The sequence below is a fragment of the Arvicanthis niloticus genome, chromosome 22 (genome assembly GCF_011762505.2).
Source record: "Arvicanthis niloticus isolate mArvNil1 chromosome 22, mArvNil1.pat.X, whole genome shotgun sequence".
In the NCBI taxonomy this organism is placed as follows: Eukaryota; Metazoa; Chordata; class Mammalia; order Rodentia; family Muridae; genus Arvicanthis; species Arvicanthis niloticus.
The window spans coordinates 10,376,600-10,520,778 of NC_133429.1; the positions used below are offsets into that span (position 1 = coordinate 10,376,600).

The window sequence follows — 144,179 nt, forward strand, 5'->3', positions numbered from 1 at the left end:
AACCTGAGGCACACTGAGTAGGACCAAAGAGAGTCCCTGAAGCACACTAGGCAGTCACAAGAGTTGCACATACAAGCTAAGACACACTTTTGCTGTAGATGAAGTTACAGCCGTTTGTAAGAACCTCAGGCTTACAGATGGAGAGACAGGCCGATGCAGGCCGTAAGCACGGTCTCCGCTGTTCTCAGTGACAATGTGAAGTGAATCCTGGATGTAGACCTTGTCACAGCCAGTGCTGTTAACTAGGATGGAATCTGTCCCTCACAGCTAGCTGGTGAGAGCTCAGACTCCCGAGTGAGGTGACCCTTTCTCTTCCCATGTCCCCTTAACTTCCTTGTCCTTGTATCTTGCTTCCTTTTGGATCACCTTGCAATTTAGGAACAACAGGATAAAAGTCTTTGTGACAGAGACTAAAGCCACACCGAGCAGGACAGACCCCTTAGCATCATCACCCGTGGTGTGAAGGCTTAATCCTAGAGCAGATTTTCTCCAGGAACCAGATTTGTTCCCCTCCGTGATCGTTAACAAAGTTATCTGATGTTCCTGCAGGACCTGAGGCGAGACAGGGATAGGCAGGAACACACCCCAACCCCCAAGTCCAGACTCCTCCTCAAAATTAGATCTAAAGTTCATGTCGGTTCCCTGAGGATCTGTAGTCCCTCTCCCCAAGGCTGGTAAATAGCACTTGTTCTCTCTCTCTCTCTCTCTCTCTCTCTCTCTCTCTCTCTCTCTTTCTCTCTCTCTCTCTCCCTGCCTTTCTTTCATTACCACTTCTTTCTTTAATTCATTTGTCAGGACAGTTGGGGAAGCAGGAGCCTGGGCTTTTGTGCTGCAAGCATGGGCCACACTGGGAGGTCAAATGATGTAATTGAGTAAGAATAGCAATGCTATCCCAACACGCACCAAATGCTTAGCTCTTCTTGCTGCGCTCGCCTGGGCAGGAACCCCACAACCCTATGGAGGAGGCTAGCCTTACCTTCATCTTACAGGTGGACGGAAGGGATAGTGCCCCCTGTTGGCGGACCGATAAATAGTCCAGGAGGGATTTGAGCACAAGCCAGATTCTGGCAGAGATTCCATATGTATCTTGCCCAAGGCACATGGCAAAAGCTGACTGGAGAAGTTGAGACAGTCAGCTGGGATCCCAGTTTAGCTTTCTGTCCACGGCTGAGCTTGTCACAGCTAAACTTCTGGCTTCTCTTTCCCACGGCAGGTACTTTTATATCGAGGAATTAAATAGTGATGTCTCTTGGAAATGGTTTGCCTTTTAGCTTTTTTTTTTTTTTTTGGTAAAGATTTATTTATTATTTTTATGTTTATGTTAATGTTTTGCCTGCATGAATGTCTGTGTATGGGTGTTTGATGCCTACACAGGCCAGAAGAGGGAAATCCTCCGAAACTGGAGTTATGTGCTGCCGTGTTCAGCTGGGCACTGAACACAGCCAATGCTCTAACTGGTGGCATCTCTCTAGCCCCACCTTCTAGCTGTTTTTAAGGATGATATTTTTACTGTTGAGCTATTTTGATATTCTCTTCCTTCTTGTTGCAGAGTTGGAGGAGGGGGCAGAGCAGCTAACCCCTAGCTAGATAGGGGGCCTTGGAGGACACTTTGAGACAAACGTGCTTGGGTCTGAAATAGATGCAGAGGAGCAATTCAACTTCCAAAGTTCAAGTAGCGCATGACAGTTTACCAATATGCGGTATGTCACAGGCTGCTGCCGCCACCCGACCAGAGAGGCTCAGTATGGGGACTCCTGTCTGAGCAGTGCTTTTCTGCACTGCAGACCTCTAAAGGGGCCTCCAGCCAGCACCACCTCTCCAGTTTCCTCTCTTTAGCTGCAGGAATCAAGTGCAAGCTTGGAGCTCCAAAGGTCCTAGCACATCTCCAAAGTGCATCTCACCGAAGGAAAACAATGCCCCACAGACCTTCCTGGCTGAACAGAAGCGCTCTGAACCACAGGTGGCAAATGCATGTCCGGAGTGCCACCTAGTGGTGGTACCCAGGGTTCTGATTTCTTTTGGTTTTTTTTTTTTGGGGGGGGTTGTTTTTTGTTTTTTGTTTTTTGTTTTTTGTTTTTGTTTTTGTTTTGTTTTGTTTTGTTTTGTTTTTCCGAGACAGGGTTTCTCTGTATATCCCTAGCTGTCCTGAAACTTACTATGTAGACCAGGCTGGCTTCAAACTTATAGAGATCCACCTGCCTCTGCTTCCTGAGTGCTGGGATTAAAGGCGTGTGCCACCACCGCTCAGATAGGTTTTTTACTTAAACCTGGTCTTGAGAAAGAGGCTCCTACTGACTCCCTCTGATGGTTCTCTAGGAGGGGGGTGTTAAGTGGAAAATCACAAGCCCTACCTGACCCCAGGACACTTCAGCGATCTCCAAGACTCAGCAGTTCTATGAACCGCCCCATCCCCGAGTTTCTGCCTGGATGCTCAGAATGGTATTCTGTTTGAGATCCAGACTGACTGGTCTGCGGGGCATCCCCCGGAGAGGGTGGCCAGGCTCCAGGGAAATCAGCATTTACTTTGATGTGAGAGGAATAAAGGAGAGTGAAGTTAAAATTCTCTCTGAGAACATATGATTGATAACTTAGAATACACCAAATTCTTGAGGAATACAATTCATCCCGTACGGACTATGAATTTAAATATAGCCACAACTGTTAAGGAAATTGAGTTTATAACGTAAAAATTCACAGGAATGAAGTCTCCAATTGCAGATGGTTTCACTGGAGAATTTATCAAATGCTGAAAGAGGAGTCGGCACAATCTCTACACACTCTCTTTCAGACTATAGAAGAGGGGGAGACACGTCTAGTTCACTTTATAAAACTAGTGTGTCTGTGACGGTAAAGCAAGGGACAGTTCAAAGATCCCCAGCTATAGCACCCTGAGCCCAGTCTCAACAGACTCTGAAAGCTAAGTAAGGTGGAGCCTGGCCAGTACTTGGGTGGAGAGGACTATAGGTCAGGATTGAATATGGACACAAATATCTTTAATAAAGTGTTCAGAAATATGAAGAAAAATTATACTTCATTGCCAATGGGGTTTGTTTCATGGATGCCGGGTGTGGTGGTTTTAATAAGAATGGTCCTCATGGGCTCATATAGGGGTGATCTTGTTGCAGTAGGTGTGGCTTTGTTGGAGGAAGTGTATCACTGGTGGTGGGCTTTGAGGTTTCAAAAACTCTGCCAGGTGCAATGACTTTCTCTCTGTGAGGATCAGAATATAACTCTCAGCCATTGCTCCAGTGCCTTGCTCTGGCCATTCCCCTGCCGAGATGATCATGGACTAACCTCCAGAACTGAAAGCAAGCTCCCAATGAAATGCTTTCAATTCTAAGGGTCGCCTTGGTGTCTCTTCACAGCAACAGAACAGTGACTGAGACTCCAGGAGAGTAGAAAACTTTAGACTCAGCCAGAGCAACTCGCCATATTCACGCGCTGAAAATGAGAAACTACATGATCATATGAATGTAACCGTGTTCTTGGACAAAATGCAATGCCCATTCAGGATTTTTTTTTTTTTTTTTTAAGAATTCACAGAGCTGGTTGTGGTGGCTTATGTCTTTAATTCCAGCACTAGGAGGCAGAGACAAGCAGATCTCTGTGAGTTTGAAGCCCATTTGGTTTATATAGTGAGTTCCAAGCCAGCCAAGACTACATGTTGAGAGCCTGTCTCAGAAAAATAAATAAATAAATAAATAAATAAATAAATAAAATAACTCCCAGAAAAACAAGAGTAGGGGAGCATTTTCTCAATTTAATAAAGAAATATATAGAAAAATGCCTCAACTGACATATTTAATGGAGAGAGGCTGAGAGCTTTCCCCATAGATAAGGAGGGAATGGGCTCTCTCTCCCACTTCTACACAGTGTAGAATTTGGATGGAATAAAGCAGCAAAAATAAGTACAAGGTGCAGAGAGCAGAAGGGGAGGTGTGCCAACAGATGCCATATTTGCAGATAGTAGGCTGGAAATGCCCTCTTCAAAACCGCCACAGTAAAAGAAACCCTCAAACTAACAATCAAGTTTGGGAAGAGCCCAGTATATAAAGATACACAATAACCAATTGTAATTGTGTATTCAAGCAACGAGCCCACATTGAATGCCAAATTGTTAAATACAATGTTGCTTATAATTGCATAGCAAATTTAAGTACTTAGGTGTCAACCTATCAACATACAGTTTATGGGTTTTCTTATCCCTGACTGGTCTCAGACCTCTCTGTTCTCTTATGTAGCTCAAAAAGACCTTGAACTTGTGATCCTTCAGCCCCCACCTCCTGAGTCCTAGACCAAGCCAACTTACATGGTGCAGGGGATCAAACCCAGAGGTCTGTGCATCCCAGGCAAGCAACCAAGTTCCATCCCTAGCCCATATACGGATCTTCTATGTTGCCAATTATAAAATATTTATGAAAGGAATTCAAGAAGCAATAAATACGTAAAGAGACACCCCATATGCACGATTGGCAGGTTCATCATAGTAAAAACGTTGATTCTGTGTTAAGCTGCCAACAAGAAGCGTTTAATGCTGAATAAGATTATTCTAAACTTTATATAGAAAGGAAGGGAAACCAGAATAACTCAACTTTGAAAAGAAGATCAAAGCCAGAGAAATCTGTCTCCCCATCTCAAGAGTCATTGCAAAGTCCAAGTGATTGAATTGTGTGGAGCTGGAAGTGTGAGAGACTTGGAGATCAATGAGATGAAATCTTGAACCCAGAAAGGAACCCAAGAATACACTCCACTTGATCTTAGCCAAAAGGTCAAGATGCAAGCCAAGAATACACCTAACAGGGTGTTTGTTTGCTTGAGTCAGGATCTCATTATTTAACCCTGACTGGCTTGGAACAAACTGTGTAGACTGGGCTGGCCTCCGACTCACAGAGATCTACCTGCCTGTCCACACCCCCACCTCATCCCCAGCCCCACACTGGGATTAAAGGCCTATTCTACCATGCTCACAGTTAAGTTCTGAGAGGCACAAAAGCAATTCAGTGGAGGAGAGACGACCTTTCCAATAGATTGCTCTGGATACCTGGACATCTTTGGTCTCCTTCTCTTCTCTTCCTCTCTTGCTCACCCTGTCTCTCTCTCTTCTCTCAGACCCCAGTCTATTCCGTTGGTCATGTTCAACTGGATTCTTCCAGATGCCTCTGACTAGGCTCTCCTTCATATCTGCAATAAAATCCTTCTCCTCAGCTATACGTAAGAATAATCATGTCCTCACTTTTATTCCATTAGGAAGATTAAAAAATGCAAGCGTGTGTGTGTGTGTGTGTGTGTGTGACACTGAACCTAGGGCCCCACACATACTAAGCAAGCACTTTCCCACTGTAATGCATCCCCATCCTTTTAGCTTCCCCCCTGAGTTAACAAACAGGTTGTTTTTGCCAAGGCACAAGGGCCTTCTTGGAATTCGGGACTTTCTGTGCTAAAGCCAGGAAGGTCCCTGGCAAGTCGGGCACAGTTCCCTCCACCACGGAGGCTTCTCATCTCTGCGTCATTACTGCTTCCTCTCTGGTTTCCCTGTTAGGTGATAATCTGGAGGGCACAACCATGTTTTGCATTGCAGCCTGAGATCAGCCTTGATGTGTTAGATGCGCAATAAATATCTGGAGATAGAAGGAACGAAGGGAGACAGGGGAGAAAGACAGCCAAGTTGAGTGGCAGTCACCCGGTCTTCAGGATTTCCAACTGCCTTCCTCATCTTGACTTTCAGAAAGACCCTACTCAGAGCTCCTCGCCCTGGCTGCCTGCAGTTGGGCACATGGCCTGTGACGACTTCTCAGTCAGTGCTGCTTTTGTGTGTAGGGTTTCTCCCAGTGCACTGTGGGCTGGTCCTGTGCCTGACTGTACTGCACACGGAACATAATTGTAGGTGTGTGAGCCTAGGTGTGAACAGAATGGGCTCTGGTCACAGTCGCCTAAAGTCAAATCCCAGCTCTGCTGTGTGACCTTGGACAAGCTATCTTGACATTTTCTATCTCAGTTTCTTCACCTACAATAGACTTAGGCATAATACAGGGTCAGGGTCAGTAATGTGGCTCAGCAGATAAAGGCACCTGCCACTAAACCTGATGACCTGAGTTCAATCCCGGGGCTCACACGGTGGAAGGAGAGAATCAGCTCCTGCAATTTCCTTTGATATCCATACGTGCACTGTGGTATGCTTGCAAGCATTCACAACACATGCAAATGCACGCGAGCACACACACACACACACACAAAGTCAATCAATAAAATTAATTAAAAATAATACAGGATCAGGGCTGAGGAGATGGCACAGTGGGTAAAGTACTTGCTGCACAAATGTCCAACTGAATCTGGATCCTTGGCACCTGAATAAAATCCACAATCTGAGCTGAACATCTGCAGCTCTAACTGGGCCAGGGTGGAGGCAGGGGCATCCTGGAGTGTGCTAGTCAGTCAGCCAGTCTCCCTGATAGGCTGAGTGAGCTTCAGATTCAGCAAAAGTCCGACTCAGAAGAACACATATGATACAGACAGACAGACAGACAGACAGCCAGCCAACATCTGTCCTTCACACACATGTAGATTCATACAAACACACTCACACACACACTTACACACATATATACACACACATACGCATACTCACATACACACATACATGTGTATACAACACACACTCAACACACACACATACACACATATATACACACATACGCACACTCATATACTCACATACACATATACATGTGTATACAACACACACTCAACACACACATACACACATATATACACACATATGCACACTCATATACTCACATACACATATACATGTGTATACAACACACACTCAACACACACATACACACATATATACACACATACGCACACTCATATGCACATATGCACGTGTACACAACACACACTCAACACACACATATACACACATACACACGTGCGCATGCAACACACACTCAATACACACACACAAGCTCTGTCACAAGAGGCTGTTGGGAGACTTTAACAGGACTTGCTGCTTGGAAGCTGTGTAAAGCCACCTGGATACAGAGTGCTTGGTGATATTCGCTAGAGTCATAGTAAAGACGGACAGAAATCTAAAGCCACGGCAGACAGGCTGAAAGAAGCCTCAGTGACCTGAAGCACAGTGACCTGAAGCTGCAGGTGGCCGCACATCTTGGAAGGTAAGCAGACAGTGGTTTCTGACAAATCTAAAGGTCAAGGGTGGGTATTTGGGGGCAAAGAAGCTGGAGCAAGAAGGCTGCAGATCACCACTGTCTGTCCCTTATGAATGTCCCCTTTATGTGTCCCCATTCATTTCCATAGAGACAGTACAGGCCAGTGGCCCCTGAGGTCCGCTAGGCTCCTGACTACAACCACACTTCTGCATACCTTGTTACTTGAGGCGGGTCAGTGGCTCTTGTGGGGACAGTAAGTGTCCTTTTGGTCCCCGTTGTCCATCAGTGCCCAGACCATCCTCATCTCCAGACCTGTGTTGATTAGCCCCCCATCCCTGCCAGCTATGTTCTCCTGTTGGCTGGGTCACAATCCAGGAAGCAGAATATCCACGCACAAAATGGCTCTCCCTTCAAGCCCTGTACTGTCCTTCCGAGCCACTGACTTGAGAGACAGGAGGGGGACTACAGCATGCTGGACTCGGATCTAGTGTCTAACTCATCCTTATCACCAACCGTTGGCTTTTTTTAATAATTTATTTTTATTTTATGTGTGTTGGTGTTTTGCCTGCATGTATGTCTGTGTGAGTGTATTAAATTACTTGGAGCTGAATTACAGACAGTTGTGAGCCGCCATGTGGGTGCTGGGGATTGAACCGAGGTCCATTTGGAAGAGCAGCCAGTGCTCCGGACCCCTGAGCCATCTCTCCAGCCCCCATCACCATCCATTTTTAGAGAGCTAACAAGACAGCCCCTTTGTCTGCAGACTCAGTGGGATTCACAGATTCATTTTCTCTGCTTCAGGTGCTCAATAGCCTGGAACACACACAGACACACAAGCACGTGCATCTCACACACACCCAGCACCCACCCACAGAAGACACACATACATACTCATAACACACTCATTATATAACACAAACACCTAGTACCCACACACACAACACACACACACATACAACATACACACAATGCATACACACATACAGAGAGAGAGAGAGAGAGAGAGAGAGAGAGAGAGAGAGAGAGAGAGAGACAGACCCAGGTTTCTGTTTCCTGAATGCTTACAGTTCGGATTTACAGGGGAATGGACCCTAGAAAGTCTCAGCTCCCTGCAAGGGACAATGATTTAGGGGAACAGAGAAGGTGGGCATATAAAGATATAAGGACAAAGTCACCTACTCTGGAGGAAAACTGGATGTGTGTCTGAGTCGTGACTTGACCTTTGACAGGCTAGGTGACCCCAGCCAGTGGCTTGTCTTTTGTGGGCCTTAGTGCTGAGACTGTCCCTGCCAGGTGCTAAAGACTAGAATACCACAGCTTTGCCTGCCATGCCAGGATGGACCAAGGAAACAGAGAACCAATGCCCAGAATCTTCTGAAGCACCAAAGCCAGCACCAGACCCAGGAGTTTAGACGGGAGGTTAGTCAACAAGAACTACAGTGGTGATTTTCTCAGTGGCTTGAAATGGCTTGTTTGCCACGGTGGCCTGGGCACCCTGTTCCTTCGGAACCTAGGTGGGCAGTGTTGTTGTTTTAAGAAGAAGTCCGACCACAGCTCAGAACAGACCACTCCAGACCATGCAGTTCCAAGGGGGAGAAAGTTTATTCAGGGGAAAGGGCAAAGGTGGGGAGAGAAGAGAAGTAGAGGCCAGCCATGACCACGTGGAGAGACAGAAAGGTGGGGGAGGGGACAGAGAGGCAAGAGGGTAAGAGAGAGGAAGAGAGCAAGAGAAGAAGAGCGGGAGTAAGAGAGTAAGAGGGCAAGAGCAAGAGAGAGAGGGAGGAGGGGGCAAGCAGCCCCTTTTATAGTGGATCAGGCTACCTGGCGGTTGCCAGGTAACTGTGGGGAGGAGCATACCTGACTGTTGCCAGGTAACTGTGGGGAGGAGCATACCTGGTTGTTGCCAGGTAACTGGGGTTGCCAGGTAACTGGGGAGGTGGAGTTTAGACGGAACACTAACAGGCAGGGCAAGTACCAATTAGCCCTGCTTGGACCTCCCATGAGATTTATTTTTGTGTGGCAAATGAAGGAACAAACCCACCGGCAACCAACAAAACCTCAGATAGGATACGCACAGCTCCCACAGAAAGCAGATCTTTCATGCAGGTCAGAGACCTCCTGGAAAGGGCAGTGTGGAGCAGGCAAAGGTTGTGTGTGTCAGCCAGAGCAGGGTGCTGGGGAGGAGGCAGCAGCTCAGGTCTGCAGAGACAGAACAGTGTGTTAGAGAGGCAACGCATAGACCTGTGCCCCACAGTCACCACAGACCCAGGGAAGCATACAACCCCCTGGTTGTTAGTTGAGGCTTCAGAGAGAGGAAGTGGAAAGGCAGAGAGAAGGAAACAGAACTTTCTGGAGCTGCCTGGGGTCCGTTGTTTATAGCTTCACCCACAGACTCCAGCAAGTGGCTTGCCAGGGGTGTTCTGCACTGAGGGCCCTTTCCGAGGGCGACTGGTGTTTGCCAAAAATAACTGCCAGGTCAGAATTGCTTTCCACTCAGAGCTGGGGAGATGGAAAGTTCCAGAAGCCCCTTTCATGGCTCACCCAACAGACTCTGGAAAACAGTAAACAACTGACCAGCTGTTTAGAAAGTACTAAAGGGTCTCCTTCAAGAGAGCTAACGCTGGAATCTAGCATGGCATGTTATCCATGCATCTGTGTGGATCCAGAAGCAGCAACCACAGAGAGACCATCTCTGGATGTGCTGTCACAGTTGGACACGGTTACCGCTGAAGCTCAGATAGAATTTCATCTCCAAGCTGGGGAAATGGCTCAGTAGTTAAACGTTTGTCATGCAAGCATGAGAATATATATTCTTAGCGTCCACTTAAAAGCTAGGCATGCATAGTAGTACATACCTGTAATAGCAGAACTCCTATGGCAAGATGTGAGACTGAGGCAGGAGAGTATCAGGAAGCTCAAGCTTGGTGTTCACAGACCACAGAAAACCCTGTTGTCAAACAAGGTAGGAGAGAACCACCACCCAAAGTTGTCCTCTGACAGTCACGTGTGCTATGGCACACATACACCATGGCATATGTGATGCTTCGCCCAAGGAGTGGCACTGTTGGGAGGTGTGGCCTGTTGGAGTGGGTGTGGCCTGTTGGAGTGGGTGTGTCACTGTGGATGTGGGCTTTAAGACCCTCATCCTAGCTGCCTGGAAGCCAGTCTTCTGCTAGCAGCCTTCAGATGAAGATGTAGAACTCTCAGCTCCTCCTGCACCATGCCTGCCTGGATGCTGCCATGCTCTTGCCTTGATGATAATGGACTGAACCTCTGAACCTGTAAGCCAGCCCCAATTAAATGCTTTCCTTATAAGAGTTGCCTTGGTCATGGTGTCTGTTCACAGCAGTAAGACAGCATGTGTGGACCAGAATTCACAAACACAACCACTTGCATGTAGTGTGTGCGTGCATGTATTTGTGCACGCATGTACACATAATATCACTATGTAAATATACGTGTTTACGTGTACTTACTTATACATGTATGCATATATGTTAATGGGGGGAAGTAAAAAAGTGGAATTGTGGGACATCTGCATTTTTTATAATTAATTATTTATTTCATGTGTGTGTGCAGGGGGAGGAGAGGTAAGTGTATGAAGGCCATCAGAGAACGGCTGGAAGGAGTTACTTTTCTCCTTCCCTCCTGGGGTCAGCAGGCTCGGTGGCAGGTGCATTTACCAGCTGAGCCTTCTTGCCTCTCCCTTGGTGGGACCTTTGAGAGATGGTTGGGGGTGAGGGGATGAGGGCTCAGTCCTCACTAACAAGTCATCCAATCATGGGTCAGTGGACTAGTGGCTCTGTGTCCCAGCTCATTCAAGCGTCTGTCCTTGAAAAACACCCCGGTAGTCTGGTAGGAGCTAACCTGTTGTTCCTAGGGCAAACACCAGGGGGCAGGCCATCTCAGGCTCAGGAGTCACCTGTGCCACCTACACACCTGTGCACTCCAGAGTGGGACTGAGTGCCTCCAGGTTCCCATGGGTAATGCTTCCTCTCTCCATGGCCCCTCAGGCCCACACGAAAGTCTTCACTGTCCTGCGCATGTGTATTTCTGAACTGTTGTCTTGCAGCGCCCCAAGCACTGCCCCACATGTAAAAGGAGCTCATCTTCAGGTGTATGGGAACCAGATCCAACTGGCTCAAGGCTGAGATCCTACTATGTAGGCATTGAAAGAGCAAGCCATGGTACTTCTTTATGTCAGGTTTGTGCCTTCACGTCGAGAAGCATTTAAAAAATATAATTAAGGTTTTGGCAAATGTTGGGCTTTTTTTTTTTTTTTTTTTTTGTGGTACTTAGTGGTTGGGATGATTCAGCTGTCACTATCTTAGCAACACTAACAATGCTCATGGGTGACTTAAGAATCCCCCATACCCACTTCCTCTCCTTCTCACTGGCAGACCATGCTGAGGCTCCCTCCCGCTGGACACTCTGAAGATTAAAGGAGTAGGCACCTATTGGGTTGTTATGCAATTTGATCAGCATAAAGAATGTGAAGGGATGTTGGAGAGATTGATAGAGGCAATATAAATCAGCAAGAGATACAGGAAAGTCGCAAAGGGGCAGTTGCCATGGAAACAAGGGAAAGGAGCATTACAATCTACATTATGTCACAGCGTGCTTATTCAGTCCAAAGAAAGTGTAAAATTCCTCCATGAGAGCTGGTTGGTGGGGAGCATGGGCGAGTTCAAGCATTTATGAAAGGCCCTCGTGGAGGAGAGGGTAAGAGAGAGAGGCCCTGGTACACTTCGGTCTTTCGGCTTCCAGCTCATGACTGAACAAAAGGTAGCTCTGTCTGCCATATTGCAAAGTACGAGCTCACATTTTGCAGATGAGGGACCTGAGGCGCAATGACACTGAGCAGAGTCTCCATCAGTGGCAGTCCACCAGTAGGCAGAGCTGGGGTTCAAAACTAGGCGGCTCAGGCCAGGAATGAGGTGAAATGCAATGTACCCGAAGCTGGCTGCCTGCCAGTTACTGCCCTAGTTTGCTCTTTTGTTGCTGTGATAAAATGATGTCTAAAACTAACCTGGGGAGGAAAGGGTTTACTTCAACTTAGACTTCCAGGTAACAGGCTCTCACTCAGAGAAGTCAACACAGGGACCTACAGACAGGAACTGAGAGACCACAGAGCAATGGTTCTCAACCTGTGGGTTGAGACCCGTATCAGACATTTGCATTATGATTCATAACAGCGGCAAAATTACATTATGAAGTAGCAACAAAATAACTCTGTGGTGGGCAGTCACCACAACACGAGAAACTATGTTAAAGGGGCACGGCCTTAGGAGGGCTGAGAACTGGTGCCATAGAGGAATGCTGCTTATTGACTTGCTTACTCTAGCTGGTTCAAGAGCTACCAGCACAGGGATGGCCCCACCCACAGCAGGCTGGGCCATCAGACACTAATCATTTGTCCAGGCACTGCCCCACTGACAAACCCACAGGTCAGTCTAATCTGGACAGATCCTCAAGGGTCCTCTCTCCCCGTTTGTGACCAGTTGACAATAAACACTAACCAGTGGTTACCCTGTGTGGTAGTTTGAATGAAAATGACCCCCATAGGCTCATAGGGAGTGTGGCCTTGCTGAAGTGGGTGTGGCCTTGTTTGGAGGAAGTGTGTGTCACTGTGGAGGCAGGTTTTGAAATTTCCTATGCTCAAGCTACAATCAGTCACAGTCTACTTCTGCTGCCTTTGGATCAAGATGCAGAACTCTGCTCCTCCAGCACCATGCCTGCCGGGACATGAGAGGAAACTGTAAGCCAGCCTCAATGAGATGTTTTCCTTTATAAGAATTGTGTCATGGTGTGTCTTCACAGCAATGAAACCTGAACTAAGACACCCAGGGCAGGGATGGGGTGAGGCTGAAGTGTGACTCTCAGCCCAGACAGCAGTGAGGTCCCTGTGTCTCAGTTCCTCAGATGGGGTTCCTGCCCTCCCAGGCTGCTCCCCTCCTTCACAGCACTCCCACTGGGCTACGAAGTGGAAACTTAAGGGTTCTTTGGAAAGTCAGTTGGGTGTTTTACTGCTGCAAACACATGAAGGAATGTTTTTCTGAAATGGACACAGGTATGAAAGGCTCAGGCAGACTCCTGAAGGAAAGTTTCACTGAAGCAGACCCAGGTTAAAGTATGTTCTGCTAAAGCAAGCACGTGCATGACCAGACGATGATGGATGCTTTGCTAACGACACATATGTATTGGTCCGCCATACATGTATGGTTGAGCTGCATTTGTCAGGACTCCATAGAGAGACGCACCAAAAACTTCCGGTGGTGTGCTGCAGTTTCTTGCAGCTTCCGCAGACTCAAGCTCTTTGGCAGAATGACGTCAACTGAGACAAATGTACAAATGTACGTGCTGAGTCAGGACACGTGACGTTTGGAAGGGTATAAATAGGACTTGACAGTGAAGGAAAGCTTGGCTTGCTTATAGAGCTAGCTATACGATGCTTGTGGGTCTTCTGGCATCCTTCCTGATCCCTCCTGCTGGCCCGTGCTGAGGCTGAGGTCTGACTGTCTCTGCTAAGTCCTGCTGCTGAGTCATGTTTGCTATCCTGACTCTACCAAACTGTACTGCTGGTGTATGAGTGGACTGAGCTGCGATGCCTGCTACCTGTGAACTGAACTGCAGATTTCCAGACAGCACATACTGGAGACGCTCCAAAGAACCTTTCTAAACACATCTACTTCACCTGTATCCTTTCTTTCCCACTACTTCTGGTGGGTGATGGGCTAAAAGGGAGGCTAAAGCATTTAAGAACTATCATTAAAAATAAAAATTAAAAAAAAAAAATTGAAGTTACACCTGCCTGTCAAAATGTAACAAGGAAATTGAGGCCGAGTTTTTGATGCTGTAGGCCTGGCTCTGGCCTCCAACTTGGTATTCCAAAAACTGGCTAAAATCCTGAAAAAAGTGACTCCCACCTCCTGTCAGGGTGCTGAGGATCAAGCTATCTATCACTCTGTCAGGGCACTGAGCATAAGCCAGCTGGTATGTGTCCAGCCTTGTGCCTGGCATGTGCTTCAAGGGCTTTTCATGGAGCTGGTACTGATGGCAGGCTGCAGCTGCTCAGGGTAAAAAGTAAATTCATTTTGGGAAGACATTTCTTAAGAACAGAGTGGGGCTTCTGCTTAATGGCGGATGTTAATACAGCACAGGACATGCGAGCAAAGGGTCTGTGACGTCAGCACTGCTATACACGTAACTGAAATCACACGGATTGCATTTCCAGGGGCTGGGTGGACAGGAAGACTGCACACCCGCACAGCCACTCGGAGCAAGAGGCACCAGCTCTCCGTACCCACGTTGCTAGGACATGCAGAATGTGATTTAATGGTGTGGATGGCTTTGCTTCCTAGAAGACCAGGGTGGATGGGCCAGTCAGAACTGCAGAGCCACCAGCCTGCAAGGTTACCCTCAGCTCATGTTGCCCGGGGAAATAGCATGGCACCACAGATTTGCCCGATTGACAGATTTCAGCCTTCAATACAAAGCCAGGGGTGTGACTCAGCTCTCTGCAGTGTCAAAGAAGTCCAGACCACCAGTCAGTCAGAAGGCACACGTGTGTGTCAACACCTTTTATTGGTTCACATTTTTTTCCAGAAAAATTGTAATAAAAATACATGGAATTGGAATTTGCATTACAGTACATTGTGCGATTACAGACTATATAAACAATGACGTATACTCCTTCTCGTGGGGACAGAACAATTCATTCCACTAAGAGGATCACATGATTAGTCGGTTACCCTACACTGTTCTGATCTCAGAGACTAGCAGATGGGAGAAAACAAAAAAACTAAAAAAAAAATAAATAAATAAAACTCAACAGTCAACTCTCTTGGTTCCCTTGGTCCTTTCTCTCTTCCCACTGTCTTCAACACATGGACGGGGGATGTGAGGGAGCCTCGTGGGACAGGGTAGGTGCTGCTGGCTAGACACCAAGCAAACCCATTCCCTGAGGTGGCCCGGAAGGGTGCTGTGAAACACCATACAGCACTGCAGGTGACAACAGGCAGAGGGGAGGGTAAAAAAAGGAGCTATGGGACCAGGGCGGGTGGCCCGATGGCTGTGTGCGATGGGAAACCTGGTTTGTATAGTCCTCAGCCAGTGTGTTCACGGTCACGTAACCTAGAAGCTAAACTACACTGTAAACGCCCAGCAGCAACGCCGGCCGAGCACTGGCTGTCCCACCAGAGTTCCTGTGGGCTCACTGAACAGAAAAAAAAAAAAAAAAATCTGGTTTTTCAATAAAAAATCCTTCACATCCACCTGTGTTCGATAATAATAATAACTTATGTTATGAAAGTCATTACCTCAGAAGACGTATATGCTGTGTGTAAAAAGAGCTACTTGCCTGTAAATGCAGTTCTTATGGAACACAAGCTTAAAACTAAACCCACCTCACAAAACCAAGAAGGTTAAAGCAGATTAAGCATTTTCCACTGAGAACCGTCTCAGCGCACTTAGACCAACAGACGGCAACTGTACCAGGAGAGACATTTGTAGCTGGTCGCTCTCCATGCTACCCAAGAGCCATGAAACACAGTGCAAGCAGATCAGCCGAGCCGCCACCTCCTCCCTAAGCAGCGACAGTGACGCAGGACATCAGACTTATTAAAGGACACAATGCAGGTTAGTAAAGACAGTGTATTTCAGTCACAGGGTAACTCGTCTTTCGCAGGATAAAATGGTTTGGCTCTCATAACCCATCTCACCCCCTTCCACACAGTCAAGACTGATGTGGAAGGTCCAGTCATGACAAAAACTGATTGCTAGCATCCCCTATCTCTAGTATCATTAACCCCATGGAGGAAAAAAGAAAAACAGAACTGACAGTCGATAGCTTGACAGTGAGACTAAGACAATCTACAGGGAAAGGCGGAGCTCAACAGATCGGCGGCTCTTCTGTCACTGCCCACCACCTGGGCTTGAGGCTGGTGACTTCATGGATGCATCCCTGTGATGCTCTGCCGATCGTTAAGTCTGAGTCTGTCATGGTAACCCCAGTGCGACGCTGCAGCCTCATTTGACCTGCCACCTCCTACACGCAAGATCCCAGGGACCTGGTGGCCTTAGGACAGCACCTTGGATTCGTGCCTAGGACCCAAGAGCCTTCCTGAATTTCACCTGGGCGTGGGCGAGGAAGCAATGCAATGGTCTGTAGTCTTGGCAACAGCATCCACACTGGGGCTTAACCTCAGCAGCCAGACTGGAGGATGTCTCCCCCAGAACGCTTTGTCACCGACAACGTTGTGAATATCTGCAGGAAAGGGGAAGAAAGCAGGGCATTTCAAACTCCTGAGCAAACAAGTTCACACGCATGAAATGCGCCACATGCATTAAAATGACTGAGGCGACAGGTAAAATAAACAGAACTCAAGTATTAAAACCAAAGACGTCCTCTAGTTCTCCAGAGGATAAAATGAGGAGCGCATTAAAATGACGGGATTCCTATGTGTGCACATCTGGTGGTTAGAGGCACTCTCTCCCCTGGTTCTCACACACTGGAAGCTAACCCGACGCACACAGACTGCGGCCAATGGAAAGGATGCCTGCTGTGCTGTGGGGGAGTTGGGGGACTGACTGACCATCTCACTCAGTAGCAATTCTTGTTGGTCTCACACACCCTCTCCCCTTGGTTTCCTCAACAGAGTCCCCGTGGCCCTGCTCTGTTCTGCAGCTATCTGGTCATAGCTGAGATGCAGTGAGACCCTGTAGACCACGGTCACCTCATAGGCTGCCACACCCTGACGCATAGACAACCGCCGATCTTGGCAGCAGCTCTAATCTCAGAGTCACACACAGAGGACCCAGCATTCCCCTCCCTTCCCGGGTGACACTTTACTACAAAGCAGAGTGTGGCCAGTGCTGAACTCCTCCCAGCTTTTTAAAGTTCCCAGGGTTTGCTCACCAGGCCATTCCTTAATGACTTTACCACAGATAGGAAACAATGCCAGCATGGGCCTGGGACCTTCACACCATTTCCAGCAGGCTCCACCTGCCCTGCCAGGCCCAGTCTCCTTAACCAAAGGCCACAGTGTATGTGGAAGGGTGCAGAGATACAGACTGCATAGATTTCTGCTGACACTCTGGAATAAACTTTTTTTTGCCAAATGCTATTTTCACTGTTTCAAAAAAAAAAAAAAAAAAAATGGTTTCTGAGACCACTAAACTTATTTATTTGTCCATTTATTTGAGACAGGATCTGACTCTGTAGCCCAGACTGACTTCAAGCCCATGACAACTCTCCCTTCCATCTTAGCCTTCCAAGCACCCATGTTCACAGATGAACAACGTATGTAATACAAGAAGAAAAGAGGAAGGAATCACAGTCATCTGGATGTACACTGACCACAGCAACCAGAATCAAGCAAGCATCCTTTGAACGAAAGGGGATTCTAATCCCGAGAAACACCTTTGCTCTAGCCCAGCCTTGAGGAGACACGGCCTTTCCTGTAACAACAGAGCAGCAGCACTGCCAATATTCAGACCTGAGTACTTAGGGGCCAAATCTTAAAATACTGCTAATTCACAGTCAAAACCCAGGGACTATAACAGGGAGTTCATCTTTGTTAGCAAGGATGTAAGACCCCTCAAGTGGTCGTCCCTTCCCTAACTGCACAGAAAAGCACACTCCCACCCAATCCCGCCAGGTACATTAGCACACCAACAGTCAATGCTAACAAGCCTGAGCCAGCCCAACCGTTTCTGAAGAGGAACACAATTCCTTTGTTTAAAAAAAGATGGGTGTTATGGATGGGGGAGGGGGTTATAAAGAGGTGTGGATAAGAACTAGCCCATGAAGAAGTGGGAGAATTTTTTTTAAAAAAAGGGCCATTACTTATGTTTTGCACTGGTGGCTCCCAATTGAAAGAAAAACTATAAGATAAGCCATTAAAAGATTTAGTTTAGGTTGCTGACAAGTCTACCATAACAGGTAGACATAGAAAGAAAAAGAACAGAGAAAGAAAAAAGAAAAAGATAAAAGAGAGATGAGAAAAAGAAAGGTGACAGGAAAGGAATATACAGAAAAGCTTGGCTATAGTAGTTAAGAGAAAGCAGAGAAGAGAGACTTCAATCGAAGGGAGATAGAAAACTCCTTGAAAAGGACCAGTGTGCATACTCCCACCCAATGCAAGTAAAAGAGCCAGCCGCTGAACCCAAGAGTGCCCTAACAAATGAAAGCCAGGGTCAGGAAATCCCAAGCCTTGAAAAAAACACCCCCAAATGGTGAAAATATTAGCTCTGAGTAAAGACAGTGATTAGAGTAAGTGGGTTTGGACCCATTCAACTCTTGGTGGACACAGACAGGGGCTTAACACTTGGTTCTCCTCCAAGCCAGTGGCCCCATTTCAAAAAAAAAAAAAAAAATCTTGGTTCCAAGGTGCCACTGGCACCAAAATATATTCATGGACTACCCGAAAACTGGTGGACCAAGAGATGGGCTGGATATCCCATTCATTTATGGTCATGCCAGACTGTCCCTACCCTCTGTTGGTCAAGACTTACTCCCCAGGATGGAGGCCCAGATACACTTCCTGCCCAACGGGCTGCAACTAACTGGCCCAAAAAAAACTTCTCCTACTGACCCCTGCTGGGAGCCGAGGCAACCCTCTGTTGGTCAAGACTTACTCCCCAGGATGGAGGAGTTTTCTCCATGCTGGTCAGAGACAAACTGGTGCTGCTGCAGTGGATGACACAGATGTCATCAGGACTGAACTTCTACTCCCTACCCCCGCACCCCAGGCTCGTCAGTGCAGAAAGCAGCCTTAGAGCTTGGAGCTGACACGACAGCAGGTATGCCTTTGCCACCGCCCATGTCCACAGGGCTATATACCAAGAGAAAAAGACTGTTCGCATCAGAAGAAATCTTAGATCTCTTAGATGCCCTAATAAAGCCAACAACTGTGAGTACTATTTGTTGTCCAGGACACCAAAAGGGAAGACACTCAGTGGCCCAAGACAATAACCAGACAGAATCAAGTGGCTTAAAAAGTGGCTATACAGAACCTATCTCGGTTATGGGCCTACAAGAGACACCCACTAAGAAATGGGACTAGATTAAGAGATGGCCTCACTTAAAACACACAGAAAAAAAGAGGACTCAGATTGCCAGAAGAGAGAACTATGTTCCCCAAAAAGCAAACAAAAGACTTACCAGGCTAAATACACAGATAGACTCTTGAGAGATAATAGAACAGTGTAAGGTATGCCAACAAGCAAAGAAAAAAAAAAGCTTTTGAGGCTTAGAGTAAACAAACAAACAAAAATACCTAAGAGAAAACAGCCTAGAGTATATTAGAAGACAAATTTTGCACAAGTTAGGCCAGAAAAATATAGACACCCTCTAATATTTGTAGACATTATCTAGATGGGTTAGGGTTTTCCCTACCAAACAGAAAACAGCTACTGTGATAACCAAGAAGATATTAGAAGAAATCAAATAACAATCTTGCTTTTGTTTCTAAGGTAAGTTAGAGATTATCAGAGATATTGGGGACTAATTAAAAGCTCCATTGTTCGTACTGTCCCCAGAGCTCAGGACAGGCATCGAGACCTTAACTAAATTGCCCTTGGAAACTGGCGCTGGCTGGGTGGTATCCCTTGTCCTGTTCCAAGCCTGGAACGGCCCTCTTGTGTAGAAACTCCCACTCCCTTGACTCCAGCTCTGGACTCACCCCCGGCCCCCAAAATGACTTTTTCAGGCTAATAAAAGGCTGTTCCTGGTGATGCCGACCGTCCCGACCGTCCCGACCTCCGCTGAAGTATAGAGTAACTACCTGACTTCACATAACTCAGACCAGCACCTGCGCCTGATGCCAACTAGAGAGCAGCCAGACACCTGAGTGACCCCCTCAAGCTCAAGAACACCTGCTGTTCTGCAAGGCCAAAGAGCAGCAGGCCTTGACTCCTGGGATGTCCCCACCCTAGAGACACAGGGGTAGAGATTACCCAAATGTCGGAGATAAGAGGCTTTTAAATCTAAACTGTGGCCCAGGCACAGCCTTAGAGAGTGAGGCTTAAGGTGTGTACACCCAAAGTTTAAAAAATATCCTGCGAGAAACCCCATACATGTGCGATCCCGAGATGAGAAAAGCTGGCAACAGGCCCATCAGTGTGTGTGTGTGTGTGTGTGTGTGTGTGTGTGTGTGTGTAAAGAGACAGCTACTTTACCTAAGAGTATAAGTACATACTAGAGACCATCCAGGGGTTTAAAAAAAAAAAAAAAAAAAAACAAAAAAAAAAAAAAAAAAAAACCCAAAAAAACAAATGATAGTTAAAGATTCAAAGACAGCCGGGCGGTGATGGCGCACGCCTTTAATCCCAACACTTGGGAGGCAGAGGCAGGTGGATTTCTGAGTTCGAGGCCAGCCTGGTCTACAGAGTGAGTGCCAGGACAGCCAGGGCTACACAGAGAAACCCTGTCTCAAAAAACCAAAAAAAAAAAAAAAATCAAAGACAAAGATATAGTCTGATACCTAAACCCTAAACAACAGTATCACGCTGTACACCAAGATGGATTCCAGGATTGGAATCACCCACAAGAAAAGGGGGGGGGGGGATATAGAAACTTAAAATTAATAAAAAGCTCTTATTTCGGTTTTAAACTCAAACATCAACTTCCCCCAGGGACACATCCTGGGAGAAGCACATTCCAAAGACTCAAACATTCCAGGAAGAAAGACCCAAGATAAAGTTTATGAGCCCTTAACACAGTAAAACCTGGGTGAACAGAAACTTCTTAAGCTGACCTTCTTTGTTGTAAAAAGATAAGGTGCAAATTTGAGTTACTTAGCAACCGGGTCTGGGAAAGGAAACCGAGCCTGGGAATGGCTGTTGGGAATTTGGCCTTTAATGTTTAAAAAGTAATTGTATAACTGCCCTCATAAATTCTGTAAAAATAGTATATAAGCTGCCCTCAGTTATAATTCGGAGTTCTTCCTGCTGACATACAAGGGAACCCCAGTGCACTGGTTTTATCAATTTATCAATTTATTAATAAACCTCATATTATTACAGTGAGTCCCGAATCCATGAGTACATCCCCTAAAGATGAACTTTCAGCTGGAGAGTCTGCCTGGGTCTGTGGTAATCACTCCAGTGAAGTGACAGTGGACCATGCTGTTTCCCCGAGTTCCTCTATGCAGCAGCAGAAAGATCACTCCATGCTCTGCTTCAAGGCAACAGACCGTCCGGCTGCCATGGCCAAAGGAACACTTCACACTAGCTCAGAACCCGTTCCTAATTTACAATTATTTCTAATCCATCAATGGATTGACGTTTGTGAAATCCAATAAAACGTATGAGGAACAGGAGAATTTAAAAGGTACGTAAATTAGCTGCCAATCTTCTCTTGGCTACAACTGTCAAAAGGCTCAAGTTTCTGACCCTTCTTTATTTCTATCCCATTGTTTCCCCAAAATTCTAATTTCTAATCAAGGAGATTGATTTCACCCTTTCTAATCACAGCAAGGACAAAAAATAAAGCAACAAAGCCAGCCTGAGGTGGTTTTAACAGAACCTACTGTTCTGCCATGCACTGCAAACACCCGTGCAACCCTCAGCCCAGCTGCACCTTGTGTGTGTGTGAAGGACCCTGGGGAGGAGCAGCTACCTTCTCAGCTGCAGCAGACTCTGACTGAGCTGTACAATCTCAAACACTCTACTCTTACGGGCTTTGTGAGCGGCCTTTCTTTTCCTAGCTTAGCTAACTTTGCTGCAAGCCAAGCTGAGAAGCTAAGACACACCAGACTTCACTGAAAAGCAGTTGCTGAGTAAAATCCTGACTCAGACTGGGCAACCGTGGGCCAAGTCCTTGCAATTTGTCATCAACATCCTTGTCTGTCACCAGGAGATGCTGCCCTCAGGTTCCTCAGGAAAGGAAACAAAGAAGCTGACACAAAGAGAACACAGTGCCTGGTGCACACAGTAGGCCCTCACGTAGCCAGTTAGTCAGAGGTCTTGCCAACACTGATTCAAATTTGTCTTCAGTGTCTCCGCTATACCCGTGTCCCCTCAGTTCCCTTCCCATAGTAGGACTGAAGTGGTCTGGGGACATTTCCAGGCTGCTGAGGTAGAGACATGAGGGGGTTGGGGGGGGGGAATGTGACCAGAGGAGGAGATATATTTCTGTTGTTTCTATGTGGCCAAATGCCAAGTGTGTGCAGGCACCCAAGCTCCCCTGGGGCTACAGTTACTGGGGCTGTGAACCCCGACATGTGTGCTGGGGACTGAACTCTAGTTCTCTGCAAAAGGGTTATAAACTCTTAACTGCTGAGCCATCTTGCCAGCCTAATTTCTGTTTTCTCACATTAAGCCTGTTTGTGATATTGTTAATATATTCTAAAAAAATAAAAGGCACTGGCACCTTTCCCATGCAGGCAGTCTGTGACACTGTACTGTTCATGACCCAAGACGATGAACCAAAGCAGGGTATGGTGTACCTGCTTTTACCCCCTGCACTCGGGAGGCAGGAGACAGAGGCAAGGCAAGTGGATCTCTGAATCTGAGGCCAGCCTGCTCTACAAAGCAAATCTAGGACGGACAGTCAAGGCTACACAAAGAAACCCTGTCAATAAATAAATAAATAGTATTAATGTAGACTCTTCAATCTTCCTAATTTTTTGAAAATAAAAATTTTTTATTTTGACATTTTTAAATGCCAAAACCAGCAGCTTCTATGACTCATGCCCCAGTACCTCTCTGCCGAGCCTGTCTGGAGAAATGCCTTAGTGTTTTATGTTTCCAATCAGGTTAGCACATGTCAATCGGGAGAAGGACACCATTCCTAACCACAGCAATGCAACGCACACACAATCGCAGTGCTTTCCCACGGCTGAGGCTTTGTTTAAAATATGGGGTCTGTAGCCTATGCCTGTGCAAATTCACACTGAAGCTGGGAAGAACTCTGACCTTCTGACCTTCTGTCTCCACCTCAGCGCTCGGATTACAGGCATAGGCTACCATTGCCCAGTTTGCCAGCTTATGTAGTGCTGGGATTAAACCCATGGCTTTATGCATGCTGAAGCAAGCACTCTATCACCTTACACTCAAGCTGTCTGTGTGTGTGTGTGTGTGTGTGTGTGTGTGTGTGTGCGCACACATATGTGTGTGTTTGTGTACATGCATGTATATGCACTCATGGTTGTCCAGAGGCCAGAGTCATGAAACTTCAAGTGTTTTCTTCTGTTGATTTCTACCTTACATTTTGAGTCTCTCACTGAACCTGCTTCCAAGATCCCTATCTTCATTCCCTGACCTTTCAGCCTCGGCCCCCCTTAACCCACTCCCACCCCACCCTGCCCATACTGGGGTTACAGAGGCACACCACCACACCAGAGTGCTCGGCCCTCTTTTGTGCAAAAAAAACCCCACTTTACCCACTGAGCCATTTCCTCAGCCCCTTCCTTCCTGTGTCTTTTGAAAGCTGACATTATGTCCAACCAAGAGCTCAGCTGTACAAGCACAACTGGAAACTGAAACCAACCAGATGAGCTGCAGAACAGGAACCAGTAAGAATGCACGCACGCATGCACCTACGTATACACACACACACCCTACATGCCTACACACACAAGCACAATATGTGGCTATGGCACACAGATACAAGCTGCCATTACTGACCCATGCGTGTCCTTCCACATCATTTAGATACATGAAGATAGATGTGATCCCTCTATAGTAACAGTACTCAGGCCTGAATGACGCTGACAGCGAGCACTGAGCCTGGTACCCAGAGGCCCCACCAGGCCATTTCCAGTTTCACTATCCTTTGCTTAGTGTTTCAGAAGCATCACTTTCCAGGATCATTCTTGGATGCCCACAAGTTCAAGAGGCAGACCCCATCAGCAGCCCGGAGGCTTTCCCAAGCTACGTTCTTCTAACGTAGAAGGTAAATACTCACCACAGAATACTTTAGGACATACAGTGATACAAGTAAGAGGCCTTTCCAATGGAGCTGGCAGTGCCGTGACTCACCTCTGCACAGACTGGGTGGATACCGATGGTGCTGTCCAGCTGCTGCTTGGTCAGTCCACACTTGAGCGCGGCTGCAAAGCCCTGCGTCACCTCTCCAGCGTTTGGACCCAGTACATGGAAGCCCACGACACGTTCCTAAGATGCAAAATAAATAGAGGGACCTGGGTAAGCTGGTCTCTCCCTTCTCTCCCCACAGCCCTGGTACGTCCACAGACTGTTCTAAGAAGCCCCTGACAGAAATGCTTTGCGCTGTTAAAGCCCCACTGTGTGCTATGGAGGTAATGACTCCATCAGGCCGGTACAGGAGACATAAGAACATCAAACCAGAGAACACACACACTTGAGGCAAAGTATATGCCTGCAGCTCCTTGGGTGCACAGCCATTCCAGACAATGCTAACAGGGCAGTCTCTCCGGTTCTCTCAGAGTCTGACAAACCAACGATCTGTGTTGACTGAGGCTTTAGGGAAGCCACTCAACTTTCAAGATCATTTAGCTGACACTCTGGGCACAGGAAGAGCAACAGTTAGACACTGTCCAGACCCTTCCACAAGCACAAGCAGGAAATGCCTAGAAACTAAAATACCTGTGTGGGAATTATTGGTTGTGGAGAAAATCTAAATCCCAAGCTCAGATTATCTCTGCCAAGAAGAGAGATCTCGTGCACGTCACTGTTTGACAGTACAGTGGGTGTGTTCTCAGAGCTGACAGACTAGACCAGTCAGTCACCCTGCTTGAAATAAATGAGGCAATGCAGGTCACGGGCTGCAAGCCGATGTACAGAGGCTTCATTAGGAACAGGCAAAGGATAAATAAAAACCATTTAAAAAAAAAAAGTTGTGTGAAACTGGAACTTCTGGGGCTAAAGAGATGGCTCACTGGTTAAGAGCACTGGCTGCTCTTCCAGAGGACCAGGTTCGATTCCCAGCACCCACATGGCAGCTCACACCTTGCTATAGCTTCAGTGTCAGAGAATCAGACACGCTCACACAGACATAAATGCAGACAAAACATCAATGCATATGAAATAAAAAGTAAGAAACTATAAAAAACATTTAGTTGCGTGTAAATATTTACAAACAGTTGAAGACGCCTTTGCTGTGTCAGTCTTGGTATACAATCTACATCAGACAACTGGGGGTCTGGGGTATGAATAAGGTACACTCATGTGCTATGTACCTAAAAGCATTGAAAATATACTAGGTTTGCATATCATAATGTAGGAGAACATAAGAAACCTAAACAGGGTTTTATTTGTGCAGTGCCAGGGATTAAACCCAGGGCTGTCAGCGTACTAAACAAGTCCTCTACCATTGAGCTACACCCCATCCTCTCAAAAAATGACATTAGAAGTAAAAGGTGCCAGGCCCCATTTACCGAGGATGACTCCTTTAATTCAGTCACAAAGCACCGTGTAATGTTTATATATAGGTAGATACACAGCAAGCAAAAACCATGAACAGTTAAGAGACACCAACTTCTGAAGAGGTGGGAAGGAATAAAAAATAAGACAGTAAAAAGCAAACAAACGAGCAGGGAGTGACTGTCACTGGCATGGCTGTGACACGGGCTGGAATCTATTAGCTCTGCTAGGTAAATGTTTGCACTCAGTCAGTTACCTCAGCCACAGAATGGGCAGAACGAGCAGACAGGAATTATCAGTGGCCACAGCTCAGATTACCAGAGATCCTGAACAGCACAGGAGCAGGGAACGGAGCTGCTGTGAACCGTATCTGCACTGCCAATCTCTTACACAGAAAAGGCTGGTGCTCACTGACCTGAGCGGTGGGCAGTAAGCACTTCTGTGTGCGAGTGTGAGTGTGTGTGTGTGTGTATTTATTTACACGTTTCACACATAGAGCACTAAGCTCTGCTTAAAACCAAAGACACTCAGTCACTGTGAAGTCACATAACACTTGGAAACATCACACTTCAAATAAAGCTTATGTCTAAAGAGCTAGAGAAAGTGACACGTAATCGGTCCTTATGTCAGTGCACAGTTCATTATTCATTTACTAAACATCATTCATTTACTAAACATCTACCTCAGTGATGACATCTGCATACACAAGGGAATGTCCTGAAACCCTCTGGTTTCTAGAAAAAAAAATCTGTCTAACCTAACACAGTAGTTTTAAACAAAGCATGTCATCACAGACAAACCCTAAAACTTTAATAATCTAAACAAGCTCCTTGGGTATCTGACATAGGGTTTTGGCTTTATTCTTATTTTTCCTGAAGGGATTTTTAAGGTCAAATGCTGAATATGTTAAAAAAAAAAAAGTCAGTTTCTGGTGCAATATTGAAACATGTTCTAGGATATACTATAAAATGTATTTCTTACTGTGTGGTAACAGTCAGAAAAGTTTAAAAAAAACTAAGGCAGTCAATCTCTCACTATGGGTTTGGAACACCTGAAAGGCATGAGTCTGCCCTTGGGCTTGGTCACTAGTGCAGCAGTGAGCTGCACTCGATCTGGTGCCCAGCCAAGTCTGAGCGCTTCCCACCACAGCTTTCCCTCAGGGCCAGCTGCAGACGATCAAGGGGGCTGGCTGGGTCTTGGTTTGTTTGTGGGTTTTTCTGTTTTTGCTTTGTTTTTTGGTTTTTTTTTTTGCTTTGGTTTTTTTTTTTTTTTTGCAGTTGTTGTTTTGTTTTTTATATAGCTGAGGGCTTCACAACTCTCCACTCATCAACACAGAGAAGCCCCAAGTGTTCCCTGACTTCCTTCACTCAAGTGTGTTTGTTTTCTGACGGTCTACAGTGGGGCCCTGGACCAGGAAAGATGAATGAGCAGCAGGCAGGAGAGGCCAGACCCTTGCCTCGATGCTGCCCCTGGGGCTGTGGACACCAACATGTGGAATCCTAACAGGACACATATCTCATGGTCAAACCTGAGCCATCTCAAAAGCTATGCATCGCCACACAAACACCACTGCACTTACGTCGTCTTTGAGGTTACAGATTATTTTTGCATAGCATTTGTTGTTATCCCGGGATGGAACTGTCCACTCCAATGGCCAAAAGAAACTGTGGTAAACCTGGAAGACACACGCACAATTCAGACTCATTTCCTTATGTGGGCTGTCCAGCAGTAGATGTGGATTTAAGTAATTACTTAATTACTTAAATAATTAACGCTCTGTTAATAAAGTTCAAAGAATAAACTGACTTGGTCAAAAGGCAAATAAGTTGGAACGTGGTTGTCAAAACCCCTTTGACTAATCTTGCTTATTCCCTTTGATTAGTACACCTTAAATAATGTAACAAAATGACCAAGAAAATCAAGAAAGCTGCCACGAGATTACTATCTTACCTAAGAATACAAGCCAGGCACAGTGGCACACGCCTTTAATCCCAGCACTTGGGAAGCAGACGCAGGTGGATCCGAGTTTGAGGCCCGCCTGGTCTACACAGGGAGTTCTAACATAGCCAGAGCTACATAATACACACATTAATGTTTCAAAAAAAGAAAAAGAAAGAAAAAAATACAAAGAGACCACCTGGTTAGCGTAAGTCAGTGGTTCTCAACTTGTAGGTCTCAACCCCTTGGGGGTTGACTATCAGATGTCCTGTATATCAGATATTTATTTCAATTATGATTTGTAACAGTAGCAAAATTACAGTTATGAAGTAGCACTGAAATACTTTTATAGTGGGGGTCACCACCGCATGCGGAACTGTATTGAAGGGTCACAGCGTTAGGGAGGCTGAGAGGAATGACAGCCATAAATAGAAGCTGGCAGGATGGCAGGGACAGCTCTAATAACCACCCAGCTGATGCTTCTCCTGCTTTCAGAAAGTTCCTCCAGGGAACGAGGAAGGAGGGAGATGAAGGAAGCAGGAAGCAGGAAGCAGGAAGCAGGAAGCAGGAAGCAGGAAGACAGGGGCTCTGATGTGTCTCGGGCATGACAAACAAGACTATTTCCTCCTCTAAGCGCTAGAATCAGTGTAAGCAGGGGAACCAGATCTGTGATCTGACACAAAAGATGCAACACATTGTAAAACTACACAGGGAAGACTAAGAAAACCCTTCCAAATGGCTACACCACAGACATCATCTGGGAGCAGGTGATTCCTATTTTCTTAATTGGGTTGTTCAAAACATCTCACTTTTATTTAAAAAAAAAAAAAAGAAAAAAAGAAAAAAGTAGCAAATCAAAATAAAAAAATTAAAAGTCTATTTGTGTGAACATGACGTGCTTACTAATAACCTTAAGATAAAAATACTTACACCAAAAAACCCAACAACTTGGAGAGGTAACATTTGTGCAGGTCTGTGTGTCCCATAAGGATATCACATTAGTATATTATACTATTATATGTATAATACAAAATATATTACTATACAGGGCATTATTATCACTCTCTTGTCTTACACCCCTGAACCTGGAGCACATCATTCTTTGGTAATGATAGATGCTAGCAGCCAGCAAAGGCCCAGCATTCATCCTGTCCATACTGCCTGCCTGCCTGCCCCGCCCCCTGACACGCCCGACCCACCACTCTCCATGAGTGATGGGATTCTAAACTCAGGTCCTTATGCTTGCACTGAAGCGCTCTTATATCATCCAGCTGCTAAATACTTTTGATAGGCAATCTATCTACAAGTCGACAATGGATTATAACCACAGACCAGAGACAACACTCAGCAGTTAAAAAGACCTGGGTTCATTTTCCAGCTTCTCTTTAGCTCATTCAGCTCGTGAGCAACTTCGGCCTATTGTGGAGTGTTGAAGCCATCTTTGTGAACACCTGGTAGCTCACAACCATTTGTGACTCCTGTCCCAAGGGATCTATCTGATGCCTTCTGGCCTTAAGGCCCCTCCAGGTGTGCTTGTGGTACAGAGATACATGCAGGCAAAACACCCATATGTATAAAATAAAAAATAAACACCCTTTTAAAAAATAAAATAAATTCAAACACCAGTAAGCATGCTTATTCATTCATTTACAACTGCACTTTTCTGCACACTGGAAACCACCTTGACTCTCTGAAAAAAGCAATGTGAAAAGGAGGAAAAGAACTTACCTCAATATTTTCTTCCCCAAATTTCTCCACAGCTTTTTCTTCTGAGAGGCCACAACAGCCATACTCCAAAGGAGTGAATACAGTCGTTGGGACATTGTCATAGTCACACTGTGTCAAATGGAGAAAAAAAACAGTTAAGAGAGGCAAAATGACAATAGAAAAACCATTGTCTCAGAGGGTGACAACACAAAACTCACTTTGACAGTGGAGCCCCCGTACAGCCTCTGAGCCAGCAATCTCCCCGCCTGGATGGCTACGGGAGTCAGCTCCAGCTTCCCCTCCAGAATGTCACCGATGGCATAGATGTAAGGCACATTGGTCTGCTCTTCATCCGTGACAGGTATCTTTCCGGTCCTGCAACCATCAATTGCTGCTATTAGTGAAGTAAAACTCCATCCTCTTCTTCCCCAGGAGAACAATGCTCCAATTACTAACAAAACAAAACAGTGCACAGGACTCAAAAATGCTTAGCAAAAATCCTGGCCACTACTTTAAAAAAAAAATTAAATAAGAAAAATAATTGTAAAACAAAAGAAAAACTCAGCGTGGTTAAGACTGTCAGTCCTAAATAAGAACAACCCCACACACACCCCGACTCAGTAGCACTGAGCAGCCAAGGCCTAAGAGTGCCCGACGCCTGGAGGTGATGCCCAGTCCTGAGACACAATTTACAGCAAAGGCAGAGGGAATCGGTGAGGACCTCGAAGTACAGTCTCCTTACTTTTCGTTTATCTTCACACCCACGGTCTCCAAGCCAATAGTTCTCGTACAAGAATCTCTTCCTACCGCCAACAACACCTGAAAAAACAATAAAGTATTAACAAAACCACTGCATAAACTACTTAACACAGACCTGGAAAACACCCTTCATTAATAAAAGCCAAGAGTTTAAGCAAACTAAAACCTTTTGTGTTTTAAAGCCTTTTAAAAATGACAAAACAAACATCTCTTGGCATTTCTTACAAGAACGGGAGTTGCTGCCCTAATTAAGTGCACGGTCCACGGCTGAGTTATCTCCTAAGTGGCCGGCCGCGAAGACAAAGGGAACGCACGGGCAGACTCTGGCTCATTAGCAATGTCTGCCTATTTGTGAAACTTGGCAGACAGGGGTTAAAGCCATCCCTGTGATAAAATAAGTCCTAATATCAGAGTAACTGAGATTGTGCAAAGAACAGGGGCATTTTAGAGAGAGGAAAGTCACCCAAAGTATGTAACTGACACCCAGCCTGACCTGGGCCCACTCCTTACAGTGTTAAATTCGCCTTCCATGGTCTCCTCGCTGTTTGTGGACTGAGCAGTCACCTTGAGTCGGCCTGGTGTCCCTGCTTCAATCTGTTCAATCTACAAAAGAAAACAAAGACACAGAGACAAGGAGGGTCAACTGTTTCTTCTATATCCATCTGCTTAGTCCTCAGAAACAGAACTCAGCCCTGAAAGGCTCTTACATCATCTCCCTCACGTAGCAACATTGGGAGAAGCAACTTCCAGGGACCTCACTAACACAGCTTGCTTGAGAGGCTTTTTCTCAAATAATTCTTGAGCAGAGAAAAAGGTGGGAAAGAAAGTGGAGAACACACAGCATGCTCCCTGTGACGGACCCACCATAGCTCGCTCCTCTGGACCCATCACCCCTGCTGTCTCAGGGTAGTTACTGATGAGAGCCTCAGCTACCAACTTCGGAGCGTCCGTTTTGACTACAAATGTTTGCTTTCCCTGACAACAGTGAAGTATGTGAGTAAGGACTTAAGTGTGAGCTAGAAAGCCCTAAGAATCACAGTGGGAGCGATGTGGTTAAGTACAAGTTCAACAGTTGAAGCTGTAGACCCAAGAAAGGGGTGAGCAGCCTCCTGAATTAGCAGGAGAAAGAACATCCCCATCCTACTGCACACAGATGTTCATGATAACCTATAGCACACAGATGTCTGTGATAACCTATTACACATAGATGTTCTTGACAGCCTACTGCACACAGATGTCTGTGATAACCTACAGCACACAGATGTCTGTGATAACCTACAGCACACAGATGTCTGTGACAACCTATTACACACAGATGTTCATGACAGTCTACAGCACACAGATGTCTGTGACAACCTACAGCACACAGATGTTCGTCACAACCTACTGTCCACATATTTGTGACAGGCTACTGTCCACACATTTGTGCGAGCTTACTGACAGGCTAAGGGCACCAGCCAGCCACCACAACAGTCCACCACTCCTTGAATGTTGACACTATTCAGGAAGAGTTACATTTCAGAAAAGCAGACACTTCCCATAGTCCAACATATAGCTGTCTCCTAATCACAGCCCTAACGCAAGCCTGTTCCCTAAAACCGTCCAGAGCAGTGGTCTTCAACCTCCCAATGCTACTGTAACCCTTTAATACAGTTCCTCATGTTGTGGTAACCCCCAACCATAACAATATTCCTACCTCATAACTGAAATTTTGCTATTGCTATGAACCATAATCTAAGTACCTGTGTTTTCTGATGGTTGTAGGGAACCCTTGTGAAAGGATCGTTGTCCCCCATACCCCTAAAGGAATTCATGACTCAGGTTGAGAACCACTGAACTACAGAGATGAAGTACTGGTAACTTACTGGTAACTCCCAAGAAATCCAAAGTTCAGCTCTCAGAGACAGGCGGTTAGAGCCACGCTATGCTCTGTCTCCTTAGCTACATCAGCCAGCTCCTCACAGGAAATACGGAGCTGCTGCCATTATTCTCAATGTACAGAAGAAACAGCCTGGAGAGGCTAAGTAATTCTCCCTAAGTCAGTAAGTCCCTAAGTTTGTCAGCCACAAAAGGACAGTATTTGGCAAGTGAGTCTGATCCCAAAACTGTATCTTATTAGCCAGCACTAAGAGAATCACTCACACAAACCTAATTTACTGAGAGTCAGCCTAACATTTCTAAACTTTACCAAAAGCAAGCCACTTAAAGCCACTCTAGAGGGAACTGCTGGTCTGAGATGCTAAGTGACGGACTTGACCTTGTAGCATGCAGGTGTGCGTACCAGTGCAGACGGAACCTAGAGCCTTCTGCTTGTTAGGCATGCACTCTCCCACTGAGCTGCCCCCCAGCCCAGATTCACCAGTCTTCTAAGGTAATGGTAACGAAGACATAGACTTAACGTGGTCTATTTTAGATCCTTTACGGCAAAGGCGAATGAAGCTAGCCCATGAACAATTACCTCCAAGAAAACAGGATTATATAGTGCCTATGATGACAGTATGTCCAAGGAAAATGTTTTCCTGAAGAAGGCAGAGAGGGGAGAAGCGGAGTCTAGTGTGTCGGTATGTGCATTCAGAATTGCAGTGACGCAAACAGCCCCGAGTGTAGCAGACCAGGGGCACCGTCATGAAAGGATGCAGTGAACGTAACAAGGGATGAGGTCGCTGGCATGGACTCAGCAATGGTACTGAGGCAGCAGTCAGCACACGCTCACACATCAGCACCTGCTCCTGACAGTCCCTAATGCTCAAAGGTCTGTCTGCTTCTACCGCCATCCTGTCTTTTTTGCCTTTCACCATGAACATAAAACCAACCACCGCACAGAAAACCCACTTACTTTTGTTGGAACGAACTGCCTTATAAACTTGATGCCATGTTCCTCCATGTGTTCACCGATTTTGTTGGCCATGTCTTGGTCAAATCCTCTAAGGAGAATGGACCGCACCATTACAGTGACATCTAGACCAATACCAGCCAGAAATCCTGCACATTCCAAGGCGACATAGGACGCGCCAACCACTAGGGTCTTCCCCGGGCAGTAAGGCAGGGAGAAAAGATCGTCACTGGAAAGTTAAGGGGGAAGAAAAGAAAGAGAGAAATGTTCACGCATGAATAAAGATGCAAGCATCTCCCACTTTCCTAAGAATGACAACTTTTAACATTATAAACATTTAATAAGACACCATACACATATGACAAAATTCTAAAAGGACTTAGATACTAGTCTTTGTTGGCAATACCCGGCTGGTCTTTAAATATGCTACTGGCTAAATACAGCCGACAGCGTAGCTTCTAGAACCAATCAGATCCATGTGTGGAAAAATTTCCCATTTGCCAACCTTTCAAACAACACTGCCCCACACTCAGTCGCCTTCCTTCGTGGAAAATGTTTTCCTTCTTATCTGGACATCCAGTAGCAAGAGTGGGGGTGGGGAGGCTTTGAAAGTTTAATCTTCGTAATATAAAAAGTTATAAAAGCTTAACTCAACAAAAACCTTACAGTTGAGTTCAGAAGAGACCACAAATACACATAGGTGTGCAGTACGAGCCTTTAATCTCTGCCCTCAAAGAGGCAGGAAGGTGTTAGTTTGACGCCAGTCTGGTCTACACAGAAAGACCCTGTCTCAAAAACAAAAAAAACAAGGAAAACAGAACAAAATTTAAAATGTATGTCAGGATAGCTGGATAAGGGGGGTGCATGATTACAGACCCAGCACTTGGGGCAGAAGCAGAGGATCATGGATTCAGGGTTGTCCTCAGCTGTGTACTGAGTCTGAGGCTTGCCTGGGCTGTACAATGTCCTCCAGCCTATCACACCCAAAGAATAAGTTGTTGGGCATAGCGGCAGATGCTTGTGGACTCAGCTTCTCAGGATGCTGAGGCAGGAAGATCACTTGAGTCCAGGGATTCAAGTTCACCTGGGCAATAATAGGGAAACCTTACCTCTAAGAAAATAAAAAACGGAAAGGGACCTTGGTAGGGTCTGAATGTCTATGTGCCTAAATATTAAAATTCCTCATAGTACTCTACTCCAAGTGTGATGTTGTTAATAGGTTTTTAGTAGATGATTAAGGTATAAAAAAAAAATCTGGCTTGGGCTGGAGAGATGGCTCAGCAGTTAGGAGCACTGGCTGCTCTTCCAGAGGTCCTGAGTTCAATTCCCAGCAACCATCTGGTGGCTCACAACCATCTGTAATGAGATCTGATGCCCTCTTTTGGTGTGTCTGAAGACAGCTGCAGTGTATTCAGATAAATAAAATAATTAAATCTTTAAAATAAAAAATCTGGCTCTCACAAGTGGGAACTGAGTCTATACAAGAACCTACAGAGATGCCCCCATCCTTTCCACTATAGGAAGACCCCACCTATGAGCACGGGATTGAGCCATGGCCAGTACCTCAAGCCTGTGTTCTGAACCTCCAGAACTATGGGCAATCTGTTACACACAAGCCCCCACTTAGTCATTGTGTTACAACAGCCCAAAGACACTAGGCAAGACCAAACATCCCAGGTAATAGAAACAGAAGCATCGGAGCTGTCCCTGCGCCAGGCATCAGGGAGTCATACTTCTAGAAGAAGGAATCCAAAAATTCCCAGGCACAAAAACATCCCAAAAAGCAGAGACTTTCTCATTTAAAACTCAAAAACAGTATGGGTAGTGTTACCCCTTGATGAGAAAAATCTTTTTTTCTTGACATGTTTTAGAAGGCTTCTCTACAGGGGACTATCACGCAGTGGGGCCAAGGCCTTTTAAGGCTGGATGCATAGCCACTCGTTAAAAGTTAACCCTTTGTTTCCACTCCCCTAGTGTTGACAAACATGGTCCTTGCTCAGCACAAAATAAACTTTCCTACAGGAGACCACATTTATGTTACAAAATATCCACCTGGTTTACAAATAGACATAAATGAATTTCAACTGCAAAGAGAAATGTCAATCTAGTTACATTGTGTTGCCAGGGTAGTGTGTTCACTCTGAGTGGCAGCAGGCCCAATGCCTGCAGCTTGTAACCTTTAAAATGTTGCCAGTCCCTGACTCTCTTTCAATCCCCAGGGACAATGGTGGCAAAGAATTCTTTCCTAAGTCTGGAAAGGAACCAGGTGTGTTTAAAGAAGCAAGCAGAAGGCCAGCCATGGCCTGTTTCTCCCACCTGCTGATGCAGTACTCTTTGTCTCCAGGGATGCCCAGGTAGCGCGGCCTTTCACCGGTGGCAATGAGGAACCGCTCTGCTGAATAGATTTTTTCTTTACCTTTGTTATTTGTTGCCTGCAAAGGAAACAATGTCAATCCCAATGCAGGACTCTGCCTTAGAACCTATGTAAAGGTTCTAACCTTAGTAGAGGGCACTTACACACTGTCTCTCTCAGTTCTCATAACAGTAAGAGAAACTAAAGGCTGAGCAGATAAAGAACTGCCTCCAGGAATAATGCTACCCAGTGACAGAGTAAGCCTCACATTCAGGTAATCTGGCCCAGGATGGAGACACTCCCCAGCCCCACAGAAGGTCCCATGATGGTCTTAATTTTTGGACCTTATTTCATTTCTTAAAACACATTTGGAGGGGGCTGGAGAGATGGCTCAGCGGTTAAGAAAGGTTAACTGCTCTTCCAGAGGTCCTGAGTTAAATTCCCAGCAACCACATGGTGGCTCACAACCATCTGTAATGGGATCTTCTGTTGTGTCTGAAGAGAGCAATAGTGTACTCATATACATAAAATAAATAAATCTTTAAAAAAAAAAAAAAACACACATTTGGAACAATTTTCTTTGATAACACCAATGAAAGCTACTTTTGAAAAGGCAGGGGATGGATGCTCCAGTGGCGCAATCGGTTAGCGCATGCTGTACTTATAGAAAAGGCAGGAGATGAGCAGAGAATACAGCTTTACAATTACCATAATCTTGTGAGGACCAATGAACCTCCCGTAAGCATTCTCATAGACGACCTTTTTTTCCCGGAGAGCTACTCGGTAGCCCCAGTTCAGCGAGCCGATATGATTCTGCACAGATTCTGTCATTTTCTCCCAGTCATGCTTAACTGCGTGAGAAGAGAGAACATTTAGTCCTTCAAACTGCTTGATGCGTTTCAGTAATTCTCACCCAGAGCTAGGCAGTTCAACCCAGGAGGACAAGTTCTCTTGGATAAAAGGTCAATTTCTCATGTCTGGAATTCAAAACCACAACACAAATTCTTCCCTTCTTTATCAAGAACTGAGCTGGTAGTTTACTTTGGATTATAGACACTGACCTGTGGAGAACAGGGTACCATTAAGGCTTAGGACTGCATCCTAACAAAGTCAAAGACTCTACTCTAGCCAGGTGTGGGTCACTACACCGTAACTGGGCATGCTCAGTGTGGGCAGACCATGATGCCATGGGCCTCGAATCATTTTTGGTCAATGAACTTTTACTGAAATATAGCCAAATTCATTTGCATGTCATCTGAAGCTGTTTTCACAGTATGAAAACAGAGCTGAGTGATTCCACAGAAACTGTACGTCAGGCCCCCAGCATCTCAAACACTTGCTTTATCTGTAAGTTTGCTGGCTCCTTATTCAGAGAACTTGAATCTTTTTTTGACAGGCACGTGTCTATAATAGCACTTAGGTGTATTCCAGGTGAGTGTAGACTATAGAGTAACATTTCAGTCTTAGTAACAATATGTGTCTAATCCCAACACTCAGGAGGCAGAGGTAGGTGGATCTCTGTGTTTGAGGCCAGCCTGGTCTGCAGAGTGAGTTCCAGGACAGCCAGGGCTACATAGAGAAACCCTGTCTCAACCTCCGTCCCTCAAAATAAACCCAAAACAACTGCCACCAACAACATCCGCCTTTAATCACTGGTTAATCATTGTCATTAATGACTTGAAGAAAACAGGGCACAGATCAAATACACTCAGGAGACAGGGAGAAGACAGTCCCAGGGAGGCTATGGCTGAAGAGGAAACAACACAGACTTTTCTCATGAAAATGAAGTCTCCAACCCACTGATCAAGGAGCCGGTCACTGAGCACAAGATGGATCCAGGCCCATGGTACTTAGGTCTGCGTTTTGAATTAACAGGACTGTACAATAGCCGGCCTGTGGCTTTGTAGAGAATAAACTACAGAGACTTGATTCACACACATCATGTAATGTTAGAATGAGAGCCCTCTGTAAGAGTCAGCTCACTTTAGGGGCTGTGGAGCCAAGGCACCTTGGGGTAAGGCTGCTGTAGGCCTACCTGGCTGGCTTCTGTGCACCAGAAGAGAACTCACTGCTCAGCAGGAACAGAAGAGAACAGTACATACTCTGCCCCACAGGCCAATCATCTATAATAACTACCAATCTTTTACCAATATGTGGTTGAGTTTGGTTTTGATTTCTTCATTTTAAATTAAAGCACTGTATTTTAAGTAAATCAGTAGTTAGCGGACTTGTCACAATTCTGGCAAGTGGCAAGAGGCAAGCCTGAAATCCAGGTAAGTCACTCTAGTCACAGCAATCACTTTATGTCCCAAAACCAACGATTCGAACTCGTGTGCGATGCACTCATGCCAGTCACAACACCCCGTGAGCTCAGAGGGCTCAAGAAGTGTTTCTCAAACCTGACAATTCACAGCCCTGGGGCTAACCCCGGGCTGACTTGGGATAGGCAGGCCTCATCTAGGTCCAGGTATCTAGATGACACACTGCCAAGACCACAGCGTTTGAGCCCCTCCTTTCCCCCACACCTGTGTCTTCGAGTTTCCAGCCATAGTTGCGCGAGTCCTTCAGAGCTTGTCCTAACAAAGCTGCCTGGTGCATCAGTTTTTTAGGTATGCAGCCCACGTTCACACATGTTCCTCCGAGACCTGCAACAACAGAGAAGTCAGTTCACAGCCCACTGCAGGGCCTTCCTAGAAGCCAAAGTGTATTAAAATATAACAAGACAACATCATTTTTACTATTATTAGTCTAATGCAGCCAAAACTGTTAAAGTTTGCTCCTAAGAATCATAGTCATGGAGCCTAATGTACAGAGCAAAGTAGTCATTCTGAAACAAACAGATTTTCACGATCTCTGTAACTTCCAAATTCAAAATAGTCAATAGTGATGCGAAAATTGAAATTTTACTATGTGCATAACCCTGTACCTGCTACTGAATCTACACACAGAAATGATGAAGCAGTTGCTATACTAAGCATGGTTAGATGCAGGTCTGAAAATATGTATAAAATTTGATGTTTATGTGAATTTTGGGGGAAGCAGCCTATAGTTTTCCCTGATTCTCCAAAGAACTGCTATGTTAAAACTTCCCTCTCCCAAAACAGTAATCCTTAAGAACATCGGGGTCACTGCTTTCCATCAGAACAAAACTCAGGGAGGGAGCTCTGGAGCTCACAGTTCAAGGCCTGTCCTCTGAAAATACCAGTGTCACCATGAAGTCCAAACTCCACAGGTCAGGGGACTGAGCCCAGCACCAGGAACAGAGAGTGACAGTCACTTGCGGATACAAGAGTTAATAGACCGTGCTGCCATCTTATCTGGCTGGACTGCGGCCTAGCGCTAATGTGAGCAGCAAATGCTCTTTATAAAATGTACTCATCATTTCTCTTGCCTCAAACTCCTCGAAGGCCTTCATTATCTGCTTTCACTGGTCCAAAGTCCTCACTGTGGCCTGTTAAGTGCCATAGTTTGACCTGTCTTTCTTTCCACTTTTACTTCGTCACGCCCAGCTCTGACAACCCAGCTCTGCCCAAAAAGGCCTCTTACCCACCCCTGTGAGTCTACTCTGTGGGACCACTAACGAATACTGCCTCCAAGTTCTGCTTTAGCTTTTAGCACAGCTGCCTCATCTTCTCCTGCAGCGCCTCTAGTGGGCATCTCTTGAGAAACCCTGCCTTAGAGCTCACATGGTGCAAGCTCCCCTCCTTCAGTACCACTTACCACCAAGGGTCAAGTTCTTACTTCTGTTTCCCTCTAAAGTCTATGCTCCACAAGGGCAGGAACTTCTTACAGAGTTCAAAGCCCGATGCTCCTGGTTCACAAATCATTGAAACACGTTCAATGAATGAGCAGCCAACATGCGATTCAGCAAGACTCAGATAGCTGCTCTGTCTTGGCTCTCTGAACGGGGGAGAATGCTTACACAGCTTCCACTCTACAGATAACTGAGTATGCAAAGGTCGGCCTTTGAGCCAGCTTGTGGTCAAGGTTTCTGCTTAACTGGATCCCATTAACTCAGTTAACTCAGCTCACGTGGGAGAGCTGGGCTTTGTCGTTTTTAATCTTTGTTTGTTTGTTTGTTTGTTTGTTTGTTTTTTAAGTTGGCTTTTAGGAATCATTGGCATCACCATCGAGGGGAAACCACCATTGCAGGGAAACTCACCCCATCTAGTTCCAAGAGGAGTTGGCGTGACGAAATCCAAGACCAGCACCTTCTTGTCAAATCTGGCTGCCTCCTGGGAAACAAAATGATTCCAATGAGTCAACAAGAGAGTGGAAATGAGGACTGGCACTCACTATGTCTCTATTATTCTCTAAAGCCTGAGGTACCACCAGTCACAGGTCGAAGTCTGAGAACCTAACACACCGTATTGATTAGTTCAGCTCTAGGGCAAAAGCCAAGACACTGACAGCTTCAACAATTACCCAGATTACAGCTGCAAAATTGTTACCAACAGCTGGCAGGCCCCGGCTAACTCCTGCATGATTCCCCTCAACCATCAACAGACACAACACAAATCTGAAAACGTTTTTTTCCATTTCTAAGCAAGTGGTAATAAACACTGGTGGTAAGGCCATCTGACTGACAACTTGAAGGCCTTCTCACCCTGTACCCTGGGAGGTGACATCTTTAAAGGAATTTCTGAGTTAATCTAGTTCTATCTAAGCCAGAGTACAGGAGGAGGGGTTGTTTTCTTTTTCTGAAATTGTCTTTCCTGTAGAGACTATTTCTTTCTCACAGAGGAAGTGTGGTATATACTGGCCACTGGACCTGCAAAGGTTATGGGAGCGCAAGGACAGAGGCTGTGTGTCCTTCACACATGCCACTGTGACAAAGCGACCTGCCGCCTGCTACTGCAGAGTCAACTGGGAGGCTTCTCGAGTCCACCTTTAAAGGCTGGTGTAGTCCACACCTTAGTGAAGTGTAACCATTTTCTCCTTTTTAAAGATCGTGCTGGAAAGACTGGCAGGCCTAAGGGCTGGTCATACAAAGTGTGCCCTAAATCATTGTCATGAGTCTCTTTGTACGCCCTGCCAAAGTGAACAGAATAAATACACAAGCCTGGATGGACAAATCGAAAGAATGTAGAGAGCTTCCGTGGGGAGGGGGTACTGTACCCTAACCGTCACGCAGACACCACAGCAGATGGTCTTGCCTTAGCTGCTGCCAGTCCTCCTGAGCCTCCTCCAATGATGATCAGGTCGAAGTCATAGGACCCGGGAGAATCTTTGGAGCCATTCATTGTTGGCAGCTTTTGAAGTTGGCCTTTTTTGTATGGCTGCAGGAAAACAACAGAAATGAAAAGAATTTAACTGAAAAGCAGCAATGCCCAAAAAGCTTTGATAATCTTTCTTTAAAGAAAATCAAAGGCCATGTTCAAAGGGGAAATGTAGACTCTCGCTGCAGCTATGTGTGAAAACATCAGGATTCCTGAAAGGAAATCAATACTTCTTCCCATCTAGGCCATTATCAAAGAGACCTGCATCCCAGCATCCTTCTCCATGCCTGCTCCCTACTCAAGAGTTCCCATATTCTGCACACCGACAGCAGCCCATCCGAACCGACTTACAGCTAAGCTAAGACTGGTAACACTCTCTCTCCCAGAATTTAGTATTCAACAGGCGTGTATTAATTACACATAATAGTTTCACTGTGCTATCTTCATACTGACTGCCCAGGAATCTTTTTTTCTTATCTGATTTTTGTTGTTGTTGTTGTTGTTGTTGTTGTTGTTGTTGTTGTTGTTGTTGTTTTTCGAGACAGGGTTTCTCTGTATAGCTCTGGCTGTCCTGGAACTCACTCTGTAGACCAGGCTGGCCTCGAACTCAGAAATCCGCCTGCCTCTGCCTCCCAAGTGCTGGGATTAAAGGATCTGATTTTTAAAAATAAAAAAATCTGTCTGTCTGTGGGGGAGGACACTTGTCACAGCATGGTTGTACAAATCAGAGGAAAATTACGGAGTCAGTTTATCACCTTGGTAACAGGCACTTTTGTCTGCTGAGCCATCTCACCAGCCCGCCCTTCCCAGAGTTTTTAAATTAGGGTTCAAGGCAGGTTTCCCTCACTTTGGGGAAAACAAAACAGAAACACAAAAACCTTTACTGAACTTCTCCCGGTTGCACAACATGAAGCACGGTTTTAATAGTGAGTGTCAGCAATACAGTTTAGCAACCACCTTCACTTTCTTGTCAAAGACAGAGCAGTGGGCTAAGGTCGTAAGCTAAGGAGTCTGGTCAACAACAAACACAATAATGTTAAGACACCAATGATACATACAGTTGGCCAAGTATTTAAGACTTTATTTATTACACTGTGGAGTTGAAAGGCAAAATCTAAAATCATAGAAAAATCACCAACCAGTATCGATGTACAGATAAATTTAGAAGTCTATGCTTCTACAAGGTACTTTATAGGTTTCGGGGGGGGGGGGGGGTTGTTTTGGAGATAGGGTCTTACTACGCAGCGCTGGCTATCCTGGAACCCAGTATGTAGACCTGCCTCTGCCTCCCAAGCGCAGGAACTAAAGGTGTGAGGCACCAGGCCCAGCTTCAAACCCATCCATATATTCTACCACCCAGCCCTTGCAAGACATTTAAACTAGGCAGGACACATGGGATTCTATTACGCTCACTGCTTTACCCTACAGTCTAAAATTCTGTTTAGTTTTTGTTTCAGTATTTATAGGTATAGGACTTTAAGGACAGGTATTAAGAAAAAGTTTTAAAAATAGTTTTAAAACGTCTTTTCATTCTAGTGTATAATTTAATATATAGCTAGCTACATTCTATATTGGGTTGGAGCACTGGTTTGGGTTTTTTTTTTTTTTTAATTTTTAATTTTTTCAACCAGTGGGTTTGTTTATTCTTACTGTGCAAGAGTCATATCCTGTTCCTCTCCACCTTCAATTCCTTCAAGGTTATATCAGTACATACAGGGATCTTACAGAGGTTTGGGGTGGGTGGGGCAGGCAGAGAGAGCTAAGACGTGGGAGATAATCTTTTCTTGGATTCCTTAACACACTCTGGAGCCCTGTTTTAAGCAATACACTTATCATTACCTTATAATAAAGCCCTGGGCTAATGAGGGTAATGACAGAAAAGTCTGCAAGTACAGTAAGAACATTTTTTAATCCAGCTTTACCTATAATATCTAAAACACCATGAACTTACCAGCTCGGACTGCGTATTTTTTTCCTGCCTACTACCAGGCGTAGGGGGCGGAGGGCAGAGACAGGGGCCAGTAGAACAGGGCGTCTGGGACGTGGAGGGGAGTGCCTGGGAGGGATGTGAAGCAGGAAGCACAGCCCCACGAGGGCCCCTCAGCAGCACCCGGGGCGAACACGGTGGCTGGGGGACTGGAGGGAGAAAACCTGGAAACCAGCAACAGTTGGGGCAAGTGGGTACCACCCAGACAGTCTGCACAGAGGCTCTACCTCGAGAAGCTGGGTAGCACAGCCAGCATTCATGAACTGGCATGATGACCAGGGCTTCTCCTTCAATGCAGGGCACTGTGGGGGAAAACAAGCTGGTAATCACAGCTACTCAGATCCCAGTATTAGGTAAACATAGTCAGATAACCAGTGTGACTCCTCCCTAGGGAGTGACCAAGAACACGAAATGTGTTGGTTTTAAAGGACAAACAAAAAAAACTTAAACTGATGTTCTTAAAATAATAACAACCACCACCACCATTTTGGGGCTGAGGTAATAAATCAGCAGTTGAGCATGCTGTTCTTGCAGACTCTGATTCCCAGACACCAGCATTTGCATGCATACAAACTCCTTTAAATGAGGGGGAGCAGGTATGGCTCGGTGGTTAAAAACACTAGCTGCTATTCCAGAGGACCTGGGTTCAATTCCCAAGCACCCACACAGAAGCTCATAATTGCCTAAAACTCGACAGTCACTGGGCACACAGTGGTAAAGACACACATGCAGACAAACACATAAAATAAAACAAAATAATAACTGGTAGCACTTGTGTGCTTCTCTTCAATCAGGGGACAGGAGCATAGAACACAAGCACAAAATTAATCCTTGTCTGCATCCCAGAATCACTGTTGGGCATGAGCTGTGACACAGACAAGCCTATGGAGGCAGGCGACAGCACAGAGAGATGCTGCTGGTCCTGGGGCCAGCATTTGAAAGCACAGGTAATGAGAAGACAAAAACATCACCAGCATTCGCATTTTCATTCACTGGATGAATATCCAGTGACATGGATCAAAGCACAGTGCACATCCCACAGACAGAGTCACGGTATTCTGGATGCTAATGAATGTGATCTGAACTCATTCTTAAGAGACAGATCAATGTGAGCAAGCAGAGGCAGATCTATCCTAAAGTAAACTGTTTGAAGAAACTGGATGCAAAAGATCTCTGATGGAGAACCCTGGAGAACCTTGACGTTGTCACAAATATATCTGTCCTTAATTTGCTCAGATAAAAGAATCAGAGGATTGTAGGCTGGTGGTGATACAACTAGACTTAGCATTTGTCCTTTCAGAAAAAGCTATTTTGTGACCTCAATAGACAACAAAGGAACCACATTTGAAAGCCTGTAAGTAAAAATTTACTGACTTAAAAGAGTAACTATTGGGCTGGAGAGATGGCTCAGTGGTTAAGAGCACTAACTGCTCTTCCAGAGGTCCTGAGTTCAATTCCCAGCAACCACATGGTGGCTTATAACCATCTGTAATGGGGTCTGATGCCCTCTTCTGGCGTGTCTGAAGAAAGCAATGGTGTATTCATATGTATAAAATAAATAATAATCTTGATTATCATCTCAGATCCATTTTAAGTGCATGTTATTAACACAGGAGAAAAATGCAAACCTCTTGCCCCTGAAGCCAGCCTTTTGTAACACCTAAGCAGACAAGTGAGAACAGGTAGTTGAAGCATAAAGTCAAATTGTACCAGCCAGTTTTTAACAAAAACAAAAAAAGCACACTGAAGGACCCTGAATCTATAAGGTGTAATTGGCAAGCCGTGGGCATCTAAAGCATTCGGCTGAGCCTACAACCAAACTCTATACTTTCACACTTAAAAAACTGACTGGCCATCAGCTCCTGCTCAATGGTGTCCCCCTCAAAATAACGGTTCCCCAGGACAGGTCCTGATTTTAGCTTAGTCAAACCCACTTTGGCTGGACATCCCACCACCATGACTCTATAGGTAGTGTCGTCTAAAGCCATCGAGTGTCTGGCAATTTGTTACAGCAGCAGCAGGAAACTATAGCATACCCGTGACACTAAACCCCTTCCTGCAAGGACAGGGCTCCACCACTCTCCTCCAGCGACCAGCGCAGTGCCTAGCATAGTAGGTGCCCATCAGCCATTGTGTCAGTTACCAATGTGCACATTGCAATCAGTTGGCAGTAGATTCCCTCAGAGCAAAGGTAAGGAGGAAGCGTACAAGACTCGGAGAAAATAGACCACTAGAAATGTCGACACACAAAGAGGTGGTACTGTGTAATTCACTGACTGAGAGTTCACAATGAGACAAAATATTGTACTAGACATGTTTTGTGTATGTTAGATCCCATCAAATCCTCACAACAGTTAAAGTCAGATGTCATTTAGGTTTCAGATAGGCCTGGCTATGGCATTAAACTTGCCCAAGCGGGTGAGATGAATCAACAGATAAAGACACCAGACACCAAGCTGAACTTAATTAATCCCTGAGACCGAAATGGGAGAGGAGAAAACCAACTCCCAGAAGCTGTCCTCTGACCCACAAATAACCATGCCCATCAAATAAATTAACTAATTGATTTAAAAAGATTTTTTTTTTAAATAAGAAACTTGTCCATTGGGAGTCAGTAAAGGTGCTTGCTGCACAGACCTCATAATGACCCGAGCGCAACCCCAGCTGTCACAGTAGGAGGACCAACTTTCAAAAGTTGTGCTTTCATGGTGATGCACAGATTTTATCTCAGCACCCAGGAGGCAGAGGCAGATGGAGCTCTTGAGGTCAGCCTGGTCTACATGGTGAGTGTCTCAGTCTCTCCGTTCCCCCTCTCTCTCAAAAAAGAGGGAGGGGTTGTCCTTTCACACATACACAAGCAGGTGCATACATGTGGACACACATTCCCATACATCACACTCAAACACACCTTTTTACATTCAATCTCGTGCTCTTCCTGATCCAGATAGCATACCTAGTAACTATACTTAATCATATCCACCTTTCTAACTTAATCCCATGTTTTCTTAGGTGTTGAGCATTCTGTCTGGGTGTATGTGTACCGAGTGTGTGCCTGGTGCCATCAGAAGACGGTTTCAGACGCAGCAGAAGTGTGGTTACCGAGCTACAGCATGAGTACTGGGAACTAAGATCAGCTCCTCTGTGAGAGCAGCAAGTGCGCTGGAAGCACCTTCTCTCTTTACTGTAAACTTAAGAGGAGGGAGGAAGGGAAGTAGCTACAGGTTAGGTGAATTCAAGAACATGGCCCTGAGGGCTGGCCAATTTGAGTTAAAAGCAGTCCAGACGAAACATAGTATTAACTTGGGGTTATTGATAGGAAGGTAGATTTTAATAGCATAGAGGGTAAATATCTGCCTAGCCCTTGTGCTGTTTAAGGCTTATTTATTGTAAACATAAAGGTTGTGTGTGTGTTTTTATCTGGGCACTGAATGTTCAAGGCAGGGTAGGAGCTCCGGATTGGGATTAAAACCTTCTACAGCAAGAGGGATTTTCACTTGGCAAACCAACATCTGAGGTTTCCAGGTCAGGGCTGATCTGGATCATAAAAGGGCCTATTTATTCAATCAAGTTTTAACTTTTAAAACAAAGTCCGTCACTTTAAGGTGTTGTTGCCAAGCAGATCTGCAATTCGGTTAGTTTCTACAGCTCAATTTATCTCCTATTGCCCAATTCTCTGTCCAAAGGACATCTCTTGGAAACCCCAGGGCACTCCTGCAGGACCAGGAGCCACAAGGCCAAAAGGATGCTCCTCCATCCTGAAGGGTGACCAGTGCTGGGAAGGCCCAGTACTTCTTCATGTGAGGAAAGGGGAAAGACAGCTACTACAGAAAGTAGTTTGCATTGAAAAGGGTTTTGTGTTCTTCCTGAATTCTCTATGCATTGCTGGTGTAATGAGCTTTCTCCACACAAAGATCCTGGTATCATTTAGACTTTGGATTTCTGTCCCCTGAACCACTACAGATTTAATAGGAAAACTTAAGTGGAACAAAAATGTCACTAACCACATGAGCGGCAGCACGTTTCCACCAACCAAGACTTACATTCGTAAGACTTACATTCAGGGCATGTCCACTGTCTCTTCTGAAATTATTTTCATAAATCAAATTTTCTACATTGACCATCAGATAATTTGCATACCAGAGAGACACCCCATTCATGTTGGGAATAGAACCTAAGGCAGGACTCATTCTAAGAAAACACTTCATCACTGAACCACATCCCCAGTTGTCCCATCATTTACACTCTTAAAACTGCAAAGAACCAAGAGAAAGAAACATTCATACAAACATCTGCAACAGGAGTTCCCAGACTTGTAACACCCGAAGCACTGCTTCCTTTGATGCGATCTTCCAGAAGCAAAAGGCTACACTGTCAGCCCGACTACTCAAATCAGCACCTTGTTTCCAACTAAGGTCCACAAGAAACTGGGCACCTGGGGCACAAGGACCAGGGGTAGATGGAGAATTCTCCCTATATAGGCCAGACACAGAGCAAAACCCTTGGGCTTTTTGTTTTATAAATCAAGGCTAATTGGGACAAATAATCAGTCGTTACACGTTGAAACATCACGGACTCTGAGGGACTCTGAGGGACACTCTGTGCTAGTAGAAATCACGACACTGAGTGGTGACAGATTAGCCAGAGATAAGGCTTGCAACTGGGAGTGATAAAAACATATTGTCTGCCCAGGAACACAGGTGAGTTCATGGCAATTGCTGGCAGCTTCATATTCAACTGTAAGTTTTCTATAAACCTGCATATCCTCTCGTGTGCTGACTTGTCTCATCGAACACATCTGACCTTACCTAGATAGAATGTCTGCTTACCTAGTGTGGTGGGAGGCAGAGGAAGGTGCAGGCAGATCACTGAGTTCCAGGACAGGCAGAGCTCTGTAGGCAGACTCTGTCTCAACACAAAACAACCCAGAATGCCTTCCTGTTGTCTAATTTGGACCTACCTTTGAAGCTTTAGTTACTTCAGTCTGACCGTACACTCACACACTTTTATTAAATTCATTTATCAAAAACAAAGTTCAGAATACAGAGATCCACTTTTTCAAAAGAAGCATGTCACCTAGGATTTTTTAGTTGTAATACTACTGACTTGTCTTTTTTCTCACTCTTTCCCCAATTTTGTGAAAAGCCCCCTTACCCTTAGTTTGCCATGTCAGAGATAAATTCAGTATCACAGTGAGTCCTGGGTTTTGTTTTTTGTTTTTTTGGTTTTTTTTTAACAAGTTGGCTAATATCTTCTAAGAAACTCAGGAGCTTACTGAGAGTTTCGTATGAATTTCAAAAAAATTTCCCATAAGCATGATAGTGAACTTTTAAGATTACAACCTTATTAAGTTATCAAGTAAAATACATTGCACAGTAGACAATTTCATTTGTTCTTAAAAATAGTTTACTAGAGTTTGCGTTTCTGTTTAGATTCCATTTTTGCGATGTTAGTTCAAAATGGAGTCATACACGATGAATAAAACTCTTTAGTATGAGTTTTTGATCATAGCCTCTGATATTTCAAAAGTGGAGACAATATTTTTCCAGTCCTGTAAACTGAAAGATATAACTCCTTGTTTCCTGCCATAAGAACAGGAATCATTTTCTTCATCCACCTGGTTAACATTAGTTGGCTCTAGAATTGGCAGTCGGTCTTGGTCAAGCCTGATTCTTGCAAAGCCATCCCTAATAATAAAAGAAACATAGAAGATATTCTCCACAGTGCGAGAGAATGAGTTTGGATCAATCACAAACTCAAAATACGACACTGGAGTATCGGGGTATTTTTGAAAGTAGGTTTGCAGCAATCCCAAGATTCTCTCTACTTCTTTTTCTGTCGTCTCCTGATTAGCATGCACATCCAGCTTCCTCAACTTTGTGGGCATATCCCCATTTCCTTCCATTTTGCAAGCTCTTTTGTGATGTTCCAGCCGGGGCTTTCGTGCAGAACGTTCTGCCTTAAAAGAACCAAAAATGAAGTGGAACGTTTCAGCTTTCAGCATCCAGGCCATTGCTTCCTTGTGCAACATGCTCCAGAAGCAAAGAGCTATGCTATCATCGCAGTTGCTAAATTCCTCACACTCCTCTTCCACCCACTTGAGGCCCACAAACACCAGCAGCAAGTCACAGAAGGCAACCTGATTAAAAAAGCTCTTATCGGAGTTTAACTGCTTTGCCTTTTCTTTACCCAGATCAGAGGCCAAAACCAGAAACTGTGCGTCGAGGGCTGCCTCTCTGGTTCTGCTCACCCCGTCAAACAGCACATTGGCCTCCTCCAGGGCCTCGGTCAGCGAGTCGCTGGCCGTGTTCACGATGTCATCGCGGTTCTGCTGCACAGTGTAGATGAGCTGCCGGTACTGCCTGCGGATGCGGCGGCACTTCTCCCGGTCCACCGCCAGCTCCAGGAGGTCTGGGTGCATGCAGGGGGTCTCGGGGCTCAGGTCATCCGAGCTACTGTCTGGGCCTTCCTCTTCCTCTTCCTCCTCCTCCTCTTCTTCTTCCTCTTCTTCCTCTTCCTCCTCCTCCTCTTCTTCGTCTTCCTCCTTCAGCAGTGCCTCTTCTTCCTCCTCCCCATGCTTCACCAGGTGCTGCCATGCCAAGCTTCTGACTAGCTCCTCTCTTTTTTCCTTGCCTCCAGTAAGGGAACATTTTAATTCAGACATGGTGGTGGTGCGCAAGTAACAGCTCTCCAAGGGCTACTACCAACGGAAAGGTAGCAACAGAAAAGCCAAGCCGTTGGAACAGAGGCCTCCTGCTCATGCGCAATCGACCCCGCCCCCCAGCTCACCCGTGACCACACCTCCAGCACTGGCTCCTGCCGAAGCCTGGGTCAGGCCAAAGCTCAGCATTCTTTTTCTGCCTAGAGGGTAAGTACATCCTAATTCACGCACACCAGTACACACAAAAGCGATTTTAGAAGCATCTCCACTCAAGTGTGGAAGAACAGTGGGCAGGCAGGATTCTGCAAAGGAACTGTTTATCTGGAAGCCTGCCAAAAGCTAAATCAAGGCTTTTATATACTAGAGAGGGGGTTAACCTGAATCCTAGAAGCTGAGCAAACTGAAGATTTTTAATACCATCTGTGTTATATCACCCACTGGGTGAATAATACGCTTTGGGAAACACACACCAGCTCACTAGAGGCCCACGGAGCAGTTAAGTGGCTGAAGTTATCAGTACGCTTCGATTTAACAATGTGAGGAGTGTTTTGTTTCTAAATACAACAGGCACATACCCAACTCACACCACAGAAAGCTTCACCTGGTGGAGGGCACACTCGGTCAGTGGCGGAGTTCTGCACCCCATAGGGTAGCTTACAACCACTGCTTGTGATTCCAGATCCAACACTTCTCGCCTCCACTGGCAACCATGTGTACATGTACACACTTTTAAAAATAAACCTTCAAAAAAAGACAAGCCACTAAAGTGAGGGAAAGAACCAACTCCACAAACTTGTCCTCTGAACATCACACCCCCACATGGACCATGGTAATCATGCCTACACATACACTGCTCTCTGAACTCCACACATGGACTATGGTTCTCATGCCTACACATACACTGTCCTCTAAACTCCACACATGAACCATGTTAATCATGCCTACACACACACTGTCCTCTGAACTCCACACATGGACCATGGTTCTCATGTCTACACATACATCATACATTTATCACAATACTAATTTTTAATTTTTTAAATGGGCTGAAAAGGCTGGAGACATGGTTCAGAGGTTAACAAGCACTTGCAGCTCTGCCCGAGGACTGAGGCTCACAACTTCCTTTAACTCTGCCTCAGGGACCCCAACCTCTTCTGGCCTTTGCAGGCACCTGCATGCACTTGAGATACATTCACTCGAGCACAGATACAGACATACACATAATTTAAAATTTTAAAACAGACTGGAAGACAAGCCTGTGTCCTAGTCTTTATCTACTTGGTATTAGCTTAGACTGGTGGCTAAACCGGAGGCCACCACCGTCCCTCATTGTAAGATGAGAATTGTAACATACAGAATTAAAATGATATAATCAGTGGTTTTAACTACTGAGTACGCACTTACTACATTCCAAAGCATTTCAGAGATACTTTTATATACAAAGCAATGATGTATTTTTTGTTGTTTTAGGTGTTAGGAAAAGAAAAATATTCTTAGGCTGAGGATGTACAGGTCTCTGTACTCAATGTGTGTATACCCACATTTAAAGGCACACATCTTTAAAAGAAAAAAATGCTTCTATAATTTCCATCTACTTCCAATCTAAGAATAATTGAGTTTTCTCATTTGCAAAATCAGTCTACTGGGTACTCTGCGTTAAAACCTGTAACTGACTTTTTTTTAATAGAAAAACATCAGTTGGCACATATGGTGGTTTGTATGGGTATGGCCCCCATAGACTCATGTATTTGAATGCTTGGCCCATAGGGAGTGGCAGTATTAGGAGGTGTGGCTTTGTTGAAGGAAATGTGTCACCCTGAGGGAAAGTCTTTAAAGTTTCCTATGCTCAAGCTATGTCCAGTGTGGCACACAGTCTCCTGCTGCTGCCTGTGGATCAACATGTAGAACTCTGGGCGCCTCCAGCTCCATGTGGGTCTCCACGCTGCCATCCTTTCCAGCATGATAATGGATTAAATCTCTGAATCTGCAAGCCAGTTCCAATGAAATGTTTTCCTTTGAAAGAGTTTGCTGTGGTCATGTTGTCCCTTCACAGCAAGGAAACCCTCAGACAGCATTCATTTTCTAGTAGTACCGTGGACTGAACCCAGGGCCACGGCACGCCAGGCAACCCCGCTATACCACTGAGCTACCCTACCCCTAAGTTCTAAGAAAAGTGTTTTTAAGTGTCTATATCATCCAGATCTGCATTAGAGGTAACGCCTAGCCTGATGCTGGCAGCACAGTTGCCTGATAAACTAACTAATGTGACCTCTTTCTTTCTGACTGACAAAGGCTCGCCTGCATGCCAAGCTGAAAGGCACTGTGACAACCAGATGTAAAATTCTAAATTGTTTCCCAATGTGCTTCTCAGAACCAGTTCTGAACAGCTCAGAGTTTCATGTCCGACAACCCACCTTCAATGAAATCATTACCTTTAAAGTCTCCCCTTAAGTGAATCTTTATGTCCCAGCTACTTAATGAATATTTATGGAATGAGGATGTGAATTCGGTGCTAATTTATGGAATGCATATGAAGAGCTAAAAGACAAATGAAAGCCGGGTAAGTGTATCATCCTTCTGATGTAGTAGGCACAGTGGAATGAAGTCTCATCCAGTAAGCTTCAAATGAATGGCCAGTCTACTCCAGGCCACAAGTATGCTAGGAATCAATCCTGGCATTTGCATGGGCTCCATCCTAACTCACAAGCACAAGAATCAGACCAGGAGCAGGTGGGTGTCTCAGAAGTAGTACCGCAAAGCCAGAGGTGTGAGCAGGGCGGACACAGTGGGCTCTACCGGCAGGTGGTCTGGCATGCAGCCTTGCCTCTGCCTGGAGAGCTGTGCACTCCGGCCACTACGGAGGTCTTCATTTTCTGACACCATATCCTTTGCCAGGCAGTTGTGAGAACTTAGAATCCAGCACACACACACACACAGCTGTTACTGTCAGTAATAGGCATATCCATTTAGCTTTGGTTACTAACATACCCTTGTGAACACAGGTACATAAAGCAAGCCTACCTCTCCACCTTCATAAGCAAACCAGAAAATTATCTTTGGCAGGATTCCTCCTTTTCCAGAAAGAAGAATTTGGAGGGTTGCTGTGGGAACACACAAGTAGTTTGGCCAAATGATGCATTTCTCTGAAGAGGTGTTTACCTGCAAAGGTGGGTGGGTCTAGACAGGAACTGAAGGAAGGAAACCAGCAGAGTGGAGAAATCTAAGGAACTGCAGGTGTCACTATTTCCAGGAGCTAACAGTAGCTTGGGAGCAGAGATGATGAAAAGAAAACCAGGCTGGCTCAGGTCCAAGAAAGCACATAACAAAGAAAGGAAAAGTGAGCCCTTTATCCTGGAAGCAGACCAGGCAACAAGAAGTGGCCATGAGGAAGACTGGCCCTGGGCAGGTTAGGGAGGGAGAGTTCGGGGTGGGAGGCGTGAGAAGCTTCAAGTGATCTAGGCAAGAGGAAATGACCATCTTTCTCTGAAGAGAGAAGAAGAGGGAAGAGGCAGGCTGTGGCTAACCTTACAGAGGGTGGGCTTGAGACTGTCTACCCAGGAACTGACCACAACTGTGCTCCATCTACTTGGATGCAAGTCTCACAATGCTTTGCTGCCTGCCAGTTACCTCTTCAGTTACTGCCTTAAAGGAACTGCGTCTCATGCAACCAATTGTTAATCTCACCTCCCCGGACTTATCCATCATACTACTGAAGGCTTAACTGTGGCAGTATTCCAGTGGGTACCTTTCCACTCACTGTGCCCACCCCTTCTCAGTGCCACCAAGAGAGGCATTTACACAGGGAATTTCAAAACTCTGGAATCAGAGCCATGGAAAGGGAGCCAGCTGCTAACCCTAACACTGTTGACTTTCAAGTCCTAGGACCCACACGGTAGGAGAGAAAGAAGAGTATCGTATCCCCTAACCTTCACATAACACCATTGCGCTCAAGCACTCACACACCTGCACACAAATAAATGCAACAAAAAAAATTTTTAAACTCTGAACTCCTATACATTCTAATCCTTGTAATCTTGACTTGAAAATAACATGAAATGCTGCCGGGCCTGCTAGCAGCTGTCATCCTAACATTCAAAAAGGCAGAGGCAGGAGATGATCAGTAATTCCAGGGCCAGCCTAGGCTACACAGTAAGTTCAAAGCCAGCCTGATCTACATAGGGAGACTGCCTCAAAGGGGGGGGGGGGGGGCGAAGCAGGGGGAAGAGAGGGTAAAAGAAAGAACAAAACAACAGGAAGGGCTAGGAATGTAGTAGCAGAACACCTGCTTGTGTATGAGCCCTGGGTTTCACTGCCAGCATTACAAACACAGTAAATGCTGCCCCGGAACATACCTCTGTGGTAGAGCACTAGAATGTTTACAGCCCTGTTCAATCCTGGCACATACACGGGGGGGGGGGGGGGGGGGAACACATATATTCAAACTCCCTTTAAGAAGTCACCAGTGGCCGGGCGGTGGTGGAGCACGCCTTTAATCCCAGCACTTGGGAGGCAGAGGCAGGCGGATTTCTGAGTTCGAGGCCAGCCTGGTCTACAGAGTGAGTTCCAGGACAGCCAGGGCTACACAGAGAAACCCTGTCTCGAAAAACCAAAAAAAAAAAAAAAAAAAAAAAAAAAAAAAAGAAGAAGTCACCAGTGCCTACTGAGTCCTTCCCTCTCTCATCTGTATGTCCTCACCATGGCTAGCAAGTGGCTCAAAATTCTCAAGCCAGTCAGTAGTCTTACCTGTTCTGTCTCCTTCCATTTTCTTTTAGCTCATTAAAACCAGGAGAAAGTAGGAAAGAGAATGGCTGGTTTACTTAAACTCCGTATGAGTAGCTAGCAAATGGGAAGTGCATGTCACAAACTTCACTCATGGCTCCAAGACTAACTGGTCATATGAAATTGAGAAAGTCAGAGAAACACGAATAAGATTTTGCAGAAACAAGTGATTGTAACTTGTCAATAAACATTTACAGCACGGGCGGAGCCCCGTCCCCTAGGAAGACATGGCCAGGTCTTTGTTATTTCACTTGCAAACTGAAGGTCTAAGTGGCAGATTATGTTAAAGGTGAATTCTTTTAGCTCCCTTAATTAGTTTCCACCCATTTGCTATTCGCCTTTGAAGTTTACTTCCATTCCTTACATTCACTCTTCAAAAATAAAAATACAAAGTAATTGTAAATATCCTTCTTAATGACACATACATCTAGCCTAGCAGGCCTCAAGTTTACTAAGAAAGCCAATGTTGCAGGATATTTTACTTCTGAGAAACAGAGGGGCTGGAGAGATGGCTCCCTGAGGAATGGCACTTGCTGCCAAGTGTGGAGACTGGGATTTGATCCCCAGGATCCACATAGGGGAAGTTAAGAACAGACTCCACAATGTCCTCTGACTTCAACACACCGCCTGGTGTCTGTCTCATCGTGCATTTTTGCAATTTTACAGGCTGTCACCCCTCCCACCCAAGTGGACGGACCAAAAAGAGATGTCCAGCATACTTGCCATGGAAAGGTACATCTAGATTCCTTTATATCCACTCAACTCTGACTTAGAGAAAGAAATGCCTGACAGGAAACAAATGCAACCCAGAGGATTCCTGGTTGTTACCCGGAGCCTACGTTTCTCAGTACTCCAGGCCTCAGAGAATTAAGAGGAAGGTGATGGGGCGGCCCGATGAGGAAGGAGTACGCATTTCCTGATGCCTTTTTTCTCAAGACTTTCCAGTGCTATTCACCCTGCCACTGAAGACTGCAAGAGGAAAAACCCAAGCAAAGGGCACTTTGAACAGTCGATCGTTTTAAAAGAAACGGCTTGGCTCCTCCTGGTTCAGGGATCTGAGCACGTGGCTCCCCAGCCTGCAGTGGCCCGGCGCGGGGATCGGGGATCGTGCGCGGCTCCTACCTTCAGGGCTGGACCATGGCCGCCCTCCACCAGTCGCGCCTTCCGCCTTCCGCCGGCTGCCGGCTGCCGGCTCCCGCGGCTCCCGCGGCCTCTCCGCTGGCCGCGCCGCTGCAAGGCCCCGCCGCCCTCTGTGGCACAAAGCAGAGCGGCAGTGAGCCTTTCTCCGGGCGGGGCTTCCGGGACGCCACGAGCCCTCGGTCACTCCCGCCAGTGGACTCCGACCCGCAAGCAGCCGGGCTGTTGAGGCCTCCAGGACCTCCAAAACTCAGAAAAGCTCTGAGGGCGGCTAAAGACACCAGCCTCGCGGCCACCTGACACCTGACACAGCGTGGTCTGGCTTTTGATCACTGCGCCGGGAGAATGCATCACCCAGGGCTTCCTGGGAATCTGAAACCGCGGGTAAAAACGAAGGCCCACAAAGACCCTGTCCATCCATGCTCTGGATGACATCAGGGGAGGGTGGTCCTATTTCACAAAGGAGTGAACCCAGAAAAGTCTGGGACTGTTAAAAATGGAGCCCACAGCTCAATTTTTACATATGTATTTTTACATATATAATATACTGACACCGGCACTTAAAAGCATACTTATTTAATACTAGTACCAACAGTGATTTTATATATGTAAACATATATACTTTTATATATACACATTTAGTCTTCACAACTGTACTTTTAGATGTATTACCACAGGTTGGGAAACCGAGCAACATATTGTCAACCCACTTGGACTAGTTCGAGATGCCGGTCAACATTGGAGGCGGGACTCAAATCCAGGCAGGACTGTTTCTGCTCTTAACCACTAGCCTGCACCGCCTCCTTCAGTTAGGGAAGGGCTGTGTTACAGTCCCAGCTGCCCTGTTTAACTGCCTGGGTCAAGAAAGGCAAGCCACTTGAAAACATATGCGATTGACAATTCCAAGGAGTTTCATGGGGCTTAGGATGTGAAAACATTTGTAAGGCATGAAACTTCTTAATGTAATCACGAATCTATATACATATTCGTCACAGTGTCATATGTACCTCATCATCATTGCTCTACAAAGGTTACCCATTTTCTCTGGTAGCTTGCCAGGCACCAGCAGACAAGGGTCAGAGTTAAGTCCCCATACACTGAAGCTTGTGACCCAGGCTGTCCTCTGCACTCTTCCTTCTAAGTAAGAGCTTACCCTAGCTTGTTCCCAGCCCTCTCGGTCACATATTAAATGATCCCCTCCCGGACATTTCCAAATCACCACCCCGGGAGCGATGCTCCCAGGCCCGCCAGCAACCGTCCCATGCATCCCTGGTCCCCAGCGCTCAGCTCCACACTAACATAGCGCTTACGTGAGCAAGGAAGATGAAAACACCAGCTCTTCTCGCCCCGCGGGGTCGGCGTCCCGCACCTCCCGCGTGGATGCGAGGCCTGACGGAAGCGCACTGAGGATAAAGAGCTGCAGGTTCCCAGTGTCCCCGGGAAGCCACGCCCTGCTCTTAGTAGGCGGGCGAAGTGCCCGTGTCAGAATGACAAAGCAAAAATCCAGTCCTCGCGCAGCCCCGGCAACCCGTGCCTGGCGTCCCTGCAAAGTGAGAGCTCCTAATTGGACGGTACAACATCCTCGCTGCTCGGAACCGCCCCCCGGCCCAAAGGCCGCGGCTGCTATTCAAAGAATGTTGGGAACCAGAACCGAGTAAGAGTGTGGAGTGAGTAAGCCGGCCTCGGCCCTCAGGCGCTGCTATCTACACAAGCTTGCGTTAGTCACATGAGGAACTTTAAAAATATTGACTCCAGGCACCCATACAGATGTTCTGATGCCCCTGGTACTGGCTGTGACCCTGCCAACTAGGTTTAAAAAAAAAAATCCAAAAATTAATCTAATTGACTGCAAAGTCAGTGACCCACTGCCCTAAGGTAATGGATTAGTCAAGTCTGGTGATTCTTTTAAGGAAGTTCCCTGGGTTTTTTTTTTTTTTTTAAAGCTATGCCTACTTCATCCTGAGTAACCCTGAAAAGAAATGACTAATTCCCCTTACAATACTTCCTCCTCGTCCCAATTGGGCTTGGGGTTGTCTTGTTCGCCTTAAGGAAAACAGACTATATTTAGCACTTGGCACACCACCACCACCAGCATGGACCAAAGAAGGCCTTGTCCTCTCATGCCTCCCTGCCCTTAGGTTACTAAGAATGCTTGGCGAATGAATGAATGAATGAATGAATGAATGAATTAGTTGTCTGACCCACTACTTTGGTTAATAGCTGGGTGAAAAAAAAAAAAAAAAAAAAAAAAAAACTAGGTGAGAGGGTTGCTGGCTCCTAACAGCCTGAGGCCACACCTCCTGAAAACTGGGCGGCCTCCCTACATTCCTTCTAGGCTCTTCCAAGGTGAAAGTAAGAAACGTGCGTAAATGTACACACACCGCGCAGGCTGACGAGACGATTCGCCCACACTGGCCACTGCTCACTTCTCGTGTGCACAAGCAGTGCTTGAACCAGGGCAGCCCCCCGATTCTCAGGTATGAGGAGTGGCTACAAAATGCCTAGCTCCAAAGTGTCCAGGACAAACTTAGTCAAGGACCAGGGGATGGAAAATTGGATTATGCCTGGCTCCCGAGTCAAGCTCTACGCCGAGTTCTGTTTGCCTTATCCCATGCACTCTGTATGGGGACAGTCTGTAAGGGAAGGCCATGGGCACCTCGTTATTAAAAATCTAGACAGTGCAACTTATTTCAAGAGTATGATGGCGCACAGAGAGGCTTTTTATATCACTGAGTTATAACAATATACCTATTACCTTGATTTTATAGAATTCCAATAGCTTGACCCTGAAAATGTCTTACATGGACTGGTCAGAGGGATCACAGTTGAGAGTCTTCTAATACCATATTAGAAAAGACCACGTAAGCCACTTCAACTCCCCACTGCTCTTAAGATAAGCAGACTATGTATAGCACAGGTGGCTAAGACAGCTCCCCCCACCTCCGGTGAGGACACGCAGAGAGCTGGATTCTAGTCCAGTTTAGTTACTGGTTAAGGGAAGACGCCGCTCCTCACCTTCCCATAGCTCAAGGTCTGCTCAGTCAAAGGTCTGTTTAATCAACACCTTAAATCGATTTGACTGTGCATGTTCTTATCTTTCTTCCCTGAAAACCAATGTAGTCCATCAGTACTCATTTGAAAAGTCACCTCCTCTGGGTGGGGTTCCTTCTCTCTTTGTGGCCCCAAGTACCTACTAAAAAATTGCACATTTTCTGAATCTGTCAAAACTTTTGAAAAGCAAACCCTTGTTTGATTTCTTGTCTCCCCAGCATGTGTAGTTCAGAAAATGATGAAAAAAATCCTTCTGTTTCTGAACTGTCATCTCAGCTAAGACAATGGTTGTGATCCTGCTGCATCAACAGCACTGTAAAACACCAGCTACAGAAAGCACACTCAGCTACAGTAATCACTACTCCGACCTTCATCTCTCTAGAGCCCTTTGAGATCAAGGCCAGGTTTCTCAATGGTCCAGACAAGGCAGGACCCACCCTTGTTTGGGTAAGTTTGTTTTGTCAAAACAGGGTTTCTGGGTATAGCTCTGGCTGTCCTGGAACTTGCTCTGTAGACCAGGCTGGCTTCAGACTCAGATATCTGCTTGCCTCTGCCACCCAAGTCCTGGGATTAATAAAGGTGTGTGCTCCTTCCCCCCAACCCCAGCCCCGGCTAAGAACCACTCCGGTTAGTGCTAGCTATCCACATAGTCTGCACCCTACTTAGGCAGCAAACCATTGTTGGAGAAACATGTAGAGAGGAGGGCAGGGCCACAAACCTCAAATCTACCCTTGGCCCTGCCCAGCAACCCTTTCTCCCTGTCATATTTCCCAGCGGCCACAATGACTCTTCCATCTTTTCCTTCTTCTTTTCTCGAATTTCTAACAGCACTGCCACGTCTTGCCCTCTCTCTGCTCATGACCTAGTTTCTACCTTAAGAAACCAGAGTCAGCCAGACAGGACTTCCCAGTATTTCCCCATGGTGAGCAAACCACTCAAGTCTTTACTATGGCTCCCAGTAGAAGAAAAGCAAGGTTCTCTCTCACCAGCTCTTACCTTCTCTGTTCAACACCTTCATCCAGAAAGACGCCCCTCGGTCACCGTCAATTTTGTGACCTGTACCTGATCATGTCTGTCATCACACAAACACACTGTGTGCCTCTCATTCCATAGAAGCCGTCAGGGCATCCTTTCACAAGGGGATGGGGTGAGGTGGGTGTTGGAAGAGCTCTCCGCATTCCAAAGAACAATAAAGGGAGCAGGGAGGTAGGAAATATCTAAGCACATCCCTGTCCCTGCGGGAGAGGCTAAAGGGAAAAGAAAGCATGCACCATGGGAACTGTTCTAAGCAGAGGACACTAGAAACAAAGAAGCATCAAGCTGGGAGCTTGCTGTGCTCACCCAGCCAGGCTGCCAGAGAGCCAGGAGGAAGTCTGAAGGCAGAAACCATAAAGACTCGGACTAGTGAGGCAGAGGCTACATCTGAGGGTAAACACAGGTTTGCAAAGGTTGGAATGAGAGATGCCAAAGAAAGATAAGAACCTACAATCCAGATCCAGATGTCAGCCTTGGCAACTGGGTCAGTGGTGGCACTCTTTGGGACAGGGACAGTCAGGGAAGGAAAGTGACAGCCGGGTACAAATCCACAGTCTGACTTAAGAGTTGTACTTTTAATTTTCTCTCTAAATAGAGATTTCTAATAGGCAACTAGATTTATAGATCTGGAGGTCAGAGCTAAAAGTAAAAATCAGAGAGAAATTAGGGGAGTCCAATATGAATGATACCATACACTACATGCACTAGCTGAGCATGGTGGCACATGCCTTCAGTCCCAGCACTCGGAGGCTGGAAACAGATCTCTATGAGTTCGAGGCTAGCCTGGTTCACAAAGTAATCTTGAAGGCAGCCAAGAGTCTCAAAAATAAACAAACAGTAGGATAAAAAATACTCCATATATTGTGATTTTCTAGGAAAAAAGAAAACCCAGCAGTGGGGTGTGAGTGTAAAAGGGATGTGAAGTGAGAAGGGAATCAGTTAACAGTGAAGGCCCTTGCCTTGCTGGTGAGGTGAGGCCAAAGATCAGGAGTTCAAGGTTATCCTTAGCTTGGGAGTTTGAGGCCAACCAAGACTACAGGAGACCCTGTGTCAAACTAAAAGAACTGGTTCAGTGATTTAGAAGGTCAACACATCTCCAGCCCACAGGCTGGAGAGTCAAGTGGTACCCTGCAGGGAGGGTGCTTCCTCTTCACCGGGCCTCTGGGATCCTTGACTTAGCTGGATAAAGCCCATGTGCATTTGAGAGTTATAGGCAGTAATCTTCACTCTGAGGGTACTGATTTCAATGTTAATTACACGTCTAAGATCCCTTCATAACAGTATCTAGTGTTTAACTAACAGAGGGTGACTACAGCTGGGTCAACTTGACACAGAAAGCTAATTCTCACACTCTGGTACTAGATGAGGTTACCCAGGGAGTTAGCTTATTTAGGGAGATGAAGGTGGCCTGGAGACAGCTCTGAATACCAAATTACAAAGAGAAAAAGGAACCGGCCCAGGGGAAGGAGCTAGAGGACGCAGGAAGAAGACAAAGATGATAAAGTCTCAAGGAAGCCGATGGAAAGTGCTCCTGTAGAAGGAGGCGATGCAGTGCTGCCAGAGCTGTAGGCAGGGCCAAGGCTTCATTCTCAACAGTGAGGAGCAGGGAGTGGGGACACGGGATGAGAGCAATGATGTTGGGGTCTTCTGCTTATATTTTTGTTCCTCTAAGAAGGGAGTGATTAGAACACGTTGTCATACTGGTGGAACTGAGGGAATAATCCAGACAGCGCGTGCCCAATCCCACGGAGAAAAGGACAAGGTGACTACAGAGCCACCCTCTTTAAACAAACCTTTATTACTCAGTGGGGCTTTGCAGTAAAAGCCAGGCTCCATCTCTAAGTAGAGGCCAGTTCCTCGGCTTCCCAGCTCCCTGAGCTCCTTTCCACAGGGTCCTCATGGTCCTTCCACCTCCTCATCTAAAGCAAACCTCCCCTGCCCTCCAGTCATTAGCCCGCCTCCAGCCCTTTAATTACCAAGCTTCCTGGCTTTGCTGACTCCCAAGTGCTCCACAAATCCAGTTCCAACCTGTCTGCCCTGAGGATGCCATCAAGGAAGCCAAGTCCTATGAAATGTGCCACAGCGCCAGGTGGTCATTCCACCTGATGTTCGCACAGTTATGATTATATTCTATTTATGATTATTTGATCAATGTCGCCTCCTCTAGAATAGCAGGGGCCATCAACTTCCGTGGTGCCCGGGAGATGTTTATCTGCACTCCCTCACCTCAGTGTACAAGTGACTACTGAGCTCCCACAAGTAAGGATCTGTTTATTTTCTTTAACTCTAACTGATTTAAATGTAACTATGCCCAGCACTAATACAGTGTACACATGTAGTAACCACTCAGTAAATATTTGTCCAGAGGTTAAATCTGTAGATTGAGGATATTGAGGCTATCACTAGTTAACTTATATACATTGTATCTTTTCCATAAAGGGAAAATGTTTTTAACATGACAAATGTCAGGGGGTCTCCTATAGTTCCAGAGAGGTGAATTTCACCTTTAAAAACATGGTCTATCTCAAGGGGAAGCCGGGACAGCCGTGAAAACACCTTGGTCATCTGAATAGAATCCCATCCGTCATCTGCCTGAGAGGTGGCTGGACTGTGGAGAATGCCCAATGTGGTGGTCCACAAGCTCCACTGAATACATGGAAGGGAAGCAGAAACGGGTGTGGCATCACTGGAGAGGGCTCCTAGGCAGAGCAGCCTTAACCCAAAGCCTGAGAAATAACAGAGGTGGGAACGGTGAATAGGAACCATCGGGACTGGGTATGTGCTGTGTGTGTGAACCCAAGCTGTACATGACTAATTTAGTCAGTCCTTCCAACTATTTGGGTAAGGGGGAATAGTCTTGTTTGTCCCATTTTACAGACAAAAAGAACAGAAGTAAAAGGAGGTAAGTTTGTTGGCCCCCAGCTACAAGAACAGGGCTGAGAGCACCACCCCAGTGCCTGAGCCACCTCATGAGCAAAATGTCCCAGGCAGAGCAGGCAATATGCAAAAAGGAACTGAGGTCTCAGGAAGGAAACAATATGTCTCTGTATAAAGGGAGGTGAACCAGAGACAGATTGTGGATCAAAGGCAAGAAAGTGCTTGGCCCGTTTCCGCACATGCTCAATGAAATCCCATAAGATACTAGAAATGAGGATTGTACAAGTTGAGAGTATTAGCAAAGCAAGTCATGCTAGAGTTGGGGTAAAAATCCAGGGTTCTACTGGGCATGGTGGTGCATACCTTTAATCCTAGCACTTGGGGGGCACAGTTCAAGTTCTCTGAGTTTTAGGTCAGCCTGAGAAACAGTAATAAGTTCCAGGTCAGGTAGGGCTACATAGTGAAGATCTTCTCTCCACAATAAAAAGACCGGAAGGATGGCTCAGCAGTTACAAGCACTGGCTGCTCTTCCGGAGGACCCAGCTTTGATTCCCAGCACCCACAAGGAAGCTCATAACTGTCTATAACTCCAATTCTGGTGAATTTAATGCCCTCTTCTGGCCTCCATAGGTACCAGGCACACATATAGGGCACTGACATGCATGCAAGCACTCAGCCATACACATAAACACTTTTAAAATTTTTTCTTTAAAACAACAAACAAAAAAGCCCTAGGGATTCCTATCTATAAATCCACTGTTTTACAATTAATCAATATACATGGAGGAACAAAAATTATAAAAAGCAACATGCTAAAGATATAGAGACCAGCAGGAGCTTTCTGACAGAGGCCAGAGAAGATTTTGTCCACACAGCATCCATCCTGGGAACTCTGAAATCCTAACTGGTGACCATGACCCCCACAAAGACAACCCCCCTTCAAACACAGCCCAAGTCCGACCCTCTCCTTTCTACCATCAGGTTGCATTAAAGATGTCTTTTCACACTTCTCTCAATGCCTGAGGCCCTCCATGCAGGGCCTTAACAGCCTCTTAGTCCTGGCCACAGCCCCTGGAGAGTCTTAGTGTCATCTCCATTCACAGATGACCAACTCCAGGCTGGGTCACTGGCCTGAGATCTCCCAGTGAGTCATCTCTCTCTACCATGCACTATCTGCATGGTGCTCACTCCCTGCAGAGACACACTGCAGGTTTGAATGCATCTGGTGTTTTGGGATTGTGCTTCTAGGTGTTAGTGGAGAGGACCTTGCAGATAAGGGCAAAGGAACCCTGACTTGTAGCACTTGCCAGTGTCTGTGGTATAAACACTTCAAGCTACCAGCCGAGGCACAAAACCCTGAGTGTGTAGCTGTGGCTTGCCTAGGTGGCAGGAGCTCTTTGGGCACCAGATGTCTTTCTTTGGGTGTCTCTTCTTCTAGCAGCCCAAACATCCCTGCATCCTCAGAACACACAATGCACACCGTTGTCCTGAGGCTCACCGTTAACTTGCCTGCACGCTGCACCAAGGGACCCCGATATCCTGCCTGACATGGGGCCGTTCCCTCTAGCATGAATCTCTAGGCTGAGCCCACTGCCGGCTCCTTTAATTTCCTACTGACATGCAGCATGTTCTAAGAGCGAGGGAGCCTGCTCTGCAACCACAGTCTGGCCTTTCTGCTAGCAAGCTGTGTGCCCTTGGACACATCCTGGTACATCTCTGTGCCTCAGTTTGCCCATCTGTGACGTGCTGATAAATAATACTTATACCTCATGTGGCGGCTGTGGAGTGAGGTATCAGAAGGCCTAAGAATGTGATGGGTAATCAATATTTGCATCGTACAGTGTTCTTCTGAACACAGTCTAAAGCTGGAAAGCTTTCACTTCCTCCTTGCATGAGTCACTCACAGTAACTATCCACAATTTGTTATATCACATTAGACCCTGCCCATGAGCTAATTCAAAGGCTACATTCCCAGTCTATAGCATTTCTCTCTTCCTTTCACCTTTCTTTCTTTCTTTCTTTCTTTCTTTCTTTCTTTCTTTCTTTCTTTCTTTCTTTTTTGAGACAGAGTCTCGGGAGGCAGAGGCAAGTGGATTTCTGAGTTCGAGGCCAGCCTGGTCTACAGAGTGAGTTCCAGGACAGCCAGGGCTACACAGGGAAACCCTGTCTTGAAAAAACAAACAAACAAAACAACAAAAAAAGAAAGTCTCTAAGAGACAGAGTCTCACATAGCCCAGGATGGCCTTGAAATCACTAGTAACCGAAGATGACCTTGCTGCTCCTGCCCTTGCCTTTACAGTATTGGGATTTTCCGATAGGAGGGGCTGGAGAGCAAACCCAGTGTTTCCTGGATGCTAGGCAAGAACTCTGCCAACTGATCCGAACTCTCAGCCCCAAGCCTGCTGTTTCCTACAGTGCACACACACTCCTTCCTCAGAGTTTGTCTTTCCTGGGAAGAAGAAAAGGCATGCTTTTCCTCAGTCAACTTACTAGAAGCACTACGTGAAGTTTGTGTTCCGCGTACCTACAAGCCTCAGGTGTTCACAATACTGGGCCATGAGGAATACTCCATGAGCTATTCTGTCCTACCTTAGTTTTAAAGGAAGAGAAATTTTTTTTTTTTTGTCTTTGTTTTGAGACAGGCTTCCCCCAGATAGTCCCTGTCCCCTGAGCTCAAAATCCTCCGGCTCTAGTCTCTCAAGTAGAGCCATTCCAGGTGGCACACAGCAGCTGGAACATCCAGCAGGAAGAGAAGGGTTTTTAATGTGGAAAACCCGCAGCCTGAAGAGCCTCAGGGGGTGTGGGCTCCATTCCAGTAAACTCTCAAATGTCTCTCTTATAAAACTGGAGATCAGTCACGCCCACCCCAGCCAGCCAGCCACGCACTAATTACTAATGGTAGCCGGCTTTTAGGTCCTCTAGATCAAAGAAATATCACATCGTCCTTACTACGCATCACAAGGTACCTCATACTGTGAGAAACACCCAATTCCTTCCTCCTGAAAAGCCCAAACTGCCATGATCACCTGCTGAGGGGAGGGAGCCAGGAGCCCAGGATCTTCCCGACAGGTAGCTAATAATCTGCCAGGCCAACCTTGTAACACAGCTCACACTCAAGAATCAGGCAACCAAGTTATTTTAAAAAGTGGGGAGCGGGGTGTCCCATACGGTTTCAAGGAAGTTTATGACTTCTTGCTGGGCCACGTACAGCATGAAGGCCGGACCTGCCTGCCAGGCCCTGCTTTTAACTGAGACTGACCAAGGTCCCACAGGATACATTAAGTTCGTTTTTCCGGGCTGTAGCTTAGTGGTAGAGCCCATGCCGGGCATGTGCACGATTCCACAGCACCAAACTTTCCCACGAACAGCAGACAAGAAGTGTGTATACTCCACCTAGGACTTTTTAAAAGTCACTTGTCTACAGATTGAAAGTGTTTATTCAACCTTTAAAACTATCAGGAACTCTAAGCCAGTGTCTGTAGAGGAGGAAACCTGACTACCTGCTACTGGTCTCGACGAGGCTCAGAGTTAATCATTAGTGGATTTTGCCTTTGATAGAAACAAAACAAAACCATGAACTAGGCCTCCAGTTCAGTGGGCAGTCACTGACTTCTCCAAAAAGACAAAACACACTCACATCCAGACCACTCTGAAAAGCATCCACATTTGTGTTTTGTTTTGAATTTGGTTTTTGGTTTCTGTTTTTTGAGACAGGAGGCTCATTGTGTCACCTAAGTTAGTCAGTCTCCACCTGGAGTTCAACTGGCCTTTGCTCCCAGGCCTCTCTGCACCTGCCTTATACTTGTCATTTAAATTAGAGACATATATGTCTCCACCCATGTAGAAGCTGCTGTGCTGTCTGTTCAGATGAGCCGGTCTGAGCCATTCCACAGGTAAATACAAGATGTTTTAAGTGTCACTAACTGGATACCACACATACAACATCCTAAAATGAAGGCTGCATTTCTCAGCCTCCCTTTGTATGTATATGGCTAAGTGATGACAGTTTGGCCAAAAAGTCTAGGCAAGTTGTTCTGTGTAACTTCCAGGAGATATTCTTAGATGAAAGGGGTGTGCTCTCATTCACCCCTCTTCCCAGCAATGGCTAGGTTGGGCACCCACCTTAGAAAGCAAGTGGGAAGACAAATGCTGAGGGATACAGGATATGGGATTTCCAGTGTCAGGCTACTGATTCCTAGACTTATTTCAGGAAAGAAAAATATGCTTATACTGCTTTAAGCCATTTTTGTCTGGGCTTGGAAGATACATGTAGCCAAACTGAACCATAGCCAGATAATTCGTGTTAAGGGAATCTTAAAAGGAAGGATGGATCCCAGGATCTGCACCCAATGAAGATCTTGGTTCTAGTCTACTACACAGTTCTAACTTATTCCCAAAGCTTGAACCTTATCCACAGATTTATCCTTCTCAAGCCTGTACCCCAGCTCATCTAGACATGTACATATCCAGCTTCTATCTACCTTGGACACCCACAGCATGGTTATAATAAAGTTACTGTGTTTCTTAGAAGTCTCACCATATCCATCTCTGGGTGAAGCCCAAACTTTGGCACCAAGCCCAAACTCCATGGCTGCAATCTCAGCCACACCCTTCATTTTTCCTGTTTCTTCCACCCCAGACTGTGATTCTGTCTTCTACTAAAGTTTTCCACAGGGATGAAGAAATGGTCAGTGCTCCCGCAGGGGCCTGAATCTGTTTCCCAGCATGCACTTTAGGTGGTATATAATACCAGTTCCAGGGAGATGCAGTGCTTCTGGCCTGCACAAGGCACCTGCATTCATACGCACTTACCCCATACAGACACATGTGCATGCACATAGTTATAAAACATTAAACTAAGGCTAGGCAATGGTGGTGTACACCTTTAATCCTAGGACTCAGGAGATAAAGGCAGGTGAATCTCTGTGCATTTGAGGCCAGCCTGGTCTACAGGGTAAGTTTCAGGGTTGCCGGGGCTACACAGAACAACCCCGTCTCAAAAAATTAAAAACAAAATAACAACAAAAACAAAAAAGACCCACCTAACAATAAATAATAAAACCTTTCTTTTAAAGAACAATCAGATCTTCTTCCCCTCTATCTCCTCAGTGCCTCGCACACTGAAGGATGGGAACACAAATATCTGTATTTTTCAGCTCTTTTCTGTGCTTCCGATGAATTTTAGGTGTCATGTATATGCATGTTTTACCTGAACACATTTATGTGCACCACATACGTGTCTGGTGCCCGTGGAAGTCAGAAGAGGGCATCTGATCCCTTGGAACTGCAGCTGTGAGCAGCCATGTGAGCGCTGACAACAGGATCCCCGTCCTCTGCAACAAGTGCTCTTAACCGCTGAGCCATCTCTGCTTTTAACCGTTGAGCTGTCTCTCCAGCCCTCCTTTCTTTTTAGCTTGCTTAAAGAAAGATGTGAGGTTTCACCAAGACCTATTTTAATTTTTTTCCTGTTTTCACAGAGGATGTGAAATGTTGCAATATAGAAATTTTCCCATGCTATTAAGCGTCTCTGAATCATGTTTATGGATGCCCAGTGTCACAGGAGCTACATGCTATGACTGTATATCAGGAACTGTGGTAGGCGTCGTTTATATGCACTCTCATCCCATCTCCACGGTACAGATGAGGAAACTAAAGCCCTCGAGCCCTCAACCTGTGACTGTGACTAATGATTGGAAGAGAGCCCGACCTGAATCACTTACAACAGAGAGGCCCTCTGTTGGCTTAGCAGCGTGAGACCAATTGACTAGGGCACCAACTAAACAAAGTTTATACTATAAAAACCTTCATCTAAATCTGCCCAGTGCACAACTAAACAGCTGGAGAAGAGGCATTGATTAACTACTACAGTTCATACAACATTACCTTAATTTGAATCTAACAACTCAACCACAGTGGAGGACAGCTGGGTGTACCCAGTGGCGAGCCACTTGCCATCCATGTACAAGTTTCTGGGTTTGGCCCCAGCACCTCAGGAAGATAAAGCAAGGAGAATAACTGGATGGGTCACACTACTTCCTTCTGGCATGAACTGATGTGTATGATACAGCCATGTATTTTGTTTGTTCTACTTAAGAGCATCCTTTTGAGAAATATGAAGGTTGTTTTCAGCCCTACTCCTTGTACATTTTGGAAAACAGAAATGTGCCCAGGAAGCTGAAGATATGTATAATTCTTATGTGAGTATGATGTAATCACTGATGTCCACCCCGCTTCATCTGTTTATATAAGAGCAGAATTGGAAAAGCAGAGGCAGGAAGATGACTGTTTGAGTCCAGCCTGGGCTACAAAAGGAGCTCCAGGCCAGCCTGGGCAACAATGTGAAACACTGTCTCAAAAACAAAAAAAAAACAGATAAATGAAAATAATGAGCAGAGCCTATCCGGAGGCCCCAACAAGTGTAGCAAGTATGTCCATGAACAATACTGATGCAGTTGTGTTGTGTGTGTGTGTGTGTGTGTGTGAGTGCGGTGCGCACGTAGAAGTTAGTGGCACACACTGTGACCATCACTCATGAGCATCCTGGTCTCTGGAGGCATATTCCTCAGTGGTAAGTCCCAGCTGCCTTGCTGGTTATGTAACCTTGAGTGACATATTTAACTCCTGCAGCCTTTCCTTCTTGGCAACAGGGAGGTGACAGCTTCACAGAACTATGACTAATTGGGTCAGTGCTTACAGAGTTTACTGCAGGGCCCCTGGCCATCACTGTTTAAGGTGTCTGTTCTAGTACTCCATGAGGAACATAAATAACAAGAAATAATGAAATGGAACAGAACACAGTTCTGACCATTGTATCTCATCAATAATCCCCCAAACACAGCTTTCGACCTCTCAAGTTATCAGAGCAATAACACCTAGAAGCCTATTAGTATTTCTTCCTGCACACTAAGTACCAAGAGGGTAGTGACCTTGCAGGGTTACTATGTACAGACCAGCTCAAAGGCTCCAGAATTTCAGAAATGTTCATACATAGATTTATAAAGCCATCCTAGGGTTCTGTTCCAAGAAAACAATCCTCAATACAACAACAACACTACGTAAAATAAAACTACTACTTACCTGTTACTCTATCATGTGAAAAAGAAAATGACATAAACTGGGAGTGTTGGCGCACATCTGTGCTCACATCTGCAATCTCAGCACTTGGGAAGCTGAGGCAGGAGGATTGAAAGCTCTATGTGGGCCTGGGTTACAGTGAAGACCTGTCTCAAAAACAAAAGCAAGGGCTAGACAGTTGGCTCAGTGGCCCAGGACACTTGCTGCTCTTGCAGAGGACCCACGTTTATTCTAAGTACCCATGTTGGGTGGCTCATAGCTGCCTTACCATTACTCCAGCTCTAGGAGACCTGATACCTTCTTCTTATCCCCATGGGTACTCTGCACATGGTTTACACCCGGACAAGTAGGTGTGCACACACACACACATAGACATTTAATTTGAAATGGGGCACCAGGGTGCTGGAGAGATGGCTCAGTGGTTAGGAGCACTGGTTGCTCTTCCAGAGGATGTAGTTTTGATTCCCCACACCACATGCTGCCTCACAACTGTCTGTTACTCCAGTGACAGGGACCCAACACCTGACTTCCATGGGCATGCACATGGTGTACACATACAGGCAACACCCTTACACATACAAATAACAACAACAGCAACAATAATAACATAAAAATTGTAAAGGGAGGCTGGCAATACGGCGCAATAGGTAAAGGCCCTTGCTCTGTGGGCCTGATGACTGAAGTTCTATCCTAAGAAGCCATGTGAAGGCGAAAGGAGAAAAGTGACTCACAGAACTGTTCTCTGACTGGAGTGTGTATGCAGAGACCAGAGGAGGACATCGCTCTTCCCCTATCCCTTGCTCGCTGAACCTGGAGCTCGACTGCCAGCCAGCAAGGCTCCGCAATCCTGTCTACTCCTCATGGCACTGTGATGGCAGGCATGTATCTCACACAGAGGACTGAGGAGAAGGCTCACTGGGGAAAGCACTTGCTTCATATGCCTGACCTGAATTTAACCCCTAAAGCCCACAAAAAAGCCAGATGTGGTGCCACAGGCCTGTTGTTCCTGCACCTGCTCCTAAAGAGGGATGGAGCAGAGACAGGAAAACCTGCAAAAGCTCACCAGCTAAATAGTCCAGAGCCGGCTTCACAAGAGCTAAACGAGAGAGACACCACCTCAACACGATGAGGGTGACAAATTCTCTGAAAAGCTGTCTGTCCTCTGACCACACACGCCCTGTGACATGCATGCTCTGTGCTCACATACAAAATAAATACATGAAAGTTCATAAATAAACACAACTTCCAGGAACCCTCACTTCCTGCAGGATAAAACCTGCCCCTCTTCCTGGCCCACCCCTCCGCCCCTCCTCTTTGATTCACTCTCAGTGGATAAGTGGTGACATTTTGTAAGGAGTTTCTGCTCCTCACTGTGGGTTCCTTGCCTCTTACTTTTCCCTGAGAAGATTCCTATCTGACACCTCTTCACACTCCTTTACAGATAGCATTGCGATTACAAGGGAGGTGGATACCCACAAGCAGGATGGTCTTAAGAACGAGGTGAGGCGGGCATGCCTGGCTCACCTTTTCTCTCCTGCCAGCGCCAGCCGGCACCCAGCACTTGAGCAGATGCTGAAGGAACAAAGATCTGAGTGGTGCAGCCAGGGCTCTGCTAGGGTGTCTGTGCTTGAGAGGAGCTTTATTTAAGGAAAGCAATCCCCGCAGAGGCAGCCCAGAGCCCAGACAGGTCTGGGCATGACACAACAACCATGAACAGGCTCCCCAGCCATCCACATCTCCTTCCCCTCTGTAAAATAGAATTCAGTCTATCAACCCCATAAGGCTGTTGGGGACTAAGTGAGATAAGAGACCCAGAGATGAAAAGGGACTCAATTACTGGTACCCCCTCCCCTTGCTATACTGGAGCCCCCAAGCTAGTGACATGTCTGACCAGATACTTTGGAAAAACTGTGGCCTAAGTACTCTCAAAATTTAAATCTGTTTTCCATGCTGTTAGCTGTAAGAGGGCAGCCAATCTGCAACAGTATTAAGTTCATGTTCACTGACATTAATTGAGAGTCTGCCTGTTCTTCAGGCCAAAGACACTAGAAAGCTATCCCAGGCATACACACAGCTTTCTGCATCAGTGAGCCATTCAGCAGGCTGCTCATCCATAGGCATGGCTAATATGTGCCTGGCATGGTGGTCTGTTGCACAACCTCCGATTGCAAAAGCTGCCCAGACTTCAGGGAATACCTATCACAGTACCAATACCACAAACATCACGCCTAAGGCAGGTGGGGTGGGCCAACAGGGTTCTGAAGAAGCAGTCAGAGGAGGCTAGGGAAGTGACTGGGAGCTGCAGTGTGCTCACCAGAGAGCTAGCCCCTGTGCACAGTAATGTCTCTCTACATTCGTAAGAAGGAAGTCACCACCCACGCCACTGATGGCATTTCAAAGACTTAGTGTGAGAACACGCATAAGTCTCTGGCACAGGAAGTACCATGTTAATGATGTAAGCCATCATGTGGGTGCTTGGAATGTAACCTGGGCCCTCTGGAAGAGCAGCTGGCACCTTAACCATTGAGCCATCTCTTCAGCCCGCCCCCTCCCCCCCCCCCCCGCCAAAGGTAACTTTTATTATTTCATGAAGACATCATCTTCCCCTGCTCCAGTGGAAAATGCCACGACTCCCACCTAGGTGGTATTCTCCCCTTGCTAAGCCACGAGCAGTTTTGCCACGGCTGCTTTTACACAGTCAAGGCCAAAGCAGTAGAAATGGCAGAGAACACCTTGCTATGAGAACAGGTTTGAGTTTGAGGGTCACAAAAGGTCATGGACATCTCCGAGATTCAGCAAACCAAACTACAAACTCTGCTCTGTTCCACAGTGGAGGGTACTCGTGGTGGCAGAGAGGATGAGGGGGGAGAGAAGATGAGGGGGAAAGAGGATGAGGGGAGAGAGGATGAGGGGAGAGAGGATGAGGGGGAGAGAAGATGAGAGGGGAGAGGATGAGGGGGAGAGGATGAGGGGGGAAGGATGAGGAGGAGAGAGGATGAGGGGGAGAGGATGAGAAGGAGAGAGGATGAGGGGGGAGAGGATGAGGGGGAAAGGATGAGGGGGGAAAGGATGAGGGGAGAGAAGATGAGGGGGAGAGGATGAGGGGGAGAGGATGAGGAGGAGAGAGGATGAGGGGAAAGAGGATAAGGGGATAGAGGATGAGGGGAGAGAGGATGGGGGGGGGGAGCACTGTTTGTGCCAGTTAACTCTAACACCTGATAAGTGTTACCTTCCTTTCTCCATGATGGAAATTTGTCTATAGGAGCTGCCACACATCGGCTTCCTCCTGACCCTATAAACGAACCCCCAAACACTCCTCTATCCTGACTGTCATCTCTTCCTTCTCTGCTGGGTCCCCTATCTATTGGCTTACTTCCTTAGAGTCTAGATAGACTACATGCCCAGGCCTCCGCTTCCCTTTGAGCTACTAGGCTCAAAGGATGGTATTTTCTGAGCACTGGGCATTTGTAGTCATGTAGGCATGACTACATCCCTAATGTTGGCCTGAGTCTTTGGCATACCCTGAGCCACCAACAAAGCCACGAGCACCATGACTCTAGAAGCAACTTTCTATTTTCCGCACCAACCATTCTTGCCCCCAGAGTCTAGACTCATGAACCGGTTTCTCCCAGTTCCTTCCACAGAGTTTCAGCTTAGCTGATTTTCATATGTCCCTGACGCGACTCCTGAATCCATCTCAGTTCGTGCTTGACCCAAATATTCTTCAGAATTACTTGCTAGAAGACAGGTTTATAAAAGCTATGAGGTCACCATGGAACCAGTAAATACCAGACCAGGATTATTAGGCAGAGTGATGTCGAGGACAGGAAACACCAAGGGAGACCACAGCCACAAAGTCCACGGCCACAAAGTACCTAGAGGCCAAGGGTGGGTGTGACTGTCCTGTGGGCGGACATTCTTAACAGTCACAGAGAGGAGGTCTTCCCAGTTCTGTGATTTCCTCTGTGGCCGACCTCCTTGAAAAAGCCACCCAGCTCAGTAGAAAAGGCTTACCACAGATCCGTATTCATGTCCTCCACATAAAAGCTCCTGTACATATGTACATACATACACTCATATGCACATGTGCACATACAGGAACATGTACATACACATAAACCACACACCAACAAATGCATGCACCCCCCCACACACATACCCCACACACACCCCACACCACAAAACAAAAAAGGCCAAATAAAATATACATGCTCAAGATTGTGAAAGTATTATAGTAAAAAAACAAAATTTTATTGAATAAATAAAAGTTATATTTACCAAATTTACACAACTAAGTATCATTTGAATTTGTGATAAAGGAGACTGTGATGTACCATTTACAGACAAGCCACGAATAATCTATGAATAAACTTCTAGGAAACTTCAGAATCATATCCCTTTATCATACAATACAATTTTTTTAAGGACCAGAGAGCCTAGAGTTCATGGAAATCACTAATTAGGAGAATGCATTCTTGGAGCTAGAGAGATGGGCTCAGAGGTTAGGAATACTTGCTGCTCTTACAGGGAACTGGAATTCAGTTCTCAGCACCCATGGCAGGAAGCTCACTACTGCCTATAATTCCAGCTTCTGGAGATCTAACCTTGCTTGCTTGCTTCTGACCTCCACAGGTATGCAATACATAGCATACGTTCATACACATGGGGACACACACACACACCCCAATAATAAAGATGCTGTACATGGTGGTACATGTCCTTAATTCTGCACATGGGAGGAAAAGACAGATCTCTGGAAGTTTCAAACTAGCCTGGTCTAATAGGTAGTTCCAGACTAGCCAGCTAGCCAGGGATAGATATACAGTAGACCAGATGCTGTCACAAAAAAAAAAAAAAAAAAAAGTAAGGGATAAGGCTAGCAATATTAAAAACACTCCAGCCCTTCTAGAGGATCTGAGGTTGGATCCTAGGATCTCAGTCTGGTACCTTCCAACAGCCTACTACTCCAGCCGTAGGGAATCTGACATTTTCTCCTTGGCACCCACACACATGGCAGCTACATGTTGTGGATAGCCCTGGTGTTGCTTATATTTTGGTGCTAATTTCGCTTTCCCAGGAGGGGCTGCAGATGAGAAGTGAATCATGTACACACGTGACTTCTTGTGAACCATCACCTAATGAATAAAGGAACCAATCACTGGCAGGTAGGCGGGACTTCCGGGTTGGAGAGGCGCAGACAGGAGGCAGGATAGGGATGGGAGCTTTTGGACTGCGATAGTGAGAGGACAAGATGTAGCTACTAGTCTCTCCCAGATTTGTCACTGGAGGATTTAGATTTAACATGGCTTACAAGATTAGGATTCTAGGTGTTGTGCCCAGCGATTGGGTTACCATTGTTTCTGAACTAAGTTTGAGTAGTGTTTTCCTTCACATGGCAGCTCAACTGGGTTACAGAGAGAAAGGTACTGCGGCAAAGTGGGGGTTTGCCAGATGTGTACCACAAAAGGCCATTGGAGTTTTGAAGCATGGGGTTGGCATGGTAGCAACCCACCAGTGGGAACTTAGCGAGCTGGGTGGGGAGATTTTGGAGCCCTCAGTCAGAGAGTCCTCAAGAGATGAGAACAGGCCAGTCACTGCCTGCCAGTGCCTGGACAGTCAGCCCACCGGCGCCATGCCGGCAATAGTGTGGATTCATTTTTGATATTTTCTGCAACAGGCACGGGCGCGCGCACGCACGCGCACACGCACACGCACACACACACAGAGGGAGAGCAAACACTTGCACACACACATGTACACATAAATAAATACTTATTTCTTGCATGATAAAAATAAAGTGAGAGAGAGAGAATGCATTCTTGCCCTATTCTAAATTCAATCACGTACACGACCAACTTATTGTACAGAAGCAGGGTGGAAGACACTGCCCGAGAAAGTACTACAACATCACAATAGAGATGGGAGAAAGGGCGCAGACACACCACCTTGGAGGCGTCCCTCTGGTGCTTAGATGACACCCGAGTCTCATCCCACTTCACCTCCCTCAGCAACATACATTTAAGGGGAGAAATTCCTTCTGAAAAAATGACGAGCCAAGGAAATGGGTCAAGGAGAAAGAGCTCAGAAAGCTGGAACTAGGAATCTCCTGGGGCAAAAGGCAATTCTTTTCCAGTGCCTACTTTCTAAGATTAAAGTGTTCAAGCCACATGTGGTGCATATATGAAATCCCAGAACTTGGGATGTGGAAGCAGGACAACCAGGACTTCAAAGCCAGTTTCAGCTACATAGAAACTACATAGAGGCCAGGCTGGGCTACACAAGAGACCTGCCTCCCCCTATCCCCAATCTCAAGCAAACAAATAGGCAATGAACAAATAAAATGTATTCCTATCACATGAGACCCCGGACTTGGGTTCTGGAGACACTGGATCAGTAGTTAAGAGCATGTGAGTTTAGTTCCCGACACACATCTGGCGGCTCACAACCTGTAACTCCAATTCTAAGGGTATCCAATGTGTCTGGCCTGCGTGAGCCCCTGCACTCATGTGTACATACCTACACACAGACTCACACACATACACATAATTAAAAAATAATCTTAAGAAGACCACAGACTCTTATGACATCCTTAGTCTTTTAGAAACAAAAAGTATATAGGCTGTTACTTTAAAACAAGCAAACAAACAACATTTTTAGGTTCAGGGAAGAAGCTAAAAAGAGCTTCAAAAAGTCAGCATCACAACTTTTAAGTAAGAAGGAGAAAGTATTATCTTTAGTCTCCAGAGCCCCTGCGCTGTCCCATCTCAAGAAACTGTTACTGTGTGGGTTAGTGAAGTTTAGCATAGTTCCACAGTACAAGACTAAAGCTCTATATTGAATAATGCCAGTGACATGTTCTAGAATGTGCTAGAAACACAGCCCCGAGCGACGGCAGTAGACCTAGATATCGCTGTAATGAGTCATCACCTGCTCAGGCTGATGCGCATGCTCAGTAAACTGCAGCTCAGCCTCTCTGGTGCGCATGCTCAGTAAACTGCAGCTCACACCTGAGACGATAGCGCTGACCTCTGCACTTTAACCCCACTTTTCTGAGTAGGACTTGTTCGAAGCTTGGTGACATGTTATGCAACAAGTGGAGCTTTACCTCCCTGTAGAAGCCAATTTCCTTATGGGCACTTCCCACCTTGAATTAATGCAAATTATATTACTTACCTCAGAGAGGAGGATACAGTCCAGACTAAGCACAAACATGAAAATGGAGCTCCTCCCCGCTGACTTACTCAGATCACAGTTGCTAAATGAAATGATAAAATCTAAGAAGAAAACAACTGGGGGAAATTCTACTTCAAGGTCATTTTTTTTTAACATTAAAACTGGGCGTGGTGACGTGTACCTGTGATCCTAGAGGTGACACAGGAGGCAAAAGCAAGATGATTGTGAACTGAAAGCCAGTCTGAGCCACACAGGGAACACCATGTCTCAAAAACAGCAGCAGCAGCAGTAAAGACATTAATAAGAATGGCTAAGTCCATATTTATGTACGCTATACTTTTTATTTTATATTTTACATTTATGTATATATAATATCATACCCTGCAGGAAAAGTTCACTATTTCTGTCAAGAGAATTATTTATAGCCATCTTCATGGCCAAGAACTTTGAAAATTAATTTTCATTATTAACTGGTATAAGTCTGGAAATTACTTGTTTATAGCAAGGCATAGGAGTGTCCAGTTGGGGGGCTGAGGCAGGAAAATTGCCCTGAACTGAAGGCTAATTAAGGCTACATAGTGAGACTCTGTCTTGAAGAAGACGTGGAGGAGGAGGAGTGGAGGAGGGAGAGGAGAAGCAGGAGGAGGAGGAAGAAGAAAATTGTTTGGATACTCAGAACAACTAAAGAACTGATGTTTAGAGCATCGAGGCAGGCAGGCAGCTTCTAGACTTGCCACACTCTCCCGATGACCTGAGTTGTGATCCTTACAGTCTGCGTTGAAGCAGGAGAGAACTGACAGTACAGTTGTCCTCTGACTTCTACAAGCACATGGCCACACACAATAACTAAATACACTTTTAGAAGTCGGTATTTGCCAAGGAAAAAAAAAAAAAAAAAAACAAAACAACCCAGAGTCTATCTGTCCTAGACCTGGCTTGCCCAAGATTATTCAGATGGTGGTATTAAATAAGGTTGCCAGAAAACCTGTGCTTCTAAGCACGTCAGGATGAACACCACTTTACAAGAGAAATCCCTCATCATAAGAGACTTATGTAAGTAAGACTGGGGGTGAACAAAACGGCTAGCTCTGGCTAACCGGGAGTGCAAGGAAATGGCGGTGGTGCTGGTAGAATCAAGGGATACAAGATGCTAAGGGTGAGAGCTATTACAGGTCAAAGATCTGGGACCTGGACCCACCCGCTCCCTAGGAATCCACCACTACATCACCACTAGTTCACCCACCATCCGGAGCGGAGCCAGAGTGGGGCCAGATGTGGTCCTCTCTGATTCCCTAACAGAGGTTAACTTGAAGCTGCAACAAACATGACTGGTTTGAGGCAAGCAAGCTCCACAGGTGGCTTCTGATCTGTTCAGGACTACAATCGCTTGTATTTGGAATTACTGCTGATTGGTTTTACTTGCAATGAAACCCGATATTGGAGGGACTGGGGAGGTGGCTCAGCCAGTACACTGCTTGCTGTACAAGCAGGAGGACTTAGGTTCTGATCCCAGCACCCACTGAAAAGCCTGGCTGAGAAGGTCTAAGAACTCCAGCACTGTGAAGGTACAGACAGGCAGATGCCCGGGGCTCACCAGCCGGCTGGTCCAACCCAACTGCTCACCAGGTTCAGTGAGAGACCCTGCTTCAAATCAACATGATTGAGGAAAACACTCTGATCTGCTCCTATGGTCTCCATAACATGCATGTGCCTGTATACATGTATAAATACATAAATGTGCACATGTACATGCATATACACACGAACATATACCCACACACATGCTCATGAACAAACATAAACATATAGCTCACACAACACTCAGATACTGGAACTAAGTCCAAGATTTTCAGTCCTAATAGGAAAACAGGAAAAGTAAGTAGGGTTTGATGTGTTGTCCTTGCACACAGAAGCGTTTTTAACAAACACTTCCACGGCATTTTCTAGGTGCTAGGCATGTTTATGGCTTCTCTAAGTTTGAACTCATTTAAGTATCATATTACAGTCATGACAAAACGACTATTATTATGCACACTTACTGAGGTGGAAGCCGAGGCATACCAGGTTCACCACGGTCACAAGGCTAATGAAGAGCAAGCCACAGAGCCCAGAGCCAAACTCTAACTTTGAAGTCCAGGCTCTTACCTATTATTTGGTTAACAAAAAAGATTAGAAACCTTAGTAATTACAGAAATGAAAGAAACCAGTAATACATTAGTCTAGGCCTATCATCCTTAAGAGGTTTTTTTGTTGTTGTTGTTGTTTTGGGTTTTTTTGTTTTTTGTTTTGTTTGGTTGGGTTTTTTTTTTGTTTTGTTTTGTTTTTGTGAGGAGTTGGGGATCTTTAAACAAAGCAGACAGCATCACCAGAGTTAATTCAGTGTAGAATTGTACAACAGGTTTCTAGTTCCCAGTCCTAGTCTAACGCTGATAACTTATACTGCCTGTATCCCTCACTCAGTATTCAGTGTAAGTTATCCTGTCTACATCCATTCTACCCCGTGTGTGTGTGTGTGTGTGTGTGTGTGTGTGTGTGCACATGCCTCCCAGTGCTGGAGCTAAAGATGTGTGCCACAACACCTGGTTACACCGTATTTTTTGGGAGAGTTTCTCAGTGAATCTAGAGCTCACCAGTTAGGCCAGAACGCCTGGCCAGCCAGCCCCAGATCAGTCTGGCCTGTCTCTGCTTTCTCAGCATTTAGGTTACACATGTCATCAGGCTCTGTACATGGTGCTGAGTGTTTGTGCTCAGGTCCCTAAGCTTATGTGACAAACACTTAACCACTCAATCCATCTTCCCAGTCCCCAGTTCCCTTTTTAAAGCTACCTTCTACCCTCTCAGTTTGATTTCAGAGCCTCAAGATGAGACTTACATCTTCTCCCTCTGTAACCTTGTTCTCAATACACTACAGCCCCCTGCATCACTGTCATGTCAAGGTGGCAATGATGCAGGCTGTGTTCACAAGAGACAGATAAAAGGCTCCGGTGAGCACGGGTGTTGAGGTCTGGACACGTTGCTTGGGAAGAATATATATATGTATATGTATATATATATATATATATATATACACACACATGTATACACACGTGCACACATAGTAGGGGAGGAGGCAGAAGGAGAGAGAGAACAAGATCATGCAAGCACACACTAATTCCTAAGGCCCATGCATATGGTTAGGCTCAAGTAGCCACTGGCTTCCGAAGGCATAGTGGCACACACCTTTCATTCCAGCCCTTGGGAGAGGCAGAGGCAGGTGGTTATCTGTGAGTTGGAGGCCAGTCTACGTAGAGTTCCAGAACAGGCAGGGCTACATAGAGATCCTATCTCAAAGCAATACACACACACACACACACACACACACACACACACACACAAACATTGGCTTGGGAGGTTAGGTTATCCTTGGCTACATAAGAATCTCAAGGCCTGTCTCAACATGACAGTGACAAAAACAGATCCTTTGGGTGGGGAGGGGAAAGGAGGGGTGAGGAGGGAAGGGGACCGAATGAAAGTGAGAACTCTGGACAGTTCATCACCCTAGGCCTCCATCTGACACAGCAGACCAGTTGGTCTTCGAAGCCTCACCTCTGTCATTCTCTCTGTGGCTAATCCCAAGCTCCATCAAACCAGCCACTCAAGAATGTGATCACTGTCCCTTTCTCCCTGATAAAAATCTAAAATTGTCAACCCAGCAAAGACAGGTTTTCTGTAAAGTCACTTGCCCCACAAGAAGCCCCACAAGAAGAGCTCATTAGAAAAAGAAAAAGCAACCCAGAACCTTAGCAAGAAGCTCAGAGAATATGAAAAGCAGCCCCACCCCCCCACCTTCCTGGCCTCTGTGATTTACCACACTATACTTTGAAAAGGTTCAGAGAACAACCACTCATGCAAAAATTTATTCTCAAATCAATATCCGAGATGCCTTTAACGAGAGTTACACGTTTGCATGCTCTTTCGAAGATGCAGTCCAAATGTTTACCCTTGTCAAGTCTAAGTCTGTCAGATCCCCAGTTGAGCCCTTTCCCATCACCCTGGGTGACAGCCTTACCTTAGTAGAGCTTCTACTGGTGGCCACAGCACGGCTGACGGCTGATGGAGGCCAGCCACCAGACTCTGAGGTCTGCAGGAGCACTGGTGGATGGAGCCTGCAGGGTTTTCTGGCAGAGTTTGGATGGGGTGATGAACCTTAGCTACAAGCAATGTGAGTGAAGATGGTAATTACCAGAGAGGAAAAGCAGGATGACACGCTGGCTAATACCAGGGTCACTTGAGAGTCGAACAATTTCTGCCCTAGGCTAAACTACTGAACCTGAGGAAGGACTCCGGTGTGTAAGTCCATGGAGTAATGCATCCACAGAGACTTCTACAAGTCCACTGTTCTGGAGTCAGCTTGCCACCCTGTGAATCTGTCAGGAGAGCCTGACAGGACAAGGTGTGAACTTTTCCTGGGAGTGTAAGGAAAGGTCTAGAAACCAGAGCTGCACTGTGCCCACCTAGTCAGGGGGCTGAGTGCAGAGAGGGCAAAAGCAGACCTATTCCTCACGAAGACGCAGAAACACACAATCGAGTCACTGTTTCCCCCAACTAACGTCTAGACAAACGGACAGGGTCGTCAAGCCCCAGAGAGCAAGACTGAAAGCAACACATGTCCAATTTTCCATTTCCTCCCCAGGATCCTGATCGGGCCCAGTCATCAAAGTGAGCAAGATGTACTAGGGAGATGGCATAAGATGGAGACAAGCCTAGAGCCTAAGCGTCAGGCTGAGTTCAGACCCCTAACACCTACATAAAAGGCGGCACAGCCTGGCACATGTCTGTAAGCCTTGCTTCAGGGTGCATGCAGAAACAGGAAGATTTCTAAAGCTCCCCGGCCGGCTGTCCATGCCAAATCGGCGAGCCCAGGCTCAGGAAGAGGCTGTCCCCCCTCCCCAAAAAATAGGCTGGAGAATGAGGAAGACAACTCTGGCTTCTGCACACATGCATACAGACATGTGCAAGCGCATTTACATACACATATGAACATACATACCCACATGGACAAGTACATAGACACTGTCACACACACACACACACATACATGAAAAGTGAGCACGGACCAAGAAGATTAACCCAGCAAGGAGAAGTGCTTGCTGCTAAGTCTGACAACCTGAAGTTGACCCTGGAATCCACAGGGTAGAGAAGTCATCTTACAAGTTGTCTCTGACCTTTGTATGGATGCTGTACCTCATACATGCCCACAGATATACACAATAAGTAATAAAAAAATCTTTTTTTAGAAGTGAGCACAGATTCAGTTTGGTGGCATGTCACTGCTGCATAACAACACTGTGGCCCGGCATCATCAATCCCAAGGGACCTCTGGCATGTAAAACCCTCTCTTCTTCAGAGTCTGCACCACAGGCTCTGCCCTCCCTTCTGTTCTTGCCTCGGGTGATTTTACTTATCTAAAACCCGAGCCTTCCTCTTCAGTCATTTCACAGACAGTGCTTGCATCTGCTCAGAACTGCAGCAGTAACAGCCACCAGTGCCTCACTCATTTTCATGGCCGAGTAATATTCCCGTGTGTAGATGGATATACCACATTCTACCTGTCTGTACATCACTTAGCCCGTGGACGATGGGGCTGCGGCTGCTCTGGAGCTATTATAAATGAAGTGCTATGTAAACATCACTTACAGGAGCTTGTTTGAACACGGTTTTAAACTCTTTTGGTGAAAATGCCTACGAGTGGAATTATTGGGTCACATAGTAAACTTCTCAAAGAACTGACAAAAATTGTTTTTCAAAGCAACTACTCCACTTATTTCCACAAGGGATCATGAAGCAATTCACCCGCATCCTCGGTAGCTCACATCTGTACTGCTTACCGTAGCCATCCTACCATCTCACGGGGTGGGTTCTGTTTGTGTTTTGAGACAGGGTCTAACATACAGGTCTAGCCTCAAACTTACTATGTAGCTAAGGATAGCCCTGAGCTCCTGATCTTCTTGCCTTCTCCTAGGCGCTGGGATTATAAGCAGGAGACATAGCACCAGCTCAGTGGTGTTTTGATCCACATCCCTCAGTGGCTAATGACATGAACACATTTTCATGCTTTCAGGATTTGTCTTATTCTTCGGAGAAAGGTCTGAGTGTCTTATCACTCTTACATTGTTGGTGATCTTCATGTAGTCTGGGAATAAGCTCTTTATCAGAGAATTTACAAATGTCTCTCACATTTTCTAGATCTTTTCATTGCTATCTGATGATGTCTTTCAAAGTTCTTTTTAAAATTCGAATAAAATCAAATTCACCTGCCTTTTTTTTTTTTTCTTGTTCTTGTTGTGCCATATCTAAAAATGACTGGGTACCCATCACAAAGGTCAAGAATTCAGAATTCTTTACTGCTTTTGCCTATGAATTTTATAGCTCTTTTTTTCATATCTAGGGTATGGTCCACTGGGGCTAGTCATTTTATCTAGTGTGACGGGAGGTTCTGCCTTCTCTCTATAGTGTGTGTGTGTGTGTGTGTGTGTGTGTGTGTGTGTGTATGTGTATGTGTGTGTGTGTGTGTGTGTGTATGTGTGTGTGTGTATTACTAGTTAGTTCTGTTCGACTTACTGATAAAAGTCCGCTGTTGGTATTTTTGCCATCCACGGTGAAAAGCAACTGACCATAAGGGAAGAGACCATCTAATTCATCATAGGCTCACCACGGCTCCACTTAGGCTGAGTTTACACCGAACCAGGTAATTTCCCCAAACAGGAAGCCAGACTTCCACCTTTTGTTTTATGCTCTTTGAAGTGTGTATTAGGCTATGAATATGGAGTAATTTTTATAAAAGCAATTTCAAAGCCAATTAATTAAAAATAAACTCTATTACCACAGCCAAACATTCAGCAGAGCTTGGGGAATCCTGCAGAAGGGGGCAGTGACTGTAGGAGTCAGAGGGGACACGGACACAAGAACCCACAGAATCAACCAGCCTGGGCTCACACAGGCTCAAAGAGATTGGACTGACAGCCAGAAACCCTGAATGGGTTCTTACACCAGATATTAAAAAGTACTAATACTCAAAATACAGAGAAAGGGGCTAGGGAGACAGCTCAATGGGAGAGCACTCACCTAGCACACACGAGTCTGAGCTCACTCAGTTCTTGCCACTGTAAAAAGCAAATATGGATGGGGGTGGATGAATGGATGGATGGATTGGTGCACAGACAGACAAGACAGACAAAAATGCAAAATGACATAGAAATTCCCTTGACCTACAGATACTAGTGATGTGGTTTAAATGTTTATGGGAAAAAAATTGTGTTAAAGTATTAACTGTCGCCGGGCAGTGGCGGTACATGCCTTTAATCCCAGCACTTGGGAGGCAGAGGCAGGCAGATTTCTGAGTTCGAGGCCAGCCTGGTCTACAGAGTGAGTTCCAAGACAGCCAGGGCTACACAGAGAAACCCTGTCTAAAAAAAAAAAAAAAAAAAAAACCAAAAAACAAACAAACAAACAAATTATTACTGTTGAAGTGAAGTGTTGGGAGACAGGTGTCTATGAGGCGGGTAAGACCTCTCATTAATTGGATCTGTACAGGAATAAACCCCTAACTAAGTGCTCCTTGTGTGCCTTTCTCTATATAAGAATACAGCAAGACTGTGCCATCTATGAACCATGGGATCTGCTTGGACACTGAATTGAAATGTCTAGATTTCAGAATGAGGAGAATAAATGTCACTGCATATAAACTACCCACTTCAAAGGAATTAAATATAGATGAGGTCTGAAGAGATAAAAGAGTAAGAAATGAATTCTCAGGGCTGGAGAGATGGCTCAGAGGTTAAAAGCACTGGCTGCTCTTCCAGAGGTTCTCAGTTCAATTCCCAGCAACCACGTGGTGGCTCACAACCATCTATGATGGGATCCAGTGCCCTCTTTTGGTGTGTCTGAAGAGAGTGGCAGTGTACTCACATACATAAAATAAATAAATAAATAAATCTTTTTAAAAAGATAAATAAATTCTCAAGGAAAAAGTAAAATCTACACCATTTAATTTTAGAATCCCAAAGAGCCATGGAGTTTGTATCTGTTATAGAAGATACCAGATCAGACTGTAGTTATCAGTCCTCCATAGCTGGTGCGGTAAGACAGACCTGTCCACACTCACATCAGTGTAAGCATGGCTCCCTGGGCTCATCCTGACCTCCTAAACCACAACTGCAAGGCATGGAGCCCAAGCTCATGTGCATTTATCTATACTTACACATTTACACATTTGTCTTAAATGCTCACTAGACGTCCTTACCCACACTCTTGGTCGAGAACTGTTGGACCAGAGCAACACACACGAACATTCCACCAATGACACCTCGGAAACTGTAATCAATCTCCGGTGCCCCTTTTCTCCTTTCCACTCCTACCATTCTAAATACAACATAGAAATAAGGATTCCCAGTGGCAACAGTTACTGGACGGATCGTGGGATGTCAGCCTGGGAGAGACTTTTGGAGTCAGTAGGCCAGCCACTCCCACTAAGGAAGACTCCAAGGTCACGGCAGGTAATTAATGGGAGTCAGAATTGGCTCTGCCACTGGAGCTCCTAATTCCATTATGCTTGGCTGACTCCTGCCTCTGATGACTGACTCTAAAGGAAGATGATGATCCTGCCAAGGCATCCATGCCAAGGACACCACCCAAGTAACCATTAAGCTCAGGCACCTGCCGATACTCAGAGCGCGCAGCACAGAGGGACGTCACGAGATCCTCTATGATTAAGAAAAGCTGCGGCCTCACCCAGGAGAGACTGTCTACCGAAACAAAAGGAAAACAAATTCATGGTGAGTACACCTATTTATATGTCTGTCACCTCTCTATAAATCATGCTATTCAACTAGTCAAAATAACTAGGGTTTTCCCTTAAAATTTGCCTTATAAAACAAACTTTTATGAGTTTGCCACTTGCTTATCATTTCTGTTTCCAGATTTTTCATCAATCATGGAAAACATTTTTTACTTATTCTTTGACAATTTCACACATGTATATATCACATACTGATTATTTTTTCTTAATTTGAAATAAAATCCAAAGCAGCATTCAAAGAAATAGATTAAGGTAATGTTACAAAAACATCCTAGAACCAGGCAGTAAGAAAAAGCTATAATTACAAATTTCTTCTCCCCTCCCCTGACATTGCACCTATGATCAATTTCTAATACTTTACCCATTTCTTTACCCTACTGTCCACCTATAAAATCTAAGCCCAAAGGTAATAATAAAATATGCTCCATGCTTTTATTTATAAAAATCACCATAGAGATCAACAGAAGAAACTGACTAGCTCAGAAATAGACAAATATAGAATTATCTGTATATAAAGCCAATATGAACAGAAAAATGTGTAATGTTGTTTTGTTTCTGAGACAGGGTTTGCTGTGAACCCCAGGCTAGCTTCACACTTGTGACTAGTAGTCACAGGCTTCAGCCTCCTAAATTCAGGGATTCCAGGTGTGTACAACTACAACCACATCTGGTGAGAAACTGCATTCTTAAACAATATGGTAATAACTTGATAATCTGGTTAAAAGTCTTTGTTAAGAATTAGGTCTTGCTATGAAACTAAGGAAGTTTTTCTGGGTTTCCAATGACAACCCATGTGACTGAGAGCCTTTTTGAGGTAAAGTTCTAGGAGTAGTAACTTCCTAAATTTAGAAGTAAATATAAAAAGAGTAACTGTGTTGGGGTAGAAACTCCGGCTTCAGCTGAGCAGAGGTCTCTAAAGACCCTGCAGAGCTGAGCTGCAGTTTCCCTGGAAGCCCCTACACAGAGAAGCTGAAGCCCTTCTGGCCAAGAACAGCCTCAGAAGTCCTCCCACCTGCAAACTAAAGACGTACAATTCTCTCCAAGAAAAGGAGAAGAGCTGAGCAAAATGGACCTAAAGGCAAGACGACCTGTCAGGGCAGACACTTGCAGTGCAGCTGTGGCGTGCTCCGATCTGCTTGTCGGCTCTCTTCTCAAGCGCAGTTAAAATAATCGCACACAGCTTTGCACCAGGTTCCTTTTCATCTGCTGCACAGCTGGATTCCATTTCAGGACTCTTCTCTAGTGTGCCTCCACATCCTCATCCTCGAGACACAACCAGCAGCACAACTGCCACAGCCCAAGGGATGTCCCTTTTTGTTTAATTACACTGAGTAGGGCAGCATGCCTCAGTGTGTGTGTAGGCCAGAGGACAAGCTGCAGAAATGAGCTCTCCCCTTCGACTACGTGAACATCTGGGGCTAGAACTCAGGTCTCAAGCCTTTAATCCAAGCATGTTGGAGGCAGAGAAAACAGAGCTCTGGGTGTTCTAGAGCAGCCTAGTCTACATCATAGCAAGTTCCAGGCCAGGCAAGGTCACACAGGGAGACCTCTTGTCAAAAAAAAAAAACCAAAAAAACAAAAAACAAAAAAAACCCCAAACATCAACAACAAAACTTCCTTGGGTCTTTTACCCTCTGAGCCATCTCCCCAGTCCCCTACTTAATCTTTTAAACCTTTTCAACAACATAACTTTAAAACATACCAATCATTCATTCATCACACACACACACACATCACTTCAATAAACTTTGAGAAAGTATATAGTACTGTCCTTTTCTTACAGTGCCCCCCCCACACATATATGCCTACCCTTAAGACTGTATTAAAAACTGCTTCCAGGAGCTGGGGGAAATGGCTCAGTTGATAAAGCACTTGCCATCTAATGAGGACCAAAGTTTGGATCCTTAGGTCCAAAGCCAGATTCCCTGGGGATGCTGTGGGTACCAGAGGATCTCTTTGGCTGACTGGCTAGTCTTGTTAAACAGATGAACTCCAGGTTCCCTGAAAGACCTTGTCTCAAAAAGTAAGGTGGAAATCCATAGGGGATGATGCCCAGACTCAAGCTCAGACCTCCACATGCACATGGGCACACACTTATAGGCACGCACGCACGCGTGTGTGCGCTCGCGCGCGCGCGCACACACACACACACACACAAGTGCAAAAGATTATACTGCAAAATCCTCATAACATTGGTAAGGTAAAAGAATGGGAAAAACGTTTAGGACAAACATAACTCAAAAATAAATGAACAGGCTACAAACTATAAAATGGACAGCTAATTGATTGGAAAGGAAATAGCAAATCTAGAATAAAGGGATCTTTTTAAAATCTTAGTTATAGTCTAAATTAAAATGGGCAGTAAAAATGCATACTGGCAGCACTGGTGAGTGTGTGCTGAAGTAAGTCCTCAGGCATGAGAGGGTGGTAACCTACGCTAACTGCACTTGCCAGAGATAACTCAGACAGGTGGCAACAAAAACCACTAAACACTACCATTAACTCTCTGGTTCACATGCCCATTGTCTTTCTGGACACAGGGACAGAGTTATGCTGCCTCAACTTGTCTCTCTCCCTCCCAAAGCTAAGTCACAACAAGCTTCTGCCCCAGCTCCTCGGCTCCCTGGCTCCCTCCACCTGGTCTCTTGGTCCAGCCTCTAGTTCTTCTTTTTTTACTTCATTATATTGACAGTTTGGTTACAACATTGTTACTTGTCATTAAAGACAAACTAGAAAGGACACACGCCTGGCTTTAGGGAGATGGATGACTACAGTAGTCTCTCGACCCACAGTAATTTTCAGCACTGTATACAGTTCAAGATTCAGAAAAAAGGCGGGGCTATTTTGATCCCATGTAGCAGACTTAACAATTTCGTGGGACTCTACATAGAAGGTCCTGAAACGGAGTGCACAAACTAGCCATATGAATTCCCCAGGCACAACAGGCTTCTGTGTGGCTGCCTGCTTCCTTGAGCTTACACTCAGCAAGGCTTCCGTGTCCTCTTAAATGCCAAACCATTCTCTCAGATAGATGCATGCAGAGAATTCATTCGCATCTTTGTGTAGAGAGAGAGGAAGCAAGGCATCTCAACTTCAAAGTTACTGAAGGCACCCAACTCCAGATCACTCCTACTCAAGGAAGAGGTGTCTATCTTTGTTTTTGTTGTGTTTTAACACCATCCTTTAGGTCTCCTCCGTGCCTTCCCCGATCCAGGGACCCAACCTAGTACAGTGCACTTGTTAAGACAAATGTTCTACCAGAGCTAAGTGCTCAGCTCTGAGGTTCACATCTTAATGCTACTTCCCTATACGAAATGATTGTTTAGTCCCCACGGCTGCTATCCATGAAACCCTCCACAGAACCAAGCAATGGACCAGTGCCCTGGGAGTGACTCTTGGTCAAACTACACCCACGAGAGACACTGTGCACAGGGTGCTGTAACTGATAACATATCCCTTGCGATACCTGGGTCACCCCTTGATAGCTGCACACAGTAGCTCTAGCTTGGTAACACAAGGCCGTCACAGTCCATAGGTTGTCTCCAAGTCATGGAGGAGCTGGAAAACAGAAAGGGGCTCCTGGAGGAAAAAAGTTACTTGTGGAAAATCTGAGTGTTTCTGCAAAGCTGAGTTCCCAAGGAGGAAGGGGACTGTGACACAGGAGAGCAATCCAAATGTAGCAGGGTGGTGACCTTTGAAGTGGTGACCTTCTTCCAGAGACTCTTAGAGCATAATCCTACAAGCTACAGTGACCTGGCTGTAAACTGCAACTTGTGGTGCTCAGCTAGATCATGGATCAAAAATAAAACAAGCAAACAAACAAAAGAACAACAACAAAAAGCAACCATGGAGAGAGTAGAGGACAGCTGAGTGAATTTTAATATGGGCTACATCCAATGATGTGATTAAAGCAACATTAAAGTCTTTGGGATTGTGCAGAACATCGTTGTTCTTGGGAGACTTGCAAGGATATTTAGAAGAGAGAGGTGATCGTTGAAAATATACCTCAAATTGTTCAGGAAGACACGTGTGTGTGTGTGTGTGTGTGTGTGTGTGTGTGTGTGTGTGTGTGTGGTGTATATACTGCATATATGCATGATGTGTTCGTGAGTGCATGATGTGTGTGCATGTGTGTGTGATATGTGTGTGGTAATGTGTATGGTGCCTGTGACATGTGCGTTGTGATGTGTATATGAGAGAGAAGAAACATGTGGTACAAGAAGTGAAGCAGAGGCGGTGAGATGTGAGTCTGGGGGAGGAGAACATGGCGTTGGCTACATTTGCAGCTCTCCTGCTGACTGAATCAACTGTTGGAATTGCCTGCTGGGGCAGGAATTCCCCACGCTTTCCTATCAAGCTCATAATGGCTGTTCATTATCACACTTTTGGAAAAACCCCTCATTCCATCACCCCAGCCCCCAAAGTGCCCCCCTTCCCCCTCTCCCATCACATTCCTCTACTCTAGCTGGGACTCTTGAGTTGAGAGCCTGCAGGCATCACCTGTCACTGGGTAATCTCTAAGACTGGTCCTGGATTTCCATGAGCAGACAGAGTCCCAGTGACTTCCCTGACCATATGCCCTGTCAACCTGGCATCTAGGAGGCAGCCTCCGAGTATGCCTCTGATTGATTACCTGATTAAATTAGTTGATGTGGGCAGGACCATGACCTAAGCAGGGAATCACAGACTTTCATAAAACAGAGAGGGCAAGCAGAGTAGCACCAGCAAGTGTGTGTTCAACATTCTCTGCTTCTTGGCTATGGATGCAATGTGGCTCCGTTTCAAGCTCAGGCTTCCCCACAGTGACAGACTGTAACTAGAATCTAGCCACAAGATCCTTTCTCCTGCAAGTTGCTTTTATTGGCTTTCGTTGTTGTTGTTGTTTTAATCACTGCAACAGGAGTAAGCTAAGACAGCACTGAAGACAAACATTTAAAAACCATCACCAAAAATTCAGTTTATCTAGAATTTCAAAGATTAAAAAAAAAAATCAGCTGGCCATGATGTCACATGCTTTTAATCCCAGTAATGAGAGGCAGAGGCAGGTGGATATCGAGGCTTGGGAGCACGGAAGGACCAAACGGTCTGCTTTGTGGTTGTGAAGACAAACAGCAAAACACAAGCCTGGCGGACATCGATACATTTATTAAGACTTTCCAGAGTCTGCCAGAGTCTGACATATTCAGAGGCGGATGCTGGCAGCTAACCATTGAGCTGATCATTGAAGGGGTTTGTGGCCACATGGGGAGAGCAACAATACCAACTAACCAGAGCTCTCAGGGTGTAAACCACCAGCCTGGGAACACATAGGGAGGGACCCATGGCTCCAGCTGTATATGTAGGGGAGGATGGCATTGTCAGGCATAGGTGGGAGAGAAGGTCTTTGGTCCAGTGAAAGCTGGATGCCATAATTGTGGGGGAATTTGTGGGTGGGAAGGTGGGTGGGGGCACATCCTTATAGAAGCAGGAGGAGGGGGGATGGGATGGGGGTTCCTGGGTAGATGGGGGGAAATGGGGAAAGGGGATCCCATCTGAAATGTAAATAGAATATCCAATAAAAAAATAAAAATAATAAAGTAATAAAAGTTTTAAAAGAAAAAAAAAAAAAAGACTTTCCAGAGGACAAGGTAAAGACCAAGATGCTTGGGCCTCTCAGAGGATGAGAGAGAATTCTGAGTTTAAGATGGAAGGAGACAAGGAGGAGCCCAGCCAGCACGCAGCTGCAAGGCTGCTGCTTGTCGGAACTTGTGCCATTACTTCAAGGGTGAGAAAGTTTTTAACAGCACTTTGCTCTGTTGTCTGGCTTGGAGGTTTGTCACCTGGGTGTTCTGACTCTGTGACCGACACTGAAAAGCATCGAGGCTGAAAAGCATCGAGGCAGCGAGAAGTCAAAGAAATGAAGGATTTCTGGAATCCTGTCAACCTTTAAAAAGCTGACGCAGTTCAAGAGCAAACAATTTTTCCCACATAGTCGCTGTTCTCAGAAGACTCCTAATAAGGTGAGAATGATGAATAGAATTTTATTCATCCCACAAGACACACTGCATGTTATTACCCTCGAGTCTAATGAGGCCCCATTAACTGAGAAGTTCTTCTGTAGAAGTCCTCAGAGTGGGGAAGCTCACACGGGTAAGTATGACCCAGTGTACAAAGTGAAGACGTGGATAATTATATGTGCATCTTAAGGTCTGCAAGGGATGAGACATGCTAAAATAATAAAACAGAAACGTGTGGCAACGCAAGGATAAACACCAAAGCCTAGGCAATGGGCACGAGGATGAATTCCTGACGCTGAAAACAGTAAACACGCATGAATCTTCAGTATCTTCTGTCCAATGAACTGGAAAAATGCCTTGGTACACATTTTTAAGACTTAAGGCAGTTTTCATCCTAATAAAGAACTCATCAGATGAGGTGCTGACTCTGTCAGAAGCAAGTTCCACAATAAGACTGCAGAGGCCCGGGCAGAGCTCTTGTGTTTCAAGGGAGGTCTCATTGGAGGTTAAATTAAACCTGGGTTGTACTGGGAGTATAGGCCTGCCAGCAGCTTCCCATTTGGCTCACTTGATAAGCCTATTCTCACACGATTACAATTCTTAGCTAGGACTCCAAGGTTGCAGATCAAGAACATATATCCAGAAAGGATAAGCTCTCCTCCAGAGAGCTGGTTTGTGAAATGGTTTGTGATGCTAGAGACAGGTTCAAGAGCATTGATCACTGTTAGTACTCTATATATCTATAAATATATCTATATATCGATATTCTATAGATACAGACATAGTTACAGATATGGACGTAGTTACAGATATAGATATAGTTACAGATATAGCTACAGATATAGATATAGTTACAGATATAGATATAGCTACAGATATAGATATAGCTACAGATATAGATATAGTTACAGATATAGATATAGTTACAGATATAGATATAGCTACAGATATAGATATAGCTACAGATATAGATATAGCTACAGATATAGATATAGCTACAGATATAGATATAGCAACAGATATAGATATAGCTACAGATATAGATATAGCTACAGATATAGATATAGCTACAGATATAGATATAGTTACAGATATAGATATAGCTACAGATATAGATATAGTTACAGATATAGATATAGCTACAGATATAGATATAGTAACAGATATAGATATAGCTACAGATATAGATATAGCTACAGATATAGATATAGTTACAGATATAGATATAGTTACAGATATAGATATAGCTACAGATATAGATATAGTTACAGATATAGATATAGCTACAGATATAGATATAGTTACAGATATAGATATAGCTACAGATATAGATATAGCTACAGATATAGATATAGTTACAGATATAGATATAGTTACAGATATAGATATAGCTACAGATATAGATATAGTTACAGATATAGATATAGCTACAGATATAGATATAGTTACAGATATAGATATAGTTACAGATATAGATATAGTTACAGATATAGATATAGTTACAGATATAGATATAGCTACAGATATAGATATAGTAACAGATATAGATATAGCTACAGATATAGATATAGCTACAGATATAGATATAGCTACAGATATAGATATAGTTACAGATATAGATATAGTTACAGATATAGATATAGTTACAGATATAGATATAGTTACAGATATAGATATAGTTACAGATATAGATATAGCTACAGATATAGATATAGTTACAGATATAGATATAGCTACAGATATAGATATAGTTACAGATATAGATATAGTTACAGATATAGATATAGCTACAGATATAGATATAGTTACAGATATAGATATAGCTCTCTATCCCTCCCTCCCCCTCTCTTGGGGAGGTTGGTCTTGACTTACTGGACAGTCATGCCAGAGATTATCCTATTAGGACTAAAATTTGGAAGCATCACTGAAGGATCAAAAAGAAGGAAAAGAAAGATAAACTTCTGTTTACCTGCCTAATTTTTTTTTTTTTTTTTTTTTTTGGACGATGGTTGAAATAGGGCCTCTTATCCCAGCACTTGGGAGGCAGAGGCAGGTGGATTTCTGAGTTCGAGGCCAGCCTGGTCTACAGAGTGAGTTCCAGGACAGTCAGGGCTACACAGAGAAACCCTGTCTCGAAAAACCAAAAAAAAAAAAAAAAAAAAGAAAGAAAGAAAGAAAAGAAAAGAAATAGGGCCTCTTTATGTAGTTCTGGCCATCCTGAAACCATCTGTCAACCAGCCTCAAACTCACAGAGATCTATCTGCCTCTGCCTCTCTCTCTGCCCCTCTCTCTGCCCCTCGCCTCTCTGCCTCTCTGCCTCTCTGCCTCTCTGCCTCTCTGCCTCTCTGCCTCTCTGCCTCTCTGCCTCTGCCTCTGCCTCCCGAGTGCTGAGATTAAACGCCTGAGCCACCACTGCCCAGCTAACCTGGCTATCAATTTTAATATTGACAATGTTAAGAAGATGCAATAATTTTAAAGGCAACATTTAAGAACTCTTGTAAAAGTCAGGAATATATGAAAGATTTCAATGAAATAAATAATTTAAAACTTTCAAAAAATCACCTTTTAAAAAACAATTTGAGAAGCTGGAGAGATGGCTCAGCAGTTGAGAGTATTTGTTGCTCTTGCAGAGGATCCTGGTTTGGTTCTCAGCACCCACATGGCAGATGGTAACAGTTTGTATCTCCAGCTCCAGGGGATCTGACCGCTCTGACACAGTACACACACAGGCAAGCAGGCAAGACACCCATATACAGAAGATAAAATACATCTTTTTAAATGTTTTTTGTTTTTTGGGTTTTTTTCGAGACAGGGTTTCTCTGTGTAGCCCTGGCTGTCCTGGAACTCACTCTGTAGACCAGGCTGGCCTCGAACTCAGAAATCCACCTGCCTCTGCCTCCCAAGTGCTGGGATTAAAGGCATGTGCCACCACTGCCCGGCTTTTAAAATGTTTTTAATGACCTGAGAGAGTTAAAGAGATGGTTAAGAATGCTTGCTACTCTCCCAGGTGACCTGAGTTTGGGTCTAGCATCCATGGTAGGTGGTCAAATAAACCCTTCCCGGCCCCCCAGATGATTTTTGTTGGGGTATTTTTATCACAGCAACAGAGAGGAGACTAGAGGAAATAAAGAATTTATTCATAAATAAGGGATTTAAACTTAAGGGACAACCCCTTCAGAAAATGGTTCCAGATATAGAATTTGAATGTATGCAAATCTTTCCACCCAGATCCTTTTCAAACACAACCGTCAGCACTTGGGCCTCGGCGTGTTTACTGTGCAAGCTGTAAAACAAGTCCTTCCTTGTTATCTTGAGCTACTGATTTGCCCACATAAAATGAAGTCGTTACTCAGTCATGCATCTTGGCAGCCAAGAGAGGGGTGGCATATCCTAAATAATTCAGGTGATTATCTTGAATATCGTGGAATTTATATAATGCTTGGTATTTTCATTTGGAATTATCATATTCATTATACCTAAGTTTAGAGGCATGCTGTTTGATTCTCTATTTGTCAGATCTAGAGAGCCTGAAAGGACCTAATGCTTCTTCATTTGCTTTACCTGGTTCATGTGGAGACCACGCCCCTGGGTAAAAAGACCACGCCCCAGGGGAAAGGAGACCACGCCCCACAAGTAAGAAGACCACACCCCAGGGGTGCTCTGGACCTCGTCTAAGGCCACACAGCTATATGATGCTGTATCACAGCTGGAACTCCACCCTAGTAACCCTAATTTTCTTTCCACACCATCACGTGACTTGTAAGCCTTAATAAGGTGCCCTCACATACAAGTTCTCTGGAAAGGCCGGATTGATCAATCTTAAGATCAACCTGTTCTCCGTCAGGCTCTTCTGGCTCAAGGTTATGTTCCAGGGCTACAGGAGAGATGGTGGACACAAAGACAGAGTGAATCTCCTCTGCTTCCCAGGCAAAGCTCAGCAGTCCCAAGCAGCAGCCCGCGCAGTGGGTAGACCCTAACCCAATGGTTCTCAACCTGTGGGTCGCGACCCCCTTTGGGAGTCATGTATTAGATGTTCATATTATGATTCATAACAATAACAAAATTACAGTTAGGAAGTAGCAACAAAATAATTTTATGGTTGTGTGGTCACCTCCTCAACATGAGGAACTGTGGTAAAAGATCACAGCACTAGGAAGGTTGAGAACCACTGCCCTAAACTGTCTTCAGCACGTTTACCACTAATTTTTGGTCATCCTGTCCTCAAAACATCAGGTTAAAATATCATCAATGTGTCCCTTTCACCCTTTTCCAGGTTCTGGCCCATCTCCTCAAGTCTTCTGAGTCCAGGCTCTCCACACATGCAGCCCTTCCATGCAGTGAGGCAGGACGGCATTGTGGTTAAGAACTCTGGCTTCTGACAGAAGCCTGGCACCGTTACCTACCAGCTACAAGCCCTTCTCCTCCCTAGGCCTCATTTTCCTCCTGATCCACAGGTTGGAGAGATGGCTCAGTGGTTAAGAGCTTGCTGCTCTTGCAGAGGATCCTGGTTTCATTCCCAGGACCCACATGGTGGTTCATCATCATCCGTTAACTCCATTTCCCGGGGATCCAGTGCCATCTTCTGACCTCCATAGGTACCAAGCACGCTCATGGTACATGGACAATAAAATGCAGGCAAAATTCTCACACATAAAATTTATAAAAATGAATAGATATTATTTGAAAATAAATACAGATTTAGGTGAGTTCATCTATGTGAAGTGTTCAGTATAGGGTCTGTATCAAGGTACATAGTCAACAAATGTTCTGCTTTTCACTGAGTGCCTAGAGTTACATATTACTCTACAAGCTGTGACTCTGTGAAGGTGTATTTACTCACGGACACCTGGTGCTTTCAACAACACCTAACACGTAGAAGATTCCTAACTACTGAATAAGACCACCTTAGCACCTTAGGTCGCTCTCTCTCTCTCTCTCTCTCTCTCTCTCTCTCTCTGTCTATCTCTATCTCTAGACTATTACTGGGAAGTACCCTGTCACATGTGGATGGTCACATGTTAGAAACACTCCAAAGACTCCAGTATTGGCTGGTTATGATGGCACTTGGGAGGCTGACATGGGCAGCTCTCTCTGAGTTCAAGATTAGCCCAGTCTACATAGTGAGTTCCAGGCCAGTCAGAGCTATATGGTTAGACCATGTTTTTATAAAAAGGAAGGAAGGAAGGAAGGAAGGAAGGGAGGGAGGGAGGGAGGGAGGGAGGGGAAGGAAGGAGAAAGGAGAAGAGAAGAGAAGAGAAGAGAAGAGAAGAGAAGAGAAGAGAAGAGAAGAGAAGAGACGAGACGAGAAGAGACGAGACGAGACGAGAAAGCCAGGCAGTGGTGGCACATGCCTTTAATCCCAGCACTCAGGAAGCAGAGGTAGAAGAATCTCTGAGTTCTGGACCAGCTTGGTCCACAGATAGAGTGAGACGCTGTTTCAAAGACAAAACAAACAAACAAAAAAATAAGAAAAAAGGAAGGCCGGGCAGTGGTGGTGCACGCCTTTAGTCCCAGCACTTGGGAGGCAGAGGCAGGTGGATTTCTGAGTTCGAGGCCAGCCTGGTCTACAGAGTGAGTTCCAGGACAGCCAGGGCTACACAGAGAAACCCTGTCTAAAAAAAAAAAAAAGGAAGCTTCCACATTGGGCTGGGGAAATGGCTCAGTGGATAAAGCACTCTTGCGCAAGTGTGAAGGCCTAAGTTTAAATCCCAAGACCATGTAAAGCCAGGTGGTTGGGCCATGTGCCTATATCCCAGTGTAATTCCAGGAAACAGGAGGCAGAGAGGAGGAGAAGCTCTCAGGCCACCGGTTGGGCCATGTGCCTATATCCCAGTGTAATTCCAGGAAACAGGAGGCAGAGAGGAGGAGAAGCTCTCAGGCCACCTAGCAACTCATATACAGATGTAAAACGAGAAATTCTGTCTCAAAAGAAGGTAGCAGGTAAGGAAGGACTACCACCAATGTTATCCTCTGACCACACAGACACACAGACACACAGACACACACACACACACACACATTCCCCACTGTTTTACCTTCATATCAATGTCAATTTGATCTGTGTGAGCTGTCCCAACTGCAGGAATTCAGACGATCCAAAGCAAATCAAGTTTCTAGAAGAGAAAACAGAGAGGTTTCCGGGTGGATCACACAGGTAAGAAAACCAGGCAGAGTCTGGTACAGCCTGACTGTCAAACATTTCCTCAATATCTGTGTGCTTCGCAAGACCCAGAGGAAATTCAACTCTTACAAAACATTCCCCCCCCCCGCCCCCACCCCCCGGAGCTCCAGTGGGGTGGGCTTCACAGTCGCCTGTATCAACAGCACCACCCAGAAAGGGCAGGCTCCCGCTCTCTGGGGAATCACAAAATTGCTGCTCGAAGTAGCCTTTATGTGTGGGTGGCCCAGCAAAGAATGTCTTAAGCAGAGCAACCAGACATTCAAATACGTGAGTGAGAGAGGCTGGCAATATCAGGGTGGGGAAAAGTGTAGGAATACATTATTTAAACCTAGCGGGGTGGGGGTGGTGGTGGTGGTGCGCGCCTTTAATCCCAGCACTTGGGAGGCAGAGGCAGGGGGATTTCTGAGTTCGAGGCCAGCCTGGTCTACAGAGTGAGTTCCAGGACAGCCAGGGCTATACAGAGAAACCCTGTCTCGAAAAAAACAAAAAAACAAAAAACAAAAAAACAAAAAAAGATTATTTAAACCTTCTGTCCAACCTTTTGACATCCCGGCAGGATATCATCTACAACGCTCCACCTTAAGAATCATACAGCTGAGTTCCAAAAAAAAAATAAGTAAAATGCACACACGGAAGTCTCAGGGGTTTGTTGTTGTTGTTGTTACTTTTTATTTCATGTGTATGAATGTTATGCCTTCACTATGTCTGTTTACCACACGTTTGTGTGCTGCCCACCGCTGGAGGCCAGAAAGGATACAGGATCACCTGGAACTGGCGTTGCAGATGGTTGTGAGCTGACATATTGGTGTCTGGAATTAAACTTGGATCCCATGGAAGGGCAGCAATGCTCTTAGCTGCTGAGCCATCTCCTTCAGCCCCACACCCCCAAGTCTTATAATATCTTACATAACAAAGTTTACTGAGAGTCACAGCTTGTGTTTCATCTTCTAAGAAGGACTACTAGCCATTGCTGCTGCCAAAAGAAACAGTCCCACGCAATCCACTCCAAACGGACCTCCGTCTTCTCCCTCACTACTCCCCCCACACCTGGGCCACAGAAACCCATGTGCCTTTCCTGCTGATGCCTTAACAGACAGTATCAGGTCAGGTGTGGTGTTGCACACTTGAAAGCCCAGCACGTGGGGCAGAGGAGAGGCAGGAGGTCTGAGGTTAAGACTGAGATGTGCGGGTCTCTGTAGAATCTCAGGCCTGCTAGAGCTACGGAATGAGACCAAAGTTAAAATAAATAAATACAAAAGGAAAGCTACAGCAAGGAACCCACAGGTCAGCTTGGTCATGTCCTGAGGTGTGGCTGGGAACCGTGCTTGCCCTACCAGGACATTCAGTATTAAGTTTCTGATAAACTGTACTTAGGAATGGAGGCCCATTGCTAATTTCTTTTCTTCCCCCATTCTTTCTTGATCTCTCCATACAAACCAGAATGAAATCTAGTCCTTGGCCCAGAGCAAGCTTATTACTTCTGCACTACTGAAACAAAGCTGTGCTTAGGAGCACTGTCGCTACTTGTAAGCAGATCCTGTGATACCGTATTCAGTGAACTGACTCCTGACACTAGAGAAGACAGCATCTTCAACAAATGCTGCTTGGTCAAACGAGAGGGGGCAAGGGGGGCCCCATGTAGAAGAGCATAAATGGATTCATAGCCACCGCCCTACATAAAACTCAACCCCACATCAATCAAGGACCTTAACATAAGACCGGATACCCTGAACTTGAGAAAAGAAAACAGGAGGGACCGCCCTGAACTCACTGGCACAGGAAAGGACTTTCTGAACAGGACACCAATAGCACAGTCACTAAGACCAACAACTTATTAACTTATCAAGAGGACCTCATGAAGCTGAAAAAGCTTCTTATGTCAAAGGACACTGTGATTCGGACAAAGCAGCAGCCTACAGAATGAGAAAAGATCTTTACCAATTATATCCACTTGATAGAGGGTTAGCATCTAGAATATATAAAGAACTAAAAAAAGACCCCAAACCAACAACACTGTACATCAAGAAAATAACCCAATTTAAATTTGAGGCACAGAGTTCTCAAGGGTGAACCACGAATGGCTGAGAGAATGTTCAACATCCTTAGTCATCGGGGAAATGCAAATAAAACATAGTTTGAGATTTTATCTTACATCCATCAGAATGACGGAGATCGCTAACACATGTGACAGCTCACGCTGGCGAGGATTCAGAGTAAGGGGAACACTCATCCGCTGCCGGGAAAAGTGCAAACTGGTACAGTCACTGTGGAAATCGGCCTGGCAGTTCCTCGGGAAGCCGGGAACCAGTCTACCTTGAGATCCAGCTAACTACTCGGGGCATATACTCAAAGGGCACGTCATCCGGCTGTGGAGACACCCACTCATCCGTGAGACACTCGCTCATCTATGAGACACCCACTCACCCAAGCTTCACTGCTGCTGTTCTTAATAAACAGCTAGAAACCGGAAACAGCATAGATGTTCACACAATGATTATTATGTGGCTGTTAAGAAAAATGGAGTTTACAGGTAAATGCAGGGAGCTAGAAAAGATCATCCTGGGTGAGGGAGCCTGTCTGTTCTCCTCACAAGTCCAAGTACAGCTTCCTGCTCAGCTCAATGTTTCCTCTACACACATGGCTATCCGGAGTGAATGTCTGTGTACACATTCCTTACACAGACCACTTGACCACACTAAAAATACCTTTGCACGCTGACCAATGTTGGCAGCATATCCCGCGTGGCACTCTGAACATACGTGGAAGTTGAAAGCTGAAAACCATTTCCCCATCAGTCAGTTAAACAGACGGGTATGAAGGTAATGCATTTTAAATGTCGAACATCCAGGCGGGTGGGAGGCAGGGGGATGACAGAGAAGAAAGTAGAACAATGATCAAAGGGAGAACAAAGGGAGAAAAATGACGAACATAATGAAACCTACCACTTTGTATGCTAAGTAAAAAAAATTAAAAAGCATGTGCTGGTGCACACCACTGATGCTAGCCTCGGCAATCTCTGGATCTGAGGCTAGCCTGATCTACTTAGGAAAGCTCCTGTTTCAGTGTGGTGGTGGTGCACATCTTTAATTCCAGCCCCCCGGGAGGCAGACGCAGATGGGTCTCTTTGAGTTTGAGGCCAATCTGGTCTACAAAAAGAGCTGCAGGACAGCCAGAGCTACACAGAAAAACCCTGTCTCAAAACAAACGAACAAACAAACAAATGAAAGAGAGAAAGAAAAGTTCCAGGTTAACCAGAGCTGTGCAGTGAGACGCCAGGTTCTGCTCTCCACAGCCACATGGCAGCTCATGACCATCTGGACTCCAGTCCCTGGAAACCTAGTGCTGTCTCTGGCTTTCATGGGCACAGGGCACTTGCATGGTCCACATGCAGGCAAAACACCCATACACGTAAAATAACAAAACAAGTTTTAAAGAGATGTGAGAAATTATGTTTTTGAGTAAGCAGACACTGTGACTTCACATTAATGGGTACGTGAATGGTAGACTAAGTTCACCAGCACGGTGAAGGTCGGGCCTAGAAAGCAGGCTGCAGAGAAAGCTCACTCAACTGTTCCCTGAAGGAAAGGCACATGGACTCCCAATTCCTTCTTTCAGGGATTTAATCCACTATAAATCTAAACTGTACTTTCAGTAGTGAGTAACTTAAAGGCTTTAAGTAGTCTGTGCACATACAAAGAATCAAGTAAGAAGGGTCAAGCAACAGGCAGAGACTTCCAGTTACGACACTGAAATAGGGAAAAGGAACGCCTTTTCCTCAACTGCCCGGCACATCACGCAATATTAGCTTCTGACCATGAGTTCCCAGCATGACAGTCAGGAGGATGTCTGGTTCCATGCCCAGACTCTCACTTCCTCTTTCTACCTCTGCTTCAGTGGTCCCCAGGGGTTCCCTCAGCCTCCATCCCCACCCAAAGCCCCAGCACCTTCCTTCCTGACCTAAAGCACCCACACCCTGCCTCCTGGCTTAGCGTCTGGGACCCAGTTAATATGTTTAGGAAAGTGAATCTGTAACTGCCCAGCTCACACGCAATGAATTTTTGCAAGCGGTCTTGGAGATCTTTGAGAACCACTGGCCCCTGCCTTGCTGGAGAAGCTGGTGGGTGTTAACTGCGCAGGTTTTTGGAAGGTCCCTCACATATGCGCGGTTCTCCCTGTGGAACAGATGGATGTCTTTGCCCATCTGTAAGGCAGTGAGGTAAGACCTGTGGGAGTTACAGTAATGACTGCCATACATTCCTGATCTTCAAAACTCCAGCAGGAAAAATTTTAACAAGCTAATTAAGAAAGAATGAGACGTGTTATAGCAAAAAATAAAAAATAAAAAAAAAATTGCATGCTAAATGCTAAGTCCCTTGGCCCTCCTCCCCAAGCTTCTGGTGCCCCTCTGCTTTCCTGACTACACACCGTGACTCTGCATTTTCTCCAGTCGACTGTATGCTCAAGAGCTGAGGTCATGCCCTGTTTATCTGTGTCCACAGTGCCTGATAAAATAATAAATGCTTGGAGACACTGTGTCATTAGCAACCTGAGCCAGACTGTGAGCCGCTTCACGTTAGATTCTAGACGCTCACTTGGGGAGCAGCTTCTTGGGACTCAGCACAGATGAGGGGAGACTGCGTGCTTCAGCAGTCCAACAAAGCTGCTAGGCGGCTCATCGGTGCCGTTCCAGGGAAATGGCACCCAGAATTGTCTGTAAGTGTCATATAAGGAGCAAGTCTAGTGCCCATATACATGTAACGTATAGAAAACCTATATATCATGTAGAAACCTGGCTAGAACAAAGCCCTGCCTTTTCGAATAGTACGTAAAACAAGCCCAAATTTAAGTTTCAGACCGTACAACAAGGGCTAGGGAGATGGTTCGGTTGGTTAAGCTCCTGCCTTGCAGATGTGAGGACTCTAGTTCAGGTTCCCAGAAAGAAGAAAAAAGGAGTCAGAGAACAACTCAGAGGCAAAGAACACTTGGTGATCTTAGAGAAGATGTGGGTTTGGTTCCCAACACCCATACCAGGTGCTCACAACCATCTGCAACTCCAGTTCCAGGGGATGGGATGCTTGCTTCTGGCTTCTTCAGGCAGCTGAAAGCACAGGGTGGACATGTAGATAAACAGGCACACACACATGCACACACGCACGCACAAATAAAAATGAAAACCTTAAAGAAGCACAACAGACATGGTAACTCTGGCAAGGCAGAGGCAGAGATGGCCAGATGTAGTAGCCAGGCCAATGAGAGAACCTATCTCAAAAGTTGGAAGGTGCCTGAGGACCATCACCTGAGGTTGCCCTGTGATCTCATGCGCTTCATCTACTACAGTCAGAAATCAGAGACTGTGCTATGCTAAGGGTGCAGCTCTGTGAAAGACGATTTGTCCAGCAGGGAAGAGAAGGAACAACTATGACTAATGGAGAGGCGGTTGCCCTTGGCACGGCAGTACAAGACTTTAAGGGGCTCCTGGAAGATGGGCAGTATTGTTCCGGAACGAACACTTGCTGGCTGCCTAGTACACTGTGTGTGTGTGTGCCGTTAGCAAGCTGTGTTATCGCGATACTAAAATAAACATACTTTTCCATATGTGTAGTATGCCTCCGTCAGCGAGTACTTTGTAAATGTGAACACGCTAGTTCCATAGATTGGGGCCACCCTCAACCTTAGCCAGAGTTTCTCTCTGCATCGGCCAGCAGCTCATGTAGACTCATAACTGGTCAGTCATTCGGTGTGCATGCACAAAGAAAAGACACACACACACACACGTGCACATGCACAAACTCAGGAAACACCACTGAAGAAGAGTAAGAACGCCTGTTAAGAGGCAGAAAAACTGTGAGATGCCATTGTTTGGGCAGGACTTGACCACTGTCCTAAGAATTCACTGCAGCTCTGGTTTCCTGTACAAGGTCAAGTCCATAGAACGGGCTCTGCTCTGGCAGCACTAACTGGATTCAGTGGGCTATGCTCTGGTGCCTGGGGGAGGGGGAGGGGGAGGGAGGAGTTGGCCGTGGATGTAATTGTGACGCATTATTTACATGTGTAAAATTATCAAGGAATTAGTACAAGATACTCTATTAAAGCATAATTTACAGGTGTTGAGACTACCTCAGTGGTAGAACTTTATGAGTAAAATCCCCAATATTGCCCCCCAAATCTTACTACAATGAAAGGATAAACAAAATGCAGTTTAGACCTAGAATGGACTATTATTTAGACTAAAAAGAGAAGGCAGTCTTTTCACACACAACAAAGATTAAAGTTGAAGATATTCTCTTGTTAAGTGAGATAATGCAATATATACCTGTGTATTCTACTGGGATAAGGAACCTCAAGTGGGCTTAGTTATAGAGAGAGCAGACCGGGCAGAGTATGGGGCCAGAGGGATCAGGTAACCAGAAGCTGCCTCATTCAAAGGATTGCAGAGTTCCAGAGATGTTTGCTACAGTGCGGGTCACTTAACACTGTTCAACTAAACACCTCGACGTGATTAAGACGCTGTGTTAGTCAGGGTTTCTATGGCTGCGACAAAACACCATGACCAAAAGCAACTTGGGGAGGAAAGGGTCTACTTCATCTGAACAACTCTCAGGTGCCACTCCATCGCTAAGAGAAACCAGGGTCCAAAATCAAGACAGAAACCTGGGGCTGGAGAGATGGCTCAGGGGTTAAGAGCACTGACTGCTCTTCCAGAGGTCCTGAGTTCAAATCCCAGCAACCACGTGGTGGCTCTCAACCACCTGTAATGAGATCTGATGCCCCCTTCTGGTGTGTCTGAAGACATCTACAGTGTACTTATATATAATAAATAATTGTTTTTAAAAAATGTTTAAAAAAAAAAAAAAAAAAAGACAGAAACCTGGAAGCAGGAACCTGTGGAGAATTTCAGGTTACTGGCTTGTCCTCCATGGCATACTTCCTTATACACCTCAGGAATAGGAGTGGTGGCACCAACAAAATACAAAATACTATGGGTCCCACATCAATCATTAATTAAGAAAATGCTATGGAGGTATTTTCTCAATTGTGGTTCCCTCTTCCTAAATGACTGTAGCCTGTGTCAGGTTGTCAGAAAAACTAGCCAGGGCAGGGAGTAACTTTGGTTATGTTTCCATATTTAAAAAGTATTTAAAAAGAAGGAGAAGGAGGAGGAGGAGGAGGAGGAGGAGGAGGAGGAGGAGGAGGAGGAGGAGGAGGAGGAGGAGGAGGAGGAGGAGGAGGAGAAAAAAACCCAAAACCAAATAAACAAAATTAGAGTGGGAGTCGGGGCGTCCTACGGTGCCTCACAGAAGGCCATTTGGAACACTCCCAACTCCCTCGTGATAAGTGAGAAGAAACTGAAGCGATGGCCACATTAGCTTTCCATCCTTCACGCAGGTACTGTCCTATCCCTCGAAGACCTCCCCTTCCCCATCATACGTGCTCAACTCTTCTAGGGGCTGCCCTGGCCTGGAATGTCCCTCCCCCTGCCAACCCTCCCTTACCAGCTCTGCACCCTACATATGGGGAGCCCCTGTCTCACCATCTCAGCAGAAGGGCAGGGCTCAGTGTTGTATTTCCCTTTGGGACCTATAAAGGACGTGGGGGAGGCCGTGTAACCAATGATCACAGTCAGAGCCCCGAACCCCAGTGGCCTCGGCTTGGATTCCAGCGCTGCCCCTCTAGTTTGGGTAACTGTGAGCGAGTTTCCTAACCTCTTGGGAGCCTCGGTTTCTTCACCTGTAAAATGGGGGTTACTCGAAACCATTGCGGGAGGTGCTTACACTGGGGCGGGGAGTGGTCTGAGGCGGCCGGAGGTCAGGGCGGGCGAACCACCAACGCCCTCGAGAACCCGCGGCTGAGCCAGGGCGGCCCGTTGGCGACCTGCGCCCCTCTCCGTCCCGTCCAGCCGCCGACCCCTCGGAAGCTCCGGGAGGGCAGCTTCGGGGCTCCTCCGGGAGGAGCGCACTGCCTGAGTAGCGTGGAAGGGCGCAGCTCGGCCGTACCTGACACACCCTCGCCGCTCCAGCGCTCGGCGCCTCTGGTGACTGTCCCCTCCTCCTTTGCTCTCGCGCAGCCCGGCACGCGAGGAGGAGGGGTCAGCGCGCGCGAGGAGGAGGGGGAGGAGGACGGTGAGCGGAGTGTGCGCGCGCCCTCTGCCGGCCAGGGAAGAGATAAGCGGTGGTCGTCGCCAGAGAACTAGCCCGGAGAGTGTAGGGGAGGGAAGGCAATCCAAGGACTGTCACCAGATAGCATCTGGAACCTGTAACAGTTTTCCTCGCGTTGCTGAAACCCACCTACCAGCTGCCCTCGCCAATGTATGTAGTAAGGTCTTGATTAATGACTATCTAATCATAAACCTGAGACTATAAAAATCCACCTAGCAGCTTCCACACTGGAACATGTTATACCAGGCTAGCTGCATTCTCTGGTCATCGTCAGCCATACTGTCTCATGCCCTTTGAGATGACAGTTGTATTTCGCATTGACCACTGAGAATATCCTAATCTCCCCCTCTGACCTCTGACTCCTATGTCCACACCTTGATCCAGGACTATAAACTTTACCAAAATATCACCTTTGTGCTTTTGTCTTTGATGCTGTCCAAATCCCTACCGCAGTGCTGGGGAGATTGTAGGAATTAGGTATTGAATGGTCCACATGATACTGCTACTGGAGTGCAGGTGCCTGTTTCACTATTTAAAATGTTGGAACTTAGTTTTTGGTTTTGACTCACTGACACTCTCTCTCTCTCTCTCTCTCTCTCTCTCTCTCTCTCTCTCTCTGTGTGTGTGTGTGTGTGTGTGTGTGTGTGTGTGTCCATGTAGATGCAGGCACCTTCCTCACCATCCACCTTGATTTGGGGCATGGTCTCGCTTGTTTTACGCACACCAGGGTAATGGGTGTGCAATGCTCCTGAGATTCTGCAGTCTCTGCCTCCCATCTTGAAATGGGATGCACTGGGCTTTCAGACTCTACTACCTCCTGATCCACCCAGGTGACCAGGACTGTGCAGAACCTTTCCACAGCCATCTCCCCAGCCTCTTGGTTTCTGGTGTTCTGAGACAGGCTTTCACTGTATTGCCAGCTGGACCCAACCTTGCAATCCTCCTGTTTCAGCCTTCTGAGTGTCCAGATTTCCTGTCAAACTCTTCTCTTCTGAAAAGATTGTAAATGTGATTGCGGTGTTTGTGTTTGGAACGTTAAGGCTTTCCTGGCATAGTGCTGTTGGACCTAAAGATCCAAAACCAGGGGACGCGCTCCCCCAGAAACACTCACAGACGGGATTCGATGCAATAACATGAGGTTTATTGATGATAAGACGATGAGATGACAACCAGTACACTGGGGTTCTCCTGCATGCAGGCAAGAAGAACCCCAAATTAAAGTTAAGGACAGCTTATATACCATTTTTACAGAATTTATGAGGGCAGTTATGCAATTTCCTCTTAAACAATAACCACAAACGCTAAATTTCAAACAGCTGTTCCCAGGCCTGGTTTCCATTCCCAGGCCCAGTTGCTACGTAACTCAAATTTGCACCCTATCTTTTACAACAAAGAAAATCAGCCTAAGTAGCTTCTGTTTACCCAGGTTTTACTGTATTAAGGGCTCATAAACTCCTATCTTGGGTCTTTCTTCTTGGAATGTTTGAGGCTTTGAAATGTGCTTCTCCTGGGATGTGTCCCTGGGGGGAGTTATGTTTGAGTTTAAAACGGGAATAGGAGGGTTTTTTTGTTTTTTTTATTAATCTTAAATTTCTACAGTGCCACGTGGCTTTTCCAGATTGGGGACCCCCTCTGCATCCCCACTAGTGAAGAATGCAAGTGAATTTCTAATCTTATATCCTCTCAGGGCTGCTCAGGCACAGAGCTGGGTTCTGGGCCTGTGTAATATTCTATTTTGTCTGTTTCAGCCTTCTCCCTCAGCTCTAGCCTCCATTCTCTACCCCCATCCTCTCACCACTTGTCAGGGCTCCTGCTCTAGCTGTTTGTAAGGAAGCTCCCTGGTTTTTCAAGGAGCATCCAAGCCTCGGAGACCTTTGTGCTCAGACCACTGGCCTGCTTCTCCCTGGACCATCCCAGGGTCGCAGAGCTCTTGAAAACACGGAGTGCTTGTTTGCTTAAGTACAGAAAACAAATAAAAAGCTGGGCCAAAGCTTCTTTAAGAAACAAACTGTACAAAGGAAAGGATGAACTAAAAGATAGCCTCCTGCAGGAGCTAAGCAGCTGTTAAAATGGTAACTGACCTTCTTCAAAGGCAGAGTTCTGTCCCTGGGATCCAGGCAGTGTCTCTTTTGTTCCATGGTACACCAGGGGTTTTGTTTTGTTTTGCTCTTCTTAAAGACAGGACGGTTTGGTTTCCAGACCCTTTTCCCCAACCCCCCAACAAAGGACTGAGGTCATATTTTACAAATCAAAGCAGACTTGGCCTCCAGGTTCTCCCAGCATCCCTCAGTCCCTACTCTGCCTCAAACCCTGAACTTTCCAGCCCAGGGCTTGGGTTGCCCTTCCTCAGAGACTCTTCTCTAAAGAACCCAGACATTTTGGGCTCTCTCCTCCTCCTCATTCCTCTTCTTCCTCTTTCTTTCTTTCTTTCTTTCTTTCTTCCTCTCCCCCCTCACGGCCTCTCTCTCTCTCCCCATGGTGACTTCCCTGGCCTCTATCCTTGGGGCCAGTGAACTCACCTGTCTGAGAGCAGTTTTCCAATAAACCTGCCTTTAATATATTATAATCTGGCTTGAATTGGTTTATTTCACTGATAGAGAAATAACTCATCAAGGACCTCAGAACTAGAATTCTCTATGTAGCTAGGAGTGATCTTGAACTTCAGATCCTCCTGGGGCTGGGCAATCCAACCTTGCATGGTTGGCAAGTTCTCTTCTAATCAAGCTATATTCCCAGCCTCTCTTTTTCATTTTCAGTGTTTGGAGACAGGATCATATAAAGCCCAGGCTGGTCTTACATTCCAGACCTCTTGATTCATCACCATGGCCAGCCACAGGTTTTCTTTTTAAGTGCAATTTAGAATATGGACACTGTAAGGAGCAGGCTCTCAACAGAGCTGACTCCATTTTTGTAATAGGAAAGAAAACAAGTCTGGACATGTTTTAAAGTACTATGATAATCAAAAGTTCACCTGCAATGAAGTCATAGCCCAGAGATAACCAGAAGCGTATGGTTATCCAACGTGTATGTCAGCAGTAACCCCAATTCAAGCATAAAAGAGGAGCCCCCGGCAGGAGCACTTCATCACACTGGTAGCCATGACTGGCTATCGTGATCCTTCCGTTCAGGCCTCCTTTGCAGCCAAGAGACCGAGCACTCTGCAGCATGGATCATCAAAGCAGCAGCTGAGAGACCAATGCCCCCATCTTCCTGGTCAAGCACTCTCCGGACCTGAGCTGCTGGAAACTGCAGTCATAAGGACTCAGGTCCTATAACTCATGAATAATGATGTACTTATTGCTATGCTTATTTCCTTGGTAAACAGCAACTTATTATTTGTGTTTATTGTACTGATATTGATAGAGGCAATGCATAGAAATGTGGCAATACCTCATTGTTACAATAGCTTTGGCATTGGTGATAATATATTGTTTGCTACGTATTATTAAAGAGCAATTGAATGTCAAAACCTCTGTCTCTGGCGTACTCTCTCTCCCCTCTCGTGGAACTGACAATCACACAGTTAATCCTGTATAGGATTCCTGAGTGGGGAAGACCTGTCGATCCTCTCCCCTCGGGGGATACTAAAACCTTATCACAACCTGCTCACGACAGATAACATACTGGGCTCTACACATTGTGTCATCCCACCATCTGTTGGTGCATATAAGCCAACAATTCCTTGGGTACTTAAATGAGGCAGGTACCTCACCAAGCCTTTTGCTTGTGGCAACTCTGACTATTCCCCTGACACTACTTTTACTGTTCCTGTTTTACTGAAGAGAATTCTGATGGTCTGTGGTTACTAAGCCAGGATCCCACAACTCCATACTTAAATCTAGATCCCTTGACCTCTGGGCTTCCATTCAGAACCACCGACTGTCTATCACAATGACATCACCACCCTCTAATGCAGTGATTCTCAATCTGTGGGTCACTACCCCTTTGATGGTTGAAGGACTATTAGCTAGTTGATTATTACCTGATTCCAAGGACCTAGTAACAGGCTTATATCATCATGGGCCACCTTTACTGGCTGCTATCAGGTGCCGGTGCATATAAAAGGACTGCTCACCACTGCAGTTTATTCTCATATTCTCTCTCTCTCTCTCTCTCTCTCTCTCTCTCTCTCTCTTTCTCTTCCCACATGTTCTCAGCCAGTCTCCCTTGCCCATTTCTGTCCTTCTCTGTTCCCCTCATGGTTCTGCTCACATCTGTCTGCCTCTACCCTTATCCAGGCCCTCACTCCCTCCCTTCCCCCAAGTAACCCCCCTTTATACCAGATCTGTTGCACGCTGTGATTTCTTAGCATGGGCCAGCCAGGTACATCCTCAACGTATTGTATTTCATATCAGTGACCCTTTTACAGGAGCTGCATATCAGATATTTATATTGCAATTTAATAGCAGTAGTCAAATTACAGTTTTGAAGTGGCAATAAAATAATTTTATGGTTGGGGTCAGCACAACATGAGGAGACGTATTAAAGGTGCAGCATTAGGAAGGTTGAGAACCACTGCTCTAACCCCTAGGCATGAGAAGCCATCCTCCCTGGAACATTTGTTTTGGCTTTTAGTTTAATTATAAATGACTTGTTTAAAGAGCATCAAAAGACAGGACATTGTGGTTCCACCCCAACATAATTGATTCTCAGTGACAGAGCTGGTATCTTCTCTTCCCTGGGAAGAGAAGATGGGTCTCAGGGGACCAGTTCGCATGGCTTCTTTTCCCATCATGCCTCTCAGCCTCCTTTGCCACCATAGCACTTGATATTGAAACTTGCTAAGGCACGGCCCTTGAGTCACCAGGGCCTCAAACTTTAAATGTCATCCCTCCAATAATGACTGCCAGATTTTTATTACCTGCCCTGACCTTGTCTGTGGAGCAGGCTTGTGTGTCCAACTGCAGACTTGTGTGCCCACTTGAATGTCTAATAAACACCTCAAACCCCAGCTGTCCAAAAGCATTGTCTCCTTGAAATGGAAACTCAAGGGTTCTTTGAAAAGTCAGTTGCATTGGATGGTGTTTTGCTGGGGCAAACATGTGAAGGGGTGTTTTCCTGGATCAGACCCAGATAAACGGATGTCTTGCTAAAGCAAGCATGTGAAAGGACACGGGATGAAGGATTCTTCAATAACATGCATGTATTGTCCGCCTTACATGAGATGTCGAGCTCTGTTTACTGTGACTCCATAGAGGGATGTCCACCTAAAGGCTTCTGGTGGTGCTCTGGCAGCTTCTTGATGCTTCCTCCGTCTTGGGCCCATTGGCAGAGTGATGTCAGCTGATACAGACTCACTTAGAGTTTTGCTAAGATAGACTCACGTGGTGAGGCAAGACCCATGCAGGATACGCAATGCTTGGAGGGGGTATAAATATGATGGGGTGGGAGGGGCTTGCATTGTTTGCTCGTAGAGCTGGCTTTGCAATGCTTCTTGGACTTGCATCTTATCTGATCTTTGCTTCGTTGAGAGAAGCCCAGCAAAGAACTTTACCTGGAGTTCCTGGTGATCCTTGTCCTTCCTGCTGACTCCTGCCGATTTGACTGAGACCAATTTGGCTGTTCCTGCTAGGTCATGCCACCACTGATGCTATCCTGACATTACTGAACTGGACTGCCGGTGTAGCTGTCCAGTGTTTGAGAGTACGTCGAGCTGCCACTGCTGATTTCCTGACAAATGCAGATGGGATTTGCTCCAAAGAACCTTTTCCAAACAGGTCCACTTCCCCTGTATCCTAGTAACCTTTTTTGCCACTACCTCTGTTGGGTGGTGAGCTAGAAGGGAGGTTAAAGCCTTTAAGAACCTTTATTAAAAGGAGGATTAAAAAAAAAAAATGAAAGCCTCCATCTCCTCCTCAGACCCACTCTTTCCACCTAGAAAAAGGCTTAGGCCCAGATCCCTGCAGTCACCCTTGCCTTCTGAGCCCACATGCCCTACTTGCAGTGATTCCTCTCAGCTTGCAAATCATAGTTTATTTTATTTTGGTGTATGGGTATTTTGCTGCCATTATGCTTGCAGATACCACATATGTGCTAGGTACCCATGAAGGTCAGATGAGAGCAGTAGACCAACCTGTATGGTAGCTGGGATGACAGATGCCCCCCCCCCCCCCAGTTGTCTTCGACATTGGAATGCTTGGTTTCCAGTTAGTGGCACTATTTGAGGGTAGAAGGTGTGGCCTCACTGGAGGAGGTGTGTCACTGGGGATGGGTTTTGAAAGCTTAAAAGATTTTTGGCATTGTGAGCTCATGTTCTCTGCCTCTTGCTGGCAGTTTAAGCTGTGGGCTCTAAGCTTGTTACTCCAGGCTCCATGTCTGCCCTGCTGCCATATTTCCTGCCATGATGGTAGTGAACTCTTATCCCTTTGGAACTAGAAGCCCAAATAAACCCTCCCTTTCTGTAAGTTACCTTGGTCATGGTGTTTTATCACAGCAACAGAAAAGTAACCAATGTTCTCTGGATCTGGAGTTACTGGTGGTTGTAAACTGCCATGTGGGTGCTGGGAACCAAACCTGGGTCTTCCACTGAAGAATGAAAAATTATAAAAATCATTTTTATAGAATATAAGTATATAGATTCTTTTTAAGTTCTTTTAGGGACATGGAAAATTTTCTCTGAAACAAGCCAGGCCAGTTTCGGGAATTGGCTATAAAGAATGAAAGTCATTCAGGTGGTGAAACACAATGACTGGGCTGTGGCTCTGTGGCTGGAGCAAGTGAGAAATAGTTAATAAATAGTTGGTAAATGACAGGGTAGGGCACAGTGACATGGTAAAACCACATTTTTGAGAAGAATGAGTGTATGGAGTGATTTTCATGACTATAAATTATTCAGGATGGGTTCCTCTGGAATGTTTCGCTATTCTTATGTTATGTATCCTTGGCAACCCCTCACCCCCTCCTCACTCCCCTGGTTTGTGGTTTTCCTCTTTAAAAGACCCCTTAGCCAGACACTTGTGGTCAAACTCTGCTCTTGAGAGAGCTCGTGGTTTGACCTTGGTCGGCCAACTTCCCTAATAAAGCCTCTGCTGATTGCATCCAGGTGTCTTTCGAGAGTTTATGGGTGGCCGAGACTTCCCGAGACTTGAGTGGGGGTCTCCCAACTTTGGGGGTCTTCACCACAAGAGGAACAAACACTTTTAACAGCTGAGTCGCTTCTCCAGCCCCATCATATTTTAGAACAAAGATATCTCTTAAGCCAGAGAGACGATTCATCAGGTAAAGGTGTTTACCCCCAAGCCTGGTGTTCTCCACCGAGATATATACTTGTAAAGGCTGAATGTCATCAATTTTCCTGTGGATTTTTATTAGTTTTAAAAGAAACATATTTAGGAAATTGAAACAGGTACTATCCCAGCATTCTTGAGGCTAATGCAGATGGTCAAATTTGGACCCAAAATTTAAATCAGGAGCTTGAGTGAGACCCTTAGGAAGGAAAAAGTCACTTCCAACATCCCTCCAGTAACCTCACCTCTCACAGGACTTACCACAAGTGTGTTTGCTTTTGCCCAGCTGGCTCCCCTTCTCTCCTTTCCCTGCAGCAGGTCAACCAGAGGAACTCTGTTCAGACAAGGCTATGGCTTTTGCTATGGTGTCAATGTGTCGTCCCTCAGAGTCCCCACTGCAATTGGTGAAAGTGATCAGATCATGAGGTCTTTGAAGATATAATGTCACTGTCAAAGGAGTGTGTGTGTGTGAATGTGTGTGTGTGTGTGTGTGTGTGTGTGTGTGTGTGTGTGTGTGTGTGTAGTGGAAACTTAAGGGTTCTTTGGAAAGTCGATTGGATGGTGTTTTGCTGGGGCAAACACATGAAAGTGGGCAGGTTGGAATGTTGGACTCTAAGATCCAAACCAGGGGAGGCACTCCCACAGAATCACACACAGACAGAGGATTTGCTGCAACAACATGAGGTTTAATGATACCAGTGCACCAGGGCTCTCTTGCCTGCATGCAAGAGAGCCCCCAACAAAAGCTGGGAGCAGTTCTTATACAGAGCTCACGAGGGCAACCACAAAGGACCACAAAGGCTGACCTTCTCAGGTCCAGTCTCTGGGTGACTAAGATTCGCACATTACTGTTATGACGAGTGTCTCCCCTTCTGTTTCCCCAGGTTTATTACATTAAGGGCTCAGTTTCCTGACTACCTCCCATCCTGGGCCCCTTCTCCTGGAATGTGTCTAGAGCTCTGGGCCTTCTGTACCTACAGGTGGGTTCCCTCCCCTGTGGTCTGAGAAATGTTAATCAGCCTCTTCCTTCCTCCTCTGACTGTTAATCCAGCAAGTGTCCTCAGACTCAGGAATGTGCTCCTCCCAGGATGTGTCTTGGGACAGTGGGATTTCAATTTTAAGTTTGGACTGAGACCTGAAATCTTACAGACACAGGTGTGAAAGGCTGAGGCAGACTCGTGAAGGAACGTTTCACTGAAGCAGACACAGGAGAAAGGATGTTCTGCTAAGGCAAGCACATGAAAGGACACGTGTTGAAGAATTCTTTGCTAACACCTATGTATTCGTCCGCCTTACATTGCATAGTTGTGCTGCATTTGCTGGGACTCCATAGAGAGAAACACCAAAAAATTTCTGGTGGTGTGCTGCAGTTTCTTGCCACTTCCACAGACTTGGGCTGATTGGATGCATGTGCTGGGTCAAAGCACAGGGAGGACATGTGATGTTTGGAGTATATAAGTAGGACTCCATGGCGTGGCAAAGCCAGAGCTTGGCCTGCTGGTACAGCTAGCTGTGCGACGCTTATGGGTCTCGTGTCTTCGCTGATCTTCACTTCCCTGAGAGAGATACAGGGAAGAACTTCTCCTGGTCCCTTCTGCTGACTCAAGCCAAGGTTAAGGTCTCTGGCTGTCTCTGCTAGGTCGTGTCACTGCTGTTGCTAACCCAACTCTACCAAACTGGACTTCTGGTATACCCCATGAAGTGTTTGCATGAGGTGTTTGCGAGTGGAACGAGCTGCTGCCGCCTGCTAACCTGTAAACTGAACTGCCTATTTCCTGACAACAAAGATGGAAGTTGTTCCAAAGAACCTTTCTAAACAGGTCCTCTGCCATGCCTCTCCCCTCACCCCAATCCATTCTTTGCCATTACCTCTGGTGGGTGGTGGGCTACAAGGGAGGCCTTTAAGAATCATCATTACAAATAAGCTTTGAAAAACTTAAAGTTATGTGAGTGTGTGTGTGTGTAAGAGAGAGAGAGAGAGAGAGAGAGAGAGATCACAGTTCTGCAGCCCTGATAAAAGGATGAGTTCATCCCTTCCCTCATCTGTCTGGTGTGTGATCTCTCATTTCCCCATTCCCCATGGGTTGATACAGTAAGAGGACTCACACCAGAAGCTGCCCCTTGACCTTGTACTTTCCAGCCTCCAAAACTATGTATATGTGCCTGTTCTTCTTAAATGTCCCCGTCTCAGGCTGTCTGTTAGAGCACACACAGGACTAAGACAGCTGCCAGTCTCTAGCATGAACCTGTGCTGGGAGGTCCTGAGTGCCGAGTGGCCAGGTAGCTTCTCACAGGACCCTTCCTGCATGTCTGTCTTGCTCACTCTCTTCCAGCCACACTACTTGTCTTTCTCCTGCTTCTCTTTCAGCACTGGGCTTGCTGGGTCAAGAATATTCTGGGCATCCAGAATATTCTGTTCTTCTATCATGGCATTTGGGTAGTACTGTGGATATTCCCACAGAAAGGCTCCAGGGCTCCCTCATAGGGCAGAAGTTGGCTAGGAAAGGCTGGATGCTGGGTGGCCTCAGAAGGTAAGATTGCCAGACCTTGCTAAGGGCAGACATGTGTCTCACTCCCCTCCCCCAACTCCCCCACCTCCAGCACCTGGCTGGGTGCCTAAGAGAATCAACACCAGAGGCCTCTAACAGACCTTCCAACATCAGTTATCCATCAACCAAACATTCCGATCCATTGAGCTCTCTGGTTGGTTGAGCTTTGCACTGGATTTAAAAATGATGTAAACATTTTTCCCTGACTGACATTAGAATTGTTGCGGTTGGAGTTGCAGACAAATCCCATATTGCCTTTGAAAGGCCCTAAGATGATCGGTCACCTCTTTGCAGAATGATCTTCAGCCCAGCAAAAGCACAACAAAGCAAGCTCTGGGTTGCTTTATGGTTCCTACTGTAGGTGGAAAGGAAGACTTCCTAATCCCAAGAACGGCACCCAAGGGTCCCCAACTCTAATGATTCCAGTTGGGATTGGTCTACCCATGCCTTCCTGGGACTAGAATTCCAGACAGGCAAGCAAGGCGAGGATCCAGGCTCTGTATTCAAATAGACCCCAGTCAAATACTGCTTCTGATCCTCACTTGCTGTGTGACACTCTGCAGGTCTCTGAACGTCTCTGAACCTCTACTGTTTTATAAAATGTCAGCTTCAATTCCTCCCTGCCACAGATGGTGTAGCGGTAAAGCCAGATCACATGCACTCAGCATGTAAATGGCACACAGCAAACACAGGGGCCCAGAGGGGCTCTCCCTTCTAGGATGGCTGTGTTCAAGACTCCCCTGGGAGAGATAACACACTCTCAGAGCACTGGTAATTACAGACAGACATCATTACTGCACGTCACAAATGAGGAAACCAAAACCCTGAGTCTGAAGTGTGGCAAAGCTTTTGCTGCTCTGTAACTTTCCTGGGGTCAAAAAGGGCAACACTAGCAAAAGGAGTTTCCACCCAATTTTATGTTGCTTTCATTATCAACAAATCCCACAATGCTTTGCTCTTTATTTAAAGCAACTTGTAGTTTGAAACTTGGGTGTATGTACACACATGCACACACCACACACAGGCTCACATGCACACCTTTGCACTCACATTTGTACACGAGTCAAGTCCAAAGGTCACCCTCAGTTGCCCACTAACTTGTTTGTTTGTTTTAAGATTTGTTTGTTTATTTTATGTATATAAGTACATTGTAGCTGTCTTGAGACACACCAGTAGAGGGCATCAGATTCCATTACAGATGGTTGTGAGTCACCGTGTGGTTGCTGGGAATTGAACTCAGGACCTCTGGAAGAACAGTGAGTGCTCTTAACCACGGAGCCATCTCTGCAGCCCCTCTACCTTGTTTTTTAAAACTAGATCTTCATTGAACCTGTAATTCACTGAGTTATCTAAAGTGGCCAGTGTCTTTGCTTCCTTGAGTTGAGAATACATCCATATATGCTGCAAGACCTGTGGTTTTGGTTCCGTTTAGTTTTGGTTTTTAGATGTGTGCTGGGATCACACTCAGGTACCCATGCTTGCATTCTGAACTCAGAGATCTGACTGAGCCATCTTTGCTAGTAGTTATCTTGACAGATCTTCTTGGTTTTGCTGTTAATGTTTTGACACAAGGTCTCACGTAGCCCAGGCTGGGCTTGAACACACAGAGCATCCAAGTATGACCCTGAATTTCTTACCCTCCTGCTTTCACCTCCTGAATGTTTAGGGATACAGTTTGCACCACCACACCCAGTACTGGGGAAGGAATCAATGATTACACAACAAGACACTTTTCTTAAGGTTGGTTTTATCTTTAAGACAAGAGCTTTTATCTCTGCCTTTTAAAATCTTTTGTCCCTCCGTGACTCAAGGTTAGTACTTATTCTTTTTTTAAGAATAATGGAACTGGGACATGACGTGCATGACAGTAAATGCCTTTAATCCCAACACTGAGAAGGCAGAGGCAGGTGGATCTCTGAGTTCAAGGCCAGCCTGGTCTACAAAGTGAGTTCCAAGACAACCAGGGCTACACAGAGAAACCCTGTCCTGAAAAACAAACAAACAAACAAAAAAACAAACCCAACAACAGCAATAATAATGGGGCTTACCCAGAGAGTGGTGGTGCCTTTAATCCCAGAATTTGGGCGGCAGAGGCCAGCCTGATCTACAGAGAGAGTTCTAGCACAGCCAAGGCTACTTAGAGAAACACTGTCTTGGAAAGGAAGGAAGGAAGGAAGGAAGGAAGGAAGGAAGGAAGGAAGGAAGGAAGGAAGGAAGGGAAGGAAGGAAAAGGAACAGGGCTTTTAAAAACAAACAAACAAACAAACAACTAATACACATGGAACATGCCGTCTCTACCACTTAATCCCAAACCCTAGATCTTCCTGCCTAGGATGTGCAGGTCCTCCTGGATCCTTCCAAGAATCTCTGACTTAACAGTCAGAGGATGGCCATTAGGTGAAAATTAAGACCCTTTCCTATTCTGAACAAAGTAGGAATTCTTGCCAATGAGATTAAATATCTGTTACTTTCAGAAAGGAAAAAAAAAAAAAAATCACGTTAGTCCCAAAGGACACTGCAGACAATGCTGGTGTCTCAGCACCAGGGAGTGGAGACAGGAGGATTAGCAGTCTAAAGACAACCTCAGCAGGCAACTCATTTATGACCAGCTGGGCTACCAGATTGGTAATCTTATCTCAAAAACAAACAAAGGAAGGTTGGAAATAAAGGAGGATAGACAGAGAGATGATTAAAGGCCACTATCTGCTTCAGAACACTTTCTCCCATTGAAATATCCTGTAGGGAAGCGCCTTGAGCTGGAAGGTAAACAAATTAAAATAGCTTGAGGAAGTTCCTGAAATTGACCAGATTCACTAGCCCCACTTCCTTGTCAGAGTAACAATAAAAGCTGAATCTACCCCAAAATCTATTAACGAAGTAAAGCTGCAAAGAAGACTCTAGACAAGACAAGCTGAAAGAAGATTGGAGACCAGCTCAGTTGCCTGAAAGAGTTTAGAGCAACTAAGTCACTAGAGTGAATATTCAATGTGTTGAGCTGATTGTAGGCTGTGCAGTGTGTTCCAGGTTCCCAGCATTGTGAACTGTCACTCATGCTTATGTAGGCTTTGGTTATTGTCTTAGTTTGGGTTCTATTGCTGTGAAGAGACACCATGACCAAAGCAACTCTTATAAAGGAAAGCATTTAATTGAGCCTGGCTTACAGGTGTCCAGGTCAGCTGGACAATCAAGTGGGACCCTTAGACCCTGTGGAGAAGACTGAGATGTGAGAGAAAATAAAATGGCACAGCACATCAAGAAGTCTGATCAAGCTGCCAACATTTTTATTGTTCACACAGGTTATATACTCTAAAAACAGGATATGGGGAGGGATAGGAAAGGAAAGAGGGCTTTGCAGGTGGAGGAAGCTAGCTGCAGATGTGGGGTCTAACTAAGTTATTCTTACAAAGTCTTTCCATTACCAGGGGTTCTAAAAACATCTATCTAGCAGGATGTTGTCTAAATCTAGAGATCAGGGGGAAGGGTAACTAAGGTGGGTTGCTATGAGGCCTTGTTTGAAGTTCTGAGAACTGACAAGTGAATCATGGAAGGTAAGCCGAAAGAAGAATAGTAGATAGGAGAGCCAAGGGTGAGTGTTTGCCAAGAGTAAGGCCTTGCCATGGCTTCCCACAACAGGTTCCAAGGTTTTTAGTTCTTCATCATCATCATGATGAGGCACATGGCTGCATGTAGGCAGACTTGGTGCTGGAGAAGGAGCTGAGAGTTTTACATCTTGATCTGAAGGCAGCAGAAGAGGATTGTCCCAACACTAGGCATAGCTTGAGTACACACACACACACACACACACACACCCTAGACCTCGAAGCCCACCTCCACAGTGACATAATTTCTCCAACAAGGCCACACCTCCTAATAGTGCATTCAAACACGACTCTATAGGGGAACCATTCCTATTCAAACCTCTACAGTGACATAGCTGCCTTTCAGACATTTCTCTTCCTGTAAGTAACCCCAATAAAACTCACAGGTCCCCAAGTTGGACATCAGTGGTCTCCATCCTTTGGTCTGTTGTTGGCTCCCGTTCTGGGGGTAAGTAGACATGCGCAGGATCTCCTCAGGAAAAGTTTTACTACACAACACTATCTGGGGACAAACTTGACTTTTGTTTGTGTTTTTAAAAAAGAGATTTGTGTGTGTGTGTGTGTGTGTGTGTGTGTGTAGGTGTGTGCCTGAGAAGGCCACAGGTCTCCAGCCCCTTCTTTGTCCTTTTTGAGACAGGGGCTCCACCCAGGCTGGCTTGACACTCTCTGTGTAACCCAGGCTAGTGACCTCACGCCAGGAGCTGCAGAGAGGACTCAAGCAACCTTCCAACTGTCATTTCTGCTTCCACCTGCCTTTGCCTTTCCAGGCATTATATGTTTATTGTTTTATTTGCGTCTCCCAGAACCTTATATAGTTAGAGAGATGATGTGCAGCAGAGTGGGGCTCTCAAACTGTATCTCCCCCTAACATGGCTGCATTCATAGTCTCTAAGTGACTACTAATACAATGCAGCAACTCCATTTTACTATGTCCATAACAGTTTTATTTACAATAGTCAAAAAATGGACACAACCTATTGTTCTAGTGACAGAACATACCAATAAGCAAATGTGATAGATCCATACAAGAGACTATTATACAGCCTTTAAAAGGAAGAAAAGTCTAACATATGTCAACCTAAAGGACATGATGATAAGTGAAATAATTTGTGACTAATAAGTGAATTGTACAATCTCCCTTATAGGAGATACCTAGAGTGGCCAACTTCATAGACAGAGATAGAAGGAGGGGAGCCATGGGCTGAGGGAAGGACAAGGGAGTAAAGTTTTGCAAATTAAGTGTTCACGGGTGGCTGCATCGCAATGTGAATGTACTCGATGCCACTGAAGTATATGACTTAAAGGGATTCAGTGGCTTTTTGTTCGTTTGCTTACCTTTGCTGTTGGGGATCTCACCCAGGACCTCACACAGCCTTAATCCTAGAGCTCCACCTCCCAGCCTTAAAGCAGTGCGTTTTCTGGCTGGTGTACATAGGAGACTTGCAAAGCCATCCTTGTTAGTTTTGGAGTAACCTAAGGAGTGTGCCACACCTCAAGACATAGCAGGTAAGGCTGAAGGGCAAATCTTCTAACAATGGGTGGGGCATGGGCTCCTGGCCAAGGCAGGTCTAGACAATAGCCCCAGATCCCTGCCTCATGCTGCAGGTATCTGTCTGCTTGGAGCCAGTGTGCATTGGGGTAAGAATGCGCTGTAATTATTTTGGTCAAATGTTTATGAGACGTAATCATTCTTACCAGATGTCGTGACATGGGCCTCATAATTCCAACAGAGGATAGTGAGGCAGGAGGATTGCTATGAGTCCAGAACAGCTTGAACTATATAACAATACTATAGTGAGAGTTTTGGTTTTGTTAAGAATCCAGTATGTTATATGAATGTTTTTTGTTTTAATCCCTGGTGTGGGATATGGGGCTGATTGAGGCATGATTTTTCCGGGCTGCAGACAGTTTTATTCTGGGGACTCTGGAGAGGGTATAAGTGGGAGAGCCGGGAGAGGTCCTGTGGTGTCATTCCCGCTTCCAGATCCCGGCTGCTGTTGCATTTGCTATTGCTGGATTGTTGGATGTCTGGACTGCTGGACCTCCTGATGTCGAAGGTTGGACTTGCCCCAAGGAACCCACTGACCCTCATCAGCAGGAAGTAGCCTAGAGAACCCAATGCGATAATAAAGCAAATATGCCAACACAGGACCGTGTCTCAAACAAACAAGGCTGGTGAGATGGCTCAGTGCGTAAAGGCACTCGCTGCCAAACCTTTCAACCTGAGTTCAATCCCCAGGACCCACATGGTGGAGGGAGAGAACTAACCCTTGAAAACTGTCCTCTGACCTTCACGTGCTCACCAAGGCAAGAATGTGCACATGTGCTCACGCACACGCATGCACAATAGATATCTAGATGGATGGATTGATGGATGGATAGATAGATGGTATCATAGTTAGGGTTTTACTGCTGTGAACAGACACCATGACCAAGGCAACTCTTATAAGGATAACATTCAATTGGGGCTGGCTTACAGGTTCAGAAGTTCAGTCCATTATCATCAAGGTGGGAGCGTGGTAGTGTCCAGGCAGGCATGGTGCAGGAGGAGCTGAGAGTTCTACATCTTCATCTGAAGGCTGCTAGCAGAAGACTGGCTTCCAGGGAGGTAGGATGAGGGTCTTAAAGCCCATGCCCACAATTACACTCTTCCCCCACAAAGCCACGCCTACTCCAACAAGGCCGTACCTCCTAATAGTGCCACTCCCTGGGCCAAGCATATTCAAACCATGACAAATGAACAGATGGATGAACTACTGACTCTCATGTCAAGTCATGACTCTCAGGATGATGAGGAGATGCAAGTACTAAGATGTCTCATAAGGAATTGCAAATGGTCATTTCTAGCATAAAACCTGAAATAAAAGTTATTCTCTGTGAGGTGATACATGCCTTTTATCCCAGCACTTGGGAGGCAGAGACAGGCGGATTTCTGAGTTCGAGGCCAGCCTGGTCTACTGAGTGAGTTCCAGGACAGCCAAAGGCTATACAGAGAAACCCTGTCTCGAAAAACCAAAAAAAAAAAAAAAAAAAAAGAAGTGGAGGCAGGAAAATTGAAAGCTTGATACCAGCCTCAATAATGAGGCCAGCTGGGCTACTTGAAACCCTGTTTGGGGGTGGGCATGTTACTGTGGGGTGAGTGTAAAAGGACAGTGCGTATGAAAGGGTGAGCAACACACCCATGGCATTTCTCTGGAAATGTATAAAAGGCCTGTTCGGTCTCCCTGGGGAGGACTACAGGATATTAGGAAAAACAGGGCGTGGTTTACACATTATAGATCCTTCCCTGGTATGTTAGAGAGAGGGGCTGAGTTGAGCTTCAGGTGTTTTAATGCCAGCCAGTCAACACAGGGAAGGCTGTGGTGACCCCACAGTGGTGGAGATCCAGTGACAACCAGTAAAATAAAGGAAAGACCTTAGAGGAGGAGCTGCACTCAGCAGATTGGTGAAGGTACTACATAGCAAATCCAGTGCTATCTAGAAAGTGAATCCTAGCGTCCTGCCCTACTGGGGGCTGCTACATGCTAGGAGCTTAGCCTGAGGGAGCCGTTGGATAAGGCAAGCCACCCCCTTTATAGGAAAGCCTCTTTTGATTCATCAAGGTAGAGACTTGATCTTTCCCAGCACAGCCTTGTGTAACTTTGAATTGTGTGCCTTTAATACCTACTTAAAAAGGAACTCCAGCTGGGCAGTGGTGGCACACGCCTTTAATCCCAGCACTTGGGAGGCAGAGGCAGGCGGATTTCTGAGTTCGAGGGCAGCCTGGTCTACAGAGTGAGTTCCAGGACAGCCAGGGCTATACAGAAAAATCCTGTCTCGAAAAACCAAAACAAACAAAAAAAAAAAGGAATTCCAAAGGGAAGTCAACCACTTTTGCCTTCATTTCCTCCAAAACCTTTTTTTTTTTTAAGCTGAATTTTTGTTTGTTTGTTTGTTTGTTTGTTTTGTTTTGAGACAAAGTTTCTCTGTATGGCCCTGGAACTCGTTCTGTAGACCAGGCTGGTCTCAAACTTAGAAGAGATTCACCTGCCTCTGCCTCTAGAGTGTTGATACTAAAGGTGTGTAAATCACCGTCCGGCTAGGATGTTTTAAGATATAACAAATAAATCCCTAGGAAAATCACTCAAAAAATATTATGGAGATGGAACTAAGTGTTGGAGAAACAGCAGGGGACAAAGGAAAATCCCACTGCATGGGAAACTTACTCTAGCATGGGAAATGGTGAAAAAACCCGCACAAGAATGGAAAGGTGAGATAGAGTTGTGTTCAACCTGTTCACACTGTACGGTGACCCTATATTTTAGTTAGGGTTTTACTTCTGTGAACAGACACCGTGACCAAGGCAGGTCTTATAAAGACAGCGTTCATAATTGGGGCTGGCTTACAGGTTCAGAGGTTCAGTCCATTATCATCATGGCAGGAGCATGGCAGCATCTAGGCAGGCATGGTTCAGGAGGAGCTGAGAGTTCTACATCTTCATCTGAAGGCTTCCAGGCAGCTAGGATGAGGATCTTAAAGCCCACGCCCACAGTGACACACCTACTCCAACAGAGCCACACCTACTAATAGTTCCACTCCCTGGGCCGAGCACATTCAAACCATAACACCCTGTCCTCTTCAGAGTTCACTCCTGAGAATCAAGTCAAACAAATTGCAATGACACAAAACCACCCCATGCTGTTTTAAGTAAGTAAATGATTTTGTTGGTTGGTTTGTGTTTGTTTTGAGACGAGGACTCTATATGTAGCCCTGGCTTTCCTGGAGCTCGGTTTGTAAACCAGGATGGCCTCAAACTCACAAGAGTGAGCAGCTGTGATTAAAGGCATTCACCACCATGCCCAGTCAAGTTAATGATGTTGTGTTGGGTCTCTTTCGGATTTATCCTGGGCCACATGTGGTCTGTGGGCTGGATGCACCTGTAAGCTGATAAAGGGCAATAAATTCACAGCAGGTCTGAGAATCAGGAGGGAGACTCAGGAGTGGTGCAGGGGCACATTTAATTAGCTGCTCTCACGTAGCCCAGGCTGGCCTCAAACTCACAATGTAGCTGAGAAAACCTTGAACTCCTTTCTGCCTCTGCCTTCCAAGTGCCAGGCTATGGGATAGCTTTTTAAGTAGGCGATTAGGGTGCCTCCCGTGGCGAGAAGGGAACCTTTTAATGCAAACTCTTTGCGTTTACACGCTTCCATTTGTCTAGACACTTGGGTTACCCAGGTAACTTGTACATGAAGATCTTTCTACATTTTAGATTCCTTAGGGCAGTGATGCACCGTCACTCTCAATTTTTAAGTTTTCATTAAGACCGCACCACCTTGAAGCTGGAGAACTGGCTGAACAGTTCAGAGAGTTTGCTTTAGCAGAGGATGTGGGTTCCTTCAGTTCTGAGCGTCAGGTGGCTCACAGGGAATCCAACGCCCTCTTCTGGCCTTTAAGGGCATCCGCTCATCTCAGCCAGCCTCGTGGCTCAGTGAGTAGAGGCGCTTTGCTTCCAAGCTTGAAGACCCCAGTGAGTTCCAACCCTGGAACCCACATGGGGATCAGAGAAAACCAACTCTACAAAACTGCCCTCCCCGTGTGTTCTACGGCACATGCGCGCTCCCACCCCCATACATAATACGTTAAATGTCATACTTTTTTTTTTTAAATGCCATACATTTTAGAAAAGGATTTCCTCCTCTCTTGGTGGGCTGATGAGTCATGTTTCCTCCCTCACACCTAAGCAGCATCTTCTTATGCTGTGATCAGTTTTTTCCAACCTCAGAAACACTGGCCTGCAGCTCAGGACCACAGCCTCTCTGGTTTGGCCCGAGTGTGTCCCCAAAGGCTTTTCTGTTCCTATGCAAAAGGATGTTCAGAACTTCTGTTCACAGCAAACATCACAAGGAGGGACCTAACCGTTAGTGGTGGTGTCCAACACAGGCTGGACAGTGAACACGGAGCAACAGAAGTTTAGAGGACCTGGGGGATGTGCCTACTTGGACATGGTGCTTGCTAAAGGTGCGTGAGGTGTGGGGGCCAACGTCAGCAAAGCACCGTGAGTGCGGTGGTCCAAGCCTGTACTTCCAGTGCTTTAGGGGTGGGGGAGGTTGTGGAAGCAGAGGATCACAAGTTCAAAGTCATATTCAGCCTCAAAGCATGTCTGAAGCCAGCCTGAGATACATCATACCCCATCTCAAAAATGAAGAAAAGTATTGGAAGCAGTCTAAACATTCAGCAAGATAGTTCTGATGAGTTAGATCAATAGAGACACAACCATAGACTGGACAGGTAAGCCTCCAGGACAAGGACAACCAAGATCCAACTCCAAAATAATCTCCAACTGAAATAAAATAATCCAGAAAGCTGGGTCTGGAGGGGGGGACACCTGTATTCTCAACACTTGGGAGATGAAGGCAGGAAAGTCAGGAGTTTAACACTCTCCTTGGCCACAAAGTAAGTTTGATACTAACTCAAAAAATAAATAAATAAGACTAAAGCAAGATACATACTGTAGACATGATATTCTACCATTGTGTTTGAAAAGACAGTGTAGTGGTCAAGAGTACAGATACTGCTGGGAAGGATTTGCCCTCAGGTCAGTGACCTTAGCTGTTTCTAGTCAGGATTCAGGGGGCTGGAGACTGAGGCAGCAATAACGTCTTCATTGGCAGTTTTGAACTTCAAGTTGTTTATTACTGGAAAAAGGAAAAAACAAAAACAAAAAAAAATTGGAAAAGTTGAGTAGTGGTGGTGCTCACCTTTAATCCCAGCACTTGGGAAACAGAAACGTGGATCTCTGTCAGCTGGCTGTGGAATGGTATCCTGGTTCTTGGTTCTGAGCCCCCAGAACCCAGGCTCCTGACCCGAGGTCTGATCTCCATTCAACCTGTGCCCTTCAGTCATGTAGGTTGCAGGTAGAGGGTGTGAACAGGCCCCAGGCCCTAGAGAGATTTACATACTAATGAGGTACCTGAAGGCCAGAGGGTGGAGTCAATTAAGCATTCCTCCCCAGCCCCTCCCCCCTCTTCCCCTATTTAACTCAGGACTGCCCTGGGTTTAGGGGGGTTGTATCCAGATCCATCCACCATTCACCATGTCAATAAACCCGTTTTTGGAAACCAAAAGACTTCCTCGCGTGTTGGGACCACACCGTGAGGAACCGTGGAGAGGCCTTTAGTGAGCAGCAGTGCCTAACTTCCCGCTGGAGGAACTCTGCATTCCCCAGCCATTTTTACCTACAGATCTCTGTGGGTTCAAAGCCAGCCTGGTCTACAGAGTTTGTTCCAGGAGAAAACCCTGGTGAGAGAAGACAAGCCAGGGAAGGAAAGCTGGAGACAAGCTGTGGTGTGAAGCTGGTAGGGGTGTCAGCGCACAGGAAGTGTGTGAACTCAACAGACACACCACCCTTTACCACCATGGGAAGGACATACAGAAGGGCAGGTGTGAGTGGCCTGACTAAGGGCTGTAAGACCCTGTCCCTACTCCATCCTTACAAAGGATGTGGGATTCCTCAGAGGCTTAAGAGCAGGTGGGAGGGGAGGACTGGTTATTCATCTTGGTGGTGCAAGGAAAGAAGACGGCTTATTTCTAAAAGGTATGAACCAGACGGAGCCGGAAGTATAGGTGGGGGAGGGGAGGAGGAGCCACAGAAAACAAAAAGTTAAAACGACCCAGTGTTGGGGACATAGCTGAGCTCATGGAGAGATTCCTGCTTGAGAACCTGAGTTCAGTCTCCAGAACCCACGGGACCCGCAGGATGCATGTGCGTAAGCCCAGCGTTGGTCGGAAGCAGCGTTAGGCAGGTCCCTGGGGCTTGTTGAAGAGATCGTGCTTCCAGTGTGAGACTATTGGAAAAAAAAAAATAAGGCAGACAGCTTTTCTGAGGAAAATACCGGAAGATGACCTCTGGCCTCAACACATATGCATACAAATTGTATATTGATCCTGTACTTACCGTGATATGTATGGCTTTTACATTCTACATGCATGCACACACATATACATACATACACACACTACCAACTTTATGCCGTGGAGTACGTAGGTTTCTGAGCATCTGGAAGACTACTGTTTTTCCTCACACACCCTTCGCTCCTTCTACCTCAGGCTTTCCCCCCAGAGGACAATATCCCAACTCTGATAATTACATGGTGAAAGATAGAAAAATCATAAGTTGATCCCCTGAACCCTACTTTTAAAGCAAAGACATAAAAACCTGTAAGTCAAACACTGTGTTGCCTCAGTCCCAGGAAATTAGCTGACCATTTGAACAGATGGCCCTAACTAAACAAATCTTAAGATTCATGGTGTCAGGATGCTATGGGCCCGAGATTAGCTTGGCCGGGCTTTGAACTAACAGTCCTGAGACAGTTGGTGCCAGGATGCTAAAAGTTTGAGATAAGCCTGACCCCCTTGAACTGGAGCTCATGATATATAGTGTGAAACTACTTCGAAATAGCCAATTATAAAGTGACACACCATGCATCTTAGGAATTTGAGATCAAATGTATCCATGACCTAGTGACCTGTTCTCCCTCCTTCCCCCTTCCCTAACTCCACTCTCAGCCTTCCCTCTTCCCTAACTCCACCCCCACCTGGTTTGTAGATGCCCCCTTAAAAGCTGTAAACTTCTTTTGTTCTGCTGCTGAATTCCGCTGCCCCTGCGCGGGCTTGAAGGAAAGACAGCCCTGGCTAGCCAGTAAACCTCTTGCAATTTGCATCAAGTTGTGTTTCTCGTGAGTGATTTGGGGTGCGTCTGCAGTTCTCCACGGATTGGTGAGGTCCTTTTCATTTGGGTTTTACATTTTACAATGGCTGACCTGGTATCGTTGCACACACCAGCCCTTTGTGCTTTGAATCAGCCTGATCCTGAGCCCCATGCACCTCTCCTCTGTTGCTTGCTTTTAGATCACATCATGAGTGGGCAGGGTCACACAGCTGTGCTGCATGTCTCCCATTAGCTCTGCTAAAGGAATCACTGCTGATGTGTGGTTCACAGTTAATGCAACCATAGCAACCAACTCCATGAGGTTCTGAATGTGTGCTGTAAAAGGTCATAAAGATGGGTCATGTTTGCCTAGGCTACTGGGCACCTGACTCTGATTCCATTTCTCCACACCTGATAGACCATAATATCCTTAAGTCCTGCCGTCAAGGAGGTGACAACCTTGGCACATTTGTGCCAAGAAGAGAAAGTCAGAGGGACATAGTTTGTCAGCCTGGATGACAGCTAACATGCATGTTGTGTGCTACCCATAAAGGCCAGATAGGAAGAGGTGGTGTGTGGTACCGAGAACTGAGAGAGGCGTAGTCAGAAAGGAGGTGGTGTCGCCATCTTAGGATTGAGTGAACTGGATTCTGTTAGCCCCAAGAATGAGCCTCAGAGCAGATTTTTCAGAGGCTCCAGGTGGGACCTCAGCCCAAGTGACAGGGGAATTCGGAGCTGGGAGGCATTAAATCTGCACTGTGCATTGCTAAGACTGTGGTAACCTACCAATGGAAAACAGTTCTTCCCCAGTTTTCAGGAGCCAGGTACATCCTAGTTTTTACCCACCCTGTTTGCCTTAGAGCCACTTAGTCCCCAACAATTCCTGTTCACAAGTCACTTCATCTATGCTGATGCCGGTCTCTAAGGAGGCCATTTTTTTTTCTCATCTCTTTTCCTCAGGTCAAAAGGACAGCTGAGAATTCACGCGTGAACACAGCGATCCCGTTGAGCAGGTGTGTGAGGTCACTCAAGACTTTTCACTGACAAATAACACAAATCTATCTGAGGTACCTTAGAGGGATAGAAGAGGTGGGGGAAGTTATTATGAAGATCATCTCAGGGAATTTCCAGTTTTAAAAAAATGCAGTTGGGACCCCTAGAGGACATGCCCTGAGCAGCTGGTCTCCGTGTCACCTCCCACCTACATGTCATTTATTTGAATCAGTTTTGCCAGAAAACAATTCAGTCAGGCCATTAGTGGTTCCATGAGAAATCGCTGAAAATCGTAAATAAAAGGCAGTGTTCCATCCAGCAGAACCTGTGGCTAGAGTCAGCCCCACAGTGGCAGCAGACCACGTCCCACAGGGATGGTCTTGCCCAGACTTGTGCCTAGATGGTCCCGTGTGGAGGGTACCAAAGAAAAGCAGTGAAGACCAGGTGACTGGCCCAGCAGTTAGGAGCCATTACTGAATGACTCCGCATCCTTGCAATGGGCACACACAGAGGTCACCAAGGTGTCTACAATCAGAGTAGGTGTAGTGTCTATAGGAAACTTTAAGGAATGTGGTTTAGGACTGGGCTAAACGTCCCTATCAGTGCCCCAGCTTTTGAAAAGAAGTACACACACTAGCTAGACCCATGAGAGTCTGGGCAAGGCCCTCACCCTGTGTCTCTCAGCCTGGACACAGAAAGGAATCTAGAAGAAGCAAGTCTTTGATCTGGTGGAGACAAGGGGCAAAGCCTCGGAAATAATAATGGTCATGTGATCAGGTGAAGAACAGAGAGTGCTAGAAGCCTCGATAGCCTAGGAAGGACTGTGGTTTTTAAGAGACTGAGTTTAAGAAAGGGAGAGGGGGTCAGATCTCAAAAGCCTTGGAATGCTACTCCCATGAAGACAGATTTTATCCAGAGGGAGCGGGAAGCCATTGAAGGTTACTGGGCAGGAGTTGCCTGGAGATTAAATTGGAAGAGTTTGGGGGTGAACTCCTGCAGGCTTCAAATTGGCCCAAGATGAGTGACCGAGGTAAAAGATGTACCCAAGGGGCACCGTTGAGACAGAAAACATTTTAATAGCTTTGTTTTGTAACCATGGAGACAGTATAAGCCAAGAGGCTCTTGAGGGTGCTCTGCCATTGGAGTGGTTACATAGCAAGAATTGCCGGCCGGGTGGTGGTGGCGCACGCCTTTAGTCCCAGTACTTGGGAGGCAGAGGCAGGCGGATCTCTGAGTTCGAGGCCAGCCTGGTCTACAGAGTGAGTTCCAGGACACCGGACAGCCAGGGCTATACAGAGAAACCCTGTCTCGAAAAACCAAAAAAAAAAAAAAAAAAAAAAAAAAAGAATTTCCATGTGGCCAGGAGAGTATGAGCTCCAGCCAATAAAAGGTGAGTGGGCTTGCTGCCCTAGAATCTCGCTGCTTCTGTCCTCTTTGGTGTCACGTGGGTGGGTGGCTTGTGGGTGCCTTGGCCTCAACAGCATCTCAGTAAACACTTCTCAGACGAGTAGTCGGACTTGGCAATACCTGATCTTGAAGGACTACAGAGTATGCTAGTCAGCTTTCTGTTACTGTAATAAAGGACCTGAGACAGCCTAGAGATGAGGGTTATTTGGCTCTTAGGAGTTTGAGTGTCACTGCACTACATAGGAGTTGAGTGGGCTCTGTGGTGAGGAAGCACCTCATGGTGGGGATGCAGGAAGGAGCAAATTACTCACTTCATGGTGTTTGGGAAGCAAAAGGAAATAAAGGGGCAGGCTCCTATAGTCCTTTCCAAAGCATGGACCCAATGACCTAACTTCTCATCTCTCAAAGTTTCCACCACAGACTAGGACCATGAGTCTTTGGGGTGATCAACACCTAAACACTGAACCTCCTGGACACACTATCTCATGGACCCTTCCTGATCAGTTGTCCTGCAGGAGAGAGTATTTAAATATTTTATTTTATTTTTATTTTTTCCCCCACACTCCTTTCTCTGCATTACTCTGGAGCCTCAGCTACTTTTGCAGCAATGACTTGTGATCTAAAGCAGACAACTCAGAACTAGTTTATTCTTGTCAGCCCTGTCTCTTCTATAGTTTCGCTTTCCCAAAATAGTTCCTGAATTGGCTTTGTCCCCAAATCCTCTACAAAGAGGACTTCTCTACTTTCAGAAAGGCCTTTGGAAGCCCAGGTGGATTCTACAGTACCATCTCCACTTGGGTTGCTCTCTGTTCATCTTAAGAACCAGATGGTAAGCCTTCAATCCCAGCACTGGGGAGGCAGAGGCAGGTGGATCTCTGTGAGTTCGATGCCAGCCTTGTCTACAGAGAGCAAGTTCTAGAACAGCCAGGTTTACATACACACCAAAACCCTGTCTTGAAAAACCAAAGGGTTCGGGGTGGGGCTGGGGGGACAGATGATGGGCTGTCGAGATGGATCAGCAGGTAACAATATTTCTAAATAAGTCTTATGGCCTGAGTTTTGTCCTTGGAACCTATGTATAGCTGGAGGGAGAGAGCAAACACCCAGAAGTCACCATCTTTCTTCTACACTGGAGCTGTCATATACATGTGCATATGTACAAACATACACAAATTAATATATGTTTTAATAGAAAAAAAAAAGTAAACCAACTGGCTGGTCCAAAGCTGTAAGGCCTCTCTGGGTTCTAGTTAAGTTCTATTCAGGACCACAAAGTCCCTTTGATGCTTAAGACAGACTTGCACAGAAGGGCCTAAGAGGAGGTGTTCACATTAGATTTGTTGTTGTTTTTTCTTTTGTTTTGTGTTTGAAACAGGGTCTATCTACACAGTATCTACTGGCTGCCCTGGAACTCACTATTATGTAGACCAGGCTGGCCTCTAAGTCAGAGATCCACCTGCCTCTGCCTCCAAGTGCTGGATTAAAGAAGCTGCATGCTTGGCTCATTTTAGATTTTGGTTTTGGTTTTGGTTTGGTTTTCTGAGCATTAGGAAGAAGAATGTGGGGCTGGGGAAATGGCTCAGCTGGGAAAGTGCCTTGGTATAAGCATGAAGATCAGAATTCAAGTTGCAGAGCACACGTGAAGACCAGGCACAGTATTACATACATGCATGTGAGAGACCAGACACAGTATTACATGCATGTGAGAGACCAGGCACAGTATTTACATGCATGTGTGTGAGAGACCAGGCACAGTATTACATGCATGTGAGAGACCAGGCACAGTATTACATGCATGTGAGCCTAGCACTTCAGGGATGGAAACCAGAGGTTCTCTGGTACTCCACAGCCAGTCAGTGATGACTTTCTTGTTTGAAATCTTGTCAAAATGAATAATAAATAAATAAAATAAAAATTTTAATGGTAGATTCAGTGTCCCAAGGAAGGACATTACATGTTGACTTTCAGCCTTCACACTGATGCATGTGCGAGAGCCTGATTGTACCTCATTCTGCCTGCACCACACAAACACCAAAGAGTGAACTCATGGTTCACTGCAAACACTTGTGGGAGGGAGAGGAATGGATTTACTGGGTTTGCTTATTTGACCCTTCAATAACAGACAACCAAACAACAAAAAGCTTGTTTGCTTTGATACAGGGTCTCATTATGTAGCCCAGGTTGGCCTTAAATCTAGACCCTTCAGCCTCAGCTTCCGAAGTGCTGGGATTACAAGCCTGTGCCATCATGCTTGGCTTTAATCCAGGTCCTCCCCCAACACACACGCATAGGGTCTCACTATGTAGCCCTGGCTGTCCTGGAACTCACTACATAGACCAGGCTGGCCTCAAACTCACAGAGACCCATTTGCCTGTACCACATGAGTGCCATCACGCCCAGCCTAATCCAGCCCTTCTAAACTGTGAAAACCTCTAGCAGTACAGGCAGGTGTTGGTACTGATGATACATTCTGTGAGGCAAAGGGATGTGTTTCAGTATTGAATTTTTAAAAATGGGTTTACTTAATTTCAGGTCACTTTCCACATTTATAGATGTGACTAGAGGAGGGAAAGAAGGACAGAGGAAAGGCTAAAGGGAGGAGAGAAAGAGAGGAGAAGGGAAAGATGGGAGGGAAGAAGGGAGGGAGGAAGAATAAAGATGCTTTTGAGAAACTTTTGAAGGCTGTTGGAACCCCTAAACTCTACCCCAGAGACTGTCTCAGGTATGTGTTCTCTATCCCAAATCTTGAGAGTGGGTTTTACTTCCCATGCCAGTTGCCTTATGCAAGGGAAACTGAGATGCAAAAATAAATAATAAATAAATAAATACACATGTATGTGTTATATATTATATATAATTACATATAAATACTATATAATTACATAATAAGTCACTCCCTCTCTTTCTCACACACAAACACACATATAAAATGACAGTGCTTGGAGACTCAGGTGTGATGGGCATAAACGGACCAGATTCATTGCAAACATAATTTACTGGCTCAAGTATCCAGGAAAGCGCCTGGCTCCAAGCACAGCTTGACTGAGGCGCTCAGATGCCCTCATCCCCTCAGGCTTCCTTTCTGGGTGAGTGAGCCACCTCTCCTAGATAGTGCCCGCTCATCTTAGCATCCTCCTGGGAAGGAGGCCACGCTTCCAGATGCCTTTGGCAGAAAAGTTTCAGGCATTCTGCTTGAATTTTAGGAACAGGATCTGTTAGTTGGTTTCCTGTTGCTGTGATAAGCTAGAGTGACAAAAGTGACTTGAGGGAGACATGGTTTATTTTGGATTATGGCTCAGGAACACAGTGGGTCACTTTGGGAAAGGCCAGGCAGCAGGACCTGGTCACATGACATGCATACGTAGAGAGCAGAGAATGACAGTGGTCATGTTCAACACATTCTCTCCCTTTTATGTAAGTCCATCATAGTCAACCAGACATTAGGACCACCCATGTGGGCAGGTCTCCCCTTCAAATTAATTACATTTTCAAGATAACTCACCACAGGTATGCCCAGAAGCTTTCAAACGATTCTAGGCCTCAACTTAGGTCAATCCTCACAATCTCCCGATAGCCCCAAACTCAAGATCTGCCTGCCTCAGCCCACTATTGCTGGGATTATGTGTGGCACCACCATGCCTGGCTTCAGAAAAACCTTTATATATTATTTTTTGGGGGTGGGTGGTGTCTGATCCTGAATCTTTTAATTTCAAGGGCACGGGTTGGGGCTGCACATATAGCTCACTGTTTAAGAGCACTGGCTGGTCTTTCAGAAGACTCAAGTTCAACTCCCATCACCCATATGGTGGCTCACAAATGGTTTGTAAACTCCAGTTCCAGAGGATCTGATGCCTTTCTGCCTACGCTGGCACTAGGCATGCACCTGTTGAACATACATACATGCCAGAAAAAACACCTATATGCATAAAATTTCAAAGTGTGTGTGAGGCCGGGCAGTGGTGGCCCACGCCTTTAATCCCAGCACTTGGGAGGCAAAGGCAGGCAGATTTCTGAGTTTGAGGCCAGCCTGGTCTACAGAGTGAGTTCCAGAACAGCCAGGGCTACACAGAGAAACTCTGTCTCAAAAAAACAAACAAACAAACAAACAAAAAAGGTGTGTGTGTGAGGAGCCATTGGGAGCATAGAGTCCATTGCTGAGGGCAAGTTGGGCTCCGTTGGTATGCAGACATAGTCAAACCCATTCTGACTCTGTGAGCCAAGTGCACACATAAGGAAGGAACACTGGACATCAAATGCAACTGGTCCCCTCAAGTGCACACATAAGGAAGGAACACTGGACATCCAAATGCAACTGGTCCCCTCAGGGAAAGTTAATGTACTGTGTAGAACAAAGAAAGCAGAGAAATGAGAAGTCAGGAGCCGGGCATCGCTTGCAAGACACTTCTGTTTCCTCCTTCCTTCTTCTCTGTGACCACAGCATCGTTAGGGGAACAGCTCAAACAGACACCAAAAGAGAAGTGGGGAACCAGAAGGTGTTAGCCATGGGCTCAGTGGAGAAGACTGACTTGGCCACTGCATAGGGGTTCTTCTGGTCCTGACAGGCATTTCAGCCTGGTTCTAACTATCCTGTCATTGTTGGGATAGCCTTAAAGAGAATAGACACTAGAAATTCCTTTCTTGCAGTCAGGCGTGTTTACTGACTCAGATAAAGAGCACAGAGGCGGGCATTTCCCCCTTTTTTGTGAGGGAGGATAATTGCAGGCAGCTGTAAGTAACCGTTTCCTCCAGGTGGCTGCTGCTTTTCTCTTTCCTCTTTGTTTTTTGTCCCGGCTTTATTTCCTCCCTCCTAATGGGGGCTCGCCACCAAGGAGCTCTTTTGTTTTTAAAACCTTTATTTTCAAACATATGATTGCTTTGCCTGTGTGTGCGTGTGCGTCTGTGTCTGTGTGTCTGTGTGTCTGTGTGTCTGTGTGTCTGTGTGTCTGTGTGTCTGTGTGTCTGTGTGTCTGTGTGTCTGTGTGTCTGTGTGTCTGTGCAGCACATAAACGTGGTGCTCACAGAAGCCAGCCAGATGAGGGTGTTGGTGTCTGGTCCTCTGAAACTGGAGTTACTGGTGGTTGTAAGCTATCATATGGATGCTGGGAGCCAAACCTGGGTTCTCTGGAAGTCAGCACTCATAAACAGTAAATCGTTGCTCTAGTTCCTTCGTCAAGGATTTTCATAGAAATTTGAACAACCGGAAGTAGATGCTTTCTTTCTCCCCTCCACCTTCTTTCTCACACTCTTCTTTTTCTCCTTCCTGCCTCTTCCTCTTCCTCTTCCTCTTCTTCTTTCTTCTTTTTAAAGTAAGGGTCTCACATAGCCAAAGCTTCCTTAACTCTTTATATAGCTAAGGATGACCCTGAATTATTGGTCCATTTGCCTCCACCTCTCAAGTACTGGAATCACAGACGCGCGCACGTGCACACACCCCTCTCCAGGTTATGTAGTGCCAGGAACTGAGCCGCAACCCAGTTCGATCATTCTGCTCCCTGAGCTACACCCCCATCCCCTGAGCACAATTTCTAGTTGAGTCTGAAGATGAGAAGGGAAATAGCCAGATGAAGGAGGAGAGGCAAAGACGGCCATGCAGATGAGAGAGTCGGCCAATTTACAGCATCATAGCAGGGTAGACAGGTTCATTCAACACCAGGGCCATGCCTGGGCGGGCAATGAGAACTGAGCCAGGAGAAACCTCGGGGCAGATTACAAAACACCTTCAGCTTTCCGCCAAACTGTTTTGAGACTGATTTTATCTTTAGGTTTGGGGAGCAAGGGAGTATTTCATCTTTAGAACTGAAATTTTCTCTGGCAGCTGGCAGGGAGATAGGACGGGATGGAGCGGGAACGCTGGCGAGAAGCCCAGTTCCCGGGCTGGGTGGGACTTCTGACTGGAGCCAAGACTACTCCGCAGTGGCAGAAGGGGATAGCATTCCGAAGCTCAGGTCGCAACCAGGGGATCTGCAAACAATTCCTGGGGGAGACAAGAATGTGAAGCAAGGAGCTACCGCCCTCCCCTGGCAGGTTCTGGGCAGACTGAGTCATGCCTTTAGCAGCACCGAAGCTCACTGGTTCCCAGAACCGAGCCTGCTGCCGGGAAGCAACATCAGGAGTTTCCTGAGGCTGGCTCCCCAACAGCTTTTCATTCCGACCGCTTCCCCACCAATCTGTCTTTGGCTCCGGTTAAGTGCTGTGCTGGAAACTGGAGAGGGGAAACTGGCATCCTTCCTCTTCCCCATGGTACTCTCTAGGACAACCAAACAACATATGGAAGATTGAGATGTCCAAACAAGGCTGCGGGTGTAACTCAGTGGACAGGGGGCTCACCTAGCCTGCTGGAAGCCCTTAGAGGGGTCCCCAGTGCCTACACACGCTGGACACGACACAGGCTTGTGATCCCACACTTGAGAGGCAGAGGCAGGCATTCTGGGCTCCATGACAAGAAGCAGAGAACCCCCTGAAACAGGAGTATAGGCGGAGCGTGCAAGATGAGACCCAGTTCTGAATGAGACTTTCATGTCGCTTTGCACGTGAGGAAGAGACACTGTCCAGCCTCTCCTTTCTCCCACGCTGTGACTAACCATCTCTTAGTGGAGCTTTTGAAGTGATGAGAAAGTAGTGTTTTCTGAACGAAGATGACAGCTGATATTGTCTCAAAGGTTAGAAAAATCAAAGGCTTTTTTTTTTTTTTTTTTTTTTTTTGAATGATGGTTCAGCAATGCTTTTGCTCTTGCACAGGCTCTGAGTTCAGTTCCCTGCACTGACATGGCAACTTGTAACTGTCATTAACTCCAATTGGAGATGCAGGGAAGCCAGTGCCCCCTTCTGGCCTCTGTGGTTGGGGGGTGGGGGGCCACACATGTGGTACACATACATACATGCAGGCAAAACACTCCTACGCATAAAAATAAATAAATCTTTGAAAAAAGAAATTAGATGTTAGACATGAATAAAATTAAACTGATAATTTCCAAAGGCATCAATCATATTGTCTTATCATCAAATTTCAAATCCTTCCAAAAAACAAAATAATTGAGAGCAGTTAACACAGCAGCACAAATCTGGAAAAAAAAAAAATTGTCCTCACTTTCTTTAATGTACTGATAGAAATCCAGCACTCAGGGGTGGGGGTGGGCAGAGGTAGGTGGATCTCTGTGAGTTCTGGCCAGCCCCATCTATATAGTCAGGGAGGCATAGAGAGACCCTGTGTCAAAAATAAATAAATGAATAAACAAATAAATAAATGAGCTCTCCAGTTCCTTAAAAAAAAAAAATTAATGCTTTAACTACTCCCTAAGTTTAACCATACATTCCAGAATCTTTATAGCCAGGAGATAATCTGTTCCCCCAAGAACAAGGGTAGCCCACATCTCTTTAGTGTTTTCTGCTTTTTTTTTTTTTGAAAAAACTTGAGAATCACATTCCACTTTTTAATAATAAAGAGTTGAGGATGTAAGTTGATTTGCCTATGAGTACAGGTTATAATGTAGAGGAATACCATACCCAGATGAAAGAATAATTATCATATATCAATGGTATACACACTTAACTCAAACTATATAGACAAATACGGATTCAAAGGCACCCCACCCTTACTGGGGCAGTCTCCTTTGGCTACTTAAATGGCAGTCGTTCCTTCAATAGAACTCAAACCCCTTTTCAGTTTCCAGCCTACCCATGATAGCTACGTGCTTCTGGCAGGGTGAGATTTACTGTAAGGTCCTGATTGGATTCTCTTTAGGTCAATCAAAGTGATTTCATTTCTTCTTGCTTGTAATGGCTTATGCGAGATCATATGTATGTGACACATATGTAAAGTCAGGAGACAAGGCCTTTGAGTGAGCATGAGAATGCTCCCAGGTCTCAGCTGTGGGGACCTTAGTTGACTGATGGCTGCTTGACCTAAGGTCGTGCATGCATCCCAGGAACCAAGTCCAGCCACCAGCTGACAGGCTGACTTCTAAGACATGAGACTCCTACCAGTTCCCTTTTATTGTGTAACCACCGGTGCATTGTATCCATCCTTCATCAGGGTAGAGAGATCTCCTCTACTCTTTTTCATGGATGTGTAGTGTAAAACCGTGAAAAGACAGCATGGTTTCTGGTTGAGCACTGGCTAGAAATCGCCTGAGACCCTGGTTATCCTAAGGGACTGCATGCATTTCACCATGCTCCCAGACTCCAGGCTCCTGACACGAGGCCACAGAACTCCATTGATCCACACCTTTCAGGCACGTAGACCCTCCACAGGTAGAGGGCATGACTACAGGCCACAGAGCCTCAAGACAGATCTCCATATTAATGAGGTACCTAAAGGCCAGAGAGGCGTAGCCAATTAAACAGTCCTTCCCAAACCCTCCTCCCTGCAAAAGGTATTTAACCTCAGGCCTGCCCTGAAAAAATACTGGGGTATAGTTTTTATCTATTTTTTGCCATGACAATAAACATCTTAAGACCATGGACTGTTTCTCTTCTTTGGGACCCTCCATGGGGAACAGTGGAGGTTTTCAACTACTGAGCTGCCGACTAATCTCCTGCAGACAACCTCTCTGTGTTCTCAGCCATGGAGACCACCAACCCAAGAAAGCAAGCCATGACCCAGCTAAGTGAGTCGTTGTGACGAAGAACTCTCACCCCATGGGACACAGCCAGAGTGCATCCTTCTTTGGCTGCTGGCTACCAGCTGTATGCCCCCACTAAGGGTCTCAGCTCTCCAGCATCTCTTTTTCTATTTTTCAGACAGGGTCTCACTCTGTGATGCACTCTGACCTGAAATGTGCTCAATACCCCAGGGCTGCCTTGAATTTACAAAGAGCTTTCTACTTCATTCTCCTGAGATCTGGTCCTTGTTGATAGCACTAATCTCTGCTACCTGTCTAGATGAGTCTGTCAGCTTACTGATGACCAGTTTGAGGTAGCTCTCATGGCTTCCACTTGGCCTTTCCCACCACAATAGACCTCAGTCTGCACACAGGTCAAGGAAGAGTTAGGGATTCAACTGTGAAATATACCACCCTAGCTGCATTCCAGAACTAACAAATATAACTAAAGGGTGGTTTTGAGGACACACTGGGCCACTTTGAGCTCAAACCACATCAGCCTCTATTCTCACTGGGCCAGAGTGATGCCTTGGGTCTCCCTGAATCAATGCCAGTTCACACCAAGCATCTCAGAGTCCCCAAAGGGAAATATCCCTTTCCCCAATGGTGGTATGATGGTCTACTTCCCTTCACTTTGGCAAAATAGCCAATAGCATCAGTCCATATGAAGGAAAGGCTATAGATTCAGAGGTTCCAGCCAATGGTTTATTGGGCTATGGAAACACTGCATAGTAGTCTAGGAGCTGGTGCCAGGGGAAACCTGCTTACCTCAGGTGACCAGGTTAATGGGGAAAGAAAACAGCTGGAGTCCAAAGTCCCCTTCAAGGGTATGCCTTGATGGCCCTACTTCCTTGATCTCTCAGGGATTCTTCTTAGTAACCATGGACTGAAAGCCAAGCCTTAATACACTGGCTTTTGGGAGACATATCCATGCCACAGGATATTGGAATAACACTGAATGACTGCCTGTACGCCTTTAAGAGACCTGGGTGAAAGATTAACAGGGCAACTTTCTTCAATGGACCACAGTCCCTTTCCCAGGAGACTCTGCCTCTCTTTCCTTCAAAGGATTCAGGGCTTATAAAGTGGGTGAGTCTGACTCCTGTTTCTTAGCTTCTGTTCACTTGACTGAGATCTTTTGTGCTTGTGCCAATCAAGTCCACTTTTGGTAGGCTTCCTATCTAATTCACTTCCAGGAATGAGCACTGAGCCTATGTCACTGGTCTGAGCCAATCAGAGGGCTGCAACCATTGCTTTCCATCATGATGTCATCATCCACCCTGCCTTTGGCCTGAGGCAAGAGCAGTGAGTCAGCAACAGTGTCCAGGCTTCCCCAGCAACAGTGTTCAGGCCCCCCAGTAACAGCTCTGGAATGTCCCCAGAGCCCTAGCCAATCCCAAAGACCCCATACCCCTAGAGATGGAGCTAACCACACAAGATAAAGGTCACCTAACCTTCCCAGGAATTCCACTTATCTGCTTTAAATTAGGCCTGTGAGCTCACCTGGGCTATCTCCATCTTGGTGATAGTGATAGGAGACCCCAGTATGCTGGACTTCTGATAATAAAATGCTCTTTGCTTTTGCATACTATTTGGGTCTGGGGTATCATTCTTTGATGAATTTCATTTGGGGGCTTGTCCCAGATTTTGGAGCTGGAACTCCCCTGACCCAAATAGTTGAGTATTTTTCCGATTGGTAAATCCGGGCACCTGATTGGTGCCCTGTTGTCTTTTGTCTTGTCTGGTTCTGTGTTTCTGTTTTGGGTTTAATCTGGAAACTTCAAGGGAGGATGTTCTTGACCCCCTACCAGAAACAGGAGAACTTGATTTCTGAACCAGCTGGATTTCTGTCTTTGGGTCTCCCGTGTGCAGGGAAGAAGGCAGTCTGAGATAGACTTTTTGGTTTTGTTTTTAGTTTTCCTGGGAGTGTCCTTCTGTGTCTGTCTATGGGTATTCTGTTTGTGCTTTTTGTCTTCTCATACACTTTTTTGGTTTTTTGATTCCTAGGATGGCACAGGCACGGAGTACCGCACTGGGCTTTGTTCCTAAACTTTTGAGGACTTTTGAGAAATAGCAGAAGACTTGGGTCTGGTTGTTTGTCCCCAAAAACTAACCATCTCTTGCAGGAATGAATGGCCCACCTATAAAGCAGGATGGCCTGAGGAGGGGACTTTCCATCTCCCCGTCATCCACAGGGTGAAAGTTTAGTTTCTGAGATCAGGGGCCACCAGGACCAAGTACACGCTAGTAAACAACTTGTTGATATGAGAATTAATAAAAGGAGAGAGTCAAGCATTTCTCCCCCCTTTCCTGGAGGGTAGCTAAATAACTGCAGGGAGGGAGTCCCAGAACCAAGTTTGCTTACTTATGCCTCAAAAAGGCTTGTATCTTAAGGACACAGCGTTAGGGTGAGAGGAGAGATTCATCTGAGTCAGAGAACTAGAGAAGAAGAGATTACTGTCAACCAAGGTCACTGTTGGGGATTTAGGCGTGCAAAAGGAACTGGGTAGGAGGTGTGGAAGAAGGGGACAATGGGCAAGGAAGGGACTGAGGGCTGCAGACCTTTAGGGATTCAGGAGCCTGGAAAGGACTTTCATCTGGCACATCTCCAGCCTTGAATGAGAGGTGAGAGGTCAGATACTATTGAGATTTACACCTCCAGCATAGCTGTAGCCATTTTGTTCCATGCATGCCAGCCATCTCATACTGTTGCTGTAACATGCCTGCCAGTCACACACACACACACAAATAATAATAATAACAACATGACTCAACAGGATTATGCAGACCACATCCAATTATGTTCTGTATGAGGTTTCTTAATCTTAAGAAATTCCACAAAGCTTTATATAGGATCAAGTTAAAGGTCAGTATGAACTGTTATGTCTAAAATGGCTTAAGTCAGAGCTGACCACTGGGCAACACTTCCTTCACCTGCCTATAAGCTCATTGTGGGTTTTTTTTTTTTTTTTTTCTTTATGAGCCTGCCCTGAGAACAGACTGGCACCACAATTAGGCTTCCAAGTCCTGTTTGTGTGGTCCTGAATGTTCAGTATTAGGGTTTGTATTCAATACAGTATCCTTGCTTAACTGAGTGTATGTCTGCTGTTTTGTTGTTGTTGTTGTTGTTGTTTTAGAAACAATTAGACCATAACAATGGCCTGATGAATAACTCATCCCTTGATGGGTTCATAATACTGGTAAGAAGTAAAGGCAGGAAACGGGGTGTAGTTGGAGGAGGTACAGCATTTTTAAAGGGGGATGGTGAACAAGGAACACACCTGACAATGACCTCTGGCTTCCACACACACAACCACCCACACTCACAGACACATGAACGCACACACGCTACACATATGCACACACATAATAACCAAGAGTTGATAACAAGTGAAGCTGAGACAAAGGTATATGGAGCTCCCTCTGCTACTGTGTTCAATATGGTAGTGTCACTGTGACCAAAAGCCTGCCAAGTCTGAATCCGGGAAGAAGCATTTGTTTTCTCAGTTTTCGAGGATTTTGTTACTTGACCCCATGTGCGTGGACAGACCACCACGGCAGCAAGAGCATGTGAAGGCATAGGACTGTTCACTTTATGGCGAACAGGAAGTCAGCCATGCCCCAGTGACCTACTTCCTCCAACCACACCCTACTTCCTATTTTTTGTTGTTGTTGGTTTTTCAAGACAGGGTTTCTCTGTGTAGCCCTGGCTGTCCTGGAACTCACTCTGTAGACCAGGCTGGCCTCAAACTCAGAAATCCACCTGCCTCTGCCTCCCAAGTGCTGGGATTAAAGGCGTGCGCCACCACTGGCTGGCCACTTCCTATCTTTTTATCAGTATGACCATCATACTATGAACCCATCAAGGGATAAATTATTCATCAGGTCATTGTTATAGTCTAATTGTTTATGGAAAAAAACCCACCAGATACACACACACACACACACACACACACACACACACACACACAGATGTGCTTTACTAGACATTTGCTAATCTCATCAAGCTGACAAGATAACCACCACAACTATTCTTACAACTGTATTTACCTGGAAATATTATCAATTAAAACGTTCTGGAAAGTTCTGTAGACGGCATTTTTATGATGTTACTTTTGGAATTAGTTGAGTAGAAATAATTTGTTTAATTTGGCTGTACTTTCTTAGATACCAGTAACTATTTTAGAAGTTTTTCTAAGTGAGAAAATAATGATTGGAAATAGCTAGTGCCAAGTGCCGTCCTGAATGTCTTGTTCCTTTAATTCTTTCCACAGCCTGTGAGGTTAGGGCATTTGCCACGTGTTTAGTATGTGGATTGGCAAAGATGAGGAAACAAAGCTCAGGTCACTCTGAGAAGGGTGGAGCTAGCGTTTGGACACAGGCAGGTTTTGCTTCGCAGTTTGTACGCTTTCCCCCTCCCGTACTAACCTGTAAGTTACATGAACTACACAATATGAAGTAAGTACTGTGAAGGCATTTTTATGAATCCTATCTTAGAATGGTTATTGTTTTTTGTTGTTGTTGTTATTGTTATTTGTTCTAAAAGCAAAAATCCCAACTGTTCAGTTTACCAAATGAAGCCTCAGGAACCAGACGCTGTGGTGGAGGCCTGCTACCTCAGAGAGGCAGAGAAAACACCGCTGAGCCTCCCACTCCACCCAAGTCCCAAAAGGAAAGAGCTCGTTCGTTCTCCTTCTCCGTGCTGTCTTAACCACCTTCAAGTCAAAGACCCTCCGTTGTCTTTCCTGGGGTCTCTTCTTCTCACTGACTGCTTGCTCTGTCTCCTGGTTTTGCTTAGATCTTGTTTACAGAAAGCTATGGGGTTAAAGGTGTGTGCTAGGACTGAGTCACCCCACAACAGAAAACAGGTTTTCTTTCTACTTCACAATCTCGGGGTTCACAATGTGACCAAATATCCTTAACAGTTATTACAGGAATGCTTTCTACTTATTTATATAACATAAACAAACTTTTTCATCACAATTAATTTATTTACTTACTATTTGTGTGTGTGTGTGTGTGTGTGTAAGTCAGAGGATACCTCTGTAGAGTTTGTTCTCTCCTTCCATCTTCATGTGGTTTCTAGGATCTGAACCCAGGTCCCCAGGTTTGAGTGACAAGTGCCTTTATTTACTGAGCCATCCAGTTGGCCCTCCTTTGTATTTGAGAGAAATACTTTTTTGGCAAGGGTCCAATCATTTTCACAGCTGACCAACATTGTGCCTTTCGGCCTCTCCTGCTGAGACTTAGAGCAGAAAGGAAGGTTCTCCAGTAGTCCTTAAGCCTGACCCTCTTTGTCTCTGTGCGACTTTCCCAGACTTGCTGCGTTTTTTATCATCCTGCAGGGCTGCAGAGTTTGTCAGCTTCCAGCATCTGTGAGGCTTAACTTGAATATATCAACCTGATGGATCTAAGATGGACAAGTAGTGCTGGGCGGTGGTGGCACACGCCTTTAATCCCAGCACTTGGGTGGCAGAGGCAGGTGCATTTCTGAGTTCGAGGCCAGCCTGGTCTACAGAGTGAGTTCCAGGACAGCCAGGACTACACAGAGAAACCCTGTCTCAAAACCAAAAAAAAAAAAAAAAAAAAAAAAAAAAAAAAGATAGACAAGTAGCTGGTCAAACACTATCAGTTCTGAGAATGTCCACGGGGAAGCTTCTGGAAGCTCTTGAAGACCATGTAAAAGTGCCCCGCCTTCTCCACTGTGGGAGAGCCACCCAGTACACTGAGAGTCTGCTGGGACAAGGTAGGTGAAGGAGAAATTCTTGCTCTCTCTCCTTGAGCCAGACCTTCACCCTTCTCCTGCAGGAAGACTCTTGGACTCCTGCTTCTTAGGCCTTTGTACCCAGACTG

The 144,179-nt window shown here is 45.8% G+C and overlaps 2 protein-coding genes and 1 long non-coding RNA gene across 5 annotated transcripts; 1 reads left to right on the forward strand and 2 right to left on the reverse strand.

Moving 5' to 3' along the window:
• Nucleotides 1-14,737: 14,737 nt before the first annotated feature.
• Nucleotides 14,738-105,169, reverse strand: Txnrd1 (thioredoxin reductase 1). 3 transcript variants are annotated; one of them, XM_076919845.1, is made up of 15 exons: nt 105,105-105,169; nt 96,965-97,042; nt 40,264-40,386; nt 39,270-39,342; nt 37,633-37,752; nt 35,816-35,958; nt 35,071-35,186; nt 32,758-32,983; nt 30,432-30,524; nt 29,905-29,981; nt 29,381-29,537; nt 29,184-29,291; nt 27,097-27,192; nt 24,156-24,290; nt 14,738-16,437 (listed from the first exon to the last, which is right to left on the reverse strand). In XM_076919845.1, exons 2-15 carry the CDS (start codon nt 96,968-96,970, stop codon nt 16,375-16,377), a joined length of 1,536 nt encoding a protein of 511 aa, XP_076775960.1. In that variant the 5' UTR covers nt 96,971-97,042; nt 105,105-105,169; the 3' UTR covers nt 14,738-16,374. The 3 variants fall into 3 exon arrangements, with proteins under 3 accessions (XP_076775960.1, XP_076775962.1, XP_076775961.1); XM_076919847.1 differs by lacking the exons at nt 96,965-97,042; nt 105,105-105,169 and adding exons at nt 54,873-55,000; nt 56,198-56,354; XM_076919846.1 differs by lacking the exons at nt 96,965-97,042; nt 105,105-105,169 and adding an exon at nt 56,198-56,423.
• Nucleotides 47,764-49,091, reverse strand: Eid3 (EP300 interacting inhibitor of differentiation 3). Its single transcript, XM_076919848.1, has one exon. The coding sequence runs from the start codon at nt 48,972-48,974 to the stop codon at nt 47,799-47,801; it is 1,176 nt and encodes a 391-aa protein (XP_076775963.1). The 5' UTR covers nt 48,975-49,091; the 3' UTR covers nt 47,764-47,798.
• A 37,523-nt stretch (nt 105,170-142,692) lies between the features above and the next one.
• On the forward strand, nt 142,693-143,936 carry LOC143435673 (uncharacterized). The gene is made up of 2 exons (XR_013106147.1): nt 142,693-142,784; nt 142,893-143,936. It is a non-coding gene; the product is annotated as an uncharacterized LOC143435673 (long non-coding RNA).
• Nucleotides 143,937-144,179: the final 243 nt, after the last annotated feature.

Bases quoted from the DNA above. Each gene is read 5' to 3' on its own strand.
- Eid3 (XM_076919848.1), bottom strand. From the start codon at position 48,974: ATGTCTGAATTAAAATGTTCCCTTACTGGAGGCAAGGAAAAAAGAGAG.
- Txnrd1 (XM_076919845.1), bottom strand. The intron at 39,343-40,263 runs GCAAGACCATCT...TTTGTTTCCCAG, and splicing joins GAGGACTGGCAGCAGCTAAG to GAGGCAGCCAGATTTGACAA. The intron at 24,291-27,096 runs GTAAGTGCAGTG...TTTGCATCTTAG, and splicing joins TCTGTAACCTCAAAGACGAC to GAACGTGTCGTGGGCTTCCA.